General features: G+C 39.9%; 1 protein-coding gene and 1 long non-coding RNA gene across 4 annotated transcripts; one reads left to right on the forward strand and one right to left on the reverse strand.

The window, feature by feature from the left end:
- Positions 1 to 33,810: 33,810 nt before the first annotated feature.
- tob1a (transducer of ERBB2, 1a) lies at positions 33,811 to 38,183 on the reverse strand. Of its 2 annotated transcripts, none has more exons than XM_017705842.2 (2): positions 38,069 to 38,183; positions 33,811 to 35,880 (listed from the first exon to the last, which is right to left on the reverse strand). In XM_017705842.2, the coding sequence occupies exon 2, from the start codon at positions 35,712 to 35,714 to the stop codon at positions 34,740 to 34,742; it is 975 nt and encodes a 324-aa protein (XP_017561331.1). In that variant the 5' UTR covers positions 35,715 to 35,880; positions 38,069 to 38,183; the 3' UTR covers positions 33,811 to 34,739. The 2 variants fall into 2 exon arrangements, with proteins under 2 accessions (XP_017561331.1, XP_017561330.1); XM_017705841.2 differs by lacking the exon at positions 38,069 to 38,183 and adding an exon at positions 37,279 to 37,453.
- LOC108432180 lies at positions 37,466 to 120,113 on the forward strand. 2 transcript variants are annotated; one of them, XR_005131428.1, is made up of 4 exons: positions 37,466 to 37,855; positions 42,114 to 42,177; positions 96,352 to 96,409; positions 118,790 to 120,113. It is a non-coding gene; the product is annotated as an uncharacterized LOC108432180 (long non-coding RNA). The 2 variants fall into 2 exon arrangements; XR_001858210.2 differs by lacking the exons at positions 96,352 to 96,409; positions 118,790 to 120,113 and adding an exon at positions 43,623 to 43,695 and having other exon boundaries at positions 37,580 to 37,855.
- The last annotated feature ends 14,270 nt before the right edge of the window (positions 120,114 to 134,383 follow it).

A 134,383-nucleotide genomic window follows, 5' to 3' on the forward strand; every position in this document is an offset into this window, starting at 1 on the left:
GGCAGCCTGTGAGTCAGCTGAAACATGCACTCTTGTATACCACAGGCAGAGTGTTATTTCAGACCACGCAGAGGAGGGGGGCTGGCACCTAGGGTCCAGAGAGGGACACTCATTTGTGGATCCAATCACTGCATTCAACTGTTTACTGCCATTTGATCCACAGACAGCAATGGCATAGGACCCACAGGTGGCACACTCAGCTGTTCTAACAGCTGCTGTTAGCATTATACTGACAATATATAAATTCTCTCGACAGACCACAGATTTGTTTGCATGATCACTTATCTCCAGCCCTATGTCCTGGAGTAGCCCCTCGACATTTTAAAACCTAACCCCAAAACTCCTAGCACACCCACTCCATCTCAGGAAGTGCATATTAATTAGCTGATTAGTAGGATTAGGTGTGATAGAACATGGAAAACATCTAGCTGCAGGCTAGGCCTAACCAAGCTCCAGGCTGGGCAAAGCCTCAGTTTGGGCAGAAAAAATTGGTTAGTGTTGTAGCTAACACACAAAAGCAGTGATGATAGGAAGAACCCGAACTGTCTGCTTGGTCCATGTCTGTCTTTTTGCACTTCAAAAAAAGGAATGAAGAAGCACTTTTTTTTCTAGAGCAGTCTGGTTCTCCTTGCAGCGTGTGGCTATCATTTATTCACCTCATCTTGATGTAGCTAACATAAATGGAAAGTTTGTTAAAAGTGAATAGAAAGCATCCTGGAGAAAATATGCTGTAGTTACATAAATCTCTTTAATATGACACAGCTGGATAAGTTAAAACCACTCTCTATGAGTTAGCTATCTGGCTAATCTGGTGGGGGAAGTAGCAAAACATTTACCTTTGTTATGAAGGAGCAATACACTAGCTATGGGAAGTAGCTAACCCTAACCTGAACCTCTTGTTTTGAATGATCAGTTTCCACCAGCTAACATGGTGGCAGAACTAGCTAATCCTAACCTGAACCTCTTTTGTTTTGAAGGAGCCATTTACGCTATCTAACATGGTATGGGAAGTAGCTAACCCTAACCTGAACTTCTTGTTTTGAAAGATCAGTTTCCACCAGCTAACATGGTGGCAGAACTAGCTAATCCTAACCTGAACCTCTTTTGTTTTGAAGGAGCAATCTACGCTATCTAACATGGTACGGGAAGTAGCTAACCCTAACCTGAACCTTTTGAAAGAGTTTACATAGCTAATGTGGTGATGGAAGTAGTTAATCCTAATCTGAATCTTTTTTTTTATTTTTGAAGAAGCAGTTTACATCAACTAATGTGGTGGCGGAACTAGCTAATCCTAACCTGAATCTCTTTTTGAAGAAGCAATTTAGACTAGCAAACATGGTGGTGGATATAGCTATTCTAACTCTAATGCTGCGTTTATGTTGGTGATAGATGGACAACAGCACACTGGATACTGTATTGTTTTCAATTATTCTGTTACAGAAAATTCAGCCATTCTCTGCAGTGTGCTATAGACTGCAGCGGTCAGCAGAACATTTCACCAAGAGTTTAATTTTCACAGCTTTAGCTGTCGACTACACTGGTGAAATAAACTGCATATCCTTTTTTTCTGGAGCTATCGATGCCCAAAATCTCATTACTGAATTCCAGACAAACCCAGTTTTATACAACAAAAAATAACAGAGTGGAATGCCCTACTGTGTTTTTCCACCTTAAATAAATAATATACTCTGCTGAGGCTTTTCTCTGATAATACTCTGATAATTTGCTGCCCGGACAAAACCATTTATCTGCATTTTTGTTATTGCATTTTTTCTATTTTTTGACATAATTTGAAAAAGGCATTTCCAAACGGTTCAAAATTACTTGGAAAAATATTTCTCCATGTACTTCCATTAAAGGTTAGAAATGTTTGTCCTCGTCCTGTTAATTTACCCTTTTGGACAGCATCCATGAGGCTGGAACAGTGTTTTTCAATGCAAACACGTGAATGCAACATAACCGTTTGACCAATTTACATGAGCTAACATTTCTTGGAAAGCTAATCCTAACCCCTAACCCTTAAATCTCTTAAGTTGATCTACCCAACCTTTATCTGCCCAAACAAAGGCATCTTTCACCAAGCCTGAGGTTTCTTATTATCAGTTTGCAAGGCCACAGCTAGATAATACAGAGGAAAACTCCAAAATATACAGGACAAGGCTACTCCAAGACCGTGTTTGGTTATATGGCTGATAGCTAACTGTGTGGCCATAGCATTCATAACCTGAATCGTTTTTGTTGGGGGTCACTCTGTCACCACTCCATGTATGTAGCATATGCTAACCTTTTTGCAGTGCCAGAGTGCACTGCTTAACGTGTGTGACATTTATGAGCGCCCTCAGGGAAGGCCTTTTGGTGCACATTCTTTGGCCCCGTCATGCTCTCTGTGCTGGTGCAACATGAGAAGCTTTGCCGCATTATGCAAGCGCATGTGAATTTGTTCATAGATTTAGCCCATAATCCAGACCGCAGTCAATTGCCACAGTCAGATACGCACGCTGAATAATAACACATAATAAGTCTGTGATTCTTTTTACCTCCTCCTGGTTCCTCCTTTTTTTCACTAACCTTCTTTTACTGTATTTCTCACACTTGCAGTGCAGCAGAAGATCTACATTTGGCTAAAGAGCTTTCTTAAAAGGAAAACTACAGTGCTTTCCCAGCAAATCTGTCTCTGCTTCACGAGCAGCACCCAGTCGCTTAAAGAAGAGGACACACTTAACGTAGGAGGCAGTGCTTTGAGAGTTACGGGTTTCCTATGGGGAACCAAAAGTGGTTCTTCTAGGCCATTCCTCCAGTGAACTTTGCTGACACGTTTATTTTTAAGACTACAGTTTCATTCAGCAGTTTCTTAACAGGAACTACAGGCTTTCCTTCTGTTTCCTTTCATAGATGAAGTCCAACATCATAGCAGTTTTGCTTGAGAGTAGCACATATTTCTTTTATGAATTAAATGGCGCTAAGCATTAAGGGTCAGACAATATTGATCATTATGCTGATAAATCCTCATCACACCACATCAACCTGACGGGGCTTATAAATCTTCTACACAAGCAATGTCTCCATTGACAGTACAATTAGTTCAACTATTATTTGATCAATTTTCATGTGCTACAGTGTCTGCTATCAGCACATGAAATATGCACAAGGCTTCCTTTCTTGCTGGATGAACTCATAATGTGTAAAGCCTATTCCCACTTACATATCTGTTCAAAAAAAAGGTGGTTTGTGACACAAACTGAATAAAAATCTTGAAGTTTTCAGCCTTGTTAGAACCGATTCTTTGCACACCAGATAAACACAATAATGAAAAATGCATGATTGACAGAAATAGTAGATAAAATGGAAAAAAACACTTTCTTGGGTCGGCCTCAAAGGGTTAAAGGACAAAGAACAACTGCATATTTCATTACAAAGAGAGCATAATTAGTCAGAGAGCATTAAATTAGATTTAGTGCAGAGCAGTGTTTAAAATGTTGAGCAAAAATCACTGTGTTCATAGTTTGAGTACTTTTTTTAATGCAGCTCTTCTGGGGCTTTTATTGTGTTCCAGCCAGGGCTGTGAGTAGGATCAAAATATTAGTGAGGTGCATTTTTGCAGAAAAGTGACCCACATACAGTATCATAGTCAATAAACCAACTATTGAATTTACGTATTACACCAAGGAATTCTAGTCATCTTTTATGTTTTTCACCGACTCATTGATTCCTTTTAACCCATCCAAAATATTTATATACATTTTCCTTTTATTTGTTCGTTTCCCATCCTTCCATTCTTTCATCAACTGCTATTAGTGTTGCCTTGACTGATTTGATTCCTGTGAGCTTGAAAGAAATGTTGAAACCTATATGTATGTACCTATATCTGCTTCTCTTTTTCTCTCATGCCTCAAGGCCTTTAGTCATTACTGAAAAGCCACACATTTAAACAATATGAAAAGTCTCTGTCAAAGCACAGCTAATAGGAAGATAGGCTGCTTATGCAGTCAGCTATTGAGACATAATACTGGCTAATGTACCTGATGATTATTGAATTATGTTACATGATACTATGCTATATGTGAGTGCATATATCTGTGTGTATGCCCTGCAATGGACTGGCGATTAGTCCAGAGTGTTTCCTGCCTTTTGCCCGATAAACACTGGGATAGGCTCTGGCATACTCCATGACCAAGGAGGATAAGCGGCTTAGAAAATAGATGGATGGATATTATGCAGTCAAAATGCTAGTCTATGTTATGAGTAGGTAACTCAGTACAACAATTCTGAACTACCATTATTTTTTTAATTGGAGGCTAATTCTGCAGTGCTTAGCCGAAACTGAGCAGTTACTGGAACAAAGTGTGCTAATTCAGCTAACAGTGTTATGAGTGGTCACAATAAAAAAGTGAATTATGAGGTTTGTATTTTACAGGCATAATCTGTTAGCCTGCAGTATGTGTATTGCATACCTGTATATCACAAGAAGTCACTCTGGAGAGCATCTTGCATAGAGATAAACAGAGCAGGAGGTTCAGTCTATGGTCATTTCGTAGCTATTCTGAGTTCAGCTGAGAACCAGTCATGGTTTATTAGTTAGTCTTGAATTGGAAGCTTTTCTGCATAGTAAGTACCACATTATCAAGACATCACTGTTTACACACTGAATCTCATAAATCTCTTCGATTCGCTGTGGTCCGTACCTCACTGTCCTCATGTTAGTTAAGGGCATTATGTACTGGGAAAATGTTTTCATGTATTGTGATGTTATTTTTCGCCCTATTGCAGCTTGCTGGGAGGTTATGTGGTGTGAATGATGTTTGCATGTAACTCGTTTCAGAGCTCCTTTTTTCTCCTCTCTAATACCTGCATCAGTAGCATTGAACAGATGGCATGAAACGAGTTCCACTGTTAGAAACCCACAGCCTGCACAGGAAATAGACAGGGATAGCATGTCTGAACAAAGACACACAAAGGATATAACAGTGAGAATAAGTAAGGAATACAACATACACACACGTACAGAGTCAGAAATAGAAGCCCATAAATAAGCGCACCAAAAGAGAAACCCATAAACAAACACACAATCGCACACACAGAAGCGTGGACACACAAACTAGTGGTCGTCCTCTGGGTTTGTAGGAGGACACTGCTGTGATTTGCGGTTCCCCGAAGTGTTTTTGGCTGTGGGTGCGGGCGGGGGAGATAAAGGGGAAAGAGCACGTCCAAGGCTATTTATACGCATACACACTGCATTTGACTCCTGACATAGGAGATAGGGAATGGTTTGTGGCTTTCTATCCTTGTGAATTGGCTGGTTGACTGGGTCAGGGACCAAGCTTCCACAGGACTGAGGCCTGGACAGGCACAACAGGCACCGCAGCTCACGCACTGGACAGCCAGCCCTATCGAGGGTAGCATTTGTGTATAAAATTCGAAGTTTTTAGCCCACCTAAATGACCATGTACAAGAACGTCCTGTCCTGCTCACTCGAAATGAAGCCTTACGGGAGACACACACATACACAGTGATCAGCAGTATGAACATTTTTCACAGAACATAATCAAATCACAAACAAAATCAGTTTCAAGTTCCAGAGTGAAGGTTCATTTTAAAACGTGGTTAACTGGTTAAAGGATATTTAGATATTTCAGATATTTCAAAATTTCTGCACAATTGAACTGTTACAATGTAAACACTGTAAACAAAGTCATTCAGAGCGTTATGTGAACTTAGCAAGTCAGAATTGTGATAGGAAGCAGACTCTCTTAAACAGAAAGAGTTTAATGCTTCTAAAAGCTCCCTCACAGAAAGTTATTACATGAAAAACTGCTATTTCATGGCCAAGAGGAGGTTTTGACTTGAAAAATGTTTTTTAAAAGTTTTTTTTAAAGGGTTGCATGCAGAGTGTAACCAAAATATTACTCAACAAATACATTTTGTATATAATTTTAATTTTCTATTTTACCACTTTCAAAATTATATGTAAAAAGTATTACAAAAGTCTTACACAATAAATATTCGCTGTGTATCTTGGATAGTACATAAAATGGCCCCAAACCACTCTATAGCGGGTTGGTTTCTGAACATGACACCTTTTTTACTGCTTGCATGTCTGAATATGGTAGGTTTGAATGAATTGTCTGCTACCGAATGTGAAACACACCGGAACGAGTGTGTATGACATATCAGTCCTGTGGCTGATGCTTAACAGAGCGTTCATTTTATGACAAACGTATTTAGAGTCATCACGAGATAGTTATGGAGCATTTTTATTCCCTGAACAGAAACCATGGCCCCATACTGGCCCCACCTAAAAAAGAAAAAGAAAGGTAGAATTGCCACTGGTTTGCGGTCGTGTTCTGTGAAAAATATTGCACATTTATGGTTTTGTTTTTGTTCCCTGTATTGTTTCTAATCTGTGCTCAGAGGTTTTCAAAGAGCTGTGCTGGAGCAAGCCAAACCTGCTTCTCTTCCCAATGCATTTTCATGGCTAGCATGCTTTTATACCTAATAAACCAGGAGGCTGCAGTATGCGATATTGGTATCCCATTCCCTGCGGGCAGTATGGAGCACTAGATGAGCATGTAGCATTTGTTATTCCTCTGTGCTCTCGCCACACCCGGCTCTGCTACAGCTGTGGCGCTGGGGCTGAACTTCAATTCCATTTGACTTTCAAATCTGAGCACTCAGTAGAACTCACATGGCAACGCTAAAGCTTCACTGGGACCCAAGCCGGCAGACGTTTTGCATTTAGACACTTTCTTTAAGGTGGATTTGAGTTGGATCACATGTTGAAATGTGATGAGCATGCATTGCGGCTTTACAGTAATGCTTCAGACATCCAGAAATCAGACATTCAAAATCAGTTAGCGTACACTATGTTATGAATGTATGCTGTTATATCATATCTGAAGAAACAAACGAGTCCTTTTCTCTTTTTTTTACATAACTCTGAGTAGTTGCTATGCTGTGGTTGCTTCTGGGCCTTGCATTATTATGACGATTTGTCAGTGACTTGGTAAAATCCGAAAGCTCTTGTGGAGTTATTCAGTTTTCTTCAGACAATGGTGATAAGAACGTTTTGTTGGTCCTCTGCCCTGGCACTCCTTAGGGCCACGATTATCTCTTAGGTGCAGTTTCCTGGACAAAAATGAAGCCAAGCTCTGGACTGAAATGCACTGTTGAAGGTAATTTACCATTTAAATGGTTCTTTAGGCCAGGGCTATGCTTAATGCATATTTAAGGAACTGAAAAGTGTTTTGCACTGCATTACATCAACCTCTAGCCTGTAGCCTATTGCCAGCTTGACCATTTAGTATTATCCAGAGACCTCTGTCCAAAAAAATGCAGTATAGTATGCTAGCAGTCAAAGTGAACATAGGGTGTCTGGAAGGCCTAACACTGTGTAAACTTTTCAATGATAGTTTGGTGCAAATTTTCATAAAATATTGAACAAAAGTATTGAAAAAATTCTGGATTGAGGTAGGGTTGCCAAAATTCTGCAATGCTAAACCAGATAGGCTGGGGTGTTGGAGCGGAGTGTTCAACAAATACCTAATATGTCAGTAATATGAAGCATGTATATAGTAAAACACTTTAATGTAAATATGCAGCCATATCCTGTCTTTTATGGCATTTCTAAATAGTTTTATAATAGTGTTAGGTATATTTTCTCTATTATTACATATTTATTCATATTTTGTTAAAGAACAGTATGCGATAAAATCTGTTAACGCTGGACCAAAACATTTTCTAGCCTACTATTTATTCTGTACCTATATAGCACAAGGAAAACCATTAAAACACCCTGTTGTTTATTTACTGATTCATTGGGTATTATGTAGGCTGCCCAATGCATGCAGCAAATAAAGATGCATGTTTAATTGTTTTTTGAAAGTAGCTGTAATTGTGAGATAATTGGTCAGTTTACCTTTTTATACTGATCCCCAAAATAATGTATCATAACTTGCGTCTACACTCTGGCTGTACCTCAATCTGCAAGCTACTGTACTGTACGTAGTAGTATATTTGAAGTAATAAAGGGCAATAAAGTAATAAAGAGTACTTATTTTAAGTGCTACTTACATGGTACGGTTTGAGATGTAGAATGCCGCACAGTTAAGAACAAGGATTTAAATTTAACAGATCGTGCAAAGAAAAACTAGAATGTGGCCTGTGTGGCACTTTTTATTTTGTGTTTTATTTTAGAAAGTGAGTACTAAAATTAGCAGAAAATGATCATATTTAAGTGTGTTCTCTGTAGAGATTCTATTATCATATTTTCATTAAAATCATCTTGAGATTTGATCAGGGGTTGTTCAAACTTGCATACAACTGTATGTGCTGTTCGGCGGCTCTAAGCTTCCATTACTTGTAAGCTGCATTAGATAAGAACAAAAGAAGAAAATGTCTTTCCTCACCAATTATCTTTAAGATAAGAGCAAAACTGCGTAAACATGACTGGTTATCAAACTATCACTTTAAAGCAGAATATGACTCTCAAACCTTGAAAATGACTATAATTTCCAGAAAAAAAACTGTAATTTCCGGAAATATGCATAATAGCAACACAGCCAGCTGAGCTGGAGACTGCAAGGCAGCTACAGAAATACTTAACACAAAGAGAAACAGTGCTGTCCCAAAACTCCTCAGTGCCAGCTTGCATAAAGATGTCCTGCAGCGTGTGAGGTGGCCTTAACTAGCGCAGCGGAGGTGGCATAGCAATGAGCTCCTCGGCATCCTTCTGCTGAGCGGCGTGTTCAGCTACTTAGCAGAACCAGCGTGTTTTGCTGGCCGCCGCAGCCTTCTGTGACACGAGAGCACTTGAGCATTCCTCCCCACGCTTGCATGTTGCCAGGAAACAAAAGTGTGCGTTTGTGCCTGTGGGAAGATGAGAGAAGGAAGGAGGGAGAGGAAGAGAAAGAGATGGGCGGTTATGGTGAACTGATGCACAACATATCCAATTAGGGCACTCTGAAAAAAATAAGGCAAGGCCTATATCTCTAACGAGGGATTGGTCAGAGGGTGACAGAGGTCATCATGACATTATGTTTGTAATAATAACTGTGAATCCCTTTAGGCTTCAGAGGTACTGCCTGCTTCTCACCTGTGACACAAAGGGCCAGTTTACTAGACGTAGATTAAGCCTAAACACAGTCTAAAAAGGATTTCCAGTGATCAGCGCCCCCCCCCTCCCCAACCCAGCTTATAAGAAGGCAAGCATTCACAGCTTTTTGATTAAGCTCAACTTACATTTACATTTACATTTACAGCATTTAGCAGATGCTCTTATCCAGAGTGACTTACAAGAAGTGCTTTGTCTATTTAGGGAAAGTATCTTTGCTAGTTACCAACAGCTTAGAGAAAAAGACAGTCCTGAGCTCAGATACTGCTAGAAACAAAGTCACTGTTGATACCCAGAGAAAAAGAAACAGAGTTGAACACAGAACTCTGTGCCATTCAATGCAATACAATAACAAACAATACAATAAACTACAATACAGAGTGCAGTACAATAAAATAAGTGCAGCTTGTAATTCAGTGCTCATTTAAGTGCTGTGTAAAGAGATGAGTCTACATTTGAAGACAGCAAGAGACTCTGCTGTTCGGACAGCCAGTGGGAGGTTTTTCCATCACCTGGGTGCCAGTACAGGTAACATTCTCGACGCTTGTCTTCCATGCACCTTGGCGGGTCAAGCTGAGCTGTACTTGAAGCTCGAAGGGCTCGTGGTACAGTTCGAGATTTCAACATTGCCATCAAGTAGGTAGGGACTGGTCCATCTTTGGCTCTGTAGGCAAGCATTTTTAAAAAGGCTCTTTAGAAAGTCGACTTAAAATTTCAAATTTCAAGCCACATTTCAATTTGACCTCAATTTCCAGCAAACCAGACAATAATGTTTTGTCTACAATTGTATGCAGAAGTTTGAACTCCCCAGTCGTATTATGTTTTGTGGATTTTCTACAGCCCTCTATCTCTGCAGAGAACAAACTTAAATGGCATTTTTCCAGCTAATTTTAGTGCACATTTTCTATTCAAAATGTAATGCTACAAACTTTTGCATATGACTGTCTGTCTGTACTTCTGATTGATTCATTCTGATGGTGCAGCCTCGTGGTGGCCTGCTTTGGTTGCTTCTCTTCTTCCTACTCTCATGCCCTCATGCTAAGAGACAACAGCAACAGATTCCACATTGAAAAGTCACATCTTACTCTCCTGGGCAAATTGTGTTGTAATTACAGATAACTGGCCCAAAAGACAACTGAGCAGCCATTTACTTACCCACGGTCCCTGAAATGGGAGGACTATGCATTAAAAGGGCTGAGGTTCACCCAATATAGGGTATACACCCTCGAATTAACTTAACCTCAAAGCCAGATTCATTTCCAATCCAACGTATATATATATATATATATATATATATATATATATATATATATATATATATATATGCTTCACAGATTCCCAAGGGGGGCTTGGAAATTCTGTAGACTTTTCATGTATATTTTTAAAAATATTCTTTCTGTTCTTGATATTTACCAGTGGTTTGCATCTTGTGAGAAATCCTCAGATGTCATTAGTGGTGTTTTCTTCTGTTTATAGAAGTCTTTGATATGCCTTCGTTCTGGATAGCATTTTTGTATGTATTCATCGGTTTCTCTTCATAATTATAATGATTACGTTTTCTTCGGTCATCTACAACTGTGGTCTGCCTCAAAGTATTCTTGCTTCTAAAAATAAACCATATTTAATCCTGCAAACAGAAAATGCTTTAAGCTTGATATCGATTAGTCGTTGATCATGTGATTATGACACTAACAATATGGACGGCTTGGAGAAGACAACAGGTGAGGAGCCTGGTACAAATTTGCGAGATGTCAGAGTCAGTATTTCTGTTTCCCTGAAAGGGCATTTACGCTTTACTGACTTGAGACATTTTGGTTCCCTGAAATGGGACGTTCACTCAATATGAATGAACACACCCCTTAAAATCAGTGATGAACCATCAGGATCATTTCATAAGTGTATTTCATAATTGTATGGCCATTGGCCAAAGGCTCTATTTAATGTGCATTTCATGCTATTGCGGTGTCAGGGAGTGGACAACTGGTGAACCTTTGATGTTGAGCTTTGGGTTAGACCAGAAATAGTACATATAATTAGAAATATTCACTTTCTGACTTCATCTATAGCTCTTTTGTCTGTTCTGGTGAGCTGCCTTCGACTAAGTCATTTATACAAATGCATTTGATTATGTAAACTATATGCATTTGTGCATATGATTTATGTAATCATCATCACAGGACTGCTACAGAAGCGGTGCTGATTCTTGTTCATGTGTGTTGGCAACCTTTGCCCTAGGCCTTCTGGAAGTCACCACTAGATACACAACTGAGTGAAAGCATGAGTGGTAGCCAGATGTAAGAAATGGAAAAGAGTGGAAGCTGTTTGCGAGTCATTGTAAAACTGTGACAAAGTAAACTCTACAGTGGGGTCCAAAGGTTTGAGACCAATGGTGAAAATGCTTTTGCATTCATGTGCATTCAATCATTTTTATAACAATAACAAATTATATTATTGGAATTTAGAACCATTTTTGCCAACTGTGTTTTGAAATGAAACCTCTGCATTTAACCCATCCGTGCAGTGAAACACCCACATACATACACACTAGTGAACACACACACTAGGGGGCAGTGAGCACACTTGCCCAGAGCAGTGGGCAGCCCTATCCATGGAGCCCGGGGAGCAACTGGGGGTTAGGTGCCTTACTCAAGGGCACTTCATTCATGGACTGTCAGCCGAAGGGATTGAACCATCAACCTTCAACCCACGACTGCCCCAACAGTCTCTGGACAGTCGACGGCCTCTGGTGGCGCAGTTGAGAGGCTATACTAATTTCGTGTCTGTTGGCTTGGGCGATGGTTCGAATCCCGCTCTGGCTCACGTGACCAGGAGGTGGTCTGTCCCATCCTTGCTAGTGTTTTGGGGCAGTCGTGGGCTGGAGGTTAGGGAACCAGCCCTATGATCGGAAGGTTGCCGGTTCAACCCCCCAGCTGCGCCGCAGATAGGGTTGCCCACCGCTCCGGGCAAGTGTGCTCACTAGTATGTGTGTGTGGTGTTTCACTTCAATTCAGGGATGGGTTAAATGCGGAGGTGAAATTTCCCCGTTTGTGGGACTAATAAGTATGAAAGAATGGTAGAATGTTTGAAACTTTAACATGAATTTCAGAATTTCTTAGTATTTGTATGTCCTTCTTTTCCTGTAATGTCAGCATCACTCGAGCAGGCATGCAATCCACAAGTTCCAAAATCCTCTAAAGAGAAGATCAAATCCTCCCAGAATGATGTAAACATGAGCTTCACTGGAAGAGATAAGAACTTTTTGTATAAAGGCCTCAACACAATCCATTTCACAAATTTGCTTAAATGTACTGACCTAGAAATACTGCAGAATATATCTTCTTCAATTTAATTGTCATAACATTCCTTAGTTTCCTTAGTTTAAAATACTTAGATATACTTTAGGACCCCATTGTGTGTGAAGCAATTCAAATTACAAGATACAGATGTCTATGCTTAATTTGGTGTATGCCATATGTGTTTGAATCCCATATTTTAAAATGAGAATTTTTCTCAGTTTATGGACTGAACCGAAGATCATGGTATAACAGTCCTGATTCCCTGCTCAAAATTGCTGCCACTCTGTACTTTAATCTCAGTAAGTTTGCACTATAGCAACTTGATGTTTTGCCTCCTTCTGTGAATCGGCATCATCTGAATGTGAGTAGATGCATCACTTTTTAGGCAGCATGCTTCTTTTTGTTGATGTGACGGGCCTCTCTGTCTTCCTCACCCTCAAAAAAAGCTGTAATTAGTGTCATTGCCTTCCTGTTTAGCAGAACCAAATGACGACCTCCCTAATGCCTCCTCACTGAATCACTAATGTCAGTGTGTGGACCCAGCCATTAACATGCCAACTGTGGAGACTGCCAAACTAAAGTTACACTAAATGAAACACATTAAAGACATCCTCCTTCAAACGGAAAAAAAAAGATCTTTTTCTTTGATTTCCTGTTTTCTCAGAGAGGACAAGATATTGCAGAGAGAGAAACCACTTGTCTTTGAAACACATGGACTTAGACAGGTGTGGGAGCACTATGTGAGGAGTCTCAAGGGAGGGCCTCACTTTTACAAAATCCTGCTTGATTGTTTTCTTTCTCTCTCTTGGGTATACTCCAGTACAGCACGCCTCTTATCACAGAAATTCCACTTAAGGGTATTGGACTTTATTATTATTGTTGGAGTAGAATCATCTGTAGACTTCGTTTGCAGCACAGTCATTGTAGCAGTGCTGCACGTACATCTATTCATTGCTTTGTCATTGCATTTGAAGATCCAGTAAGAAATTGGCATTCAGGGTTTACTAAAAGGCCCCATATGAAACAAGCTTCTTGCATTTATTTTATTGTTTCCACTTATGATATTTGTGTATCATGTACTAAATACAGTCACTATTCATTTTACATGATTGTTTTCCAACCTCTCTTTATCTCTTACAAATAAACAGACTGGTTTTACTGTGCCTTTAAGACGGTTATATGTAATTGAGATCTCTTCTGTTTGACTACCCTTTATTGTTCACAAAGTATTCTGGGCTGAAACATGTCTTAGAACTTCAGTGTGAATGGGCAGAGCTAAGCTGCTGTAGAAACAGGTTGAATCTTAAATCATATTACATAGCAACTACACACTTGTGGAAAAAGTAATTGAGAGCTGTTTGCCACCATTATTTTTCAGAGTGTGATATGATATTTAGTAACTGCCATGGACCTAATATGTCAGTTATATGCAGGATTGTGCAAAAGTCAGAGAGCAACCTTCGTTAATTTAGTTTCTAAAACTGCCATTAAGTTATTCATTTTTCAGGAGAAATTTCTGAGGATATTGGGTTTGGGATATTGGTATTCTGATTGGTTATAAGACAATACACTTAAATTACTTAAGAAAGTAAAAAATACAAGTAAAAATTATTATTATTATTAAATTCAAAAATTATTCAAAAATACAGAGAAAATGGGACTCCTAACAATCATGCAAGACCTGGTAGACCACCAAAGCTGCCACTATCATATAGCCAGTACAGTAGAGAGAGGAGAAAATCAAATTTTCAAATCAGAGAATGTGAAAAAATCCACAGGTGTTTCTGTCCATCCTTCCACTGTGAGAAGACAGCTAGGTAACACTTTATTTGGATGGTCCCCTGTAGATGCTTTGGAAATGTTCATTCTGTCTTTAAGTAACGCTCAACTAAATATCTGTTAAATGAAACTGAACCGCAGGTTAGTATGAAAGATTTTATTAAATCTATTCCTAACCCTAAACCCTAACCCTAACCTTAACCTCAAGGCAAAACCTACACCTATTCCTAACCCTAACCTTTTTTCATTGATAATCAAATGAATATCACTACAAGGTTTGTTAGTGATTAGGTATCTGTAGAGCATCTGTAGGAGAGATCATCCAAATAAAATGTGACCGACAGCTAAACACGATGAGTCTGAAAGCATGTGTAGCTCTCAAGAGTCTCTTACTGTGAAAAGCAAAGAGACAAAAAGTTAAGAAAATTTGTAAATAAAACAAAGAAGCCACTGGTGCTCTCAGAAGAACAGACTGACGACCCCAAAGTCCAGCTGTCAACATCACTTAATGTGTTTGGGATTTTGTGGGATTTCTAAGACCAAACTTTAAAATGGAAATGTGGAAAATATATTATTTACTTATTTACTTTTTGGTTACTTAATACCAAATTTTCTGTTAAATGTATGTTTTTTTTCAACCACTATAAAATGAATAACTCATACTTACTAGCCTTTTCGACTGGAAATTATAGAAACTATGTGGCGCCACATACAGGGCTTAAGCTTTAAAGGGCTAAAATAATACTGTACTCAAAAAAGACTTCTATGGCTAAAATAAGCGAAAGCAAGCCCAGATCATTTAGCATGATGCTAACTCTCTACAACCATATGATGGCAGCTGGCCCCTGCTAGTTTTTTATTATTTGGCATTTGCAGCGCTAGCACTTTTGAGCACAGTTTTTTATTAAACCCACACACTGAAAGCTACATTCAGCCATTTAAGGCCATAGCAGCAGTCAAGCTGTGAAAGTAGATTCGGTATTGTGGTTTGGTGGCTCCTCTGTTCTTCTGTGTGGTTGTGTTTATTCCCTCCCCCATGGAACCTGGCAGGTCCTGGTGCTGACGTCAGCAGGAGCCAAGCGCTGGGCCACTGCCAAGAGCCTCTCTAAATCACTGCAGTTCCTAATGGAACACCCCCCCCACCCAAGCCTCCTGCCATAGCCAGCCAGCACCCGTCACCTCTCCCACCCCAGTCTGGCTCTGCTGGCTGAGAATCACGTGTATTGAAATAAAGAGATTCAGCTAAACAAACACGTGATCATATCTTCCTTAGACAACCTGGTACCACCTTTTAAATTCAGTCAAATGCAAGCATACGGGTCATTTTACCATTGCAGTGGTAAATGTATACCACAAAAAGCATTGATATCTGTGGTTTCTTTGTTCTATTTTTAATGATCCAACATGGTAATTCTTCTTTTTTGAGTCGTTGAATGATTTTGAGTCATGTAGTGCATGGAAAACTGCATGTTAGAGCAGTGACCACTGATGCTGCAGTTTTATTTTTATGTGAAACAAATAAAATGATAAAAATGCATTAAAACATTATTATTAATTTACATCGATGAATAAATTCTAACAATTATTTTAAATGTGTAAATATATTTTATTTTGATCATTTTGTCTTATGATGTTTTGTCACCGGTGTTACAGGAACATAAAGGCTACGTTTACACAGCAGGTAAAAGTGGCCCGAATCTGATTTTCTCACCAAATCTGATTTCTTTGTTTGGCTGTTCACATTTATCTTTTGAATGTGTTCTGTATGCGACACCAGTCTGAACAGACCAGCTTCTAAACTGAGCCACATGACCAAAGAACAGAGCTTTACGAGGCTTCGTCCAGAGGTAAACTGTCATGACGGCCAGTGAACACCTCTCTCTGCAGGAGCTTCAGTTTCATCTATGCCAGCATCGCAGGAGTGATTATGAAGTTCCAGTGGTTGACAGCTGAACTCATCACCCACAATGTGCTTGAGTTCACCGGGAAAAGGGCGCCGTATTCAGCCACTTCTTTGGTTCGGGTTCTCGGATTCTTTAAACTGTTCTCTGACGCTCGGATTTGGGCCACTTTTGCCTGCTGTGTAAACGTAGCCAAAATGTAGTTTTCAAAAAGCAGGGATTCTTTGTGTGGATTCTTGAGTGGATATCTTAAAGACTGAAAGACTAACTCTCAGACATCTACGGTTAAATCTCTTCTTATCTTTCTGTTAAATTTGGCTAAAATATACTATATGAACAGAAATACTATTACATCTACATAAGATTGTTGAACAGCCCCATGACCGTTATCCCTCCTCAACCAAACTTTAATATTGGCACTATGCAATCCAGCAGGTAGTGTTCTCCTAGCATCTGCCTCAGATTCGTCCATCAGATTTCCAGATTCTTAAAAGAGCACATTTCCACTTCTCGAGAGTCCAGCGGCGGCACGCTTTACACCACTGCAGCCAACGCTTGAGATTTGTACATTGTGATATTAGGCTTGTATGCAGCCATGGAAACCCAATATGAGAAGCTCCTAGTGCTTGTGCTTATGTTGCTTCTAGAGGCAGTTTGGAACACTGTAGTGCGTGACACAACAGAGAGTGAGTGCTATGCTTGTGGTAGGAGACACTTTTCTTTGTAAATAAGTTGTAAATGTTGTTTTTAGCTTAATGAGGCACTGCTATGTTGCTTGTGCTTTACTGTGTTGGGCTATGGTGTAGTAGAGTCACTGCCTACCATAAAGTGAAAATGTATAGCTACAAGTTATGTTATACCTGTTATTCCAGCCATTTGGTTAGTGCTGAGCAGTGGTTCTCTATTGCTGCCTGTTCAATATAAGAGCATTCACCTTTAAAGCATCATGTTTATCATGAACATCGTTAATACTTCTAGAACACTCACCACCTGCATATTTCATTTCAAACAGGGTATATTTAGGCATGTCATAGTTATTGATAGTATTTTTTAAATGTGGCATTTCAAGTTGTTTTTATCTGTTATCAGAAAAAAACAAAACATTGTGGCATATATTCTGTTATTGTACCATTATATTTTGCCATATGTTGCCATGTTTAATAATACAGAGTATGTTTTACACTTGAATTACAACTCAACATTTATACCCCATTTGCCAGTGCAATGACAGAATGACCTGTCATAAGCTTAAAGTAAAACATGGAATGTCTTTAAATGTCTGTATTTAATTTACATCTGCCCTTTTCAAATTTTATGTCCCACCTCACAAGTGCAGTGGGTACATTCTGGTCCATTCTGGTGATGTTTTGACATTAATGGCCCAAGCTGAAGGCCTATCTCTAATAGTCACGCTAATAGTCATGTACATAGACTTACTACATACATAGCTCAAAAAGCTCAAAAAAAAAAAAAGAAACAAATGCTGTGTCTTCTTACACTCATACGAATTTACACTCCCAAGAAAACAAGCAGATCGTAACATAACAAGGCCCTCTGCTCGCACATGATAATGTGGCACGGTGACGTGGTCGTACACACTCACATACACACATAAACAAACACGCATTCTCCAACTTACACTCATACTCTCTTTGCTGCCTCTCTCACCAGATCTTCACACTGAGCTGCAATGCCTGGCTGCACATCACACGTCATACACTGTCCATCTTGACAAGGAAATCACCTGTGAAATTTCCAGTGGGGCTGGGAGAGACCACAAACCATGTGATTTGTGATTTCATAAACTCTGCTGCTTGGCTCTTCAGTCCTAACATGATAGCAGGGAGTATTTCAGTCATACTAACACCATAGCATTGCCCAATGGCGCAGAGTGAGGCGATACCAAAAAGTTCTATTGAATATTCAGCAAGAGACATAACTGTACAGGATAAACACTTCCCAGTAGAATTGTACTATCACTACTGAAGAGCACTTGTATTGTAGTGATAATACATTCAAATTTACGTATTAATAAAGAAAATTTCTATAGCAATTATGTTGTTTGTTAAAAATGTGTGGGTAATTACTGTATGCATTTCTCTAGCTGTCACTGGATTTATTGGGTACCTACACTGTTAGAAATAAAGATGCTGTACAGTTACATTTTTAGTTCATCAAGGTACAAACAATGTAAATGTTTCCTCAAAGGTATGACAGTGGTTTTAAGGTCCAGTTGTGTACCTTAAATACGTTTTTTCTAGGTCAAAAGTACATATTTGTACCTTTTTCATGACCGAATGTTTTAAAACAGAACGAGATAAGGTGTGTGGAGTCAGTACAACTTAAAAAATAGCATTTCAATGGATTATGGTACTAAAAAAGTACTGAGATGTACCTTTGAGGGTACCACCTCAGTGACAATAGGGGTAGAACCCCAGTGAGAGTCTCATACCTTTTTGTCTGAGAGTGTAAGAGGCTCAGTACCACCTACCTTTAAGTGATGAAACACAAGGGGGAACGTGTTATATCGTAAATAACATAACAGCTGTGAACCAGTCAGCGTGCAGTCAGATGTTATTTGCACTAACACAAAACCTTGTGTGTTTGTTGCTTTTACACCACAGTTCTGTAAAATAAAAAGTAAAGCAAAGAAGCTCTGAATTTCACATCAAATATGTTTCGATATTGGCAGCTTTTTTCCACAGAAGAGAGCAGCACCCCTTTACGTTATGGATAAAGTCATTAAACAGTGACTTTTTCCGTTTTTGCGAGATTAACATGATTTTGTTCCAGCCAGTCTGTAAAAAAATTTACAGCTCATCTTCTTTGCTACGTTTTATTCTACTAGTTTCTGACAAATTCCAGCTTGTTTAGTGGTTCCAACCCAGCTGCTGAGCAACGAACTCACCGAGGCCAAGTTTGGGATTTGATTTAGTCCTGCTGTCATTTTGCTTTTCAGAATCTGACCACACAATTTGCATATCAACTAAAATCTTGTAGAATTTGTCCAGCGTACATTGTTCTTATGTAATGTATTCTGCTTTAGTATGCTTAGTATGCTAAAGTATACATATAGTAACTATTAGCAAAACTACAGCAAAAAGTGAGCCACCGCATATCAGCCAGCGCTCAGATGAACAGTACATTTACTGTAAAAAAGCTGAGCATGTCTCAACCAATCAGACTGTGCTGTTGCAACTCAAAATATTGTAACGATATAATGTAATATAATAATAATAATAATAATAATAATGTAATATAATTTTTTTGGATGCTGGTATGTTGGTCAGCAGCAAAGGGCACTAATAAGCCAATAGCCATAAAAGTCAGCGTATGGTTTGAATGCTGGCATGCAAGTCAACCAGCACGCCGACCAGTCAACCAGCAGCCCTCACGCCGATAGTAACAAAGTGCTTTGAAAGACTGGTTCAGACCCACATCAAAGCCACCATCAACGTCACTGTGGATCCACACCAGTATGCGTACAGGAGGAATCGATCCACAGAGGATGCCATCTCCTCTGTGGTCCACACTGCCCTCACCCACCTGGAGCAGAAGGATTCCTATGTTCGTATGCTCTTTGTGGACTTCACATCTGCTTTCAACACCATGATTCCTCAGACCCTGATAACAAAACTCTCCTCACTTGGACTGAGCTCTTCCATGTGCAACTGGGTCCTAGACTTCCTGACCAACAGGCCGCAGTCTGTGAGGATCCACAACATCTCCTCCCCCACCATAACCCTCAGCACTGGCTCCCCTCAGGGCTGTGTGTTGAGCCCCCTCCTGTTTACACTGCTTACATATGACTGCTCACCTATCCATAAAGGGCTGTCATATTGTGAAGTTTGCGGACGACACAGCAGTGGTTGGATGCATCACAAACAGAGATGAGTCCAACTACAGGCAGGAGGTGGAACACCTGGAGGGTTGGTGCAGAGAAAACAACCTCTGCATCAACGTAAAGAAGACGAAGGAGATGATTGTGGACTTCAGAAGGGGCCATCATGACCACCTCCCTCTGCACATTGGAGGTTCTGAGGTGGAAGTGGTCGACAGCTACAGGTACTTGGGTGTGCACCTGAGCAGCAACCTCACCTGGAGCAACAACACTTCCACTCTGGTCAGGAAGGCACATCAGCAGCTCTACTTCCTCAGGAGGCTGAGACGAGCTGGACTCGGGAGGGCAGTCCTCACCTCCTTCTACAGATGTGTGGTGGAGAGCGTCGTGTGCTCCAGCATCAACGTGTGGCATGGAAGCTGCTCTGCTGCAGATAGGAAAGCACTGCAGAGGGTGGTGAAGGCTGCACAGAGGATTGCTGGAGTCAGCCTCCCCAGCACCACAGACATTTACACCTCCAGATGCAGGAAAAGGGCTACCTGCATCAGGAAGGATCCCACCCACCCAGCACATGCACTTTTTGTCCCGCTCCCCTCAGGCAGGAGGCTGCGGAGCATCAAGTGCAAAACAACCAGACTCAGAAACAGCTTCATACCAGAAGCTGTAAGGCTCCTAAATTCCAACTGACACTTACAAGAACAAGTACTGTTACAAACACTGTCACTTTAAACCGCACTGAGACACTTTATCTAGACACTTTATCCACTGCTCTAAGTCAATATCATGCTGCTATAGCAAACTTGCACTCTGGACTTCATATTGCTGCTAACTTCCTACTCTCCCTCTCTTGTGTACTTTCTATTTATTTATCTATTTTAATAACAGCTCTTGGGTGTAAACTGGACCATGAGATCTTAATTTCGTTCCACCTCATGTACCATGTGATGCGAATGACAATAAAATCTCCTTGAATCCTTGAATCCTTGAATGACCATGCAAGGTGACCGGCTAACCTATATCAGACCAGCACTAGACCAGCATAAACCAGTGAAATAACAAGCATGGAATTCATGCTGGTCTGTCCAACTGGGCTTAGTGCACCTTACCTAAATTAGTTAGCTAACAGGCTTAAATACCTTTAGGTTCAATGAACAGTTGAAAGAAAACTGTAGAAGAACACAGCGGCTGCTGTTAGCTAATTATGAAAATCATCCCATGCTAATCTGCTGTAATTTGTACTAGAGCAATCCTATAGTAATGTATGTTGTGTTAGATTAGCCTACATGTTTCTGTTGCATGCTTGGCTACTGACTTTTTTCCAGCTTGACTTAGACAAAAAGCTCCAAGGAGACAAAATAGCAGGACTAAAACTACCTCACCTTTCTGCAGTGGGGGCCTGTTGTTTTTTCTCATGCTCCTTGGAGAGGCCTTCTGGGTAATAAGTCTCAGGGCTGACTCTCAGACAGGACACTGTGTCCTAGCAGCTCTGACCTGGACCTGACCCATGGCTACTCAGGCTTGTCTGCCGCTGATAGAGCCCACCAGTGGCGCATGCAGGGGAGGTGCAAGTCAGACAGGGCTGTCAACCTCATTTTGCCCCCATTCAGTAGAGCAGCTAGAGTCTACCGATCTTCTTAGTGACAAGCTACAGTTGCTGGGTGCTTATGTGTGTTATCTAGAAGTTGTGACACATTTCTTTAAAGTTCAGGAAATTTTCATTTAAATTCAAGATAAATGATAATAAATAAGCATCTTGACTTAATTCATTAGCACCTTGTTAAGGTTTCAAGAGTCTCCACATAATGTTGAGAATCTATAGCAATGAAAGATTTTTTTTCCCTAGAACTCTGAGTCTAAGACGATAGCTATCAGGGATCCTTTATTGCTAAGAGACTACGTGCAGAGCTTGGAGAACCTCCTGCTGGTCCATTACACTGTTTACGACTTGTGCCATTTTTTTCTCACTATCACCTGCCGCTTAACGCCACAGCATCCATGCAGTTATGCAACACCACCCACGGCAAGCGGAGCCTCTCCGCACCTCCTACATCCACTCAAGTGCGCTCCAACCAGGCCACAGGCATCCGGACCCCTTACTGCATGTGGGAGAGAAAGAGAGAGAGTCATCAGCACAAATAAGCATAGAGAGAAAAAAAACTGTGGGGGGATAGCCCTCAGGCATGCTGTAGAAAACTATGTGATGAATTGTATCATATCTTTGCCTACGCTAAAATGAGTCTTTGTTTATTGAGATGTGTTTTGTGCCCTGTTGCTGAAACTGTGGCACTCTGTAACATGAGTACGGTACGCACTGCACACGATGTGTTACACATTTACCAAATAATACTACTATTCAATATTCACAAAAGTTTCATTTTAACTGGTTTTATGTACCAAAAAAGTTGTGATTATTTTGCATGACCTTTTTCCAACCACCTTAATTCTTTAGAATCAAACAGGTTGTTTTTATTGCTGTGCCTTTAAGACTGCCTCCTATTCTGATCGGCTGTCCTGTATTGTGCGTCATTCAAAAGGCCGTCCTGACAAAAAAAAAACACACTCCTTATAACCTCTGTGTGAAGGGGGTGCGGGGACTAAAATCCTGTAGGCTGTTTAGGTGGATGTATGCAAATGCATTGGTTTTGGTGCCATCACAAAAATACTTAATTTAAAATGGGTTATTTTGGCAGTTTATATTCTATCAAAATCTGTTATTTGAAAGAAAACGAGGAAAATTTGCAAAAAGCATGTTTTCTACCACATTGGCCCTTTAAGAAAATATACATGCAGGTAGACTAGTGTGTATAGTAATACCGTCCCTGATTTAGGGAGCTTGATCTAAAGTTAAAAGTTACTGTTTGTTTAGACTAGCTGTGCTGCTAACAGTGAGCCAGTTATATGTATTGGGTTAGCATAATAACTGACAAGTAAAACTAGAAAAAGCTATATATTATAACTCTCTGCCCTTTACTTTGTCTGTACATAATGAAAATAAAACCTTACTACATTAATGCTTTTTCCATTTTCTATGAAATTACTGTTTTTATTACCAGCTTTTAATGACAGGGAGGTCTTTTGTTTCAAGAGGCTACAAAAGCCAATAGACTGACAAATCATACAGCGCTGTGTAAAGGTCAGAGACCACAGTTCATTTATTTTATTTCCATTCAAAACAGCCATTAAATACAAGTTATTCGTTTTTCAGTGACAGGAAATAAACATTTTACACAAAAATTACACAAAAGTCTCAACAACTAAGTACAATATCACATTTTTCACTATTTATTGTTTCAAATGTATTTGCCATTTGCACAACATGTCAGGACTTTTATGCATTGAAATGCTTGTGGTGAGGCTCAGATAATCACGCTACAGAAAGAAAAGTAAAATATAAAAAAACAAATTGAAATATATTAAATACACACAAAATATAGAGACAATATACATTTTAAAGTGACTTAAGTGACTCTGTGTTATTATTATTTAAAGTGACTTAGTCTTAAAGTGTTATTGTCCATAGCAATGATGATATGATGCAATAATAATAATAATAATGCTGACAAAGTGAATGAGTGAAATGGTAACTGGGGAAGGACCCACAGCTTCACAGCTTGTTCAGAAGCCTGACAGCCTGTGGGTAGAAATTGTGTCCATCCTTTGCCTTTATTACAGCTTCTATTCTTTCCAGGACACTTGCTTTCAGTTTTCTGACAAAATCTGCAGGGATATTTTTCCACACCTTCAGAGTTGGTTCCTTTTTCTGCTGCTCACAACCCAAGAAATCCAAACACATTCAATGATGTTGAGGTCAGGGCTCTGGGGTGGTCAGTCCACTGTCCTGAGAACACCAGCAGCTTCTTTGTTCGATTTACTTTTCTCAGTAACAGCTTTGTGAAAGCTACACACCCTTTCAGACTCATAGTGCTGAGTTGTCTTCACACAGTGGAGGGATAAACAGAAAGTCCTGTGGATTTTTTCAGATCTGAAGTGAGGGCGGAGCCTGATATTCTCCTCAAAGATAAAAGCAGTTAAAGGCCTCTATCATGGAAAACCAGACCGACATCAGTTTCTGAAATATAAAGGCTATTGTATTGTGTTCACATTGTTAAACGTTCATTCATACCCAGCCCATACGTGGAAGCCAAGCTGCACAAAACAGTGTGAATGAATTGTTGTTGTGATGTCATACATCTGCCTATACAGAATACAACAGATTAGCCCCACCCATTCACACTGAATGTATAAAGTGTTTCAGCCCAAACTGCTCAGCACAGGGCGGCTAATCAGCTCTGCTGTATTTACATATTATTGTCTTAAAGGCACAGTAACAAAAACAGCCTGATTCATTCATTCCAAGGGATAAAGAGTGGTTGGAAAATAGACACAAAAACTGGTATATAAATCCATACAAATATCATAAGTGGACCTCAAGGAAAACAATCAAACACAAGAAAACTGTAGGATATTGGTCCTTTAAATACTGTTTATCTGACTGGAAGAGGTTTGAATGCCTGCAAGGTCTTGCACAGTTGTTCCATTTCCCATCATTTTTTGAACTGTTACTTTTTGGAAACTCTTTTTGAATTTCCTATTCTTTACACCAAAGGATTATCTTAACTCTTATCTCCTCAGAAAAATCCCCCGAAGAAGGAATAACCTAATGGAAAATTCTAAAAAGTGGTCTCTGACTTGTGCACTGCACTGTATAGCTGTATTGCAGGCTGGCTTCACAGGTAAACTTTAAATTCTGCAGTTCTGTGTGTGTTGGGGATGGGCTATATGCAGTAATCAGGTCAAACTGGAGTCAAAGCAGTGAAATATTCAAAGCATCCAACACCAGAGAGACTCTACAGAGTAAACAGTCTTGACTTGGCCAATAAATTCACATCATAGACTCACTTAGGCCACTGCATATGGTCATTATGGGTGATATAATTGTTATGCATCCTTAAAAAGGATGTTTCTTTAAGGGTTCTATTTAGGACTTCTGCATAGAACAATTTTATGCTAAAATGGTGCTTTGGATGAAATGGTCCTTCAGATTGATGGAGAAAGTATTATATTATGGTTCTATATAGCACCAAATGGGGTTCTGCTAGTGTGACAAGCTTGACATAACAACAGCAGAACACTTTTTGGTGCTATATAGAATAATTTTCTAAAAGGTTCTATACAGAACCATATACAACACATCTTCCATCCATCTGAAGAACAATTTCACCACGCAAAGAAGCATTTAAGTCTGAAATGGTTCCACATGGAACTCATAGTTCTAAATCGTAGTTCTAAGAACCCTTGAAAAAGCATCCTTTTTAAGAGTGTGAGCTAGCACTGGTAAAAAGGGCATGACGAGATGTGTCATGAAATTTTCATATGACTTATTTTTAAGACTCTTTGGATGATGGCTTGTTAGTGACTCACACAGTCTAATTCTACCGCTTCTGGATTTTGTGTAAATTGTGTGGCTTGTGGTAAATTTTCTCAAGATGACTGAGTGTAACTTCAGATTTAAAAAAAAAAACAGCTTTAATTTAAAAACAGCACCAACCAGGACAAATGAAAATGGAGGAATATGACATTTAGACTAATCCGATTCACAGAATTAAGGTGTATATATAACTTTAATAGGCCTATACTGATTCAGGAACTGCGCTGACTGTTTGAATTAGGAAAAACAAGCACAAGGGCTTTATGTCACACACATGCTTTAACTCTTAGCAATGAATTATTCAGTTATGGCGACAGTACAAAGTCCCATGTCTGTGAATCATATTTTCCAAAAATCTTGACCACAGCGTGTTGTTTTATTATACAATAGCCACAACGTAAGAAGTTAATCCAGTGAAATGTAAATTGGTCACAAGTTTTGAAACTGAAGCTCAGAATGTAATCATTTGTGGCCACTTTTTTCTTGATGATACACGCTATTGTGGTCATGTCTTGTACACTGAAGCTTTAACAAAAACTAACACAAAGCCCAGATCTGGGGAATGTTTTGTGAAGCAGGATTTGTTAGTTAGGGATCATTTAAGCCAAAAGTCAGACCTGACCAGTAGGACAAGACCTAAGGGACTTTCCTATTGGCCTCGTATCACTTGTCCAGTTTTACTGAGAAACCTTGCTTGGTGAAATACCCCCTGTGTTCTTTGCTCATATTTATAGTCTTTGTTTGTCATCTAATCTAACATAATTAAAAAAAAAAAGGTACAATGTAAACAACACCTTCATGACTCAGCTATGAGCACCTTTTTCCATCTGCAGTGTCTGCCTGCAAATCTTCATACATTTAAAGCAACACACCAGCATTTTTCAACCTGATCGTGATCTGTAGCATATGAGTCAGATGTGAAAGGTTGAACACTCCTGGTGAAATGACGTGTTTTGTTGATGTTCTAAGTAAACAGGAGTTGACACATCTTTTACAGCAAAGGTATTCAACTAATACTTGATCCAGTTACATGACATATCTTAAAAACTTTGGCAACACTTTATTTTGAGCGGTCCTTTTACAACCACACTGATGTACAATTAACTACAGTTAATTGAAAATAGTACAAAAACAACATATCAAATGTTAAAACTGAGAAATGTTATTATTTTTCTGAAAAATATGTGCCCATTTTGAATTTGATGCCAATGCAAACAAACATCTGGTAAAGTTGTGCACTGCTAAAAAAAACACCTGGTGATTGACTAGCAACAGGTCAGTAACATGATTGGGTATAAAAAGGGCATCTCAGAGAGGCTGACTCTTTCAGAAGAGGAGGGGTTCATCACTAAGTCATGTAAAAGACTGGTGGAAATGGTGCAATAATTAAAGAATAACATTTCTCAACATAAAATAGCAAAGAAGAAAAGATTCAGAGAATCTGAAGAAATCTCTACATGCAAGGGATAAGGCCAAAAATCAGTATTTGCTAGCCATGAACTTGGTCCTCAGGCGGCACAGCATTGAAAACAGACCAGATTCTGCAGTGGAAATTACTGCATGGGCTCAGGAACACCTTTGAAAACCACTGTCTGTGAAAACAGTTCATCACTGCACCCATAAATGCTAATTAAATCTCTAAAGTGCAAAAGAAGAAATCACATATAAATCCAGAAATGCTGCCACCTTCTCTGGGCCTGCGCTCATTTAAAATGGACTGAGGTGAAGTGGAAAAGTGTCCTGTGGTCCAACAAATCAACATTTGAAATTTGTTTTGGAAATCATGGACACTGTGTGCTCTGGGCTAAAGACCAATCAGCTTGTTATCAGTGCACCGTTCAAAAGCCAGTATTCATGATGGTATAGAGGTGCATTACTGCACATGTCATGGGTGACTGGCACATCTGTGAAGAGACCATTAATGCAAAAAAACAGTCTTTCACTTTCATCATTTGATATGTTGTCTTTGTAGTATTTTCCTTTAAAAATATGGTTTGCATATCAACGCATTGTTTTTATTTTCATTCTGCACTGTGTCCCAACTTTTGGAAATGGGGTTGTAGATGAAACAAACACTTAACAGACTCTTAAAAACATATGATTAAGATTAAGTTTTGGGTTGAGGTTAAGGTGAGGGTTGCAGTTGGTAAGGTAACATATTAACAATACATCTACTTCATGTAAGTGTTGTCAACAGAACATCAAGATATTTATTTCAGTGTATTCAGATGCTGCACTATTGCTGCTTCACTGATGTTGTTGATGTGTTACTGATAATCTGTTTATTAATCATCTACAAAGGACCACTCCAAATAAGTGTTACCAGAAATTATATAGTCAAATTTGAATAATTTTATTTTTTTTTTATAAACAAAAAATAAAGTAAAATAAAAAGTAATAAAGGCTAGTCTTAATAAGCATTTCACTTAGCTTTTTTTAAAACAATTGGTAGAAGTATCGCATTTGTTTTGTTAACTTTAATGCTGTTTCTATTTATTTCCTGAGTTTAACATATAAGGAAAAAAATAATAAAACACAAAATATAAAATACACCATAACTGTTACACAGGCCACATTTTGTGTTTAATTTAATAGCCAGTATGTTAAATTCAGCAAATAAACAGTAACTAAGCATTAAAATGTGACCAGAGATGTCTATTCTGAACGAGTATAATGTTATCAAAAGTAAAAAAAATATATATATATCTCCTATCTTCCTCTTCAAGGGTTCTTTAGTAAAAGCAATGGTTCTACTTAGAACCGTGAGTTCAATTTAAAACCATTTCCATGTACAAATGATTTGTTGCATGGTGAAATGGTTCTTCAGGTGGATGATATGGCTCTATACAACACCAAAAAGGGCTTTTCTACAGTCGCAAGCTGCTCTGTTGTAACAACAACAGAACCCTTTTTGGTGCTACATAGAACCGTTTTCAAAAAGGTTCTATATAGAACCATATACACCACATTCTTCATTAGTCTAAAGCACCACTTTACTATGAAAAGAACCGTTTAAGCATGCAAATGGTTCTATTTAGAATTCATGGTTTTAAAAAGAACCATTGCTTTTACTAAAGAACCATCTTTTTAAGTGTGCATGCTTCAATTACATACAACCGTACAGACAAGTCGGTTAAAAAAACACTGGAGAACTCCTTTAAGGCCACCTTCGCATTCTTACTTATTACAATTGAAGCCATGGGAGACATATTTCTCCACTGTATCTACTGCTGAATTACTGAAATGGTCGGGTCCTTATGGGTTTACACTGATCTCATTCCAGCCTACTGCAGCTTTTGGGACTAATATCGTGCCTTCTTATTTCTTTCTGGTATCATCACCTCCCTCTCTCCTCTGAGCATATAAGAGAAATAAGACAACACTGGGTGGAGGTACCCCTCTGAGGGAGAATGAAGCTGAGTGGGTGTGTGCGTTTGTATGGGTGTGTGAAAGATGAGTGTGTGTGTGTATTTTACAGGAATGACTGAGATTCCAGTGTGGTGAGTCGAGTTGAAGCGTAGCAGATGTGGCGAGTACACTAATGCTCAACTGGGGATGTTCAGTGAAGGTATTCCAAACACTAACCATAAAGTGAAAGCTCACGTCAAGAGCTGCTTTTAACCTACAGTCACACGTTTATTTTTACTCCTGTTATTAGTTCTTTTCTTGCACGTAAATACCGCCTGTTTGGCAGTGAATGCGTTCAAAAGCACAATTTGTGTATGTGAACGTATGTAAAATATTCATTATGTGCTATTTTGAAGAACATTAGAATTAAACTGCTGTTCATCTGAGCGGTCAGCATTTGTTGACTCAGAAAAAAACAATATTACATATAAATACAAAAACAAAATCGCTTTAATACAATAAGTAGTGATGTTGTGTATGTGACTGGGTTTGTTTAGGCATTTCTAAACCTCTCGACAAGCAGGCAAGCTATTATCTGCAGTCATCATACAATACCTGGTTTGACTCAGTCAATACTTTGTTGTTGTTTTAGTTACATTGTGTTAGATCAAGGGTGCTGATGATGGAATTTCACAAATCCGATGGCTGGGGATGTTCAGGAGAAATGCAGAACTTTACTATCAAACTAGCTCAAAAGTTATTAACCACTTTTTTGAAAACAATAAATTCTTGTTACTGTTCACTGTATGCATTTGCTTATATAGCTGTTTATTTGGGTTTATTCTGAGGACACATGTTGCTTTTACTGACAAAAACACAGTAAACTGGTTTTGAAGAAAGTGCTTAGGTGGCTAAGACTTGAAGAACGCCTTTTTATTCCTCAGTCCTGTAAATTCAGGTAGACGAGAAAGAAAATATGCTTCAGCATCAACATACACACTGCTCATCCTTGGAAATTAGCCCCGCCCTCATTGAGTGTCCTCAGGTGTTCCTTGTCTTCTGTGTTGGTATATACACCCCTTGTTTTCCAAATTAGTTAATCATTTTTGAGCTAGTTTGATACGTAAAGTGGTTTCCACATTTCTCCTGAACATCCCAGCCATCAGATTTGTGAAATTCCATCATCAGCACCCTTGATCTAACATAATGTACCTAAAACAATAAAGTATTGACTGAGTCAAACTAGGTACAGTATGATGACTACAAATAATAGGTCTGCTTGTACTTTTTCTTTTTTAAAAAAAGGTCATTTTAGTTTCAAAAGGAGGCAAGGTGTCCCTAAACTTGTACATGAACTGGAGAACCTGAGAAAACCATCTTTGGTCCGTGGCACCCCAAAAGCGCATCCTCCAGCTACTCCAGAGCTGTGGCCGTGGTCTTCTCCTGGAATGGAAGAACTAGCAGATGGTGCTCCATCTCCTGCCACAACACTACACAGCCGGTGTGGCTTCTGAGACGGCTCATCCTCTTACTCACCCACTGGGCACAGCCAAGAGCTGCTCCTACCTCCTCAGCACGGGGTGGAGGTAAAGAGGGAGGGAAAGGGGTTTCCTCTCCTCTGTATCAGGACGCTGCAAAGTGGGGGAGTGGTGTCACCCGACATGAACAGGGTGATATGGTGTACTGGAAAGCAGTATCTCCTGCAGGGAGGGGGAGGGACTGGGTGAAGCTTCCAACAGTCTGGAGATAAGAATACTGAGAAGGCCTCAGCTAGACAGACATCATGCACCAATGCAAGGTTGGGCGTGTGTGTCACTGTTAAGGAAGATAAGGGCAGGAAAATGTTAATAACTAGGTTAATGGTACCCAGTTCTAGTTCTGCAGTACCACTGCCCTGCTCAGTTTAGCCCTTGTGTCTTAAACCAAGTGCTTCCATGCCACTTATTTCAATAGCAATTTATACCCATTTCATTTTAATACTCTCAGAGGAATCACTAGTGCCATTTAAAGGGCTGTGCCATTACATTATAAGCTCAAGTAAAGAGTGTTATTTGAGCTCTTGGACAGATGGGGGATCGAGTGAACACATGCATTGACTTCTGCGGCAGAACACCCCAGAAATTATGGAGGCTTGACGTATTTCCCTTTTCCAACTGAAAGATTGTGGTGGAGGAAGCTGTTTATAAGCCATAGCAGTAATCTATTTTACAATGCTTAATATTTAAAATGATAACTTTCGCTTTGCTAGGCTTTAGATTGCAAACTTTATCTCTTTATTACTTTATTATTTATACACTTTATTACTTTCCTCTGCTAGCTGGCTATTCTAGCATTCTAAAGGCTACAGGGGTAACAACAAGAAGAAAGGCACAACATCACAGCTCTACACATAGTTTACACACAGTGTATTATTCTCAAATTTTATGTACGTCAAAACACCACCAAAAAAGCTTTGCATTGCAAAGTTTGCACGACTAGCCGATCAACTCACCATCGGTTTGAATAGTCTGCTCATCACTATCCCCGCCAACCTTTCTGCTACAGGTGTCCACATGTGTAACGTGGGTGTATTGGATGTCTGACTGTTGACTTGAAGTGGGTGAGGGCATGCAGAAAAGGTAACAGGACCACCGTGTACTAGCCACTCTGTACTAGTCACCCAAAGTGTCCATACTGAATATAGTGTACTGTAAATAACTGCATGATGGCAAATGAAGCATAGATCACTGTGCATTGCTTGCAGTCCGTAGTCGTCGTTTGCAGCAGGCAGCTAATGATTTCAACATGGTGTGATAGTAACTGAGTGGACCTTCATGCTTTAGCTTCAGAACATTAGCTACAGCTAACTTAGGGGAGTTCAATGACAAGAAGTACTGTTTAATTGATCATTTCTGGTTAGTGCAGAATGCCAGTGTTTGATTTGATATGATACCTCCCTACAAAAACTCCAGGCACTAGAGCAGGGGTGTCTAATCTCATCCGCCGAGGGCCGGTGTAGCTACAGGTTTTCACTCCAAACAAGCTGAAGCACACCTAATGCAGTTGGTCTAAGGCTTCATTTCATCAGTTAATCCCCTGCTTTGTTGGGAATGAAAACATGCAGCCGAACATGCGGCCGATTGGACACCCCTGGTCTAGAGAGTGAAGTGTAAGAATATAAACCATAGTCAGAATTAAGACAGAATTGCTTTAACATGACCACTACATCTCAGGAAGGGCTTGTCAATCAGCTGTTAGAGCAGTGGTTCTCAAACCAATCCTCAGGGATCCCCCAGATAGTCCACGTTTGCTTCCTGTGTTGTGAGTTGGGACTGATCAAAAATGTAACATCAACAGTGACAGGATTAATGCTATACAAACAGAACATTACAGTGATGTGATGAAATTAAGCAGTGTATTGCACTACAGTATGAATTCTGGTAATCACATTACGGTTATTGACTTAAGAATTTTGTTACTTGCATTACTCATGCTTCTCTAACACAGCAGTGATAATCACCTTTCATATAAAAGAAGCTGAACCACACTCATTTTATAACTGCCACATTTATTATGTTCTCCCCCACTTGCACATGCTGAGACCTGATTATTAATGAAGATTAATGTACTAAACATCAATGGCGACAAATTACCCTCCAGTACTGTGCCGAAAAGGCTCACTTACTTTCACCACAAAAATAAAATCCTACCAGAAAACTGTGTTGTCCTGATTGTGGTTTCATTCTGGCTAACTCCTGCGGTTGTCCCACTGTTTAGCTAGAAGAAAAAGGAAGCCTGCTCGGTTGGATCCAGACACATTACAGGAAACAGAGCACACTGAGTGAGGTAGTGGGTTAGCTCATCTGGAAACTTCCCACTCAAGCTGTCATTTCTCAATCAACTCATTTAATCAGAGAGCTAAATATAGGCCGGAGTCACGTCTTGCTGTTCTTGCAGCCATTAAACGCTTAGCCAAGCAAGCTTCCATTTTTAGAACTATGGGGTCTGCGACACCAGATGACTGCAACACCCCTTCACCTAATTCTGTACGTGTGAAAAGCTTGAAGGCCCCAGCAACATCAGGGATGCCACAGCAGCCCTGGTTAAGCTTCATGACATCTGTTAAATCCCCCAAGGGCTAGCCATGATGACCACTGCAAGAGCAGAGTCACATGGATGGAGACAAAAACAGATTTGCTCTGAGAGAACATCACTAAAGGAACCCCCACCACCCCTCGACTTAGCGTTTTGAAGATTAACCAGGTCTATTTTGATCCTGTGGTAATATTTGTCACAACATTAGGTTTGAAATACTGCCACATTTTATACCCCAGGAATGTCAGCACTCTAAGCTTTCAGGGCTTTAACCACCTTTGGGCTGGTAGATTTTCATCGCGATTAGAAATAGTTTAGAAAGAAAACGGTCCAATCATTATTTAAGAAAAACCTGCTCTTTATACCAAGAAAGGCATTGATGAACCACAATCACCACAAAAGCTTGTTCCAACAGCCCAGGCCTGCCATTGCTACAAGGACATTACCACTATTAGTAAAGCACCAGTGAGCCTGAGAGACAGAGCTGCTATTTATTTGTGGTGTTTGGCTGACGGCATGATCTGTGGCAAAAACAGGCTGTAAAAACCTCGGTGACAGCAGCTAAATAGATAAAGCACAGAAGGCTTTGCTAAAGTGTTGTGTGCAAATCTTCTGATCCACCTTAAATCAACAGGTTTCCTCCCATACACTAAACAGGTGGTCTTATGTAGAGCCCTAATTTCAGTGGATTAGACTCTGAAAGGAACTGGTTTTAATCCAAGTCGTTCGGAAAGAAAGCAGCAAGCACTGCGGTATGAACAAATATCTACCTCTCAATGACTTGCACAAATAATCTGGTCTGCAAGGTACAATTCTAATGAATATAGTCCATGTTTGTTGATATGGTTCATATATGCTTAAGTTTCTATGTAAAATCAAATGGAATTCATTCAAGTGCTCTAAAGCAGCCAGACCACTGAAGCCATCTTCACAACAATAATTGTGAAAGATACTTGTGTAGTATGCATGGTTTTTGATGGTATGATGGTGTGTTTAATACATTCAGCCTTAGCATTAATGGAAACATTAGACAAGAGTATATTTTCAAGCATTTTAATACAAACTTAATAAACTATCAGTCCCTCTTAACATGTAAGACACTGACTCCAAATACTTTGTTATACCGTTTGTTTTTATCAAGTATTGCACAATGTAGGTACAAAATTAATATACGATTACATTTTGTCCATAATATAGCAAAAATCTTTTAACTCTTAACAGAAAATACAACTCTTATGTTTTTTTCAAAAAAGCAAATATCCTTAAATCCCACCACTACGGAATATTTTGTACACAATCTTTAGAATAGCTGATGTTTTTAAAGATGGATTCATTTTACAATTTCAATAAAAAAAGAAATAACACAAAAGCTGCTGCAGCCATCACGGATCACTGGAGTAGTAAAAAGATATAAATGCAATACCATGTCGTAGAAACAATATATACTCTGATATTTTACAAACTCTGTACTAAATTAAATTATACAATTAGAAAAAAGACCAGGAAAACCCACTTAGTATTTCTGCCAATTCTTTGAAAATTGGCTGTCCAGCTATATCTTAAATACTGTAAGAGGCCATGACTTGTGTTTTAATTCCTCATAGAGATATTTTAAAACAGTCAATAAAAATAATTTTGTGCTTGGTTGGCAAAAGAAAAACAATATAATGTTGAGTTTAGGTAACCAAGCTTGGACATGTAGTACTACAAGCTTCATTATATATATAAAAAAATAATAATAAAAGAAAAAAGTAAAGAAAAATAAAACTCAAGGGGGCAAAGTAGTTCACCCTCGGGCTCATGCTCTTTGACTTGTACACTGGGACTGTACAGTTGACGTGTAAGCTTTTCCATTTTTCTCTTTTCTATTTTTTTCCTCTTTTTCAGAATTTTTGAAAATAAGCAACACCCACCCCCCCCCAACCCGGTCACATATCTCTGGTCATTTTAGTCACATCTTTGTTTCCTAGTTGGCCATTACTGGCTGGAATTGCTGGTTAGAATACTGCATGTTGCTCAAGCTGAAATTCAGGCCGTCCATCAGGGACTTCTCGTTCAGGCCCCCATAGGCGGCGAACACGTCAAAGGCATTATTGTACTGGAGAGAGCTGAGGCTGAGGGAACTATCCCCAGGGAACATTGCACTTGGGCTGCCCTGGCCTTGCAGGCTGGGGAACACAAACTCCTTGGCATTGGGTGACAGGGCCGAGGTCTTCTGCTGCTGCCCACCCAAGCCGAGGCCGTAGAGAGAATGCATCGACGTGGAGATGGCTTTCTGCTTCAAAAGGTTGTTCACATTCAGGCCCAGATTGGTGGGAGAGCTCCGCGCCACTTTGTTGTTGTTCCGCCCACTGCTCTTCATCTTGGTGGAGCCGAACTTGGTGGCGGCAAAGGTGGCAGTGGTGAAGGTTAAAGGCTGGGTGGAGCGGGGCATAAAGGTGGGGCTGACGGCGGCCGACTGGCCGAACGGAGGGGATGGGGAGCTGGACGTGGGCGAGGGTCCCATAGGCTCGGTGATTGGCATGAAGACTTGGGCCTCAGGGTTAAAGCTGTTCTTGATCTCCTTGTCCAACTCTAGCCCATTCTCATTGCTATCGTCCACATACAGCACCTTGACAGGTCCCTTTTCCCCGATCTGATAAGACACCTCGAAAGGATCGATCCAGACGCTAAGGTCCTGAGGCAGGTTGTTGCGGACGTCTTCAATGTCCAACCCGCTCTCTTTGGCTGCTTGCTCTACAACTGGGTCCACTTTCTCTCCGACGTGTATGCAGCGAAACCCAGATCCTTTGTATGGCTTGTCTGGGTACCAGTGTCCCTCATATTTCTGTTTCAGCTGCCGCTCCAACTCCTCGCCGAAAATGTTGACGCGTCGCCGCGGCAGCTTATTGTACAAGTAAGAAATTATAAAGTTGAGTGCTACTTGGATTTCAAGCTGCATAGCTGCTGAACTGCCCAGGTGCAAAAGATTAGTATTTCCGTCGATGGGTCAAAACGTTGTGCGGTGTCAAGCTTCCCGCAGGATGAGGATCAGCTGGAGCCAGGCAAAGGAACAAAGTGCTGGTTGCAGAGGAAATGTCTCCTTCCACAAATGAGAGATCCAGTTCCTTGAGAAAAGCCAAAAAAAAAAGCCATGTTAAAAAACAGCCACACAGACTACAAGCATGATTGTCAACAAATAGCCATGACATTACCAGATTACCAGTTTTGGGGTTAAAACGAGGACTTTGTGAAAGGGCTAGCAGTTTGGTCTGTCAAATCTCAAACAAAAACGTCGTTCAACCACAAAGCAAACGTGAAATTATAATCCAGAAATCTCTCAGCTGCGACAGACTTAGCAGGAAACCAACCCTGAAAACTCCTTCGTGCGTCAAGCATTCATTTCAGGAGGTCTGGGTGTGTGAAGGTCTAGGTAAAACTCAATGCACAGGCACTAATGTAAAATAGAACATAAGCACTGGGTGCACTGGTGAATATCGACATCTGGCACGGTGTAAACCAGAGGAGAACCTGCGCTTAATCGATGGCAACAGTTTGCGATGAACAGAGGGTCAAAAACAGAAGGCAAGCCCTATCGACGTAAGCCTGCGTGCTATATGCAGTTTGTCGTCAGAGGCAGGCAGGCAGCTGTGGGGCTCACGGATCTGATCGCGTTACATAATAACTAGCTTACACTAGACCCCATACAAGTGAGACTAGCAGAGTCGGCACCGTCGAACCAGATCTAGTTCAAGCTATTTTTAGAAATAACGTGTTGCAGCGACTAGAAACCTAAATAACTACGCTCGTAAAGTTGGCACAGAGGCTAACGTTACGGTGTTAAAGCCAAGAACGTTTTCGTCGGTTGGAGGAACACGGCTCACCGTTACCGACCGCGGTGCAGCGGTTAAAAACACAGCTCATTTCATTTTAACCTAGCTAGCTAGTTAGCTATATGCAAAACTGCTCGTCACGTCTTTTAGGAAACGACTAGGCTACCGACATTTCATTCTCTGCAACTGCGAATACACATCACCCTTTTCGCCTGTACGAACAAGGAGAGCCACAGGCATACAAAGTAAATCAGCCACTTAACCTAAAATGTGCTCTTCATATATCTAGACCCTCATGCAAATAACGTTACAACGCTTCCCCTTAAATAAGCTAATCCTACACAGAAAGGTAGCAAGAGGTTTAACTCCAAACTGTCGACAACCAGATCAGCAACCTACCTCCTCCAGACAGCTGCACTGCCTAATATAAGCAGGGAATACAGAAATGTAACTTAACCGAAAAAACGTCAGAGCAAAAGGCTGCTGTGAGGAGTTCCACGAGTTAGCAACCCCTCCCAGATACCGAGCCTCTTTCCTAGCCCTGACGCAGTAAGTTGGCTCGGCATTTAAGTTCCCTTCCTGATCAAAATGACAGTGTTAAGACTGCAGTTCACTGCACAACACTGTCAACCAGCCAGTTAAATCCACCCAGAGAGCTCGAAGAGTAACGGGAAAAAGAACGTGGCTACTTACTTTCGTCTTAAAAAAAGATTCTCAGTAGTCGAAGTACCGTTAACTAGTGCAAATAGAAAACTGCAGATATAAATACTTTCTTCACATTAAGTAAGTTAACATAAAAAAAGGTATTCCAGTTCGTAGGCGCCTGAAAAAGGTTAATTTTGCTTCCGTTTAACCTTCTGAAAAGCGTCCACCCCGACCACCTGGGTGTTTTTACAACTTCGTCGTCCGACTGCTGTCACCCTCCTGTATTTATAGGTTTCCTCCGCCACGGACACGAGGTGGGCGGTGATGCGGTTTCAAAGGTCAAAACAATACGAACGTCCTATCCGAGCAGGGGATTGGCCCGACGAACGGGCTGAACCCGCCCCTACCGTGACGTCTCTTGTGCTCATTGGCGCTTTTTCACACTCAATCATAAGGTGCCCGATTTCATTACAGTCTTTCTCCCATTTAAAGGACACGGACGTCACGCGTTACCTAGTTCCAGCACTCCCGGCTCAAAGTTGATCTGCTGAACAAGCCACATCACAACGACACTGTTTAACGTCTCAGCGGTCTGCCCTTGTTCATGAGTGGCAAATCCAAACAGGTACCAGTCAGTGTTTTAAAACAGAAAACACATTTTGGTGAATAAACTAGTTATTTAAGTCTTTAAGTTATTTCCCCCCAAAAAAAGCTACGTTTTTAGTCACGAAGGTAGTGCCGCTCTATCAGTCTATTCAAACTAAACTAAAACCTAGACCAGTGGGGGGTATTTTACCTTCATCCAATAGTCACGAGTTAAGTTCGACTGCCTGCTTACCGTCGCGTTGGAGAGAGGTTTGTGTGGTTTTAAGCAGGCCTGGTCAAATGTGCAAACGTTTCATGTTGCAGTTCAGCCGTCAGCACATACGCTGGCTGTGAGGGAGAGCCTGCGCGGAGCGATACAGCGGTAGTAGGGGTGGAGCTCAATGTAGATGGCAGCAGGAAGAAAAAAAAATATGTGGACGCTGATTGGCTGGAAAACGGGGCCGGATCTTCTCGTGAATGGCGCGCCGATAGCTCGCTGCTGACGTCATGTGCTGCCTTAGTTGAATAGGGACGCTTCGTTTTTCAAGAGATAATTCACATTTAAATGCGAATATGTGCTGTTTACTGTTCCTCAAACTGAGTGTCAGACCTGTCAGTTTATCATGGAGTGATCAGTCCATCAAAAAAGTCTAAAGAATTGACACTACTCTCGATTTTATTAATATATCTCCATCATAAATAAATAAATAGCACTTTTTACAACTGATGTTGTCACAAAGCAGCTGAATCCCAGAAAAGACAAAGTTTTTTAACATGAACGCGAGGTTCTCCTCGCCACTGTCGCCCCTGGCTTGCTCACCTGGAGGGGTTTCTCCAGGTGAGCAAGCCAGGGGCGACAGTGGCGAGGAGAACCTCCCTCAGAGCTGAGGAAGAGACCTTGGGAGGAACCAAGGCTAGTAAGGGGGAACTGATCCTCCTCAGGCTACCTATAAATGATTATACTACTAACATAAGTAACGTAACTTAAGTCCCCTTGAGCAAGGCACCTAACCCCCAATTGCTCCCCAGGCGCCGTTGATAGGGCTGCCCACTGCTCCGGGCAAGTGTGCTCACTGCCCCCTTGTGTGTGTGTGTGGGTGTGGGTGTGTGTGTGTTCACTGCACGGATGGGTTAGATACAGAGGTCTAATTTCACAGTGTGCAAACACAATGACAAATGGTTCAATTAAACTTTAATGTAGGGTGGGCAGCTAGTCCAAGGCAGGTGGTGGTAGCTGGGGCGTGGGCAGCTGGTCTGAAGCATGTAGCAGGAGAGTTAATCAACAATCTGACTTCTGACTCCACTTAAGAGCAAAATATTGACTTTATTACCTAGTAATGCTTACTTCTCCTAAAGTGTGTGATAGCTCACAGTATTTAGTCTTGTGATAGTACTAATACTCTGAAAGTAGTAATCGTTTTACAAACACACACGACACCATGGTTTTACAAACCATGTACAACAAAAAGTCACTATATTTCGGTAGTCCTGTCTATATTAATATTGTATAATGATATTTAAATGATGCGGTGGGTACCAACTCTTGAATGCATAGTACTTCTTGAGGCAGGGATATGACAGGGCATGTATGCTCTGAAGGCATGGCACAAGCCGGCACAGGTTTGTCAGTCCACTGCGTGTTATTTATACCGCAAACAGCCCACAGAAATCTGGACATGTGTCTTTCTGGCCACAGGACAGTGGTGCTGAATGCTCTCCGGCTTTATTTGTGCCAGTCAACCCCCCCTCACTATCTCTTTCGATTGGAGTCAGTGGAAGGTTCCATGACACTTTTCTGCTTAGGCTTCCACCTTTTTTTTTTCTTCTTCAAAATTTCTACATAACTTAGTTGATGAGATTTAATCAAAGTCGTTAAGAGTGTTTTAATGTAAAATGGAGATGAAATGGTGTGAATAGGATGCAGGGAATGCAATAACTACAACACACAAATATAGCCATTTTATTTATTTATTTATTTTTTTTATTATATCAGTGAACCTACACATATCTGGTGAAATTCTCTAGAATGGAGCAATTAGCATAAAAACTCATGTCAAATGGCACTTCAATTAGGCAACGATTTTAAAGTTGAAATGATGTTGTGCAAAGTTATTTTATGCACTGACATGATCCTGATCTGAAACACTTCAACGATCAACAGTACTGCAAGACAGCACATTAAGACAGGTATATTGTCTTATGGTTAATCCAATAACACACATTCCAGTCTCTGCTGTAACTTGTTCTTGTCAAGGGATGTGAGCTTTAAAGATCAGTAATCTCCAATTAATTCCCAGAGGGATTCAGCGCTCTGCCAGGGAGAGAATGACTGCACGCTTGAGAAAAGAGCGTGAAGATATGCAAAGTTATAGATTCCACCCTGTCCTAAATGACCTTGTACAGTGTCTTTGTTCAATAGGCCAATTTCTTCTCATTCTTTTAACCTGCATTCACCTTACTAATAGAGCCATCACGATCATAATAGGAGAAAGATGACTGCAGGTCTGAGGAATAAACATGAAAAACCTGCATACTATATGCAATATATAGCTATACCCCTATAGCAACTTTAATGACTAGGCCTTGGGTAAGTACAAATTATTTTGCCTTCATACAGCTTTTTAGTAGTTTCAGCACTTATATAAAGGTAGATCTATGTAGGATATTGTATATTTATGTAGGAGTAGAATATAAATAAGCAGAATGACTGCAGGCTTGAGAATGGAGCATGAGAAAATGCTGTGTCATAGATTCTAGAACACTGTCCACAACCTTAAATGGCAGCTTAACTCATTAAGTCCTGTTCTGGCAAACATTACAAGGGCAAGTTCTTTCCTTTTTATTGCCCATATTCACCTTTAAAATAAAGTCATCACTAGTCAGTATTAACTTTAAAGGGGGATACTAGTGTATATTGTGTATATGCGTATATTCAGAGTTTATATATATATATATATATATATATATATATATATATATATATATATATATATATATATAAAATGTATGTATGTATATGTGTATATGTGTATATATATATGTGTGTATATATATATATATATATATATATATATATATATATATATATATATATATATATATATATATATATATATATATATATATAATGTGTGTGTGTGTGTATACACACACACATACATATATTTGTTTTTCTTCTTAGATTTTTTTTTTATTATTTAAATTTTGATTTGATTTTGATTTGACTTGTCACACTTATGTTTATGTCCTTATTGAACAGAATACGCCTCAAAGCTTTGATCTTGCCATGAAAAGGCACTGATCAAAATATCATATTCATGTGCTTGTCCACAAGCTTCGAGCATTACAATGGATTTAAAACACAATCTCAACAGAATGTATAAAAGGAGAGTGTTTATTTTCTTGAGAAATGGGCATAAAAATCCTGTGTTGTGGAATATAGTACCTCCTGCACAAGCCTTCCATAGCATAGCGTATTCAGTAAACTGTTCTCTCAAACAAAACAAGGACAGGTTGTTCTCTTTTTTGCCATCAGTCATCAGCATTATAAGGGTACAGGGTGCATATATGGGGAGAAAATGCGCAGAGGATCAACTGCAGGCTTGCAGAAAGGCTAGATTGTACAACTATGCATGTCTTGCACAGCCACTTCATTGCGTCTTTGTTCCCAAGGCCTTGTTCTATCAAACAAGACAAGGACATTTTCTTCTCTCTTTTGTCTGCATTCACTTCTACAATAGTTATCACTATGACACGATTACATCTGTATAGAAGCAGACTGTGTTTAAAATGCTTGACGGAATGCAAAGTAGATTTGTCCTCAACAAACCCACCAGAGGGTCTTCACTTCTGGTGTTCACTAGCAAATGGAGCAAGAACATTTTTGCATGCATTCAACTTTTTAATAGAGCCCTGGTATAGAGGTGCATCTATCATTTATGTAGCAGGAGAACGAATAGGAGGGGAATCATTTTTTTTATCTTGAGAAAAAGCTAGGAATTCTAGCATGTCCTGCACAAACCCTTTATAGCATATTTGAGCACAAGGTTTTGTTCTACCATATATATTCTAGTATGTCCTGCAAACTGTGGCAAAACCCATTGTTTTTCCTCACTAGGCTGTGTTCTAACAAATAGAACAAGAACATCTTCTTGACTCTTTTACCCGCATTCACCTTTCTGATAGAGCCATCACTATATAAGGGTACATCTGTATAGTGCTGCATTCTGTGGTGCTCAGGGAAACAGTGCTGATGCATAGCTGTGTCTAATGGCCGTGATATTTCTGCCTTACTGCAGCCAGCAGAAGACAAGCCAATTTCCAGGAAAAGCCATGACAGAGAACTTTTCCCTGATTGGACAGGTTAGTGATGGCATTTAATATGATGGTCGCACACAAACAAAACCCCACACACCCACACGAAAAAACACACATGCAGTGCAACCTCGGCTGCCTCCACCCAACCCCCCTGTTCCCTGACTCACTAGGTCTTTCTCCCTCCCCTAACAGCCTGGCTTAGCCTGAGAGCTTTTGACGTCACAGATTGTTATTACTTAACATGGAGCTTTGAGGCGAGTTCACAATAAACAGATGCTCTGCCCTCTTCTTTTGATGTAGGATCTACAGTAGATGGGGATGCGTGAAAAAGGAAAAAGGGGGGAGGGGGTATGAAGGGCAAAAGACGTAAAAGTCATAGTGTAAGATGTTAGAGAGAAGCCCACACTGAATGCGGGAATGGAAAGGACTTCCGGTTCCAACGTGGCGCCTAGTGCTGTATAAGATTCATGTGATCAGCGTTAAATGATTAAGGTTTGAGGCTTGTTTTTCGAGCCTGGCTCCTAAGCACTTTCCTTATGTTTACACTGCTGGTACACTGACCCAAGTTAGTCTTTAAATAGGCTTTAAGTCACCCTTAAGGAGGCTGCTCACTGATCCACTGGGTTAGGCTTTTCTAAGAGCAGAAGCTGAAGTGAGCAGGTTGTTAGGCAAGTTAATATTCAGCTCCTTTCAGTTAAACGCTAGCAGTTTTTACAGTATGTAAGTGACTGCATGTTAGATATTACCTTAGTTGTGTATTACCTCCTTACAGTACGCAAATGCTGTGCCAAGGCAAATAAAGATTAAGGGAACATTATCAAATCAGCTTATTAGCTTGAAGGACAAAAGACATGCTCTAAAAGGGTTAGTTGGTGCAATGTAGATCTATTTTTGGTTCCCTTTAGAGCTTTAAAGAGTGAGTAAGTGTGAAGAACATTTAGGGTGGGCAAACAAGTTTTCCTCAATTTCTTCAGGTGCTACACAAACTCTATGGAGCATTTTTGTTTCAAACATTTTAGCAACAGGGAAAGGGGCTTTTCCTCTCTTTCTTTTGCCTCTTTTCACCTTTACCGTATATTCACCAGTGTTACAAGGGAGGGAATGTATAGGTGATAATGTAAACTAAATGACTGCTCACAAATGGCTTGAAATGCACAGTTGGTGCTTGCAGCATGTACTACACAATATCTTTCACTAGCAAATAAGGCAAGCAGTTTCTTCTATAATTATAATAATTATAGGGCTGCATGTATGCAAAAGGAGAATGTGTAGCAAAGAGAACATGTTTAATATGCTTGAAGAAATGCAAACTAGATTAGAGCATGTCTTACACAAACAAAACAGGAACTTTTTAAATGTAAACTATAAAACATAGTTTGAACAAGTAACGTTCACCCCTAGGCCATAAAGCCCATACATGGAACATTTTGAATTCACGGTTTCTGTGATATCATGAAAACTAACACACTTACATGTATCTACCTATTTAGCCTACAGCGCTTTAACCCCACCCATTCACCTTGAAGTTGTCGGGAGAGTTTCAGCCCTGCTTTTTGAACGAGGTACAGTACAGAGCCACCATTTACATACTTCAGTATGAAAAGCGCAGTAACAGGAGCAGCCTGTTTAATTCTAAGAGATAAAGAAAGGTTGGAAAAATAGTCAGTCACCAACAACGTCATAAAAGAGAAAAAAAATCAACGAGTAAAAGAAAATGAAGGATATGGACCCTTAAAAGTTCAAAGAACCTCCCTGTGATGTAAAGGTTCTCCCCCCAATTAAGTGTCCCCAATTCATCCAAGCCAAGAACCATTTAGGAACTCCTCGTTTGCAAGGAGCATGCATGCAGCAACAAAGTCAGATTCATTTCACACCGTGCTGTGTTCAGGTTCATTCTTACACACTTCAGTAAACACAGCCATTTTTTCCATTCTCACTTTTAATAGCATCTCAACTGATTACTCATAACACCCCTCCCTCCACCCCGCCACATCACACAATGCTGGAGTTACCACCAGTCCTACCATCAGTCCTATCTGCTGCACCACTAGTGCTTAACAAAGCGTCCAAACTGCATCTTACATAATTCAGCTGTGCTGCATTCAGCCTAGTCAATAGTTCCTCGCTGCAGAGAAGTGCCTGGGCTTGCTGAAAAGCACCGATGGCGCATGACCTAGTTTGCGTCAACAACAATGAAAAATACCTTTTTATTGATTGCCCGCTTGGGAGAGAGAGTGCTGGCCATGGAGCATTCACTGCCTCTCTGTTTTCTTGCTTTGATTGGATGCGCACGGAGGAATAACAGGGTGGATAGGGATAGGGAGGACCTTTTCACAGATAAAGTTTTAAATATCATTGTAAATGATAACTGTTTGATAGTAATACGATGCTAAAAGGTGAACAGTGATAAGAAGTGAAGGCTCACGGTGGCCTTTGAGCAGGAAAAAAAAGCCCCTTTAAACAGTGGAGATTAAGTCCAGTTACAACACTGATTAACCGGTATGTTGCACATGTAAGTACTGTGGAATGCAAAAGTTTGGGCACCTTGATCAAATGACATTTTGTTGATTCTCTAACCAAAATGAATACAACCTTGTTAGGAAACACTTCTGCACATTTTAAGGCACAATTACGGTTTACTTTTTCAAATAAACAGAAATTCGACACTAGAATTTGCAGATAATGTCATATTTCCAATTTCCATTAGGTTCTTGTAAAGGATGTGTTGGCTTATGTTCACCTAGAGAATCAACAAAACGTCATTTGACCGGTGATATTCATTTCTTTTTTTATATGACTGTTTTTTAAATATATTACATCTATATGATTTAACTGCATCCATGTACATTATATCATTTAATCTTTACGACTAAATTAATGATTACAATCTGAACCCCACCCTTGCAGAACATACATATACAGTGGCCCCAAGGAGTATCTGGACACTTTAACCATGTAATCATTATTCAGTTGTAATTTATTTATTTAGATGAATTTATATCGTGTTTAACAGAACAACATTTATGTCAGAGAAAAACTCCAACCAGACTGTAACACTGTAAAGCCCAGAAGGGGAAAAAGTCAGCGTCTGTTTTTCTTACAGTGGAGTCAGTGAACTTGTATTCATTGATGGGATCTTGAATGCAAACTTGAAGAAGTGCAACGACTCTGCCCAAACAGTACCACACCAGCTGCCCGTTAAAAGTAAACTTTGCCAAAAAGAAAATCACCATTTTGGAAATGTCTGTTAAAAAATCTATGCTAGTTGACATTTTGTTTCCTAATACAATGAACCTAATGCTAAGAGTGACTCCAGTGTACTTTTAGGGGCCAATATGTGTTGACATCATTTATTATGAATTCTTATTATGGCCACTTTGGTGGGGAACTGGCGTGACTCCATGCCAGTTTCCCATTAAAGGGCTCATGATTAGAATTGTGAAGAACCTGCCTAAAGGCTTTTTAGACACTCTGACTGTAAATGAGCCTTCCATTTTAGAAATACCTTCAGTCTGAAGGGCAAGACTGAATTTCTACTTGTAGTAATGCAGTGCGTGTAGTTTATATTCCTTGAACACTTATTAAAACTTAAGAAGACCTGTTAGCATAGCTGTTATGCTAGCTAGAATAGTTGCTATACAAAGTCAAACCAACCATTTCATGTTTGTGCAGCATTTCAGTTTTGTTCTATTTGTCCTTATTATTCAGTTGTTTGTTCTCTGTCCTTATTAACAGCTGTTGAAGCTGTTTCTTAATAGAGATTTACTTTTGCACAAATCAATGGCTGCTAATAACAATATTGAACTATACAATTCTCTACTAAAGACTCAAGACTTGGCTCACACTCATTCCACAGACTTGAGACTTGGTCTCAGACAAGCACAGCCCAGCTTAGACCAGCATGGGATTCGTTCTGTGGTCTTTCCAGAACACAATGCATCATATCATCAAAGCTGTGTGTTGATCCAGTCCTAATATCCAGAGCATGTCAGTATAAAGTCGTGTTTCTTTTGAGATGGTGGGCTTCTTACTGACTCTAGGAATATCAGAGAAGGCGATCATCACATGTCCCTTTATGTGACCCATTCCTTCTCATCACATGCCTCCCGCTATGACTGAGTGAATTAGGAGAGCCGGGTCAATACGTTAGATGTCCCTGTGTTGTCAGCTGATCCGGGGGCACCATCTGAGCCATAAGTGAAATTCGCTTAAATGAAAAGAACAAATCTCCCCCCTAAATGACAAGAGAACTCAGTGTGCTAATGAAGTAGAGGGAGTTAAGTGTGATCATGGAGCTTCAAAGGATGTGTTTTTGTGTGATGGGGTGTTCTGGGCATGTGGGTGTGTGAAAAATGTGAAAAATGTATCGTCTGCTAACGGCCCTGTCTGCTTAATGCAATGAGGAGCTAGCAAAGGACTCTGGTATTTTGTTAGAGAAAGAGACAAATATCCCATATTCTTGGAGTCACCAGCAGAAGTTACTCCAAGCAGGAGCACATAAAGATGACTTATGTATGTTACTTTAAAGAGGAGCTGCTGTGCTTTTCTGTTTTCTTCCTGTCCTTTAGTTTTTGTGCATGTGCATGTGCTGCAAAGTTGTAAAATCCAAAGTGCATGTTGGAGGGGGTAACTCTCTCACACAGAAACCGCTTTTCTCAGCTTCCGGAAACACCTCTGAAAAGCCCTTTCCTTTGTTACAAGATGATGTCATCTCATAACACGGTCCTTACTGACTTTGTTCAGTTTTGTAGATGCTGTGTTCTGCACTATGAGGGGGAAATCTCCTTTGTTTGCTCTGCCAAAGGTAGAACAACAAAGAAGTGAGTGGTTGAAGTCAGTAGGTGGCAAAACTTGTAACAGTATGCTGCTACCACTTTCAACCACTTTGCAGTTGACCAATCAGAGCACACTGGGCTCTTCAGGTGGGGCTGGCTTAAAGACACTGGAGCTCTGACAGTGTTTCAGGCAGATGGTGAACAGAGATGTACAGTATGAGAAAAATGTGTTTTGCAACATTGAAGTATGCAAATCTATTCTAGGAGACCCCAAAAATAAAATTATGAATACTGAAAATGAGCATAATTGGTACTTTTTAAAAGGCCCTACACTTCCCACCAGTGCAGTCAGGTCAAGCTCTCAGTACTTCAGTGGACTGCACAATGAGTATTTATATATTCACCTCATTCGGCTCTTCCAGTGGTGCCTGCTTTACACCTGTCCTGCAGACATTATGGGACTATGGCTTTGCATATAGTGATAAGTTTGTGTGCAGCTGTTCTGGCATGAACACTCATTTCATTGAGCTCCCAACAAAGTTTTCATGCTAATGTTGTTTGGAGCTCTGTGTGGCTAAGCTGCTAGCCATATTCATTTCATATTCAACTCTAGATAATAGAACTTACAGTTGACTAAGGCAGATCTATCAGAGCAGACATTTCATGAACAGACCTGTGGCAAAGGAGACTGCATAATTCACAGCTATAACAAGCATAATCAGTATAAAATCTTGGGCTTAGTGAAAATCCCCAAATTAGCATTAGCCACATCTTGTCACTCTCAGCATCTAGCATAACGCATTTCTCACTCTAACTCCTACTGTGCTGCTTAAATGAAACCAGTCAGTGTTATTCTTCAGTCTCAGTGACAGTTTTAATGCAGAGTCCACACCTCTGTTCATATTGCTTACTGCCTCTGCCGATTTTTTTCAGAAGAGTGCTGATTTATACTCTTACTGCTTGTAATTGAATTGACTTCTCGCTGCAATTTTTAATAAAAATAATGTAGCTGAAATCAACGCTTTCACAGAATGAGGGCATAAAATGTGCACTGCAGGTGTTTTTGAATAAAGTGTGAGCATTTTTATTCATGAGGCCCAAAGCAGATGTGGTAAGCTAGGTAGGCTACATATACAATGGATACATCACAAAAGCCTTGTTCAGATTTAAAGAAACACTCTTGTTTTGGCAACCCTGGTCAAATGGCCATTTTTGTTTTTCTGTTTGAAAATAAGTGACTCTGTCTAAAAGACAGGAGGCTGAGCTGGAGGTGGCGGAGATGAAGATGCTGAGATTTTCATTAGGAGAGACAAGGCTGCACAAGATTAGAAATGAGCAGATCAGAGGGACAGTGAAGGTGTAGCAGTTTGGAGATAAAGCCAGAGAGGCCAGGTTGAGATGGTTTGGACATGTGTTGAGGAGGAATAGTGGATATATTGGGCAAAGAATGTTGGAGATGGAGCTGCCGGGTAGAAGAAGAGGTAGACCTCAGAGAAGGTTTATGGATGTAGTGAAGCTGGACATGGAGATGGTTGGTGTGAAAGTAGAGGAGGCAATGGATAGGACAAGATGGAGGCAGATGATCCGCTGTGGCGACCCCTAAAGGGATCAGCCGAAAGAAGAAGAAGCTGTTCAATTTTTTTGCAGAGTTTAACATATTGGGAGAAAAAATAACATAAAAATTAAAATAAACAAACATAAAAGATGTCTTCAAAAATTACAGCTGTTTTTTAATGTTATGACTTTTTTGCAACATGTTGAACTCAACAAATAAACATAAATTGAGCACTTAAATTAGCAGAGAAGTCTAATATTTAAGCGTGTCCTCTGTAGAGGACGTGTTAATGTATTTTCACTTAGAAAATCAACAGAACATGTCATTTAATCAGAGGTGTTCTTTGCATACTATGCTATGTGTTATTATGCTACTATGCACTTTATGCAGTTACTGTACACTGGTTATTGTTGTTTAGAGGCGCTCTATATTTGCTCTAAATTAACTTGTCTATGATAAACAATTGTGTTCTATAAGTGCTGCTAATGATCTACTCAGTAATGCATATTGTGAAAATTTCTCATCATAATATAATAAGGTGTATTACCCATATCTACCAAGATCATTTCTCGAAAGGTAGGAAGGGGAATAAAAAAAGGCAGACAGGGCTCCAGATGTGTCCTGTGCTTTGAAATGAAGAACATAAGGTAGCTGACTCCACAGTTCTGCTTTGAAGATATCTGCTGCTCCTGCAGCAACAGTGTTTCCAAGCCAACTGGGAGGTGTAAAAGGTGTCAAAGTCCTGATTGGGGGCTTTCAGACTGTAACACCTTTGCCAGCATTACAGAGAGAGGGAAGTGGCCACAAGACACACCAAGACCCCAAGTCTGGTCCCCCAGGCTTTCAGAGGTGTCAAGATGACAGCTCGCTCTTCCAGAAGGGGAAGACAGTGTGTTAGGGGAGGAGGAAAGGGTGAGGAAAGGGTGTGAGAAGGAGGGAAGACATCTGACTCTGGATCAGAAGGCTTGGTCATAATACTGCTGGGGGTTTTTTATGGGCCTGCTGTGCTGCCCTGAAGAAGACCAACACCAAAGAAGACATTAAAGAGATTTCAGCAAAAATCTAATTTCCATAATTTACCCCCTTAACCCAAATGTAGTCGATCAGCCGAGACATGTTTAAAGTCTGATGCTTCTTTCGTTTTTTTGCGCTAGAGCTACGAGGCTAATGTTGCTAACAAGTAATAGAGGTCTACTAATTATACCACTCTACTAATTAGCACTGTGCCAGCTGCATACCTAAATCATTACACATTAGACCCTTCTGATGATTTCTGACACTTTCTGGCATACTACTGTACTATTTGGGGCTTCTACAATTGAGGTGGCAAATGTGGTATGAATGCTGATTTGTAATTCAAATGTAAAATGTAGGCTGTTGAACAGAATCGGTGAAGTTAACCGTTGACACCAGTGACTTAAACACCACTGACAACATGACTAAAATCAGAGCTTTTCCATAGTATAATCAACTTTGGTTTAAAGTCATATTGTATGTTTAAAAAATGACAAATATGGCCTTTTTTAAATTACTTAACATTTCATAAGTAACACCACGGACATCATTTGATTTGACATTTTTATTATTTGACAAACACATAAAGCTATCAGTATTTTAACAACATTTCTCAGAAACATAAATGGAAATTTCACTAACCCTAGACTTCAGAAACTTGGTCGTTCATCCATAAAAGAGGTATTTAAAAATTCATGGTAATTCGTGCAACACCACTGACAAATTCTTTGGGTTTTTTTGTCGAAGATATATACTCACTGGCCACTTTATTAGGTAGTAAAAGTTTGGACCCCTTTTGCCTTCAGAACTGCCTTAATTCTTCGTGGCAGACTTTCAACAAGCTGTTGGAAACGTTCCTCAGAGATTCTGGTTGGTTATTTGAGTTACTGTTGCCTTTCTATCATCTCGAAACCAGTCTGCCCATTCTCCGCTGACCTCTCACATCAGTAAGGCATTTTCGTCCACATAACTGACCGCTCACTGGGTATTTTCTCTTTTTCAGACTGTTCTCTGTAAACCCTAGAGATGGTTGTGTGTGAAAATGCCAGTAGATCAGCAGTTTCTGAAATACTCAGACCAGCCCGTCTGGCACCAACAACCACGCCACGTTCAAAGTCACTTAAATCCCCTTTCTTCCCCGTTCTGATGCTCGGTCTGCACTTCAGCAAGTTGTCTTGACCACCTCTACATGCCTAAATGCATTGAGTTGCGGCCGTGTGATTGGCTGATCAGCTATTTGTGTTAACAAGCAACTGAACAGTACCTGCACCTAATAAAGTGGCCAGTGTGTATGTCATCAGATAAAATTAGCTGTATGTATTTACAATAGCTTTAACACAGGATTTATACAATTTATACAACTGAAACTGAAAAACAAACAACAAGACAAAACTTTAAGCAAATGTGACGTCACCACTGTAACAAGCTTTTCACTGCACAACGTGAGTAAAAATCGCAAAAAATAAAATTTCAAAAAAGGACAACTATGTAGTTTTGGTTGTTTAACGTTGAGTCAAACAAAAAATCCACAATCATCAGCTTCCTGTGGTTTATTCTTATTTTGAGCTCATTTTAATGGTTTAACAGTTACCACTGTAATGGTAGAATGACTCATCTACAGAAGTGAACGCTACTGGTTTTATCTAACCAACGTACTTTTTGTTCATATAGTGTCAGATCCCAAGTCTATTGAACATGAATGCTTTGAGGCATATGTGTAAAGATTAGCCTTCATTTTGTGCCGTGCTAATTAGTGCAAAGCTTATTAATCAGATTAACATCATAGCTCCAGTGCAAAACTAAAGAAGCAAACATCAGTCACCATGTCTTAGTTAACAGACTACATTCTGTTAAGGGTGCAAAATTAGTTTTTATACTATAAACTACTACTTTAAAGAGGTCCCACTCATCATCCCACTGATCTTAGATTAGTTTCAGATGCTCCTGGGGAAATTCATGCCACTATTCATATTGCTGTTAAGGAGGACTGAGAACAGAGAAAGAGGGAGAGAAAAAAAAACAATATGTCAACAGGCAGTCACGCATCTCGAGCGACGCGTCGTCTCAAAACATGAAAAATGAAGTGGGTATAAAGGCAACGAGCGATTAAGACTAAAAGAGGAATTAAAAGTAAATGCGGAGCAGCTCCAGCTGAGGCTGGAGAGCTGATGAATGAGAGCTGGAATCACAAAAGACAACAGGGCCGGAGAGAGAGAGGAAGAAAAAAGAGGGAGGCGGCGTGTCTCGTTTCTGCATGGCAAATGAAAACGGAGCTGCTCAGTATTAATGGTAGAGGAATAATGCATGGACACCTAATGCATCTGAAAGTTCAAACATCCACCTCATTCATAATGCAGCGCTCACGCTCGGTCCGAGCGTCTGTAATCGTGTTCAGACATAAAGGCAACCTAGGCGTCGACGACGTAGCGCTGCGCTCTCAAAACTACTCACAGGAGTAAATTGCCAGCAACAGCTCAAATTTAGTCTCGCTTTAAAAGGAGTAGCAGGGCCAAAAATCTAATTTACACAATTTCCCTCTTACCCCATTATAATCAATCAGCCAAGACATGCTTGGTGCACTGAGGCTATGAGGCTAATGTAGATAACCAGCAGTGGTTAGCCACCACACCAGTTAGCAAACTTCATGCCTAAACAAAGTCTGTTCAAACGGCCACCATCTTGACCATACCCACAGGCTTTGAAAGGGGAGAGACCTAAACGCCCCAAAATAAAAGCAAAACGAACTTTTCAAAGACACTGAAATCACTGATAAAATCTAAAACAGCAAAAATAGAACTGTTTGGCTCAAATAACGCACAAAAACGCTCTAAGTCTCTTCTGGCTCCTGCACTTGCGCATATCTCCACAACAAGGATGGAGCTTTTCCTGATTGCCCCATCTTAGTGAAGGCCGGGACTTTTCCCATAAACAGACGGCATGTAGAGCTTTTCAAGCTTTCCTATGCATTTCCAACCGGTGACTGGTCTTCTTCTTTATAACGTCTCTGGCCTAAATCATCACCTATTATCTTGAAACCACATCTTGTTGTTAAATAATCTCTAATAAACCTGTTTTTATGTAACATATGTGGTTTCCGACACTGTATAACACACTGTTATGTATTAAAATGGCTAAAATATAGACAAAATGTGGGGTTCAGGATGGCTAGTACTGTTTTCAGCTAAGCAACATTATACCTTTTTACATTTTTATGTAATATTATGCAGTGTCAGAAACTACATAAGCAAGTCTGACTGTACTTATTATACTTATTATATTTATTCATCTACATTGGACTGGCAGGTTCATTGCATAATTCAACAAAGTCAACATTTGTTCATATAGTGCTTTTACAAAGGCCATTCTCACAAAATGTTGGATGGCAAAATAACACAGCAAGGGGATTATTCACTATATGAATAGATAATTAGACTTTATGATTAAAGTACAGTACTGAGAAAAAATCTAGAAAAAAGAAAGAAACCAGCCTGTCACAGAACAGAAGTATTTAGATTAACCAATGACAACTGATGACTACTGTTAGAGGCCTATTAGTGTAATGAATGATGAATATCTCTATGAAAACTAGACACTGTTAGTGTCACTGACTCTTGGTAGAGGCCTATCTGTGTAATAAATGGTAAATAGTTCAATGAAAACCAGTGACTTCTGTAAAAAGTATATTACAGTGAAAATGAGAGTTAAACCATTAAAATCCCAGGCGTATAAGCTTGTTATGCAGTGATCACAGGGTCTTCAGTGCAAACCTAGGTTATAGAAGTGTGTAATAAAACTTTGGGCCTGCCAGTTGATCCTGGCCATGTAAGGAGTTAAACCTATGAACGTCAGTGATTAATGTTTGTCAAAATGCCTATAATGGGGGAAAAACAAAGGCACTACATCAATATAGTGACATGTTTTATAAAAGGCATGATATCAGTGAAATCAGTGATATGACCCTGTTTATCGTAAATTACTGTACAATCATCACACACGAAGTCACGAAGTTAATATGACACACTTTCCAATGTTTGAGATCATGGGCATGAATTAACCTGTGATATTTTCTATTTGTCAAGTTACCAAAAGAAACACATGCTGATTTGATACTTGAATGAACCTTGCTGTTGATTATTGACAGATCTTATCTCTTGATGTCAGTTGCATTTCTTCATAGCACTGATTGCAACAGCCAAGAGCTGACAAACGGCATGTGTGTTTTGAACACGTCAAAGGGACGAGATGATAAGAGTTGCCACGCTTTACAGGTCACAGCAGGCAAGACAGCCAGGATTACAACAGTGCGTGAACCGTGCTCTAAATCTTCATTAGAATTATGTCACTGTAATGTGGGTTATTTTTGTGTTCCACACAGAGTGGGGTTAGGGCAAGTGCTAATATTGCTCAGTAGCAAAGTCATGTCTGGGCATGCCTTCCACATTTCAGATACAATCTGAAACAGATAACATGTGAAGACAAAAGCAAAATCAGATGCTGATAGGTGGATAAGTATGCCAACCTTGCTATCATTAAATATCTAAATATCTTTTCATTCAGTTTTGTAGATGTTTGAATAGAAATGTAATTAAATTGTGGTAAATCTAAAAAAAAATGTTATTGCAATTATTGTGAGACAAGTTTATCAGGAATGGATAAAGTACATGGAACCAATACTTGAAGGGGAACCAATTTTTCCAAAATATCCGCAGAATTAAATGGTTATGAAGATGTAAACAAAGTCATTCAGAGTGGTTTGGTGTGAAATGCTCTGTTCTGGAGAAACATACCAGGTCAGAACTCTGCACAGAGGTGGTGATATGAACCAGATTTCACAGGGAAATGGTTATAAACTATAAATCCATTCATGGAGAAGAGATATATGTGGGGCGATGAAAGGAGAAACAGTCCCCAAAGAATCCAGCTTTTTACAGACTTGTCATTATCAGCATTACATATAAAAGCTCAGAAGGCATGCAGGGTCATAAAAATAAAATGGCTATATTTCTCCGTTTTTGTCATTTTTCAATTTTTATCGTAATTTGAACAGGCCTGTTGTCCAAAAGACGTCTGGTTCCATTGACTTACATTAAAAGTAGCGTAGGTTTTCTCCTTCTCCTGTAAAGTTACCATTTTGGAAATCCGAGGTTTTGTTCCGACAACAGCGATTTGTTCTTGGACATTGCGACCCCTGGCGCCACCACTGTAAAGAAATCTGAGTTAGCAAATTTGCTCTAAATGACTAGTTCACCTCCAGCCAACTTATTTCAAGCTTTCCCATTCGTTTTCCAACCAGTGACCAGTCTCCTTCTTTATGATCTTAATTAAACTTGTTTTTATGTAACAAAGGTGGTTTCTGACACTGTATAACAGACAGTGATGTATGAAAACGCCTAAATGCATACAAAATGTTAGGTTAAAGATGGCTGTTGGTACTGTTTTCAGCTAAGGAACAGCATACTTTTGTCCATTTTTAGAGGAAACCGTATTTTATGCAGAGTCAGAAACCATATAAGCAAGTCTGTCTTAGATAAGTCAACAACCTGACACAGTTTGGGGCAAGAGTGTGATGACTCAAGCATGCAGTTTCCTGCTTGTTGGAGATTCCCTAACTTATTGCAGTACCTTGCAGGTTAGTTGTTTTTTTTTTCTTCTTCATCCAAGTTCATCTGTCTACTTTTTCTATTCCTGATACAAAGGCCATTGTCACAAAGCCAAATTAATATTCTGGATGGCAAAATAATAACACGAGCAACATGAATAGAGGATTAGATTTTACAATTAAAGTACAGTACTGGATATAGAAAGAAAAAGAAAAGAAACCGGCCTGCCACTCTCACTGACTTGGTTTACATCCCAGTGATTGAATGAAGTAGAACTGGTAGAATTCCCCTTTAAGTAAGAGTATTGGTACTGTGTAAAAATCTCACTCAGTCAAAAGTGAAAGTCAAGAAGTATCTACATTTAAACATGCTCAAGTATATAGAAGTGAAAAGTAGATGTCTTGACAAATGACGTTTTATAGTCATCACACACAAATTATGGATGGATGAATGAATGAATTATGGGTACATTTATGGGCAGTTTTATTTTACACTGAAATGAATTTGAAGGATTAATAAAAGCAATAAATTAAAATGTACAGGAACTTGGAAATATAATTGAAAAAAATACAAGTATTTAGTTTCAGTGACACTCAAGCAAAGTACAAATCTTCCAAATTAATACTTAAGTATAGTATTAAAGTATAATTACAGTCCTTTTTTTACTCAGGAATGATGTATGTAATATCCATCCATCCATCCATTTTCTAAGCCACTTTTCCGTCAGGGGGGTGCTGGAGCCTATCCCAGCAGTCTTCGGGGTGAAGGCAGGATACACCCTGGACAGCTCGCCAGTCCATCGCAGGGCAGACAGACACAGACAGTCACACCTAGGGGCAATTTAGCATGTCCAATTGGTCTGACTGCATGTCTTTGGACTGTGGGAGGAAACCGGAGAACCCGGAGGAAACCCACGCAGACACGGGGAGAACATGCAAACTCCACACAGAGAGGACCCTGGTCGTCCGGCCAGGGAATCGAACCCAGGCCCTCCTTGCTGGGAGGCGACAGCGCTACCCACCATGCCACCCATGTATGTAATATATAAGGTCAAATTTGTATTTCAGAATGTAGACTGAACTGTGTGTCTTAATGCTAAACATTAGTAGCACAGAGTATTAAAAACAATATTATTGAGTAAATCTTTTCCAAATGCTGGAAAGCAGTGATGATCTGTTATACATTACACTTTCATCTTTGAGCTGAGAGATGGGGAGCGTTTGGATGTTTTTTTATTCCTGATTCCTCTCTGTCAGACAGAATGAGTGAGAGAGTATAAGAGATGGGCAGCTGTATCTCATTTTACCCTGGCCTGCTGTCTGTTCTGGGGTGTATGAAGGTTTCACCATATGCAAACTTTATGGACAATAATCTTATAACTGTCAGCAAGCATCTTACAATGGATCATTAGATTTCTGCTTTCAAGTGCAAACTACCTGTACAACCAGCTCCAACCACTCAGTCTTTCACTACAGCACAGGGCTGTGCAAAAGACAGAGACCACCCTTTTATACAATATCCCATCAAAACAGCCATTAAGCTCAAATCAGGACAAAAGCAAAAAACATAAATTTAACAGAAAATTACCCAAAAGCTTCAACAACTAAATATAATATATAATAGCCATTTAATGGCACATCTATTTAGGTAAAAATAAATTAAAGCAAAGAAATAATGAACATTGTTTTAAATAGCTTATATGCTTTTGATGTTGACATTGACCCATTGCTGTAGAATGATATCGCTGTTGTCAGAAGAAAACCTCCTATCTCCAAAAAGACAACTTTACAGGAAAAGGAAAAAACCTACTTTACTTTTAATGTAATGACAATGGAACCAGACTTTTTTTACGAGTAATTTTGGGTCATTTCTTTTAGTCTATTTATCATGAAATTTACATACAATGTAAAGGGTAGCAGGCATTTTCAAATTATGTCAGAAATGGAGATACGAGGTTTTCTTCCAACAACAGCAATATGGTAATTTCTTTATATTTATATACTTGGTCAAAGTTTGTGTTACCGCACTATGTTAAATGTAATATGTGAGTTGTGATATTTCTTATGGCTACCTTGCTAAGCTAATTTGAGGTTCTTTAGATGTTAACTAGAAGTTAGCTATCTGAGCTAGACCCAGTGAACCACTGCAGGATTGTGACATTATGATCTGAGCTACAAAAAGTGCTGAAAGTAAGTTTTAGTTAGTGGGTAGATCTAATATTCAATGACCCCGCTGTCTTTTTTCAGTCAGGTAAAGGCTCAACCTCTTCTCTTGGCACGATTCTGCTAGCATGCATTAGCCATTTTTATATACAAGTAAATCACTTTTAAGTGTGGTGTCACTCCTGGTTATCAGATATATGCAGTGGTGGATGAAGTACACAAATCATGTGCTTCAGCTTAAGTAGAGATACCCAAGGTAACATATTACTCAAGTAAAAGTAGAAGTCCTTACTCTAGAAATCCACTTGAGTAAAAGTACAAAAGTACTTGCCTTCAAATGTACTTAAGTATTGAAAGTAAAAGATAAATAAAATTAGGTTAGTTCCATCATTTATGTTGGAATTGACACTCCCAAAATTTTATGCTGCTGCGCTGATGTTGAACTGTGTACTTGCACTGGTTCAGTATGACTAACAGGTCAAAACAAGATCTAAACAAAGTGACCGTTGTGCCCTGATTGGTGTTCTTGCTTTGTGTTTCTTTCATTTTGACATGTTACGTTTTTATACACACAAAAGACAAAAGGAATGACAGAATTCTCAAAATGTAGTGAAGTAAAAAGTCAGATATTTGACTTTGAAATGTAGTGGAGTGAAAGTAAAAAGTTGTCCAAAATGGAAAAACTTCAGTACAGATACACGAAAAAACTACAGTAACGAATTACATTTACTTAGTTACTGTCCACCACTGGATATTTGGCGAGTTGTAAGAAAACATCAGAGGGGATGGTGTGTTCAACATGTAGAGAGCTCTCTGTGTAGATATCTTCCATCCTCAAGAAAATTGACATGAGGTACTCAGTACTTCTCACTGTATACAATGTTAGATCATTAATTGGTGCCTTGACCTGATAGTTACATAAGCAGCATTTTATTCCTCATACATTCTCCAGTAGCAACTACCAATAACAATATTAGAACATCAGGCATGATGTTAACACACATCACTGTATCATCAGCAACGCTGTTGGCAGTAATATGTCACTAAAATCACAGCAATTTTCGTTCAGGAGATGCAGCTAGCAGTACTGCCATTTCGTATCATTTCTGCCTCAGTAGAAGTTCCAATTTTCTTACTTGATTCATTTCGAGCATCTCTCATTCCGCAGCACTGCTTATAATACCTGCTTTTTGTTTCAGATAGTCCACAGACCTTTATGTATTTTTAGCTCTCTCTTTGGCCAGCAGGGTTGCCAGGCCCAGCAAAACTCTCCAGCCCAAAGTTTACTTCAAAGTCCTCCACCAGAATCTGAAATGGTATAATTTTCCTCACAATAGCATTTTTAAACTAGCTCAAATTTGTGGGAAAAGCACAAGTTTGAAATAAAAAGTGATACCACATTAATCCAAAGGGGATTGAAAGGGGGCTGGTTGTTGGGCTTACGGCATCCCCTCGCATCTCCCCTCAAATCGAGTCCTGAACATAACAGCAAGTTCAGGAGCCGGAGCTAACTGTTGTATAAAGGCTTTTATCAGCCATGGAATGTTGTAGAATTAGGAAAAATGAATAGTAACACCAGACTGTGAGCAAAGTTTTAAAAGTCATGAAAAGCTATTTGGCCGAACAATGGCAATGAAATGTGATGGACAGTGCAAAACAATGCTGCTACATTTCTAATACATGCTATTAAATGGCTAATATTAGCCTGCTAACATAAGCTAAAATTAAAGAGGGGGGGGGGATTCCTGGAATCTACCTGAATTGAAATACATCTGTGTTGAATATGTGATTACTAGCTAGTGATGTACATGTACAAAAAAATGGTAAATGAATGTGAATGATATGATCTTGTACTGAGCAGAGCAAAAACAAAATGGAAAAGGCAAGAAGCCGAGCAAACACATGCTTGCCCAGAATATCTGCATTCTGAGGCGCATCCTGTACAGATGTTTACAGATGGGCCGGTGTGAGGATGGCGCAATGCCCAGTCACACACACACACACACATATACACACACACACACACACACACACACACACACACACACACACAGAAAGAAAAACAGACAGTACTGCTATTATGAGCAAGCATGTAAACAGCAGGAGATACTCCTTCATTCCATTTGGTCTTCATTATGTTTTTATTTTGTTTGTTTCTGGTCGAATGTTGACACTGTGCACTTTGAATATGGAAATGTTTACAGTGCAAATACAGATATTAATCTCAAATCTTGGCTTGTCATATGCATGAACATTGGCGGATGGCATCAAACTCACAGTGGTTTGTTGAGATTCACATAATTTATTTGCTATATCCAAAATCCAACTCGCATGTATTTTCAGAGGCTAATACTTTTATTTCTATTAATTTATTTCTGTGGTAAAAGTATTTCTTTTATTCGGTTTCATGCTAACCATTCATGTTGAGGTGCTCAACATGAAGTGGGCATGAAAAAAGATCTTCAGCATCCTGAAATATTGTCACGATTGGCCCCTCCCAGTCTCCTCTTGTGTCCATGTGCTCGTGTTTACTTCCTGCTCTTCCATGTGCGTTTGTTTTGGTTTTTCTGTCCTGTCCCCTTGTTTAGTGACTCCGCCCCTGATTGTTCCCAGCTGTGTTTCCACCTGTGTCTTGTGATCCCTTGTTAGCCCTTGTGTATATAAGCCCTGTGTTTGCCTTGGTTTGCGTTGGTCTTTGTTGTTTATTGTTGTTTGAAGTGTTTTGATATTGTTTGGTGTTGTTTTTCTGGCCTTCGTTGTTTATTGATCCTGTGTTCATTTTGTCATGTCTGTCCCTCCTGCTCTTCGTGTTGGCTATGTGAACCTGGACTGTCTTGACCATGACCCTGGATTTGCCCACAATAAAAGTCGCTTATCTCAACGTATGCGTTCGCCTCCTCGCTCCACATCGCAAAAATATAATATATAATGCATGTGTCTCTACGTCTTATTCCACCACAGTCAATATACAAGTGAGAGAGAATTTCAGTGGCCTAGCAACACCTTAACAATCATCTTCTTACTTAAGTCGGATAAAACAGAGGTCCTGCTTCTTGGTCCAAAAGCAGCTAGAAACAAACTGTCTAACTTGCCTCTTAAACTTAATTTCTCAGTTGCGTCAAGCTCATCTGTTAAAAATCTTGGTGTTGTGATAGACGCTGATCTGTCCTTCAATGCACATATAACTAATATCACTAGAACAGCTTTCCTGCATCTCCAAAATATGGCTAAATTAAGAAATGCATTATCTCTACAGGATGCTGAAAAACTAGTTCATGCTTTTATTACTTCAAGGCTAGATTATTGTAATGCCCTACTGTCTGGCTGTTCCAGCCTCAACAAGCTTCAGGTAGTCCAGAACACTGCAGCCGGAGTCCTCACAAAAACCAGAAAATTTGACCATATTAGCCCAGTTTTATCAGCCCTGCACCGGTTACCAGTTCAATTTTGCATTGATTATAAAATTCTATTATTGACCTATAAAGCTCTAAATGGACTTGCCCCTCAGGACCTGAGTGAACTTCTCTCCTACTGTGAACCATCACGCCTACTTAGATCACAAGGTGCTGGCTTACTACTCGTACCTAGAATTAATAAAGTTACATCAGGAGGGCAGAGCTTTCTCATACAAAGCCCCCCAGCTCTGGAATAATCTTCCTGTTAATGTTCGGGACTCAGACACAGCCTCAGTCTTTAAGTCTAGGCTAAAAACTTACTTGTACAGTCAAGCCTTTGGTAATTAGTCTTCCCTGTCAGATCTAGACCTGCCGGAGTCTCTGCTGCTCTGTTATACTGTAATCTGTGGTCAGCCACTCTTTACAGAACTGACTGTGTTTTCTTCTTTTCTTTGCCGAGTTGAACAGCTGTCCATCCTGTGCGTCTGATGTTGTTGGCCCTTCTGCCCTGATCGGGTGCCACTGCTCACCAGCCATCAGCTTGACCACCACTGTTGCTGCTGCTGCATAATCATGAACTAATCAAATTAGCCACTGCTTTCTTTTTTCCCCCCACTTTGTTCTATAATACTTCATTGTAACAATGTTTGCTATCCGGTGTCGACCAGAGGAGGATGGGTTCCCCCTCTGAGTCTTGGTTCCTCTCAAGGTTTATTCCTCTTTAGATTGTTTTTCCTTGCCACTGTTGCCGCTGGCTTGCTCATGGGGGCTTGGACATGGATTTTTCTTTTCTTTCTTTCTGTAATACTGATTTTTCTGTAAAGCTGCTTTCTGACACCAGTTGTAAAAAGCGCTATATGAATAAACTTTGCTTGCATCTGGGACAGCAAAGACCTAGTAACAGCTTTAACAAGCACTTGGGACAGCATAGCAATAGTTCAGCAACACATTAGTAATTAAATGGGACAGTATAGCAAGAACTAACAACCACCTAGCAACACCTTAACAACAAGATGGAATACCATAGCAACAACCTGACTTCATCCATCCATCCATCCATCCATCCATTTTCTAAGCCGCTTCTCCGTCAGGGTCGCGGGGGGCTGCTGGAGCCTATCCCAGCAGTCTTTGGGCGGAAGGCAGGATACACCCTGGACAGGTCGCCAGTCCATCACAGGGCAACCTGACTTCATTGTATTCTAATTGTTCAACATCTGGTTTGCTTTGCTGTTTCTCATGCATGACTTTTGAGCTTTATATTTTAGGCCAAAATCAAAAATAGCATCTAAAAATGTTGTATATAGATTCAGAATGAACTGAAAAGTTCCACTACAGATCTATAGGGGATTCAATACAAGATTTTTTAGATTTTTAGATACTCTTTTTTACTCAATTTGTTTTCTAGGCCACTTTTGCTACAACTTGGTTGATTTCATTGACATTTCATTTCCGTGTCGCTGTAGGCCACTACATATTCTAACATTCATGTTGAAATCTGGTTAAAATGTTAAAGTTTTACTGTATACTGTTTGGGTTGACTATTAATGTTATGTAGTTGAACTGAACAGTGTGGGTCCAGGATCCTACGCTCCAGTTTAATACATCACATGAACAAAAAAGGCAGTAAAATAGCACAGTCTGAGCTGGATATCATTCAAAGAGAATCTCCAAATGTAGGTAAAATGGACTGAACTGGCTCACGCTGAATGTTCCCAGTGTGAATCTTTGTATGTAGTGCTCTGAGATCTTTCATCTTCTCTAAGAAATCCTTAGGGTTCTTTAGAGTCAGAGGAACCATGCCAACACAGTGATGATAGTAATAATATTTAATGAATCTTGGAAGCTTTAGTGTGAGACTTGAATGCCTTCATGATACCCCAGGGAAATGAAGACACATGCATTCCACTGTATTCATTCACTCCCAATAAGACATTTCCTCAAATCTGATAAAGAGATTTTATAAGCGTGGTTGATTATAAATGTTTGAGCTTTGAGAACCTGGTTCTAGAATAGAGCTGTGAAAGCTCTATTCAACATCAAAATGCTATGATCCACAGGGCTAAGCTGGTCATTTGTCAGCATTAAGTAATTCTTCTTGTCTAAGAGTGAGTTACATCTGACTCCTGTTTCTATTTTTTTCATCTAAGGCCATGCATGACACAAGTAATCAAATCGGAGATGCACCGCCCAGACTGCAGACACTGGATGGAAAACAACATGTGACTAATACTGTGTTTGCCTGAGTTCTGAAGTTCTCTCTGTTGTGCAGTGAGCCAAAGATAACAGAATACAGTTTCCATGTAAATTAACAGATTAGCTCCTCTTGGCTTGGTTTGTGAGTTATAATTTTAGTGCAGATATTGGCCAAGAGAACTGGATCAGTCTTTCTTTATATATATATATATAACACCCACACACACACACACACAGGGTGAGTCAAAAGTCACAGGACACCATTTTATTTTATTTTATTTTATTTTTTATGCTGTCACAAGCCTCCACGATGCGGTGCTGAAGGTAGTGTTTGTTGCGTATTTTCTCAGCATACACAATTTCTTTGAGATGACCTCAGAGATAAAAGTCAATAATAAAATAAAAATAAAACAGTGTCCTGTGACTTTTGACTCACCCTGTATGTATGTATGTATGTGTATATACACATACAAAATGTGTATACACACACAAAATAAAGGGAACACTCAAATAACACATCCTAGATCTGAATGAATGAAATATTCTCATTGAATACTTTGTTCAGTACAAAGTTGAATGTGCTGACAACAAAATCACACAAAAATCATCAATGGAAATCAAATTTATTAACCAATGGAGGCCTGGATTTGGAGTCACACACAAAATTAAAGTGGAAAAACACACTACAGGCTGATCCAACATTGATGTAGTGTCCTTAAAACAAGTCAAAATGAGGCTCAGTATTGTGTGTGGCCTCCACGTGCCTGTATGACCTCCCTATAATGCCTGGGCATGCTCCTGATGAGGTGGCGGATGGTCTCCTGAGGGATCTCCTCCCAGACCTGGACTAAAGCATCCGCCAACTCCTGGACAGTCTGTGGTGCAACGTGGCGTTGGTGGATGGAGCGAGCCATGATGTCCCAGATGTGCTCAATCGGATTCAGGTCTGGGGAACAGACGGGCCAGTTCATAGCTTCAATGCCTTCATCTTGCAGGAACTGCTGACACACTCCAGCCACATGAGGTCTAGTATTGTCCTGCATTAGGAGGAACCCAGGGCCAACCTCACCAGCATATGGTCTCACAAGGGGTCTGAGGATCTCATCTCGGTACCTAATGGCAGTCAGGCTACCTCTGGCGAGCACTTGGAGGGCTGTGCGGCCCTCCAAAGAAATGCCACCCCACACCATTACTGACTCACTGCCAAACCGGTCATGCTGAAGGATGTTGCAGGCAGCAGATCGCTCTCCACGGCGTCTCCAGACTCTGTCACATCTGTCACATGTGCTCAGTGTGAAACTGCTTTCATCTGTGAAGAGTACAGGGCACCAGTGGCGAATTTGCCAATCCTGGTGTTCTCTGGCAAATGCCAAGTGTCCTGCACGGTGTTTGTCTGTGAGCACAACCCCCATCTGTGGACGTCGGGCCCTCATACCACCCTCATGGAGTCAGTTTCTAACCGTTTGTGCAGACACATGCACATTTGTGGCCTGCTGGAGGTCATTTTGCAGGGCTCTGGCAGTGCTCCTCCTGTTCCTCCTTGCACAAAGGCGGAGGTAGCGGTCCTGCTGCTGGGTTGTTGCCCTCCTACGGCCTCCTCCATGTCCCCTGGTGTACTGGCCTGTCTCCTGGTAGCGCCTCCAGCCTCTGGACACTACGCTGACAGACACAGCAAACCTTCTTGCCACAGCTCGCATTGATGTGCCATCCTGGATGAGCTGCACTACCTGAGCCACTTGCGTGGGTTGTAGAGTCCGTCTCCTGCTACCACGAGTGTGAAAGCACCACCAACATTCAAAAGTGACCAAAACATCAGCCAGAAAGCAGAAAGGTACTGAGAAGTGGTCTGTGGTCCCCACCTGCAGAACCACTCCTTTATTGAGTGTGTCTTGCTAATTGCCAATAATGTCTGTTCCATTTGCACAACAGCTGTGAAATTGATTGTCAATCAGTGTTGCTTCCTAAGTGGACAGTTTGATTTCACAGAAGTTTGATTTACTTGGAGTTATATTGTGTTGTTGCCTTCCGCCCGAAGACTGCTGGGATAGGCTCCAGCACCCCCCGCGACCCTGACGGAGAAGCGGCTTAGAAAATGGATGGATGGATGGATGGATATATTGTGTTGTTTAAGTGTTCCCTTTATTTTTTTGAGCAGTGTATATATAATTTTTTTATAACTATCTTTAAGAGGTCCACATTGCCTTGCAGAACTTTGTTCAAGATCTGTTTCAGTTTATATAAACTTTGGTTTAGCAAGTTATTAGAACCCTTTACTGCCCACTTTACAGTTTATTATTACCGTACTTTATCATTCAGTCATTAATCCAGTAACAATCTACTATCTACTAAGGAACACTTTATGGAAATGCTTTAATTTGATAGCTCCCTCTTGGTTCTCATGTAATGTCTGAATTGTCTTTAAACCCTGAAACTCTGTTATTGACAGTAGCAACAATAAAACATTTTATAGTAATGCTTTATTTTAATATCGCCCTCTAGATGCTTAGTAGATGTTCACCTTCTCTTTAAAGACAATATAAGCATCTACGAAGGACCATCAAAATAAAGTGTTGCCATAATGTGTTTCATTGTAGGTACTGAAGAATTCATACTGGATTAATGACTGAATACTAAGCCTGCAGTTTAATGGGTTAAATACATTATCATTATCAGTACTGCCAGAATGTGTAACAGGGTGAAGATGACTGAGGTAAAATCTAGAGGGAGTACAAAAGCACTAAGTTAACTGTGCCTCACAAAACCAGATCTTGGACAATAGTGCAGTCGATGTAAAATACATACCAACTAAGACAACACTCTGAGAACAAAAAGGGAGTCTATCTATGCACATGCCTGCCTAGAACCAAATGTCCAAGCTGAAGACCATTTACAAAGCTTTGTTTTATGGAGTGAAGTTTCCATCCTATCTTTTATTGTTCCCCTAAATATGATGCCATCCGTTAACAATCTTTTTCAATTTCCTCTCAACTTCCCTTATGGATTTTTTTTTAATGAATGTGTTTAAATGACGCAAATCATAGTGTTCTTTGCTCTGTTAGGACGTGTCTGAGGGAAGATGCCTCTGTAAACCGTGAAGCCTTTGTGGACTCCACATGAGTCACACAGGTAGGCAGCAGGACCCTGCTGTGAAAGGAAATGACCATTTCAGACACTTTCCCACACTGGCCTGGAAAATGGCAAACATTGCGCTGTTGCCGTCGTCCCCTGGGATTCAAAGTATATGTCGTTATGTCTGGACCACACAGCATTGGTCGTACATTCTGAATATGGTCTGAAAACCAAATCAACCCTTTCAGAATTTGCAGCCATGCTCTCTTCAAGTCTTGAAGTCTCTTAAGTAAATCTGCTAAAAAGCATTCTTTGGACTTACGCTGTACACGAAACACTTTTGTTCCAAAAAACTGTCTCTTTACCGGTCTGTTGTGGTAAAGAAAGAGCTGAGCCATAAGGCAAGGCTCTCGATTTACTGGTCGATCTACGTTCCCACCCTCACCTATGGTCATGAGCTTTGGGTAATGACCGAAAGAACGAGATCATGAATACAAGCAGCCGAAATGAGTTTCCTCCGCAGGGTGTCTGGACTCTCCCTTAGAGATAGGGTGAGAAGTTCGGTCATCCGGGAGGGACTCAAAGTAGAGCCGCTGCTTCTCCATGTCGAGAGGAGCCAGTTGAGGTGGTTCGGGCATCTTGTTAGGATGCCTCCTGGACGCCTCCCTTGGGAGGTGTCACAGGCAAGTCCACCGGGGAGGAGACCCTGGGGAAGACCCAGGACACGCTGGCGTGACTATATTGCCCAGCTGGCCTGGGAGTGCCTAGGAATCCCTCCCAGGGAGCTAGTGGAAGTGGCTGGGGAAAGGGAGGTCTGGGCCTCATTGCTCAGGATGCTGCCCCCGCGACCCGAACCCCGGAGAAGCGGAAGATGATGGATGGATGGATGGATGGATGGACGAAACACTTTTGGTTCTCTAAAGCAGTGGTTCTCAAACCTGTCCTCCCCACATTTTATCCCTATGTATTTGGAGTCTGGTTGTAGCAAAAACGTGGACCTCCTTGAAGTTATAAGGAGTGTTCCAGCCCTTTTTGAAATGATGCACAATACAGGGTGGCACATATTGGTCTCAAAGGCGTAGGACAAACACAACCTGTTTAGTTCTAAGAGATGGTTGGTGTATGGTCATGTAAAAACAAATTACAACTGTTTTTTTGTACACAGTTATGAGCAAAAGTCATTACATTTTGATGAAAGATTACTGAGAAAAATCTTTAAAATTGTATGATTAAAAATGAATCATGCTTACAAAACCAATGACATGAAGTAACAAGGTAAAAAAAGGTCAATTTGGATTTCAATTGGACTTTAAGAGTGTATTACAGAGCTGACAGTGCAACCCAAACAACATTCGCTGCAAAAGCTCCTCGTCACACGACAACAGAATCTTTCCGAGCTCTCTCATAGATGGCTGGGTGGTGATAAAGCCCATCATTGTAGAAGTTCCTGCAGCTCTTCAGTCCTAAGCATTAAGCTCTGTCTTTCCTCCAGAAACACAAACTCCAGGCACAGCGTGCACAGCCTGTTAGGCAGCTGTGATGTCAGAGTCACCATGGCAACTATTCATACAGATCACTTCTCTTTGCTCATGCACCCCCCCCAACCCCCCCCCCCCCCCCCCCCCTTTCATTGTATAGGTGACATTCAAGCACGGTTTCTGTTCACTGGGCTTGGCTGTTTCATTGCTTATCATACGTAAGTAGAGTAACATGACCTCCCGAAGCACCAAACAGGCACATGGGTTATTGGTGGAGAAGCAGTTGCTAAATCCAAAGGGGTTTGCATTGTCAAGATATAAGGAAAGGGTAAGAAGCTGTGTCATCTCTACACCAGTCACTCATCAGTTTTACATGGGCTGTTGTTTTTGTTGAAGAAGCTTCAAGGCCATGAAGATATGGTGGGGAAAATAGAAGAGGCTTCTACATTTACCACCTCTTGTGATTTACAGGTTAGCGATCTTAATCAAATTAAATGGTCTTAATCACCATGGTAATAGATGGTGTCAAATGAAAATGTAAAACCAAAAAGTCAGTCCATATATAGTAATAAAAATCATTTTATTTGAGTTTCTTTCAGCACTTTCCTTTGAGTTCCAAGTCCATGTTGATCTGATACTTGTTCCAGAGAAGATTGATGACTTAATGAAGTGTCAGTTTTTAATCTTCGCTGAGTTTAAGCTGTATGCCTTTATACCATGCAACACCCATAATGTTGTAAATTTAAAATTGTAAAATAAAATTGTATGTTATTGACTTTCTGCTACTTGAAAGGTTGGCCACATGTAGTCTAAGTTGACATACTGCTTCAGTCTTCTCATTGTGACTTCTTCAGTTGAGATTTGTTCCTTTGCAATGTAGCATTTACCTCTGTTAACTGTATTAAGGGTTGTGGTCGGCCATAGCCATGGTGTACAACAAGCAAGTCTTTGGCAAACAGCTCGCTATAGCATTAGCTCAGGTCTGATCTGTCTCACTTCCACGCTCCACCTGCCTAGTTATTCTTGTTGTAACACATATATGGCGTGAAGGAAGACTAGCCACACATTCACAATAAGAGCCCTTGTCAGGATAAACCCAAAGAATAACTACTGGAGAACAGCAAACCTGACCCAGTCTAGAATAAACACATAAAATACATTTCAATCATACTACAATATTATCATTCTAATAACAAAATACATTTTCTTTACTTTGGAGTTTAATAGTTTGATATAATATGTAAACATTGTTTTTTCAACATGTCTCAAAATGTCCCATCTACTCACCAAACCCATACATGGAAACAAAGCAGCAAAACCAGGCTGTTTTGAATTCCTGTTATCTATTCAGCCTATAGCAGTCCAGCTCTGTCCATTCACATTGAAGTTATAAGCAGTGTTTCACCCTGGAGTTGTTTTTAAATGAAGCACCCTACCAGACAGCCAATCAGAACAGAGATTATTTACATATCAGCCTTAAACATACAGTAACAAAAAACAGCCTAAAAGTGGTGGGTACATTGTCAGTTAGCCAAGAATTATGCATACTACATAAACCCACACATAGCAATAAAGGTTCCTCAAGAGAAAAAATACAAGAAAAAGTAGGATGTGTGCCCATTAAACTCTAAAAGATACTTATTACTTTACTACATACGTATTTAATAAAACAGTGCTACACTAGCAGCCTGCACATAACTACCAACACCAAAAGCCTGCAGACTTACCCGACTGTCTCTCTGTGGAATTCACAAACATTATTGATTGCTGGATGAATCTACATTGATGTGCCATGGACACACATATTGCATAATGTAATAATGTAATGTCTATTAATAGTGCATGGACTCCATCGTGAACAGTGAGCACCCACATGCTCCCTGATAATGGTTCTAAACTATGTTGTTGATGCCAGGCAATCATTAGTTGGCTTTCTGAAAGCGTGTAGAATTAGTGCGATAATACAAGCAATGAACCACAGCATCAACTTTTAATCCTTGTAAATATTTCAGGTGCAACCGCTTTTGTTTAATTAGAGAACATGATGAAATCTGATGGAACAAAACTGCATAATACATTTTTGCACATACTGAATTTGTTACTGTATAAATTTGTGCTGGCAGCTAGCATTTCCATTTATACAGTGATTTGTTGTATAGCAGATATCATAGTATGTCACAGGTATTCTGAATTCTGTAAGGCAAATGTCTGCAGGTACTTGCTCGAAACAGCACCACAATATCTTTCACTAAAGGATTTGTGTTCTTTGTTAAAGAGGAAAGCTCATTAGTGAAATTTAGGTGTTGTTGTGCACTGTTGGAACAGAGACCTGAGCATCCTATGTTCTTTACTTAATGGCAGGGCTGTACACTCTGAGATCAATCATGCTGACAGTAAAGCAACTTGTTAGTTACCTACAAGTATAAGACTATAGATTAATTAGGACTACATTCTCAAAAATAAAGGTGCCAGTAAGGGTTTTTTGCACAATCCCATCGAAGAACCACTAGTTTCCCTCTAGAACCTTTTAATGGATTGCCAAATGTCAATGTCAAATGTATTTAGTGCTGTACAATCAACATAGCTAAAACACATAACAAATAAAACAAAAATATGACAATAAAAACACAAAAACTAGTTTAAATAACAAAAAGGCAATAAAATACACTATATTGCCAAAAGTATTCACTCACCCATTGAAATTAGGTGTTCCAATCACTTCCATGGCCACAGGTGTATAAAACCAAGCCCCTAGGCCTGCAGACTGCTTCTACAGACATTAGTGAAAGAATGGGTCGCTCTCAGGAGCTCAGTGAATTCCAGCATGGTGCCATGATAGGAGGCCACCTGTGCAACAAGACCAGTCATGAAATTTCTTCACTACTACAGTCAACTGTCAGTGGTATTAAGTCTTCTTCTTCTTCTTCTCCTTTCGGCTGCTCCCTTTAGGGGTCGCCACAGCGGATCATCTGCCTCCATCTTGCCATATCCACTGCCTCCTCTACTTTTACACCAACCATCTCCATGTCCACCTTCACTACATCCATAAACCTTCTCTGAGGTCCACCTCTTCTCCTTCTACCCGGCAGCTCCATCTCCAACATTCTTTGCCCAATATATCCACTATTCCTCCTCAACACATGTCCAAACCATCTCAACCCGGCCTCTCTGGCTTTATCTCCAAACTGCTCCACCTTCACTGTCCCTCTGATCTGCTCATTTCTAATCTTTATCAGTGGTATTAAGTGACACTTTTTAATCCCACCTCCTCATTTAACCCATCCATGAAGTTAAACATCACATGCACACACTAGTGAGCGTGCGTGCACACACACACACACACACACACTAGGGGGCAGTGAGCACACTTGCCCGGAGCGGTGGGCAGCCCTATCCACAGTGCCTGGGGAGCAGTTGGGGGTTAGGTGTCTTGCTCAAGGACCCCTAAGTCATGGACTATCGGCGCTGGGGATTGAAATGGCAACCTTCCAGTCACAGGGCCAGCTCCCTAACCTCCAGCCCACGACTTCCCCCTGATTATGATAACAAAGTGGAAGCGATTGGGAACGACAGCAACTCAGCCATGAAGTAGTCAGCCACATAAAATGACAGAGCGGGATCAGCGGAGGCTGAGGCATATAGTGCGCAGAGGTCAGAACTTTCTGCAGTCAATCACTACAGACCTCCAAACTTCATGTGGCCTTCAGATTAACTCAAGAACAGTGTAGAGAGCTTCATGGAATGGGTTTCCATGGCCGAGCAGCTGAATCCAAGCTTTACATCACCAAGCGCATTGCAAAGCGTCAAATGCACTGGTGTAAAGCGCTGCCACTGGACTCTAGAGGAGTGGAGACATATTCTCTGGAGTGATGAATCACGCTTCTCCATCTGGCAATCCGATGGACGAGTCTGGGTTTGGCAGTTGCCAGGAGAACGGTAATTGTCTGACTGCATTGTGCCAAGTGTAAAGTTTGGTGGAGGGGGGATTATGGGGTGGGGTTGTTTTTCAGGAGCTGGGCTCGGCCCCTTAGTTCCAGTGAAAGGAACTCTTAATGCTTCAGCACCAAGAGATTTTGGACAATTTCATGCTCCCAACTCTGTGGGAACTATTTAAAGAATCAAAAATAGAAAAAAATGAAAGTGCTGCTGTACGTTATGTGGGAGGCTTTTTGACTTTAAAAGGCTTTTTAACATATCTCATTTAAAAAATGGCTCTTGAAAGAACAATCAATTGAACCACTGAACCAAGGTTACCACATGCACAAAGATGCATTGCTAATATGTGAACAAACTGTCTCAAGTTGCTCCTATAGTTTCTCTTTTGTCATATTTGATGTTTTCTGCATGGTTGCTTGGCCTTCCCAAAGCACACTATCCTGAACATGATGTCATAGGTATGGGTCAGGTCATCATGTTACAGCAGTCACTAAATGCATTCTGTTCTTGTATGATGATTACACAAAATTCTAATCTGTCCAGAACTCTGAGTCATACACCATCACCAATGTTGACAGATCTTTCTGAAGATTTTCTATCATTACACTCTAAAACACATTTGCTAAAACCAAGCATGGCTTGTTTTTTTCTTAATGTAGGCCAAAAGCTGCCTGAGCTTCAGCTGGTTTCATTTGCTATCATATGCTTTTGAGCAGAAAAACAGCTTTCATGAATTGAATGAGGTTACTGGCAGAGGAGCCCCCTGGAGAAGAGCGAGGAATGGCTAGAAGAGAGTGGGGAGAGTGGAAAATTGAAGCACGTCAGCCAAGGGTCAGTTTAAAAGAACTTCTCTGGGACTCATCAGAGTAGGAGCTCTATCTCATGTTTTCAGTGCCGAGTGCTGCTCATAAAAGGCAAGTTATGGCACATAGATGCTGTGGAATGTCTGCTGAACAGATGAGGCTACAGACCCACAGCAGGAGAAATCACTGTGAAAAAGCTCTGAAAAGGTGGTTAGAAATCATTTCAGCTCGTTGTAAGCCTCTGTGTAGAAAAGAAAATCTCAGCCCACAGGAATTTGCCGTTCTTAAAGGAAAAAAGAAAAAGTCATTTAAAAAAGTATAAAATGTACTTTTTTTTTTTAAAAAAAATCAACTGTAAACCTACCCTGCCCTTATTCAGTTTTTATTTCATGCAATGGTCATCATTTCTTGGTGCTTTAAAATGCGCCTCCAAAAGGAAGAAAAAAGTCTATTTCTTAGAAACTCATTCAAACCTCACAAAAAAGACTTGATGTTTTAATGGCATATTGATAGAATTGGTGCCATTATGGTTACATTTACAGCAAATGACACATCAGACAAATAGACCATGAATGAAGCATTTTGCCACCAATGCTTTTACAGAATGTTGAGGGCTTAAAGGAATGGTTTGGCAAAAATTTCAGTGTACACAAGTTTGCATGTACCTCAGATGTAGTTGATCACCTCAAAACACCTTAGCTGTCCAAGTTTTGCTTTTTTAGTTTACAGCTAGGCTATAAGGCTAATGTTGCTAAAGAACAGTAGAAGTCAATAGAAGTCAAAACCCAAATTTTAATTTGTAAATACAACCCCAAAACTCTCAACCAGCTTAAACCCCATCCAGGTCTGCAATGAGGTCACGCTGACTTATGGTTTTGGACACAGTATGACATACTGTGAACTATAAAAGTGAACCAAACTTCACAATGTAGCTAAACACAGCAGGTAGAGATTTGTGCTGAGTTTTTTGTGTGCGTCAGATTAAGCTGCTCAGGGAAGCGGTCATGTTACAAAGTCCTCCACACATTACATGCAATTATATATTTCCACCAGAGAGGTCTCCAAATCTTCAAAACTTACATAGGGCAGCTTCAAACTTTAAAACGCCTTTACACTTGCACCTACAAAAATATTTCTTTAAAAGATCAACCACTGCAAGGTTCTTCATGGAATCCAAAGTGTATCAGCTAAGAAACTGCTCTTAAAAACCCCTTTTTCACATTACCTTTCTAGAAAGTACAATACTTGACTCAACACAGCTTATGTTGTACTCCTAGTGAACTAAACTCTGAACTGATTCTATTGTCAACCTTTGACACAGTGGGTCAGAGTCTTGATAGAAAATCACACAGAAGGCACGTAGAGAGTACCACAGCCAACAAAGCCTTGAAAGCTTTCCAACTGCGATCTGTCCCATCATTTTGCCAAAGCTGAACCTATTTAGGTTTGTAATTACAGTTTGAGGGCAGTGTATCAGGCTGGTTTTGGCTTCTGCGGGGAGCTGGCTGAATGGGGAATGTCCTCTTTGTTTGGAGAATGGAAGCCTTGTTCAGAGCCATGGCCTTGGAAATGAGCCTTTGTGGAAGAGAAGTCCCTCGCGCCTTTGTGCGGCAGCTCATGAGAAGCTTGGCACAGCGGATAATGCAGAGAGCAGAGACAAAAACCTTCCACTTCCAGAGAAAGATCAAGGATGCACCCTTAATAAAACTTTCTTGGCTTGAATGCACAGGTCTGGGAAAAAGCTATGATTGGTGTAGAACCTTTACACTTTGTAGATGTGCTTTTATTCACATTTGCACATCTCCTTTAAAAAAGCAGTTCTTTAAGAAAAGGTTCTTAAGGGAACCAAAGGTGGTTCTCTTAGGGTGTTGCTATTTAAAGTGTTTAACTTGACAGAAGTGCTCCGCATCAAAGACTGCATCATTGCCTAATGGGGCGGCAGTTTGAGGTCAGATTAAAAACTGGAGAAAGAGCTGCAAAAGCCCTACAGTAACGTGATCAAGGCAGAGAAAGAGATGTGTGGAGAGAGAAGAGAGGGAGGGAGCGTCAGAGAGAGAAAGAGAGATAGAGAGAGATTTTGGAAGGATAGCAGAGGAATACAGAAGCAGGAGAATCCTCTCCCGGGAGTTCTCAGGGTCGGCTGAGGTGGTTTGTGTTTCCATCCATGCATTCTTAATCCCATCAGCACAGACTGCTGTTGCAACCCTCTTGTAACTCTGGTGCCTTTAGGGAAAACCATGATCTTCTGTGTCTTTTAGGGCTTCATCGTTATATCTTATATATATATATATATATATATATATATATATATATATATATATATATATATATATATATCATTAAAGTCAGTTGATATTAAAGTTCCACGAATTTGATGGCATCGGCTAAAAAAGCACTGATAATATCTTCTTAAATTTTAGTAAAACGTGGTGCAAATATGGTCTGACAAAAGAGGGACCAGCATGGCTAAGGCTTGTATACAGGAATTCAAGCATCAAACTATGTAAACAAAATATACCTGCAATTGCATATCATATTGATATCACATGCTATATGAATTAATAACCCAAACCAAGTAACGTAATTAACATAAATATCATATATATTCAATATAGAGATTGAGTTTAGTCGCCTGTTACAATGGTATTTTTTTCTTACCATTGTGTGTCTAAAATATTTTGCCTGATCTGCATGTAGTAAGTCTTTTAGTAAAATACTCTATATGGTTAAATACGATGATTAAAAAGAAAAATGGAAGAATTATTCATAACTGCCATTGCGTAAGTCAACAAACAATCATATTACAGTCAAGAAATGGGAAAATGATTCCACAAAAGATTGCTGCTCCTTTCTTTTTTTATTATTAGTGGTTATAACTAAACAAAGCAACAATCTATTCTAGTTTTAATTAGAGTTTGAAAGTGAATCTATGATTTGCAATGATTTCTGGGCAAGTTCCACTGTAACCTCATTCAATTCATCCAACATAAGCAGCTGTTCAGGGCCCTGTGGGCACTAGGGGTCCCAGGATCATCTTCTAGGTAATTACTGTATCATTGTGTTGTCTAAGATGCTTGAGTGAGGGGAAAAAGAAAAATTGGTTAATCATGTCTCAGAAAAGAATGTCCACATCAGGAGCTGAAAAACAGACAAAAAGACAAGAAGATAAGGAGAAAAAGCTTAAAGATTAAAATAAACTTCACTTGAGCTAACACAGTAAAGATTCTCAGAATTTATAGCTCCTTAAAATCTGTATAATATTGGGAACAACATTCATATCAGTCTCTCTCTCACTCTCTCTCTCTCTTGCTCTCTCTCTATCTAACTGTGCTTAATCAACTGATCACATTCACCAGCCAGAGCTTCTTGTCGGAGGAAAACAAGTTCAACGACCTTCCCCTTACCGTTGTCAAGTGACATGACGTCAGATGCAGCCATCACAGCACAAACACAGAAACACACACCCTCTGTTACATGGCTATTCATCTTGCCCTGTGGAGCACGGACATGGGTGGCCTGGCGGAGAAAAACTGAAAGCTTTCCACTTCGAAAGCAGCATCCACATCACAGCAAAAGAGAGAAGAGCGAGGGAGGCCAAGGCTTTTTAGATTGCTTTGCTACAGGTCTAACGAGAGAGAACTCTGTGACTGCTTCTGAAAGCATCACTCCACGGGGAAGCGAGGGAGGGGTTCAGAGGAAAGGATGAATCACTAAATAATATAGCATCTCAAGGACAGCAGGCTGGGGACCGCAGCCAGCCTACAGCAGGCCGCTTCCCTGATAAGAAAGCAGATGCAATCAATACATGAGCTGTGTCTAAAAATATTAAGCGAGCTCACACCAAAGTGAAATATGAAGCTTGGAGTAAAAGGAAGGAAAAGGGAGCCTGAAAGAATTATAAAGGAAAACAATGCAGCAGCCTAGTATGATCTTACAGGGAAGTCTCATGTTACACACAGTGGGTGGTCTTGTGCAACATCACAGATACCTTCATGCATAAGTTGATGTAATCCGCTGAAATTAGAGAGCGAAGTTTCCTGTAAACCATCACTTTAGAAAAGAGGCCTCATGTTGCAGAACAGATAGTACAGACTCTTGCTCTTCAAAACGCACCATTTAGCTTCTCTACCTGACATCTTTGGTGAATATTTTGGCAAAAATAGCCTTACTGTAGTGTAGTCCATTCAAATCATGTTTGTCCAGCTATAAAAACCATCGCAGACCATGATGGCTGGCCACCAGCAAAACCAGTTGGATGTTGGTTTGCTGGCCACCACCAAAACCAGCATATGTTGTGGTTTGGAAGCTGATATTACTATGCTGGATGACCAGGTAGACCAGCACCAGACCAGCATAATCAAGCTTAGACGAGCATGGAATTTTCAGCAGGGCGTTGAGTGAAGTTTACTTTTTTTAGATTTGAATTTGACCTAAGAGGCTACTGTGGCTAACAAGTAAAGCTAGCAAACAGACCTCACCAGTTAGCCTCAACACTTGCCTCTGACCATATTCAGTTTGGCCAAAAAACAAATATGCACAATTTCAGTTTACCCCAGATGTAATCAATCACCCAAGACATGGTTGGTGTCCACATTTGTAAAGGCTAATGTTGCTAGCGAACACTAGAAGTCAAAAGAAAGCAAGACTGTTTCTGTAAATACATCCCTCAAAATGTCTCAAACCACATCCAGGTCTTTATTGTAGTTTAGGGCACAGTATGGCTTACTGTGAACATAGTGAGGAAGACTTCACAGTGTAGCTGAAGCTAAAGAGGCAGGGAAGCCACTCTAGACACCAGGTGTTGCACTGAATTTTGAGATGTTTTAGGGATATATTTAGGGGGGAAAAAGGATTGTACATTAACCTTGCAGCTCAAGTGCTTAACTAACTGTCCACACTATCAGACACTCCTACCTTGTCGGTCCACTTTGTAGATGTTCAGTCAGAGACGATAGCTCATCTGTTGCTGCACAATTTGTGTTGGTCATCTTCTGGTCCTTCATAAGTGGTCACAGTAGTAGCAGTGACACTGAGGTGTTTAAAGACTCCAGCAGCACTGCTGTGTCTGATCCACTCAGACCACTGCAACACACACACAGACCACCACCTCAGTGTTATTGTAGTGCTGAGAGTTAGATCCACCTCCCACATAGTACCTGCTCTGTGAGGGTCCATGGGGGTCCTGACCATTGAAGAACAGGGTGAAACAAACTATGCAGAAAAAACAGATGGACTACAGCAGCATGGCCAGTCTTATCTGGAAAGGACTAAGTGGCTGTAGGTTTCCGTCGCAAGAAATCAGAAGCATACACAATCCATTGTTGAAAGACTGAGACCAACTTATTAAATGAGTGGAATCAGGTATGCTTGTCTTGCTTGTACTGGAATCCTGCCCCCCCACTGGACCTTTGTGGATAAGACTGGACATCTCTGGACTACAGTCTGTGATTGTAGAATGGCAAAGTTCACTTATGTGGTAAGTGGAGCTGTTGAAATTAACTTGTAGGTGTACTCCATGAAGTGGCTGGTTAGTGTATTTCTGCAGCATCTGGAAAATGCTCTTCAGATGGTCCAGAGCAACTTATAATTTAAGCCTGGTAAATAAATGTATGGTTATTCTCACCCAATGACTCTTCTATACTGTGTTTGTTCTGACAGGGTATCAACCCCCAGTCTGCCTCAGAAAGTCCAGTGGTGTCACCCACTACATTAGATAAAACTACAACAGAAATATTTGATTTAAAATTGAGGTCTCTAAGAGTAAGCAATGTATTTATTGTTGTTAATAATTAGCTATTATCTATGGTGTATTATCTATTGTTGTTAAAGAGTAACTAAGTCTGTGGCTGTCAGTAAACATTATATTAGTCACCAATTAATGTTATTTTCCTGATTAATCCATTTTTCAAAAAGGCCAAACAATATAAATGAGCTTAAATGAACAATAATACATATGTATAGGCTTTCAAAGACTCTAAAATATTTAACAGGGAAAAGTTGAACAGGTGTGCTTTTTAGACTATAAACATGACGTGGCTAATCTTGCATATTGTCACTGTAAAACAAAACTTTTGTATCTCCAAAATAGTAACTTTATGGAAGGCAAAAAACCTTTAAACTTTATATGGAAGTTAATGACATTTTAATACTGTGTTTTTTACTACAATCTCTGAAAAAAGGTATAAAACGGTCACTGGGGCAGTACCCCTCTTGTCGCTGGGGTGGTTCCTTCAAGAGCACATCTCAGTACCTTTGGTCATGGAATATAATGGTACCATAATCCATTGAAATGATATTTTCTTAGTTGTATTGCTTCCACACACCCCATCTCATCTCCAGGCCTTTTACTGTGTTGTTCTGCTTTAAAACATTAGGTTACCAAAACCTTTAGGAACAATTAGGAAGCCAAAAAGAACGACAGATTTCTCAAAATGTAGTAGAGTAAAAGTCAGATATTTGACTCTGAAATGTAGTGGAGTGAAAGTAAAAAGTCGCCCAGAATGGAAAAACTTCAGTATAGATACACGAAAAAAACTACTTAAGTACAGAAACTAATTACATTTGCTTAGTTACTGTCCACCACTGGTAGTGACATTACGGCCCATTGTTCTGGCCATAAGAAGCAGTGCTGAGGCCAGTGGCCAGCGCAGGTATGGAGAGGTATTGGATTCCTCTTATGAAGGTCACACACCTCGAAGCCTCCTTCTGATTAATTCTATTGAAAGGTTGCTTCGAGCGTCATTCATGACGGCCAGCATTAATCACACTTAAAAAGACTGTCACATGCTGTGCTCACACAGCAACAACGTCTTAATATCAATCTGCCCAGGGACCACGCCGCAGATGAAAATCAGCCATTTGGCTAAATCTGGCACATTTACATCAATAAATAAAAAAAATAAAAAAAGAAATTATTAAATAAACAAATTAAGACGTAGAAAAAGCTGAAACTTACTAAATGTAATCCACACGAAAAATGCATAGAACTTACAGTCTCAAAAATAAAAGGTGCCAGTTGGTTTCCTAAAGAACCTTTTAACAGATGGTGAACTTTGGAGAACTGTTTTGATGAGATGTGTGAGTGTGAAGAACCTTAAAGATCTTACAGATAATGTAAACATTATACAAAAAACACAAACTGATTAAGAGCCTTTACATTATCTGAAGGCTCTTTATACTTTTAAAAGGTTTTTTCACACATCTCATTTACAAACATGGTTCTATAGGGAGCCAAGGTGGGTCCTCCGTGGCATTGTTCAAGGAAGCTTTTGACTTGCTGATGTTTCAGGGGAAAATGGGTAGGGGGGCTGTACACCCACCCTCACCCTTAAGAACATACATAACAGCAGATGTAAAAATAAAGTGTTTCAATAGTTTTGTGTATAAACAAATGTGTTTTATTATGAACTTTTAAAAGAATTAAAATCCTTTTAACACTTCACATGTTTAGAAGTACAACAGCGATGAAAGTATCAGGCTATTGCACATTAATTGAAAATAAAATACTGAATTATTTTGGATACATTCTATTTTCCCTCAGCGATTTCAATTCCTCTAGTAGTTCTGTTTTTGTTGGTATTTTTACAGATGTTTTTGTCAGAGTGTTACATGGGGTGGTGGGTGGATTGGGCCTCAAAAGGCTCTTGTGCCAAGGGGCCCTTATAAGACCTTGATCCCTCCCTGTTTAGCAGCCCCTTTGGTGATTTTTCCATCTATTTCTCATCTAAGCTTTAGAATGTATCATTTATATGTTAGATCATTCTTAGAGTTCACATTTTTCAAAAATTGTTATTAATAAAAGTATAAAATAGTGCATTTTAATATGAAATTATGTCCTCTATCAATGTGCATCTTAATGATTTAGATGCATTATAATACATACAATACATTATAATACAAAATGCATTCATTCAATATGTCTTGTGATTATATTGATTACACAATGATATTTAAATCACTTTGTTGTTATTATTATTATTATTCATTATATACTATTATATAAATATACTATTATATAAATATTATATTGTTATATATATAATATATAATATATTATATATATTATAATATAATATATATAATATTATATTGTTATATACATCAATAACTGATTTAAACAAAGCTGTAGCATTTAACATTGTGTGAATTTAATATTTAATTCAATATTTTATTCATTTGTGCAAATTATTACTGTACATGACAGTACTAATCCCAGCTATCAATTCCCTTAGCTAGCTTGTAATGTTAATGCTATAGTCAATGGAACTCCAGTGAAAAACTTTGTGTCTTTATGATGAAAATCTTACAAAATAATATTTTAAAAGCAATTTTGTAAAGTAGGTTTTTTGCCCCTTTCTGGTGGAAATTTTACCCCAAAGCTCAAACTTTACATTTTAACCTCAGAAGAAAAAAGAAATAGGTTTGTTCTCTGTAGGAGACGTGGCTGACTTCACCTATTTTCACTTAGAAAAGCAGCAACAAGTCATTTGACCAGAGCTGTTGAAATATTTGCATAACTGTGCATTTTATTCAGTGTTAGAAATGATGTCCACATTTGACTGAAGCAAATTCAGTGTATGGCTTTTTTGAATGCATTCATAAACCCATCTGAACACCTGATGGAAGTGAAATGGACAAATTCATGTTCTATGAATTTCATAACTGACTGCGTGTCCTGTCTTTCATAACTTACACAGAGGAGGAGCGATTTTCAGGGGAAAATGTGGCGACCTGCTGTGCAAACACAGTTTAATCTGATGCCTGAGCCAAAAATAAAAGTGCTGTTTTGGAAGCACACACACTCGGCTCTGCAGATAAGTGTGGAGGCCGGAGCCTTGCACAGCACACACACACACACACACACACACACACACACACAAACACACACATACAGCTGCCCTCCCCAAAGGAGAAACACGGTGAACAGGGCTAAGCTGTCCCGTAATGTGGCCGCCAAGGGGTAATGTCACTCAACCAAAGGATTATTCAGTTTAATGTTTCAGTCAGCGAGATCTATTATTTAATCAGAGCCCACTGTCCCTCGCCAATTTGTTCCCGCAATCTCTTCTCTTATACTCTCTTTCTCTGTCTTGCTCTCTCTGTCTCTCTCTCTCTCTCTCTTACTTTTCTGTGTCCTTACAAGGACATGCCAACATCCCCATTAAAGGGTATAAGGAATCCTTCAGTCTTCCTCCACATGGGATGCATGTTTGCAGATTTATTAGATTATAAATCTGTTTTAACTCTAAAAATATAAAGGCCTTGTTTTCCTATTTGTAATCGGACTTTGTAGAATGACACTCAAAATATAATTTCCATATACATGCATGTAAATACAGTGAAGCCTGTTTAGATACATACGTTTCAATTCATCATGTTATACTCTTCGTCCCTTTAAACCCTTTAAAGGTCCTATATGCGAGTCAATTCTTCACTCAATCTATTTAACTTACATATCATTCAATGTAGTTATAGAATAATAAATCTAACCCTTTAGTGCATGAACTATGAAATATGTATGAAAATAATAATGGAATAATTAATTGACATTAAAACATTCTGAGAATAATGGGGGTACGTTTAGGGGGGTATTTTGTATTGTGTTGCCTTATGGCAACAACAGTCAACAATAAAACTGCAATCTGCAATGCACACAGTGGGAGTAGACCTGTTCTCTGCCACAGGAAATTGGCATCTTCTATGCCTAAAAAACCATGCATAATGGGATTTTTCAGACAACAAAAAAGGAAGAAAATAACAATGATCAATTTGGAATTTCTTTTGGCAAAACAAGACAAAATTTAAATGAAATATCTCTTTTTCAGATTATCTCCACAAATATGGCATTGAATATAAAGTATATATTGCTTGAATGAGCTATAGGTGAAAATTAATTAATATTGAATTATGCCATAATTTTATAATCACTGATGATAACTGCGACAACTGCGAAGCATTAGTAACTGAACAATACGCTTGCAGTTTAAGAGGTTAACCTGTATAAGACCTTTTCTCCAGTGGTACAGCACCAGTTCCCACCACCTCAGCACTTACTAGCTATAGGCAAATACTTGCCTTCCTCAGAAGCTTCATGTTTTCAAGCTGCTGCCCGCACAATGTTACAGGACAGCTCCGTGTGCTTGGTTCTGTCTACATAATCTAGACAACAGCAAGCAAATTGCTTCATATTGACAGGAAGAGAGGAAGTACGCCAGACCAGCATGGCCGTGTGTACTCTCATGGACCCCCGGTCATGGGTGCTGTTGGCATCAGTGGAGTCAAGCTGTTCAGTTCATGACCTGCAGAAACTGTGGCACACAGCCAAAACAAAGGCCGTTCAATCATGGGTAACTTTCCACTCTTTCTGAAATCAGTCTCCCTGAGCTGTGAGAGGTAATGCTAGAGTGAAGGGATTTGTTTTATTTCATTATTGTAGTTAGTTTGATGCCATAGATGGTAACTTTTAAGGTTTTCACTAATTTGCAGTCTCTAAATAGGGTCGGATCCAATATCCCTACCAGGACAGTTTTCCTCAAAATATCCAGACAATCTGAAGAAATTGTTTAATTTTCTTTTTGTTCTGAGGATTCCATATGTAAACATTAAATTATACACATATTATAAGAAGGCTTCAGACACTAGATCTCACCATGTGACGTGTGTGAATAAAAACTCCAACAGGAAGGCATGTGATCAGAAAAAAAGTATAATACTTTACACACAAATCCTTCAGTTGCCCAAAAAATCCGTTCATATAGTCAGTCAAAAAACTAGAAGAAAATCATTGTTACCGTATGGCAACACCATTGAATAAAGGGTTAAGATAAAGTCTTCGAAGTCAGGAGTTAGTATTTTGTTTTGCTTTTGAAATTCACAAATGTAATTATGTAGTTGATTACTTAATCACATAAGTTACTCAATGAATAACTTTTTTTATTTAGATTGACGGAAACTGCTGGAAAAGGGGATTTATTTTGGTTTATGTTACTAGTCTGATGCCAAGCATTGTAGCATTTATGGATATGAACTAATTTGAAGGGGTCATATCCTACATTATTTTTGCATTTTATCTGCCCACTACATTCCACTAACAAGATTTGTGTGGCTTTATGTACCAAAAAATTATACATTTGTACTATTTTCTGATGTGTCTTTGTGCCCTAGAATAAAACAGGGTGTTTCTGTTACTGTACTGTAAATGAGCTCTGTTTTGATTGGCAACCTTGCATTCAGAAAGCAGTCAGACTGAAACACTCCTTATATCTTCAGCATGAATAGGCGGGGCTAAACTGCCGTAGGCTGATTAGGTGGATATATGTAAAACAATAAATGAAGGCTGTTTTTCCTGTGTAATTTCCTCATATAGACTATATGGATTGGAGAGTGAATGATACATAAATGTTATCAAACACTTTTATGTAAAAAAAAACATATTGTGGCCTATTTAATTCAAAATAAACAGAAGTACAGCACAGCATATAGCCTTAGCAGTGAAGAGGTTAAAGATTCATTCTTTTGCCCTCAGTGGATTCTACCATATAAACCATTTCGGTGGACGACACTACTTTCTCAAGGCTTATCACATCTGCAGGTCAGTTTCAGACTTCACTTCCAACAGCACTGTAATTTTCAAAGCTATAGTAAAGCTCATCCAAGATGCTAGTGGGTTGAAATGATTCAATTTATCCCCACATTTTGGAGCTGCAGCCAAATTGGAATTGAGCATATTTTCTGATGTAAATGCTTGAGATGTCTTTACAAATAATAGTGGAAGACAACCCTCCTGATGTCTGCGCTCGGGGCAGAATTCAAATGAGCTTCTGATTTGAATAAGAAGCGAGGTGGATGTGAAAAGCTTTTGATTGTCATTCTCAATGACAGACTCTAAGCTGCATTATTGCCTACAGTCAAAGCCTCAAGCATTTTTTCTAAATTGTAGTAACTGTTGAAAATGTTTGTTACTTAAGTCTTCGGTTTTAGGCAGTGATATATTGTTTGTTCCGTTATTGTTTTTTATGTAAAAGTTTTCTGAGATGCTGTTTCAAAGATGTAGGCTAATTATCGCACTATTTTAGGTGGCAACAAACATTTTCCAGTCCAATTTTTAAACCGATTTTCTGGGAACTTGCTGGTCTCCATACTAATTGGTTCCATCTTAAAGGGGCACCCTGGCCAAAAAGAAAAATGTAACCATGACTACTCGACTCGGTGCCTGTATGTTGGGGTTTTCTCCGGTGGATGAGAGGGTAGCTGCCTTCGGGTTGGGGAACGGGTCCTGACTGCTGTCTGTGCTTATGCACCGAACAGCAGTTCAGAGTACCCAGCCTTCTTAGAGTCCTTGGGAAGGGTGCTTGAAAGTGCTCCTCCTGGAGACTCGATTGTCCTACTGGGGGATTTTAACGCTCATGTGGGCAATGACAGTGAGACCTGGAGGGGTGTGATTGGGAGGAATGGCCTCTCTGAACCTGAGTGGTGTTCAGTTTTTGGACTTCTGTGCAAACCACAGTTTGTCCATCACGAACACCATGTTTGAACACAAGGATGTCCATAAGTGCACATGGCACCAGGACACCCTAGGCCGCAGTTCAATGACTGACTTTGTAGTCGTGTCATCGGACTTGCGACCATGTGTTTTGGACACTCGGGTAAAGAAAGGAGCTGAGCTGTCAACTGATCACCACCTGGTGGTGAGTTAGATCAGGTGGTGGGGGAAGATGCCGGTCAGACCAGGCAAGCCCAAACGTATAGTGAGGGTTTGCTGGGAATGTCTGGTTGATCTTCAACTCACACCTCTGTCAGGGGCAGTCATGGGCAGTCATGGGCAGTCGTGGGCTGGAGGTTAGGGATCCAGCCTCGTGACCGGAAGGTCGCTGGTTAGATCCCCAGAGCTGACAGAACATGGCTGAGGTGTCCTTGAGCAAGACACCTAACCTCCAACTGCTCCCTGGGCACTGCGGATTGGGCTGCCCACTGCTCCAAGCAAGTGTGCTCACTGCCCCCTAGTGTGTGTGTGTGCTCAATAGTGTGTATGTGGTGTTTCACTTCACGGATGGGTTAAATGCGGAGGTGAAATTTCCCCATTGTGGGACTAATAAGGGTCACTTAATTAATTAAAATTTGACCAGATATCGGGGGAGGTGGGGGACATTGACTCAGAATGGGCCATGTTCTGTTCCTCCATTGTTGAAGTGGCTGACTGTAGCTGTGGCCGTAAGGTAGTTGGTGCCTGTCGAGGCGGTAATCCTCGAACCCAGTGGTGGACACCTCAGGTGAGAGATGCCGTCAAGCTGAAGAAGGAGTCCTACCGGGCATGGTTGGCCTGTGGGACACCAGAGGCAGCTGGCAGGAATCGACAGGCCAAGCGATCTGCGGCTTCAATCGTTGCCAAGGCAAAAACCCATGAATGGGAGGAGTTTGGTGAGGCCTTGGAAAGTGACTTTAAGTCGGCTCCGAAAAGATTCTGGCAAACCGTCAGGCGACTCAGAAAGGGAAAGCAGTGTGCCACTAGTACTGTATATAGTGGAGATGGTGTGCTGCTGACTTCGACTGAAGACGTCATTGGTCGGTGGAAGGAATACTTTGAGGACCTTCTCAATCCCACCGACACGTTCTCCAGTGAGCAGGCAGAGTCTGGGGACATGGGAATAGGCTTGTCCATTACTGAGGCCGAAGTCGCTAAGGTAGTTAAGAAGCTCCTTGGTTGCTAGGATCCAGGGGTCGATGAGATCCGCCCTGAGTTCCTCAAGGCTCTGGATGTTGTGGGGCTGTCTTGGCTGACACGCCTTTTCAACATTGCATGGACATTGGGGGTGGTGCCACTGGATTGGCAGACTGGGGTGGTGGTGCCTCTTTTTAAAAAAGGGGACCGGAGGGTGTGTTCCAACTACAGGGGAATCACACTCCTCAGCCTCCCTGGTAAGGTCTATGCAGGGGTACTAGAGAAGAGAGTCCGGCTTATAGTCGAACCTCGGATCCAGGAGGAGCAGTGCGGGTTCCGCCCTGGTCGTGGAACACTGGACCAGCTCTTCACCCTCTCCAGGATTCTGGAGGGTTCATGGGAGTTTGCCCAACCAGTCCACATGTGCTTTGTGGATCTGGAGAAGGCATTCGACTGTGTTCCCCTGTACAAACAAAGCTGGAGTTTGGTTCGCATAGCCGGCAGTAAGTCAGACTCGTTGCCAGTGAGACTTGGACTCTGTCAGCTGCCCTTTGTCACCGATTCTATTCATAATTTTTATGGATAGAATTTCTAGGCGCAGTCAGGGGACGGAGGGTGTCCGGTTTGGTGACCTCAGGGTCACATCGCTGCTGTTTGCAGATGATGTGGTCCTATTGGGGACATCAGGCCGCGAACGTTTGCAGCCGAATATGAAGCAGCCGGGATGAGAATCAGTACCTCTAAATCCGAGACCATGGTTCTCAGGCAGAAAAGGGTGGAGAGCCCTCTCTGGGTCGGGATAGGCTCTTGCCTCAAGTGGAGGAGTTCAAGTATCTCGGGGTCTTGTTCACGAGTAATGGTACAAGGGAGCGGGAGATTGACAGGCGGATTGGTGCTGGGTCAGCAGTGATGCGGGCTCTTTACCGGTCTGTTGTGGTAAAGAAAGAGCTGAGCCATAAGGCAAGGCTCTCGATTTGCCAGTCGATCTACGTTCCCACCCTCACCTATGGTCATGAGCTTTGGGTAATGACCGAAAGAATAAGATCGCGAATACAAGCGGCCGAAATGAGTTTCCTCAGCAGGGTGTCTGGACTCTCCCTTAGAGATAGGGTGAGAAGTTCGGTCATCCGGGAGTGACTCGGAGTAGAGCCGCTGCTTCTTCACGTCGAGAGGAGCCAGCTGAGGTGGTTCGGGCATCTGGTTAGGATGCCTCCTGGACGCCTCCCTCTGGGCCTCATTGCTTAGGATGCTGCCCCTACGACCCGAACCCCGGAGAAGCAGAAGATGATGGATGGATGGATGGATGGATAATCATAACATACGTTTCACTTTATATGGTCCCATTGTTTTAAAGTAAATGCGTCCCAATGTCTGGAAATTTTCCACAATTATGTAACTTTTTCTGTGCTTTAGTAAAAAGTATTATGATTTAATGTCTGTACAACTGTTCAATCATGTACCAGTTAGCATTTTTGAGTTCTGCACAACATCAGATAAACTTGTCACTACTGAAACATTAGGTAAAGTTTAAGTGGTGTTATGGTTGTTTTGGAGGTGACAAAATTGAATGTTCACTTATATGTTGTAATAAAATAAACACAAGATTAACACAAGATGTAGGGTCACTCCGAGCAATAGGTTTCCAGTTCAAAGTCAGATTCACTTAAGAGTCCAAAATTGTTTTCAACTCTGTCTTTGAACCTGGAGTGTAGAACGATCCATCTGTGACCCTACAGCATTTAAGGAACAGCTGAGCAATTTTAAGACAGTATAGGGGAGGTGGCACATGTAGCCATTTCCTCTCAAGTGAAACACTCAGTGTGGGCATTAATGAATGGAGTACAGGGGGAGCCCACATGAGTGTGTTTAGAATAGCGGAAGAAGGGCCAGGCCAACACACCAAATGTCAATAGAGGCTGCTAGCGGCCATTCATTCACCAGGGCAGCGCCTGCACCCTATATAAAGCTTCAGCTGTGTGTTGTGTACAATCTAAACATGGCAGGCAATGTAGGAAGCAGTCTGCTATGGCCTGTTATTTTTATTTTTATTTTTATTTTTTTTATTTTTTAGCTCTGGGCACAATTTATCAAAAACACAGCCTGAGTCCCAGCAGTTGCCTCAAAAGTTGCCCTTGTATTTTGAACACAACATGTACAGATTAAGGATACATATACATAGAAAAGCCAATATTAAGCCGGAATGCAGCTCGTAAAATAAAGTTATAACTAAATGTTACTTGGTGTTGGTGTAAACAGAACATTAAATTATGCCATGCCTTTGTACGCTGCCAAGTGGGGTTAAAATCCCTGGATAGGCAGTAACCTTGTGTGTTTGGCTACTATGTTTGTTTTTACCAGAAACGTGATTATCCTGTTTCTCTTCATAAGAGTAACTGCAGGATGCTTGCAGTATTGCAGTATTCTTTCTCATTTGAGACCTAGTCCACCAAAATGTGTGCATATGAGCCTGCTGAGAGGGGCTTCCTTTGAGAAAATGAAGCCAGAATTGCTGTTAACACACAACACTGGACAGTTCAACATTTCTCAAAAAACAATACAATTTCTTAGTTTCAACATTTGATATGATGTATTTGTGCTATAATCAGTTACATATAGAGTTTACATGATTTGCACATCATTCCATTTTATTTTTTTTTTATTTTTACATTTTGCATGGTGTCCCAACTTGTTTGGAAACAGCATCGTATTTATTTTCTACTTATTGAATTAACATCATTGTACGGTCACTGGCCACTTTATGAGAAACATCCAGCTTGATAGTGTACAGTTTGATAGTTTACAACTTTTCCTTCTTCATGAATGGTCAGTTTCTGACCACACAGCTGCTGTTAGCTGGATATTTTTGGCTCGTGAGAATCGTCAACTACCCATATATCTGTTCAACAGTGGCCCTGTGGTCAGACTAATAATGAATGGGCTGGCTGACACATTATGCATGACATCAGATGGGCTGAAGTCTATATTTGTACAACTATAAAGTGGATCTGCACTCAGAAAACTAGAAAAGGCTCTTACATGCTAATAAATACTGTAAATGCCATCAATGCAAATGTTGTATGTGTTAAGAAAACACATCAAGTTGATATTAATTGAACTGACCTATTTTTAAGCCATACTTAAAGTATTAGCACTGAGAGAACATAATTACCCCAAGCTTTAAATCAGCCAAAGTCAATAATTGTGTTTTTGTTTATGGGAGTTGCATGTTATAATGATAAGTCCATAAAACCATTAAATTAAGTACTTAAAATAGCATATGTCCCATATGAACTAATTAGAGGTAGGAGAACTTTTCTCATATTAAAATTGGATCATTGAATCGAATCAACATATTGAAATTTTGTTCAGTCTGTTGACATTAAGAATTGGAGATACTGGCACAGGAGACAATATTTGATTATCCCCATCTATTTGCATATTGGGTGTATCTGTTCCTTTGTTTTGGTTACCATCTCTGTGTTGTCTTTCATTCTAGGCTTTTTTCCCTTGTGGTGCATGCTTATGTCATGCTTATGGTTGGCTGTAAGAACCCATTCCCATATTCTCTATTGCTGAGTGTAGTTCTAAACTGACTGGGCACTAGAGTGACCACTTATCAACCAATTCAATTTGGATCAGGTAAAGAGTGATTTTTAGTGTATAAGTTAGGTAGAGATCATGAAGTGGCCAGTGAGGAGAAGTACAATAGTGATTCTAACCATATTAAAGGTAAGCGTAATTTCATGATTACCATGATTATTGCCTCCAGCACTATTTGAACTGAATTTTTTACAGTAAAAGGTTCTGTTATGTAATTTCTATGAATGAAGTTTTTACCAAAGATAGCCAGGATTGAAATGTCACAGTGTGGATGTTCATGTCAGCAGTACTCAGAGTCACAATGAATAACAATAACAACACGGCACCCTGCATGCCCATTAGCAGATCTTGTTATTACATTACTACTGAATAGAACTACCACTGCTAAGAGCGCTCTAAGTGTAGTGATTTCAGAAGGTGAAACAGTCAAGAATTATTACTGTCAGACTTCTACAATCTAGAGTCATTGCAAATTCATACTGGATAAAAATCCCTTAACTTACAGTAAATTCTGAGTTCAATCAGTCTAGCTCCAAAAGGATTTCACAACCGCAGTAGTGCTAGACATGGAAATTGGGGACATGGTAATGTGAGGACGACAAACATATACCACTTTGAATAAGTAAGCCATGCCAGAGTGACTTAGTATGCATAATGGTCATCCCAACTCAGAAATGATGTGATGAGTCATTGACTGAGGGGATGGCTGAAGTCTCAACAGTCTGCTGAGCTTTGGGGGCTGGGCTTTTGGCCACCTGTGTATTATGGAACAAGGGGAGATGACAGTTAGCTGTTGCTGGGTAAAGAGTGGTCCACCCCTCCTTCTGAGTGGCTGTCACTGGCCCCTAAGCTCCGCCCCTTCCAAAGCAGCTGGATCAGGACAGACAGGGGACACTCTGCGGGTTGACTGAGGCAGGACTCAAAAGTTAATCTTCCATTTATGTAATATTCTTTCCCTGTACTGCAAAAGAAGGGAGAGAACGTAGCATCCGGTTGGAAAGAAACGTAAGCCGCTGACGCTCAGACACAAGAACAATGAAAGATACCTTAAAGCAGATTATGCAGAAGGAATCTCTTTCACGATATTTCATGCACACATGCAGACTCTGTAATTATTTTTGCTCGTTACGTCACCAGAAGTGCTCTGAGCTGCAGGTTTCAGGCACTAATCATGATGATAAATTCCCTCCACCAGCCCTGGGTGACTTTCCAGTCAGGCCTGAACGTAGATCCTCGTGCTAATGTGCTGCTATATGTGCATATTAAAAGGATCCAGATATGTAATCTCTCCTGATGTGTAATGCGGAGGCTCGCTGATTCATCCCCATAATCATATTACATCACAAACTGAAGCACTCCCATTTCACCATTGTGTGCAAAACTCAAGCTGAGAAAAAAGCTATCAGGGCAAATGCTAATTGTGTTTGTTCTCTACGATTATTTGCTGTTGTAGCTGTTAAGTAGGTAATGAGTCAGCTTCACCACTAAAGCATCCGTCCCTTATTCAAACAACCTACACAAACTCTACATGAAACGTATTTCACAATATTCTTCAGTCGCAATGACTTGCCAAACCAACCAGCCAGAAGACCCTTTAAAGATATAAGAAAGGCAAGAGTGGGCCTATGGGCTCAGAATGATAAAAGTGACTTAACACTCTTTAGCTTTACCAAGAAATACTGATGTAACTATGCAGGCTAGTTCAGGCCAGTGCCAGATTATGCATGGTTTTGAGCTAAATTACACTGTCAGAGCAGATTCTCCTTTGAAAATCCTTTTCTAATGCAGTACGAGGTTTAATCTGTTTCCAGAAAACAGCTCCTAATGCTCATAAAGCCCAGTCAACCTATTAAAGTTGAGGAAAGCCCTGGGACTCATTTTGACTTACAAACTCAAAATCTGTTGACATTAAATGTATCAGCCATTTGTGTTGAGTTAACTCAAGAACTCACCATCCAAAAAACCCTACATTTTTGTTGCATGTTTTTTTCTGCATCAGTTCAACATAGCAGCTACCATTTACATTAGGGTTGAATGGAGTAACAGAATACAATTTATTGGAATAACTATCAAAAGTTGGGAAAATTTTAATCTGAAAATGTACTGCTTTTGGAGCGATATGTCTGTGTTTGGACCACAATAATATGCTGACCCTACTCTATATGATTAAATGAATTTGAGTGGCATAATTAAAGCTACACTACATACATTTTGGTGATTTTGTGACCTCTCTGGTGGAAAGGTGTAATTACATGCAACATGTGGAAGAACATTTGGTAATGAGAGTTGATGATTGCAAGAGCTCTGAAAGAGAACTGAATCAAAGCTTGGTGGACGTGTCTTCTGAGGATGTGGGCGATTTATATTACTAATGTCATCATATCTTCATCAGTGTGACATTAATTTTGCTTTTGTGACTTAAACATCCAGTCTGACCTTTATGAGCCTGTGTGAAAGATGTGGTCCTAAAGATTTCTGCGAAACACTTCCCAACACCTCTGCCTTTCATTTACTATTTAAGGTTTTACACAGTGACTCCCGGCAGTGCATGCATACTACATTTTTGCATGGTTTATTTCTCCTGTCTCATGCTACTCATATCAAATTTAACAAAAAAAATGACAGTATATTTTATTGAGTGTGAGACAAATAACAGCACTATCAATCATAATGCTAGGAACTGCATGCCATTGATGATATATGATATCATTTCCAACAAAAGCCACAAGCTTAGCACAGTTCAGCCATAGTTACCTCAGCCCAGTAGACACAACACACACTTACAGCTCACAGACAGTGATAGAGGAGGTGGGATGGGTGATGATCTGTTTTGGGTAAACAAAGAAACAGTGAGTACACTCATATTTTTGGCTAGGTTTGAGAGCGCAGTCAGTCAGGCACTGTAAGCTTCAAAATCTATTCTGCTTGTTCTTTCTGCACAGGACAACAAAAGCATGAACATATAAAACGTTTCAAGTTTCTATCTTTAAATTAAAAATATTCAGTTACTGAGAGTTTAGTGTAGTATTAAATATATGTAATTATTACAATAAACATTTAAACATCTGAAACATCGCAAAAAATGTAAAAAAAAAAATTTTTTTTCTGATGAATAAGACTGAGCAAGCAACAGCTTTTCATCAGATTCAAACTGCATTGTAAAATATCTCCATTTTGGCTTCTGAAAAACAAACATTATATTGACTGAAAGTTTATATTTGCACTTTTGATACATTTTCCCACCTTTTTCAATAAGTAAGAAGTGGAAAATATAAGAAGATATAGTTAAGAACTATAACTGTTCGGGTCTATTAGCTTTGTCTTGTTTGTACAGTAAAACTATAACCAAACATTTTTATTATGACTTTACTCTGCATTTATGACCCATACAAAATGAGCACCATTGCCCTAGAAGCTCCTAGCCATTGACTCCATTTGGTACACCTCCACCAACACGTAGAGGGACCGCTCTAAACTACTCAGGGTTTCAAGTCCATCCAGAGGAAAAGAGTCCATTATCAAAGTTTGCCTCCATTGGTGGACCCTGCACACATTGGTGTACTCCCACTCTTCCAAACAGCCAGAACACGATAAACTAACCATGAACATGACCTTCTGTAAACCTTCTGTAGTGTTGTAAAGCAAACTCAAAAGTGAGCCTGTAAACTAGCATAACTGCAGAGACTGATAAGAGGAGTGAGCCCTTGAGCAAGAGAGGTTGGTTTTAGTCCTACTGCAGCTGTACTAGGTGAAATGGCCTATGTGTGCAGTGAGAGCAGTAAGTCAGTATTACAGACACTACAAGAGAGGAATCAATCAAGTACAGGGCTCAACTGGTCATACACTGCAGATAGAGATTACGCAGAAAAAATGACCAACATTATTTTACTGTATAACATCATTTCAGGTCTCAGGATCAGTGTATGTGTAAGAAGTCGCTAGCACATAATGTGTTGTGATGCAGGTGCAGTAACACAGTCCCTCTTATGGTTTCACAAACTCTATTTTCCTAACTGGGGTAGGATTATATTATAACCCTGTAGATTTTTTGGAACATTGTGGGCTCATGTTACAGTTGCATTAAGGCCCATATTGCACTGCACTTATGCTCGTACATGCATCTGACCCTCAGTGTGTTGTTGCAGTGAAGGTGAAGAGGGAGAAGCCAGTGGTTCTTTATGGTTTTAGACTGGTAACAACAGTCATTGCTAAAAGACAAAGAAAAAGAGAGAACTACAGAGAGACAGAAAGAGAGAGAGAGAGAGAGAAAGAGAGACAGAGAGGGATGGCAGCCAGCGAAAGGTCAAGCGGACGGAAAATTTGCCCATTTATGTTTTTTTTTCCTTAACAAATCAAAAGGTCACTGCTACCTTATCTCTGAGAAGCAAAACAAAAGCTGCTGGAACAGGAGGGTCATTTCACAGCAGCTTGTGGAAACCCTGCATGCTCCGCCCTCACCTGTCCATGCTAATCCACCACACTTCTCCTTCACCCACCTCCCTCCATCTGCTCCGACGCCCGGGCGGTACGTGGTAATTATGGAAAAGCACAGGAGGAAAAATCAACAGGGGCTGGATAAGGCCTATCAGTTATTTGCATTGCTAAGAGGCTGGCGTGGCATAACGTGATCCTGGCCCTTCAGACATCAGGCCGTTGGCAATCATTAACCACTGAGCAGCCAAACAAGACTTGGCCAGGGTCCATGCAGCTTTAAAGGGCACTCTGAGTGGACCCTGCAGTTATGACTTGCCATTTAAAATCATCATACGAAGCAACACGACATCAGCTTGATCAGAGCATTTCAAAGCATATGAATCTAAAAAGGCTAGAATACCTACAGAAGAATGTGTTGACATTCACTAAGGGCCAAAGGTGTGAAAGACAGTAATGTTGAGTAACTGAGTCACACTGCTGACAAGCAACACAAAAGAAATTTTTGTCTACTAGCTTGCAGTGTTGCAGTCTAATCATTACTCAAGACTAAACCTAAGACTAAACTCAAGACAAAAGCCACCATGGTCTTAGTTGATCACGGTTCCTTACATTGACTAGTTTTTAATTTCTTTACACACTTCCAATTAAACACATCTGATCTTGTTTATCAGTTCTTCAGGAGCATCTGAATGTAGAGCGGCAAGAGTGCAGCTAGAGAATGCCCTAGGCCTAACTTACATGACTCATATACAACATTAGCTTCTTAATAGAAAAACCTAAGCAGTTACTGAATAATAGGCCTGAGGTTCAAGGAGTTAACCCCTTAAAATCCCAGGCATATTACATACTAAGTGTTGTTATTCAATAACAACAGGGACTTCAGTACAAAATGTACCAAATCAGGCAAAGAAATTCTGTCCATTTAAAATATTGCTTAAGATTTTTTTGTTTTTTTTTTAATCTGAACGACTTCAGACCTCAAGTCAAATTTTAGGATCACTGAGATAAGTTTTACTATTTGCAGTCAAGTTACCAGCCCTTGTAAAATATTACTTGGCTGAACATATTACTGTTTATTATCTCTCCACTTAAAAGTCTTTTTTACAAAGTGAGTGCGGCTTCCAAACTTTTAGCCTATAGAGCAGTATCCCACTGTGTATTGGAGATGTACTTTATGAGCTTGGAGCACGCCAGCTCCAAACTCAGCTGCAGTGGAAGTGCTGAGGGCAGTTGGAACGAGACTCCAGTGCGGCCTCAGGCCAGCTGCCTCTGGGAGCAGATCATTTCGTGGTAGCCCGGCACCCTGTGATGTCAGCAGCACAGCTAATGCTGAAATTAGTATGCAGAGCTGTGGGGAGGGTGGGTTGGTGGTGGGGGGGGGTCTGAGGGGGAACATTGCAGAGTATCATTTTTCTCGTTCATTAACGTCTTAGCAGTGCCCCGACAGGGCAGGGCGGCACGCAATCACTTCACAAAGTGTTGAGTGTGATTTTGCCAGAGTTTCCTTTACTTCTGAATCATTCTGATCTGTGCATGTGTTTGAATTTTGAGGGGTACGTGGGGTTGACTGGGGGAGTTTGCGGTGGCGAGAAGGAAGCATGATATCAGTTTTTTTGTTTTTTTGCTCCTCATCTGGACAAATTTTTCTAGATAATGGTATATAAGCAAGTCCATTGAGATCACTTAACAACTTGACATGGTTTAATGTAAGCATATAATCATTTAGGCGAGCAGGTTTCATGATACTAATTTGTAGAGCATAAGCTTCCATTACATGTGTTTTTTTGCAAACAGCTCTAGTGAAAAACTAAAGAAGTCCAAATGTCTTATCTGATCATCTTTATCTAGAGCAGGGGTCTCAAACCTGCAGTAGTAAACACTCTGTATTTATTACTACTACTAGTCATAATAATCATAACAATGATAAAATTGCTACTATGATAAACATTGACCAAGATGCACTTAAATGTATGAAAGTAAAGTCATAGATTTCACATATTCTAGTTTACAAATTCACATAAAATACTAAATAAACAACTTAATGTAGTTCAAATTCATATTTAAAGCTACACCATGTAAGTTATGGGTATTTGGAGACCTCTCTGGTGGAAACGTGTAATTGCATGGAACATACAGAAAAACACTTTGTGTTTCAGTATCCTTCCTCAAGCAGATGTATTTGATAGTTGCAAGCACACTGAAAGAGTATTCAAGAGTATTCAAAACTTGAAGGACATCTTTTCAGGATGTAAATGATTTGTCGTCAATCTTTCATCGGTATAATGAGGGCTAAGCATTGAACTGGACCTTCTCATGCACGTGGCATTAAATATGTAAAAATGTAAGATGTTCTCTGGAAAAGACTCATGAAATCCGACCTCTGACTTAGAAATGATTATTTCAGGCTTTGCAGGGTGACTCACAGCAGGGCACGCACACCATAGTTTGGAGTGTTTTTCCTTCATGGCTCAGTAATGCTACTTCTGTGAATTTGAACAAAAAAACATACATAGTACAGTTTTTTTTTCCTCTTCATTTTTTCAACCAGCACCCCTTGGAGAAGACCGCATTGCGAGTGAAAGCCCTAATCTACAGTAAGGATAAAGGTGTGCATTTTTTCCTTTAATATCATCTCCAGTGCATGGCTATTGCTAATACCCAACAAGGCCTGCCAACGCAGGCCTGGAAGCTAGAATCTACAGTGCATGACAAACACTTAATAAAGGTCAGTTTACTACCATTGTGTTACTGAGGCGACTGATCAAATTAAAATTTTTCTGGGGTTAACATGGATGAGTACACTGCACACATGCATATGAGAGTGGGAGCTAAGACCACTAGGCAGTTCTCATTAGCACCTAAGACTAATGAGGACTGCATTAACACTGCATTAATAAACCCTTGATCTTGTTTTTGTCACAGCCAGCAAATGCTAATAAATGAACCGGGATACCCCACACTCAGCAGGTCGCATGCTCATATTAATACGAGCCTCTGATCTCTGATGTTTTGGATATTTTTACACCCAGTTCAAGGGATGATTTGTCAATATGTTGGTTTTTTTCAGCCAAGACATGAAAGGTGTCTGAAGTTTGCTTTTTTCGTTTTCACCTGGAGCCATATGGCTAATAGCATGCAAATGAAGTTAGTACCCTGCAATTAGTACATTTAGTTGTTATAAAAACAAACAAGAATATCTAACATAGCTAATCAGGCCATAGTAGCACCGAAACTACAGCGTGAACTTTGTGAGTATTTTGTCTATTTGCATAGATAAATGTTTGTATAACGGTAATTGATGGATAAGCTTGTTAGATACATTAGCTTGCATTAGCTCTAATGCTAATGAAAGCTAATGAAAGTTCAGACACCAAACCTGTTTTTGTTGGTCATCAACATTTTGGCTATGGTTCTGTTTTGCAGAACTGTTTCTTTAAGAATGTTTAAGAACAGAGAGCAAGCGAGTGTTGTTGTGAGTAATCTGATTAATTTTGAAACTGTGTGACATACAGTACTGTGCAAAAGTCTTAGGCACCCAAGACACATTTTCAAAATCTGTTTATTTGTGTAGTTTGCGTTTATTTGCTGAGAAAAGTGTTATTATTTGAATGAACTAAATGTATAGAATATTAATAAAAAATTATAATATATATATAATATAGTGATTTTGTGGATGGGAGTGTGTTTGTTTACCCATTTCCAAGCCTCTCCTCGAGGAAGTCCAGTATTATATGTAGTTAAAAAGCAGCTCCTGGTTTGACCAATCAGTGCTCAGTAAATTGAGCTCATGATGTCATTGATGATATTAACAAGTCTCTGTGGCGGCTGTGAAGGTGTCCAGGAAAAATATGCACCCAATAAATTCTTGTTACTTTTTATTGTTTTTATGTTTATTTGAATTATGAATACGACTTTATTCTAATGTATATTGTGATAAACTCACTGCTGAGGTACATTGTTTAAAAATTTGCCTAAAACTTTCACACAGTACTGTAGTTCTGGCATCCACCTTAAAGCTTGAATTTTGTCTGTAATTTTGATCATTCCTATAGATAGCATGTCCTACGGGGTAAACAACTATGTCCAGAAGTCTATTTGAGATTTAATTGATTATTTATGCATGCAGTTTGTTTAATGCTAAACTCTTGGCATTACACTTCCATTCTATGCTGCTCCAAAGAAGCCATTTTCAAACACCAAACATGTCTTGACTGATGGATTACATTTGGAAAACTGTGTGAATTTGATTGTTAGCCAAACCATTGCTTGACGTTGTGCCGTGTGACAGCAGTTCCGCCCAGAATAGCATAGACAGCAGGGTGGGGAAGCTACACCTTTTGGCTCTCAGTACACCACCCCACATGCTCTCCAATGCCTCTTCGACAGGTCATGTCAGAAACCACAGGTGGAAGCCTAAACTTGGCGCTGCATGCTATCACCATACCACTGACTACAACGCAACAGACAGGATACAGGTCATGGCCGGTAGCTCGTAGAGGCTACTTTTAAAAACTGTTCTAAACTAGTTTTGCTGACACTTTGACAGTGGCAATTGGGAAAGCTCATTCTGTAATAACACAGAAAGCAGCCACTCTGTGGAACTGACAATTAGCTAGAATTAGCTAGATGTGAATGTCAACCAATACTTGTGCTTGCAATAGGAAATGCTGTTGATTCAGCAGTACTTAGAAAACAATGAGGAAGTAAGCTTTAGGTAGAAGTGGGTTTTTTGCCTCTTTAATCTGATCTGGATCAGCTTCCCTTACTGCAGTCATAAGATCATATTCAACGTTTTAAAACAAAGTAGAAAACGGACTCTAAAACAGTGAAAGAGCAGTTCCCACAAACACCAGGAAATGAATGTGAGGCCTGGTAAACATAACTAATCCCTAAAACGGCGCTTGACAAACAGCAGACCTCATGCAAAAGAGCTTGTGTTGGCAGTTATGTAAATCCTCTTCTGCACAGCTGACGAAAATTTCCTCCACCAATCACATAGCAAACATAGCTATGCACAGCAGCGTCCCGTTTCAGACTGCTGTTCATAGTGTTTTATAGTGTTCATAGTGGGCAGTCTGGGCTAGAGGTTAGGGAACTGGCTCTGTGACCGGAAGGTTGCCGGTTCGATCCAAAGCACTGACAGTCCACGACTGAGGTATCCTTGAGCAAGTCACCTAACCCCCAATTGCTCCCTGGGCACCATGGATAGGGCTGCCCACTGCTCTGGGCAAGTGTGCTCACTGCCCCCTAGTGTGTATGTGGTGTTTCACTTCACGGACGGGTTAAATGCAGAGGTGGAATTTCCCTGGTTGTGGGTTTAAAAAAGTATCCCTTAACTTTACAGAACTTTTAAAGAGAACCCTCATTTGACATTTATGTCAAGTTAAAAAGCCTATAAGAGACGGATTAACTACGCAAATATTGTTAAAGCATCACAATGTGCCACTCACTCAGCAGGCCATACAGCCGATCTATGGAAACTAAACAAAAGCAGGCGGTTTTGAATTCACCCTGGTTGTGAGCGCATTTACATAGGGCTGCTTTTGAATAAGGCTCAATAACTGCAACCACTGATATCAGAAGTCATTTACACACATTAGTCTGAAAGGCACAATGACAAAAAGAACTTTTTATTCAAAAGGAGAAAGAGAAGTTAGAAAATAGTCACATAAAAATGAATTATGACACAAACTTTATGAGTGGACAACTTCTGCACATTAATGCCCAGTTACTGCATAGTTTTTGAATGTGACATATGGAGAAAAGCAAAGCATAAAATGTGGCCTGTGCAAAAGTTATGGACCATTTTATATTTATTTTGTCAGTATGTTACAAAAAAATAAATAGAAAGTGTCTGCAGAACAAGTTACGTTTAAGCTTGTTTTCACTTAGAAAAGAAATCAGCTAAACATCTAATCTACCCAGGTATGTTCAAACTTTTGCATACGACTGTAAACGTTTCATCCCATGGTTTTTTCTCTCTGTGTGTTGGTTATGCATCTGTTTGCATGTTTCCAGGCGGATGCTAGTGGATGGCAGACTCCTTTTCCTCTCTTTATTGCTTCTTACCCCTAGAAAACATGACACTAAAATACAAGCAAAATGAGGAGTATGGGTTCTTTAAGCTGTCCATTGAAATACACATCACAAAAGAGAATGGCTAGTGCTGCGTTTATGATAAATATCACCAAGTTAACCCATCCAGCTTCTATCACAGTCATGAAGGTATCCTCTGAGTTATGACTAAGCCAGATACTCCGGAGGTGGCAGCTCCTGACTGCGCTTTTTTTTTTTTTTAGCTTAGGTTTCCATACACACTGTTTCACAACATCTTCTGCACCTGTCCAGAAATATAGGGCAGTTATTTAATGGGCTCTCCTGGTTGCATAGGGAGGGGCACATCACACATGCTTAAAGAGATACTGACCCAAGTCATGTTACCCTTAGGTCTGCAGAGGAAATCCTCTGCCACTTAAAGGTAAATGGTTTTGTACAAGGTAAGACAGACCACCAGGGAAGATAAACCCATTTGCTAGAAGCAAACGATTGGCTTGTAATTGAGGTACCCTCCTCTTCTCATTGCAGGGTCACTATCTGTCCATGTGATATAGTCTTCTGGAAATTGAGGCTATGGCCCACTGGAGCATCCTGATTAACAACCGCTTTTGCTCTGCGAATACTTTGGCCTCCCAACCGAAGCTCTGTATTGCCTTATTTGTAAACTGAAACCTTGAGCTGTTCTTTTGCCTTTGATTTACAACTCTGAGCCCATCTTTAAGCTCAGCTGTTGATACCTACAAGCTACCAGAGGAGAGCTAGGCCCTCTCACTTGGAACAGCTTGCACCCTCAACCTGTAACCAGGCACTACTAAATGGAAATTCTGGCTACACTGCTTTTTTTCTTAAGAAAAGGGCTCTATCAAATACATTCTCGAAGAACTGCTGAGGAACATGTCTTCGTCTTAGTGTAATATTTCACCTTCAGACAGTCATCCACACAAAACTGGAGGCATCAACGTTGAATCATCAACAATCACTCATGTAGCAGCTAATATAAATCAAATGGAGCCTATGGCTGAAGAAACAGACGCACGTCCAAATTCAATTTTATGCTAATTAGATGCACAATTTATGAAAGAATCTCCACATCTGAGTCTCTGAACGTTTTGTCTGCTGTCCATGCTTTCCTGTTAGACGTGCATCAGTCAGTGTAAGGTTACACTGCAGAGTTGACGTATGTTCCTTCACCCTCCCTCCTGACCATGGTTTAGCGTATCCTGTCATATGAAGGGAATGGATAAGTGAGCTATCATGTTCAGTATATGCAAGGACTGTCATTTATGATTAATACACATCCACTGCATATGTGTGTGTGTTGGGGCGCTCAATAACCTAATGCATTTAGGTTTTTAGTAAAATAATTTTTTAAGCATTTGAGAAAGATTAATCATTTGTTAATCGATCAACCCCCACATCTTGCTATGTTTCTGGCAGATGCCATTTATGAACAATTTGGTCAAACTAGGCAATAGTGCCAGTGTTACAGCTTACCCCACAGGCAGGGTTCATTCTTGCAGACTGAGGGGCTAGTTGGTAACAGTCCCTATAAGGTCTGGCAAAATACGGCAAGTAGCCTTAAAAGTTATATACATAAAAATACATTAATCAAAATAAACACAACACTTTAAACACACATAGCTTTTCACAGATTTGCCGATATATGGGCTTCTCTCATTGTTTACATTGGGAGGCTTAATTGTAACTACACCACAGTGCAGTTCACCCCACCATGTGAACACTGTACTTTAGCCTTGCTAGCTCTTACCATGATTTGTTTACATTGTTCAAAATGGTGCTATATTACAGCCGTAAAGATGGTAATTAAACTGACTTATACACAGAGCACATAATCAAAACACACACACGCACACACACACACGCACACACACCCACACACACACACACACACACACACACACATATTTTCTAAGCCGCTTCTCCCTCAGGGTCGCCTTCCTGCCTTCCGTCCGATGACTGCTGGGATAGGCTCCAGGGATAGGCTAAACACTCGTTTTTGACTCAAGCCTTGATTTGAATCCAAAGAGTGAACGTTCACGACACCGGCATTAGCTTAGGGTTTAAGGATATTCAGATCCAAACTGGGTCTCTTAAATCCAGGCTTAATCACGGCTAGTGTGGAGGAATTAAGAGCTTGCCCTGGTCATGGCATTGAGAATGGACTGGGCTGTCATTTCCCTATTTACACTGTAAACACCAGTACAGTGAAGTCTAAAATGAAGGCATAACATCTTAACATTTTCACTATCAACCCTGACACACTGACCATGTGCTGCAGTTCAATTACTATCGGGAACTTAGTTGAATTAACTGCGACAGAGAGGCGGCTTCAATGAAAAGCCCTGTGTCTCTGGTGAGAGGAACGCTCTCTGTCCTCAGCTTCCTTTGAATTGCGCCTTAGTTGCCAAGAAAGAGCAAAACTGCTTCAAGGTCTTTTAAGGAATTCTCAAGAGATTATAAACAGGAAAGTAGAGACTGGGGGAGAAGAAAAAGAGAGCAAAGAATGAAAGGTTCATACAGCTCTTAGTCTGATAGAACCACTTTTTTTCAAGGTGATTATTTCACTGGCGCACACTGCTAATCGGAACGTGCTTGCAGCTCATACCCACGCTAACAGAGTCTTCTACAACTGACCAGCTCTTTGATAGGTCACAGAGCCAGCAAGCTAATTATCAAAAGAAAGAAAGAAAGAAAAGGCTAGCTGGTTCTAAAAGGGTGCAAAGTTTGAATGTGGGCCGATGGTTCATGGCTAGCTAGTTGTGCAAGGCAGTTTGACATGATAAACTAATGACGGTGTTGAAGTGTAGTGTGTGGGAGTGGGGTACACAGAGCAGAGCAGCTCACACCGACTAGATGACTAGCGATGAATAATGTCAGACATGGTGCTCCCAATTGCTCCTATCTATACAAAAAAGGAGAGCAAGAGAGAGGAAGGTGCTGATGTACACAGATAAAAAGGCTGCATTAACACTCTTTCACTTCATATTGCTGCTCCTAGCCCAGAGCTATCCATTTTTTCTCAAGATAGTTCACCGTTCTCACTATTTTTTTTATAACACCAGTCAGAAGTCCTATGCATTTTTAGTGCTTGACTGGATACACTGGATTCTGGCAGCCCAAGTCAAATGAACAGAAACTTTTAGAAACTACAGCCAAACAGAAAGCAGACTGGACGGAGGTGAAGAAACATTTTTTAGCAAGGTTAACGTTTTTTTTTAAATCACACATATTTTCTATACTGGAAAATTTTTAACTGATAGTTTTCAAGGGAATATTCTGAAGTGTTATGCTGAAATAACATTAGATAAGATAAGATGCTTTCATTGTCATTGCACAGTGTACAACGAAATTGAGCAGCAATCCAACGGCACTTTCTACGCACAAAATAATTAAACATAAGGCTAAAATATATAAAGTGCAGATTTAAGAAAAATAGTATAAAAATGTTAAATATAAAGAAAAAGCACTGTAAAACTATATATTCTAAACAGACAGTAGACAATAGAGAAGTGGGGTAGCAGTTAGTTATTGCTCATTCCTTGGATAGCTTATAGAGTTATATAATATTGCACATGTTAAGAATTATTGCACACTCAAGAACAAAGTGCAGTGAATAATAAACAGAACAGAGCTGAAGTGGAACACTGGAACAGCGTAAAGTGTCATGAAGTCAGTGCCTGTAAAGAACTGTAGTGAAGTTCAGTCACTTCTACTGAGCACAGTGTTCTATAGAAAGTCCTAGTCAGTGTGTGTGTTTGGAAGTGTTCGGTTCCCATACGGCTCTGGGGTAAAACTGTTTTTAAGTCTGTTTATCCGGGATGGAATAGACGTAAAAAAATGTCGACTCATAAAATTGGGAAGTTTTCTGTGTCAGTGATGAGTCAAGAGAACATTTGAACAGCTTGGTTTAAGTTTGGTAGAGCAAAACTCCGTTTTGGGATATAAGTCACATTCCATCCATGTTTTCTATCAATCCTAAGAAACTCCATTGCAGTGCACGGAGACCTACTGAAACATCTCACCAACATGCTATAATATATTTCCCATTTTATGTACAGAGCATACTTTCAAGGCTATGAATGTTTGCTCTTCAGTCTTGGACTTGTTAGCTCGCCAGAACAATCTCAATCATTGATCAGATGAAAAGCTGTTTGTGAGCAGGTGAGGTCTAAAAATTCTCTTAAAGTGAAGCCTGTTCTGCCATGTGTACCTGTGCCTGGACAGAACAGACCAGCATTACAAAACACTCATTAGCTCTGAGTGGCTATATTAATGCTATGTTGGGCGTCTGTAAGCTATGTCATGGAGTAAATCTGACCTCAATCCTCACCTACACTATGCCTGTGGGTCAGAATGGTCAGTGTCTTTCTCATGCGGAACCTATTCACCTATTATTAGTGCTCAGCTCCCCCCTGATTAGCCTTGCTATTTGTGCAGCACCAAATCTGCACTTAGGCTCCTTCAACAGCCCGCAAATCCACCTCATCCTATCCTGCTCACCGGGTAACGCTGCATGCCCTGGCTAGACAAGCACTGCAACGTGTATGTCTGAGCAAGAGAGAAAGATAGACAGAGAGAGAGAGAGAGAGAGAGAGAGAGAGAGAGCTATCCATGCTTGGCCTGAAAATGCATTCTTTCTTACCATTGTTTGGCTACAAGAAGTTAGGCCAAAACATCATTCAACCACATAAGAAGTTGTTAGCAATCTTTGTTTTACATTGAAGGTCCAGTTTAGAATGCTGTGCTGCCAAGTTGTTGTAACTGAAACTAGGCAGGTTGAAAAACCACAACAAATCAGCCACCAGACTAGTCTCATAGGGACAGACATGACATTGTAATATCCAGCAATAACCATGAGACATTTGTGGCTAAATCTGGATGGGAATATCGACTCGTTAGATAGGCGACCAAACTGTATGTGAAATTTGTAATCCAACCTAACTTAATAAAAGCGGCGCTCATGTGCTCAAGTAGGGGGTGATGATGCCCTTGTCTACATTGTCCCATCAATAAAAAACCTGTTATTAGCCCATGGATGTAACGTAATCTAGTATGACTGATAAGACCCCCAAAAAACTCAATTAAACATGTATAAGTTTGTGTTACATGTACAGAGAAAACATTATATGTGGTCAAAATATACATTACCTCTTTAAGAGAAAAATATTAGCTAGCAATATCAGTCCGCTGGCTTGTTTTGCTAGTGTTACTGACTACTGTGGATGTTAAAAGAGCACAGACTAGAGAAACATGGGGTGGGTTTTGGAAGGGCATGCAGTTGTTTGTGGCAGGAGTCCACCACTATGTTTGCGTTAGCCTCCTTACTTGCCAAAATGTACATAGTCTGTGTAACATGTCATCAAAATAAATATCATTTCAGATGCTTTGCTATGTTTCCTCCGCTCTAAATTTCTTTAGAAATTACTTAGTCTAAAATCCAAGTTAGGTAAAAGTCTGAAATGTGTTTTGAAGTCTGATTTTGTAGTAATTCAGTAGTGGAATAATCCATATATGTACATATATTAGCATTAAAGGGAAATTTAAGATTTCAAACCAGGGTAAAAACTAATCACTGGGACCATTTAATTTGATCAGGTCCACATATTCATCTTGTTCATCGTCGTTTCCCTCCAGGTAATTACTTATTGCTCTCTCCTGGATTTGTGTATGCAATTCGAGTCATCCCACTGGTCCCACCTCATTTGGAATTCAGGCCGGCGAATCTGAGATACAGGCCCAAGAACAGAGATACATGCAGTCCTCCCTTACCTGCGCTAAAGTTGTAATAGCTTGTTTTACCAGGGGAGTTAATTAGCTGAGCGCGGAAGCTCAGGCATTATAATGAGGAAATCCACAATGACAGAGGCCACCGGAACCCTACAGGCCACAGAGAGAGCCTGGAAGCCAGTATGGAGGCAGAGAAAGTGGCAGAGAGGGATGGGGGAGTACTCACCTGCTTACAGTGCAGAGCTACATTTTAGCTTTCCCAGATGAATTCATTACAGGCTTAGCACCAGTGAAAACACTTCCTTTTCACTGTCATTCTCACCCTCTCTCACACTCACACATATTTATTCTGCATTCTTCCTTTCTCTATTTAGCTTTTCTCATTTTTAGAGGCTTGTTCAAGACTAGTGAAAATCAGTGTGTAACAGTAACATTATATAATTAAAGGATAAGTAAATTAAAGGAACACTATGGTTTTTGTCAACCTAATTTCTAGCTGCCACATCTGTAGCACATGGTTGATAGATAGTACTAGTACTCTAGAGACCTATTTAAGCCCCTGCCCATTGGCATCTATTAAAAATGTGAATCATACCAACAAATGTTCTTTTTTTTTTACTAATAACAAAGCATCAAAAAGATTATGCATGGTAATTGACCATACGCTATAGATGCTAGAAGTAGTGATTAGGTTGAACAACACTGGTGTATTCCATTTATGAATATATTCCGGTGAGCAAGGCATGTTTGCTGAGTAAATTAAGTTTGTACTGAGCTGACAGAATGACTACAACTGCAAACTTTGAGTCTGTACATAGTTAAGCAATCTTTTGACAAACTTTAAGGGTGTTGACTCTGCATTGGCCCCCTGCTGTGCAATCTCATTACTTTTCAGTAGAACTCTTGCAAGTTAAGCTATGATGAGATTAAGCAATAGGCCTTGCCCCTAATCCAAAGCTGCAGGTGATCTGCCAATTTTGACACTTCCCAATAATTATTTCTACATTTAAGTTGTTTGGCAACAGGCCTCATGTTGGAGAAGGTGATGTAAGGTTTCTTGCGCAATTGGGCCAATTATCATTAGCGCTTGAAGAAGCAGGCTATTGCCAAAGGGAGTGTCCAGAGTTAACCACTTAAAACAGTATGCTCAGGGCAAGATGCATTAAGCCTTTTGCATCAGGTTTATGCACAAGATACTGTACATTCTGTGTGTTATGTACAAAATTGGCATACAAGCCTTAAAAAGAAATCTATTCATCATTCCCCTGAATTAGTTCAAACTGCAATCCCACAATAAAAAAGCCTATTTAGAAAACAATGAAGTATTCAGAGTGTATTTATGAAGATTATGGGCATTAATTTAGATAGTAATAAGCTAAATATATATAAAATCATCATTTATAGCATACTATGTGTTGGTGGTGGCTTTTCCAAACTTAAATTTCAAGGAGTGAAAAAATATATAAATACTTAAAATAATAAATTTTTAAAAAATATTTTTAAAATAAGATTTATATTAAAAAAAGTTACATTTTATTTTTAAAGAATACTCTCCCATGTTTTAATGTCACTACCGAAACAAAAAGCCATTTATCCGTAGGTGGAACCTTATTTTAGCCGCACCTGCATCGTAGAGTTTGGGCAGTCGTGGGCTGGAGGTTAGGGAGCTGGCCCTGTGACCGGAAGGTTGCCGGTTCGATCCCCAGGGCCGATAGTCCATGACTGAGGTGTCCTTGAGCAAGACATCTAACCCCCAACTGCTCCCCGGGCACCGTGGATAGGGCTGCCCACTGCTCCGGGCAAGTGTACTCACTGCCCCCTGGTGTGTGTGTGTTCACTAGTGTGTATGTGGTGTTTCACATCACGGATGTGTTAAATGCGGAGGTGGAATTTCCCCGGATGTGGGATCAAAAAAGTATCACTTACTTAGAGCAGGATGTAAGACAGCATCCCTGTCCCTCATGGCCACATAGTTGACATAGAGGTTTTGTATAAAAAAATCAGTGTGTAACAGTATGAATTTTTCACTACCAAAACACATATTGTGTGTGTTAGATTTTATGTGTGTACAAGCTGTGTTTACTAGTCATGTGCTGCTCAAAATGAGCTAAAATTGTCACTACCAAAACAGTCGCTGCTGAATCAAGTTTTGGTAGTGTTATTATTGTCTTGGTAATGACAAAGTGGAATGCGCAGTCATTTGTTTTAATAATCATCCATTCATCCATCCATCCGTCCATTTTCTAAGCCGCATCTCCGTCAGGATCACAGGGGGTGCTGGAGCCTATCCTAGCAGTCTTCAGGCAGAAGGCAGGATACACCCTGGATGGGTCATCGCAGGTCCAGACAGTCCATCGCAGGGCAGACAGACAGACACTAGGGGCAATTTAGCACGTCCAATCAACCTGACTGCATGTCTTTGGACTGTGGGAGGAAACGGAGAACCCAGAGGAAACCCACACAGAAGCGGGGAGAACATGCAAACTCCACACAGAGAGGACCCCGGTCGCCCAGCCAGGGAATCAAACCCAGGCCCTCCTCGCTGTGAGGCGACAGCACTACCCACCACGCCACCGTGCCGCCTGTTTTAATAACCATTTAATAAAAATAATGAAGATATTGCAAAATGATATAGCAAAATGATTTTAGTGTGAAGCATAAGTCTGAAATGTGTTTTAAACTTTTGCACCCATTCGGTAGCTGTAGAATTAGCCATATTTGTATGTAGAAAAATGTAAAATGCATTTCTTTCCCTCACACATAAGCATATAATTGTGCACAAATTGAGAGAATCATGCAAGGAAGCGTTGGAAATCTTGGAAGTGCAGCTGATACATTCCATTTGATTTACTAAAATTTGAGAAACTAATTTTGGTGACACTAATTTTAGTGTCCAACTTTTTCAAAGGCTACCATTGCTAACAACTACTAGAACGCAATAGTCACCCAAAGAGCTCAAACCATTTCTTTAAAAATATAAGGTCTGTTAAGGCCGTGCAGTTTTTCAGATGTGCTTCAGGACAATGAAAATGAAAAATCTCTGGGAAGCCACTTTAGACAACAGGATCTGTCTTCACAAACTACCTTAGGAGCAAGAGTGCTGATCTAGAATAAGTATTTGTGCCAATGACCTGTAACGGCCATAGTGGTGAAATTTTGTTCATTTTTATAGCTCACAGTAAGTCACACTGTGTTCCAAACAACAGGCCTGTGCTTCCTTAATAAAGATTTACATGTGGTTTGAGTTGGTTGGGAGACGTTTTGGAGAATTTTTATGCTATTTAGGTGACAATTGATTTCTAGTGTTTGTTAGCAACATTAGCCTCGTATCTCCAGTTCTAAAATCAAGCAAAATATGAACTCTCTCCATGTCTTTGTGGTAAATGGAAAATTGGGTAAAATCTATCAGTTTAAATCAGGCGGTAGTGTCATAAAATTTGATAGTCCCTCCTATCCTACCATTTGATAGGCCCTCCTCGACACCCATAGACCTCAGGAGGCTCTCATGAAGCATATCATGAAGGGGCAGTCATGAGCTGGAGGTTAAGGAACTGGCCCTGTAACCAGAAGGTCACCAGTTCGATCCCCAGGGCTGACAGCACATAACTGAGGTGTCCTTGAGCAAGGCACCTAACCCCTAACTGCTCCCTGGGTGCTGCAGATAGGGCTGCCCACCGCTCCAGGCAAGTGTGTTCACTGCTCCCTAGGGTGTGTGTGTTCACTGTTGTGTATGTGGTGTTTAACTTCACAGATGGGTTAAATGCAGAGAAGAAATTTCCCTGTTGTGAGACTAATAAGGATTTAATATTAAAAGTGGGTTATTCGCTTCCTTTATCCCGTTAACCTGCAGGCTTATTATTCAGTAACTACTATACATTAATTGTTAACTGCTATGACACTAAAATGTAAGTTATGTATACATAAGCATAAAGATTTGAAGTGAGGCTTCACATACAGGCACTATGAGATTACAGGGTTCATGAATTTTGAGTGCTGTGTGCTGTCACTCTTTCCTAGTTTGATAGTCCCTCCTCGACACCCATAGACCTCAGGAGGCTCTCATGAAGCACATTTTGGCATTTGGCTTTTCAGACAGAATAGGCTTGGATGGGCAGGAAAATGCCAACGATGGTGTGTGCCAGCTGCCAATGTGTCAGAGTCCAATCTAAGAAAGGCCGACAGGCCAACCTGGCTTCCTTCTCCTCTGTTAAGCACAGAAACACTTGTCATTCTTCAGCATGCTGCCAAGTTGGCAGGAGTTGCATATTTGAAAAGAGCCTCCCTAAGAGAGTACTGCAGATAGAGTCGATACGGGCGGCACAGGGTAGGTCAGAGCAGATCCAGTGATTTATGGATCATGGTGGTAATGCATAGCATTAGAGTTAGAGATACTGAGGCACAGGGATTTGTAAGAATGTGCAGCTCAAAATATGCCATGATGTGGACGGAATATGCACTTGCAATGGATCTTAAATTGACTATGAAACTTACTATGCACTCGTAGCAAAAAGGGTCAGATATATGAGCAAATAAAGGTTCTGTGAGTTGCACCAACAGCAGAACCCTTTTTTGCTGACCTTTTTTGCGCCAATGATGCTTTGACTGGTGTATGTATAGATCTTCCTGAAAAGTGTAAACAGACTACATGTAGTACATCATCACTGTTCAAAGAATGAGTGCCTTTATAGGAGAAGGCAAAGTTAATGTAAAGTGATCGATCTGTTCTAGCCTACACAAAATACTTTTGCTAATGAAGTCATTTCATTTCAGCTTTTTCATCTTGTGTACTCTGACAGGTAACATGAAACCATAAAGCAATGCCATTAAACAGAAATGTTTAATGTAAAATCCGTTAATTCACTGTTAATAGTTTTTTTAAACTGTTAGCGCCAAGCTAGCTGGGTTAGCTCAGCTTTATATTGGCTTTTGATGTTAAGTCTAGTTTAAATATAGATATTTTAAGCTCTTAACGGGCGTGCAGTACTTTATATGTCTCAGTTTTTAGGTAACTCCCGCACAGGCTTGAACTCAGAGTGTTTCAGTATAGGAGCATTAACCTGTTAGCTGGTTAGCTTTCTGGTAACCGACTCAGCGTACTGTAGCGGTAGAACTGATCACTATAATGCTCTTCTTACAGGATTCCCAAGAAAACAATTCATCCTCTACAGCTACAAAACTGCAAAATGCAGGATGAAAAATGCTGTAAATGCTGTAAATGTAAAACTATTAAGAGTGCTTATATCACCACCCCCCACCCCCCATCCCTCCAGTAGTTCTGTTACTAGCTTTTAAAATAGTGACCACAGAATGTTGACCTGTTTTTGTTCCAACAAGTGAACTTAGATCTGTAGATATTGGTCCTCTGCCAGTACCCTCTGTAAATTTCAGGAAATGCAGAGAGGTCTCTTTCTGGTTTTATGCTTCTAAACTGTGGAACTTAATCCCCACTTTATGTAGGCAGTCAAGATCGGTAAATGTATCCTTCCATTTAGTTGTCAACTTTCATTTACTTCATTACTTTTTATTATATTGAGGTTCCCAGCCTTGACATTTACATTTACAGCATTTAGCAGACGCTCTTATCCAGAGTGACTTACAAGAAGTGCTTTGTCTATCTAGAGAAAGTACCTTTGCTTGTTATAGGTTAGAGAAAAAGACAGTCCTAAGCTCAGGTACTGCTAGATACAAAAGTCAGTGTAGATACCCAGAAAAAGGAACAGAGTTGAGCACAGAACTCTGTGCCATGCAGTGCCATGCAATAAAATATAATACAATACAGTAAACTACAATACACAGTGCATTCAACAATAAAGTAAACTACAATACACAGTGCCATACAATAAAATATAATATATAAGTGCAACACAATATATTGCAAACAATAATTTGTCTTCAGTCTGCGTTTGAAGACAGCAAGAGACTCTGCTGTTCGGACAGCCAGTGGGAGTTCATTCCACCACCTGGGTGCCAGAACAGAGAACATTCTCGACGCTTGTCTTCCACGCGCCTTGAAGGATGGTGGGTCAAGCTGAGTACTTGAAGCTCAAAGGGCTCGTGGTACAGTTCGAGATTTCACCATTGCCATCAAGTAGGTAGGGACTGGTCCATTTTTGGCTTTGTAGGCCAGCATTAGCATTTTAATCTGATGCGTGCAGCTACAGGAAGCCAGTGAAGTGAGCACAGCAGAGAACCATGCTGCCACATTCTGGACGAGTTGCAGAGGCTTGATGGCCACATGGGAAGGCCAGCCAAGAGCAAGTTGCAGTAGTCAAGCCTTGAGATAACAAGAGACTGCACTAGCACCTGGGCGGCCTCTTGGGTGAGGAAGGGTTGGATCCTATGGATGTTGTACAGGAGAAACCTGCATGACCGAGTTAGGTTCACAATATGAGTCGAGAACGATAACTGGCCATCCAGAGTCACACCAAGACTTCTTGCCTCTACAGACAGAACAATCAGAGAGTTCTCGAATGAGATGGTGAAATCATGATGAGGACCTGTAGTTGCAGGGATGAATATCAGCTCAGTCTTGCTAGGATTGAGCTTCAGGTGGTGAGCTGCCATCCATGAAGACATGTCAACCTGTGTGTCAGAGGGTGAGAAAGAAAACATTAGTTGAGTGTCATCAGCATAACAATGATAAGAGAAGCCATGAGAAGATATTACATCACCAAGAGAGCTAGTGTAAAGAGAAAAGAGAAGAGGACCCAGGACCGAGCCTTGTGGGACACCAGTGGAGAGCCTGCATGGAGAGGATGTGAACCCTCTCCATGTTACCTGATAAGAGCGATCCTCCAGATAGGACTTGAACCACTTCCACGTATAGCCAGTGATTCCAAGGTTGGTGAGGATGTCCAGAAGGATCATATGGTTGACTGTGTCGAAAGCTGCTGAGAGATCAAGAAGGATCAGGACAGATGATAGTTTGGCTGATCTTGCTGATTGGAGCTTCTCAGTCACTGCTATGAGGGCAGTTTCTGTTGAGTGTGCTGGTTTGAAGCCAGACAGGCTGGGGTCCTGGAGCTGGTTCTGTGTGAGAAAGACAGAAAGTTGATTATAGACTGCATGTTCAAGAATTTTTGAAAGGAAAGAAAGAAGTGATACCGGTCTGTAGTTCTTGAACATAATTAAATAGTTGTAAACAAATTCAGTGGTTCAATGTGAAATGATGAAATTGATCAGCTCAGATTTCTCTATAGTGTTGCTGATAGGAACCAGGGTTTGCAATGTCTAGCAACATTCCTATGTAGTTCAAAATAGGTTCTGCATCTAAAAATCTGCCAACTGCTTAGGAAAAGTTGGATATTCGAAAACTGAAGACATGTTACGGCAACTCACCCCAGTGTCTTGCTGGGTGGGTAAGAGGAGTGGTACACTCAGAGTGCTTTTTACATGAACCAGGTTTGTTTATTATAAAAAGCCTTCTGGGATGAAGCCACACTTTTTAGCTTAGAGTTTTCCCCACTTATCTTCCAGTCATTTGCTATTATAAGTTAGGTCAAAAACCTGATTATGATTATTTCCAAAGAACTAATGAACAGTGCGACAATGACCTTTCATGATAATTACTTTAAATTGTTAAAAATAAATAAATAAATAAGCTCAATGTAGTAATTGTTTCCAAATTTGTACTATTCACTGGTCAAAACACTCCATGTAGACTATATACAGTCGTGTGCAAAAGTTTGAATGCCTCTGTCAGGTTACATGTTTTGCTAACATATTCTCTACAAAGAAGAACTTTTTCTGCAAACATAAATTTTAGAGCACAGTTTCTATTCACAGTTTGAGTTTGACATATTTGCAAACAATATAAAGTATTAAATGTACCAAATTATTTGCACAGATGAAGTTTTGTTTATTTTTTTTTCCTCCAATATTTTACATTTATTTTCACTTCCAAAATCAACAACATTTGACCAGGAAATCCCAAAATAATACAGCACTATAAATGCAAAGTAAGCTGCAAAAACAGCCTGTTTTGAATTGATTGCTTTTGTTACGTCACAAAGATGAATACACATATATCCATATATAAAGCCTTCAACAGTTTAGATCCACGAATTCACACTGAAGTTTAACAAGCATTTTAGCCTAGACCTTCAGGCCGCTGTTATATAAGGCAGCCAATCAGAATAGAGACTATTTACATCTATCAGTCTCAGAGGCACAGCTACTAAAGCAGCCTATTTAATTCTCAGGGATAAAGAGGGGTTGGAAAGTGATCATGCAAATATATTATTCATAAAAAATATTCAGATCTATCATAAGTTCATAAATAAGAACAAAACAATGCAAGAAAAACATGAACATGGGCCCAATAATAGACTGTACTACCAGTCTCAGGCAACAACAGCAGAAATCTCTCTCATTAGTAATGTCACAGAGCTCTAGACGGTAAATCTGACTCAGGTCATTTGGGTCAAGTGTCATAGAGAGAGAGAGAGAGAGAGAGAGAGAGAGAGAGAGAGAGAGAGAGAGAAGAGGCCTCCATATGTCAAACGTGTCGGTCTGTGCCTTGGAGGCGACACTCATTTCTTTCCCTATTTATGTGACACAAGTTCACAGCCCTGAGGGAGCTTCATAAATTGGAGTTCACCAGAGACTGTATTTCAATACCTGCCATTCCGAGGGATGTGCCATTTCTGGCGCTGCTGAAGTAGACGCTACAGGAGCCTATTACAATCCACCTCTCAAGGGTAAAGAGTCAGAAAATAAACAAGGTCGCCTTATCTCTCATTACCCAAAAAGTCAATTAACAGTAAATTGTGTTTGAAGTGGCACTTCAAACTAATTAAGAATTAAAAGCTTTACAGTCCTCATCATCATTGCAATATTGTAGAGCCTGGAAACAGTTTAAACAGGACTGCAGTAATGAGAGGTTAAGGGAAATATTTGAGCTAAATTGACTATAAAATTGGTAACATTGCAAGTCACTGTAGGCTAGATTATTGCTTTTTCTCTTATTACTGTAAGGTATGGCCCAGAATATGGCTGCAGTTGTTAACTTTGAGTTACCCAAATAACTCAAAAAGCAGTAATATTTTGTCTTAAAGTGTGGAAAAGGGGCTAATTTGGACCATTTCTCTCACCTCAAATGTAGTCAGTCACCCAAGACATGTTTGGTGTCTGAGCTGTTTTTTCATTTCATTCTTCACTGGAGCTATAAAGCTAACAAGCTAGCTTATTTGCACAATTTGATTTGCCCCACCTAAATGATCCCACACTTCCCTTAAACCACATCAAGTTCTTAAGTAATCTTAGTTCTTCTTTGTGTTCTTCTGACACTGTACTGTCATCTGCAAAATGAATTTGCATGTTACATGGTGCTAACTGGTGCTTATACGCTTGTTTCCTGCATTAGCCTAGTAGCAGCATTAGCCAACAAAAATGTACAACAGTACAGACAAAGTTCAAGCCTCAGTATGGAGGCTACTCCTAGTTTCAGGTTTGCTTTTGTCTGGTTTTATAGAAAACGGGTTTTAGTGAAATTCAGAAATCATAAATTGAGAAATTCACTCAATATAGTTTGAGGCGAGTGTGTGATTTACTCAGGCATTCTTCATGAAGCAAACTGTGTAAATAAGCTAGCTTAGCTACAGAATTAGCCTGTTGCAGGGCAGAACTACAGAAGATAACTTCAGACACCAGACATGTCTTGGCTGATCAAATACTTCGGCTAAGAGGAAAAAGGTGTGAATTAATTACTGAACTATTCCTTTAAGAAAGTTTAAGAGGCTCAGAGGAAATTATTATTGCTCTTTGATGCCTCAGGAGACAGATTCTCCTAAAATAAAAATAAATAAATAAATATACACTCACCGGCCACTTTATTAGGTACTAGTAAAAGTTAGGTGCTAGTAAAAGTTTGGACCCTTTTTTGCCTTCAGAATTATGATGTTGTTAATGTTAATTCTTCGTGGCATACTTTCAACAAGGTGTTGGAAACGTTCCTCAGAGATTTTGGTTGGTTATTTGAGTTACTGTTGCCTTTCTATCATCTGGAACCAGTCTGCCCATTCTCCTCTGACCTCTCACATCAACAAGGCATTTTCGTCCACACAACTGACCGCTCACTGGATATTTCCTCTTTTTCGGACCGTTCTCTGTAAACCCTAGAGATGGTTGTGTGTGAAAATCCCAGTAGATCAGCAGTTTCTGAAATACTCAGACCAGCCCGTCTGGCACCAACAACCACGCCACGTTCAAAGCCCGTTAAATCCCCTTTCTTCCCCGTTCTGATGCTCGGCCTGCACTTCAGCAAGTTGTCTTGACCACCTCTACATGCCTAAATGCAATGAGTTGCAGCCGTGTGATTGGCTGATTAGCTATTTGTGTTGACAAGCAACTGAACAGTTGTTATATATATATATATATATATATATATATATAAGGAGGTATATGAGAAAGTCTATTTTTGGCTCTTAGAAAAACATGAGTGATATTATCCTGGCAAACTTCAGCACAGTGTGTGTTCATCGAGATCCATACTAAAACTCCAGCACGTGTGATTACTGAGGGGTTTTTTTCTCTCAGGAGAAATATCTGAGCAGCAGGAGACGTAAGTGAAAGTCTCCTTTGTCTTTTCATCTGATTTCATTGTTGTTGAGAAACTACAGACATTAAAGAGATTCTTTTAGATTTTATAGGAAAAAAGAAGGGGGGAGCAAAAGGAGGGAGGGGGAAGTGAGAGAGAGAGAAAGAGAGAGGGAGGGAGAGACAAGGAGAGAAAGAGGGAGAAAGGGAGAAGTGTGAAGTGTGAAGTTCCCACCCTATGCTGAAGTCCACGTGCTGTTTTGCTGAACATGAATGGGCAGGTCTGCAGCATGTCTCCAGCTGCTGCTGTTTCAAGGAATGCCTGAGTCTTAATTGCTGTGTAATTTCTCTGAGCAAACATGAATTCCATTTATGAAGCACATATAAGATCATGAGACAATTAAGGCTCAGTTAACTCTTTCAGAAATGTTTTTTTAAAAGGTGCTAATGTAAAAGATTGGAAATATCATGTACAAGGTAAGGTCTCTCTCTCTCTCTCTCTCTCTCTCTCTCTATGTTAAATAATAGAATGCTTCGGCTGAGTCAGCTCACAAACAACTGCCTCTCTCTTGCTGTCAGACATACACACAAAAACGCACACAAACACACACACATTCACACACAGGCAGAGAGCTCTTCAGATCCAAGAGGAATTCTCTATAGCTCTAGAAGACCTGACTTGACAGCTAATAATCATGTGACACTGTGTGTGTGTGTGTGTGTGTGTGTGTGTGTGTGTGTGTGTGTGTGTGTGTGTGTGTGTGTGTGTGTGTGTGTGTGTGTGTGTGTGTGTGAGAAATGGTGAAGCAAGGAGGGTCCACATAAATACACACACCCACACCATTCTTGAACTTCATGTATTTTTCCATGTGGTCATGTGCTGATACTGGGTACAGGTAAAATATGTGGTTTACTTAAAGAGACACACCTAATATTTGATTTGTTTACATTATTTCCAATCAATCAGTTTACTCTAACACTGCTGATCTGTCTATAGTCTGTTATCTAATGTTCTCACTCCTTTGCACATATATGACAAGATGTTGGATAAAGCATAGTCATATATACACATAGTCATATGCAAAAGTTTGGGCACCCCTGATCAAGTGACATGTTTTCATGATTCACTAAGTGACAGTAAGTAAACACATCCTCTATAGGGAACAAACTCGAATATGGCATTGCAGTGAACAATTGTGGTTTATTTGCTTTTTATTTGAGTTTTACATGTTGTAAATAAAGTATAAAATGTGTCATAACTTTAGCACAGGCCACTTATTAACTTGTTAACTTATTTTCACTTAGAAAATCAACAAAATAGGTCTTATGATCAGGGGCGCCTAAACTTTTGCATATGATGATATACACTATATTTCCAATAGTATCCAGACATGCCTTCTAATTAGTGAAATCACCTCCTTTAAAGCACACCCGGTGCTGACACATTCATCAGCTAGAGGGGTAGATAGCCCCACAGAACTGGGCTGTGGAGCAGTAAAACTGCAATCTTTAGAGTTGTTCAGCACCATTCAACACATTTGAGGTGAGATGGTCTGGCATTTGTGATCCAGAGCTAATCATCCAGCATCAGCATCTGACCTCACTAATGCTCTTGTGGCTGAATGCAATCAAATCAACAATCTTTTGGATGCATAGTGTATCTTGCAAGGTTATTGACTGTTAGTCCCTAAATCTACAGTTCCGTTTATGAATGCAATGGTAACTCATTCCTCAAGCCCAAGTAGTAATATATTGAAAATTGCTGCTCTCATAAAAATAGCACCATCTATTATTTCAGTTTTTATTTTAATATCAGTGGAAAACACTAGCTGCCCTGTACCATGATCAATTCATTACAAATGGACAAATAGAGTGGTCCAAAACAGCTTGACATTATTTCTTCTCTGAGGACATTAGATATAAGATACATCCCTTAGCGTTCAAAAAATGATTACAGTGAAGATTCGAAGAAATGAAGACACAAAGAAAAAGGGACTATGGAAGCTGTGGAAGACCTGACAGACCACCGACACTGCGACAGTCAGATAAACAATACCTAAAACTTTCATCCTGCTGGTGTTCTCAGAACAATGGACTGACCACCCCAGAGCCCAGGCCTCAACATCACTGAATCTGTTTGGGATTACTTGGATTTCTAAAACTTCTAAAACTGAACTTTGAAGATGTGGAAAATATCTCTGCAGATTTCTTTGAAAAAGAAAGACAGTCTCCCAATAAGAACAGAAGCTGATACTCATTGGACAGATTATTAGGTACCATACACACTGTTAGAAATAAAAGTTCTATACAGGCACATTTTTCATTCATCAAGGTATAAACAATACACATGTACCCTTAAATGTACAGCAGTGGTTTTAAGGTCCAATTGTGTACCTTAAATAAGTTTTTCCCAGGTGAAAAGTAGATATTTGTACCATTTCATAACAATGTTTTAAAACAGAACAATAAAATAAAAAGCCTGGAGAGGAGACCCTGAGATGTACTCTTGAGGGGCACTGGCTCAGAGACAGTTTACATATCTGTTTATTTTGTAGTTCCACAATTGTAGTCTAATTTGTTAGACTTTACCCTGTTGTTCTATTTATTTACAAACATATTCACAACATAAATATATTTTTTCATAGGGACAAGATGAAGCAGCAGTGTTGGCTCCTTGTTTCTGAAATCACCCTGTCTCTTTAACTGGAGAACAGCAGGTCACCTGAGAGGCCTTTGGCCTGAAGCGAAGATGGGAGTTTTGATAAATCACACAGAAATGTGCTGATCCGGCAGAGAAACTGGAGGAAATCTACAAAGAGTTTCCCGCATCTGCAGCTGAAGCCGGAGCTGGAGCTGGAGCTGGAGCTGGCTATTAGGGCTGCAGTATGAACCATGATATTAGAATAATGGCGCGATAATAGGCCAGCGAGAGTAAAATAAGCACTACTGCTGAAAATTCACACAGGGACTTTGAGTAAACACACTCCTCCACTAAGTCACGCTTCGAGCTTGTACACAAACACACACACACACACACACACACACACACACACACACACACTCATAACCCCATCCCCTCCCTCCCACACACACTCACACACACATACACTTTGTTTAAATTCAGAGCTTGTCTCCCATGTGCTTCAGCTTTTTGCGTGACGTCAAAGGCCAACGTTTTGGATTATGCGCTAGATCCTCTTTCGCTGTCTGAATGGATAATGGCACCCTGCTATCAGAGTCTACAGACCTGCGGAGAGGGAGAGGGAGAGGGAGAGAGAGAAAGAAAAAGAGAGAGAGAGAGACAGAGAGAGGGAGAGAGCAGTTTCTGATCACACATCATTGTCAGAGTTGTTTGTGTGCCTCACATACATTCTCCAGTTTTCCATCACACTCTCTCACACACACAGACATACACACACATACCTATAGATATACGCATAAATATACAGTCATGTCCAAATGTATTTGGACAGAGGCAGGATTTTTGTAATTTTGCCCCTGTGCACCACAATCCACTATAATGGATTTGAAATGAAGCAGATGTATTCAAAATGTTGAAGTGTAGACGTCCAGCTTTATTTTAAGGGGTTTAACAAAAATATCCCATTAACTCTTTAGGAACTACAGCCATTTTTACATAGTCCCTCCATTTTCACAGGCTCCAAAGTAATTGAACAAGCTAACATAATTATAAACATAAGGATTATTTTACATTTTTCATTGCAAATCCTTTGCAGTCTTGCATAACTGCCCGACGTCTGGAACCCATGAACATCACCAAATGCTGAGTTTCCTCCTTTGAGATGCTTTGCCAGGCCTTACTGCAACGTCCTTAGCAGCTTCAACTTCTTGAGACCACCGGTGGTTCCAAAGCGCACCGTCATATTTTTCATAACTTTCAAATTTCATAAGCTACATTCAGAAGGTGGATGTTGTATGAGAGCTGTAATTGTCTTCTGTGCAGTCAAATAGATGGGTGATGTAATTTTAAACCCTAATAATAGAAGAAGCTGAACTTTGCTTTTTGTCTACTGAAAAATAAATGAATAAATAAATAAATTACATTTATTTCATGCAGTTACTGAATAATTTGCCTTAAGATTAGGTCATGGAAATTCATATGGACAAACCAAAGTATAGCCGGGAAAATAAGAGGTAAAGAAGCCGCTTGTTTGTGGGTCTTTCTGCCTTCAGTTTTGTCTTCAGTAAGTGAAAAGCATGCTCAGCCGGGTTCAGGTCAGATGACTGGCTTGGCCATTGAAAAACATTCCATTCCTTTGTCTTAAGAAGCTCTTGTTTGGGTTGTTTTGTAATATGTTTTTGGTCAGTAGCCATCTGTACTGTGTAGCACTATCCTGTCACTTTTTCAGCATTTAGCCCTGCGTGCTTCAGATTTAATCCTGCTACTTCTATCAGCAGTCACATCATCAATAAACAGCAGTGACCCAGTTCCATTGACAGCCATATATGCCCTCTAACACTACCTCCACCATGCTTGATGGATAATGTGGTTTGCTTCGGATCATGAGTCCTTCCTCTCCATACTCTTCTCTTCCTGTCATTTTGGTACAATGTTAATTTTGGTTTCATCCATCCAAAGAATCTTGTTCCAGAACTGGGCAGGCATTTTTAAATGTTTAGATGTTGTGCGGTGTGTTTAGGTGTGTCTGTGTGTGTGTGAAGGGTTTTATTCTAAAATGGTATATATATTTATAACAAATGTGATTTGGCTCATGATTCATTCTCAGACAGCAGCTGGCCAAACTATTCCCTTATGGTTACTGTTATTAGCAGCATTTTATTATTATTGGTATTATTATTAATAATAACTAAACTATTACTACACATACACACAAACGCCAAATTGTCCATCTTCCTTAACACCGCCGCAAAATATGTCCTCCATTTCTCTCTGGATTAGGCTCAGACTTTAACTTTGATTTCATATTGCGTTCTCTCTCTCTCTCTCTCTCTCTCTCTCTCTCTCTCTCTCTCTCGCTCTCTCTCTCTCACACACACACACACACACACACACACACACACACACACACACACACACACACACACACACACATCTCCTTATTTGCTCTCACTTGCTGAGGAAAGTTCCTTTGATGCTTCTGACAAGCTTGCTGGTCTCCTGACAGACTGACTGAGAGAGAAGGATGATCAAAGAGCAGATGGGCGAAACACACACACACACACACACACACACACACACACACACACGAACCAAAGCTCAGACTAGTCCACAGTGCAGATCTAGTCACTCTGCCTCTACACTGTGTGCACAATTATTAGGCAAGTGAGTATTTTGACCATATTATCATTTTTAGGCATATTTTCTAACTCCAAACTGGATAAACTTTAATGCTTAATGGATTTAAGCATAGCAGGTGATGTGTATCTGTGTAATGAGGGAGGGTGTGGCCTAAGGAGGTCAACACCCTATATCAAGGTGTGCATAATTATTAGGCAGTTTTTTTCTTCAGGCAAAATGGGCCAAAAAAGAGATTGAACTGACTCTGAAAAGTTAAAAACTTTTCACAGAACCATCAAACGTTTTGTTGCAAACAGTCAACAGGGTCGCAAGAAACATGCTGAGACGCAAATTAACTGCCAAGGATTTGAGAAGAATCAAGCGTGAAGCTACCAGGAACCCATTATCTTCCAGTTCTGTCATATTCCAGAACTGCAACCTAGCTGGAGTATCAAGAAGTACAAGATGTTCAGCGCTCAGAGACACGGCCAAGGTAAGGAAGGCTGAAACCCGACCACCACTGAACAAGACACATAAGCTGAAGTGTCTAGACTGGTCCAAGAAGAATCTGAAGACAGATTTTTCAAAGGTTTTATGGACTGATTAAATGAGAGTGACTCTTGACGGACCAGATGGATGGGCCCATGGCTGGATCAGTAACGGGACAGAGCTGCACTTTGAGTCAGACGCCAGCAAGGTGGAGGTGGGGTACTGGTATGGGCTGGTATTATTAAAGATGAGCTGGTTGGACCTTTTCGGGTTGAAGATGTGCTCAAAATCAACTCCCAAGCCTACTGCCAGTTTTTAGAAGACACTTTCTTTAAGCAGTGGTACAGGAAGAATCTGCATCTTTCAAAAAGACGATGATTTTTATGCAGGACATGCTCCATCACATGCATCACAAGTACTCCTCTGCATGGCTCGCCAGTAAAGGCATTGAAGATGAAAAACTTATGACATGGCCCCCTTCCTCACCTGACCTGAACCCAACTGAGAACTTGTGAGCAATTCTTAAATTTTGAGATTTGCAGTGAAGGAAAACAGTACACCTCTCTGAACAGGGTCTGGGAGGCTGCGGTCGCTGCTGCACAAAAAGTTGATCGTCAATAGATCAAGAAACTGACAGAGTCCATGAATGGAATATCACTGTTATTGAAAAGAAGGCTGGCTGTATTGGTCACTATTTTTTTTTTTATTTCTCAGAAATGTGCATTCGAAAGCTTTGAGTTGTTTGTTTATAATTCTCACTTGAACAGATGAAAGTAAATAAGTGAGATGGGAAAATGTTTTTCATTTAGCTGCGTAATAATTCTGCACCATTATAGTTGCCCAATAAATGTGCACATATATATATTCTCCTAAGAAAGCCAAAACTTCACTTTTACTTTCTTAAACATTCATGTTTGAGGTTTATTAACATTTTGGATTAACCGAGAGCACAGCACTGTAGTTAGTCATTAATAAAAATAATCCTCAAAAATAAGACTTGCCTAATAATTGTGCACACAGTGTACAGTTGGAGTTCCATTTCAACTGAGTTTGTGCTTCCACAGAGTTTTTGTCTTTCTGAGGTGCAGATCTCGACCCCCACGGCAAGACTAAGCTCAATATTGTGCAATGTGTGTATGTGCAGGACTACACATACACTTGTAATGACAGCACAAGGATATAGTATCGAGTGTAAAATAGATTCCGTAAGCGTCCAGTTCCTAAATCATCATCCATATTTATAGGAGAAAAGGTTGCCTCAGCTCTTTTGGAAACATTAGCATGCCGGCATAGATTCGATTACATTTTGATATGATCCATGCCCAGCCTTTTAAAAATAGACAAAGTCAGCAATGTGCTACATTGCAGGGCATATAATATGAATATGGTAACTGAATACAAGCTAACAGTAATGGCAACACTAACTGCGAAGAGAGCCGACTGAACTCTCTGTGCCCTACAGGGCTTTCAGGAGAGGAGTTTGGGCAGAATGTAATCAAATTTAGGTACATTCCTCTACACATGTACATAACCTTCAGGGCAGCAGATGTTGCCACAAGTCTACAGCATGTTCTGGGGTCCTACCTACCATGCAGACATGGAAAATGCAGAAGATATGGACAGAAGAAGTGAAGATAGTACTTAGTAACCAGAGGGAACATGTGAAGACAGTCTACTGTGGTTCAAAAGTTTGCAATTTAGCTGCAGATTAATATAGAACATCAGTATATTCTATAATATAACAATATAACTAATATATATATATATAATATATATAAACATTATTCAACTTCACAGTTTTCAAATCATTATTATTGTCATTAGTACGACACTGAAGCTGCATGAACTTTGCTATACAGGCAGATGGATGGATGGATTTTATTAAACCAAGCAGTGGTGATCAATGATATTTCAAAAAACACATTTATTGCATTTAAATGATTATACATCGAATAACCAAAATAATCAATACAGCGCACAATTCCCAACTTGTGTACTGCAGAGTTTATGAAAGCTTCTTTCTGTGCTATTATCGTGTTCTCAGAGAGTGCTAGCTATTGACAGATGGGGGTAACTCTATGACACAGGATATAATTTAAAGGGACAAACACATCAGATCTAAAGATAAGCTTATCTGTGCTTGAATAGATATTTAGTCAATGGCATCATGCCAGTCTCAACCTTCGCCCAGCTCCTTTGAACAGTCATAAATGGAGCTCACATGCAGATGAATCTTATCAGTATCATACTTTCACACAAGCAACCCAACAGCCTCTAATCAGCAACTACAGTTAGCACGCCGCATCACCCTACACCTGATGAAAGGCTTGGTAGAGTGAGTATCTCTCAGTAAACTGTAATCTAACCAGAGACACTGCAGTGGAGAGCCCTATAATCTCCACTGGTATATACAGCAAGGACATAATGGCATTAAAGGATATGTGTTGCATATACACTCTGACCACTTTATTAGGAATGAGAGTGGTTTACTGACCGGTCATGAGGGCCTCCAACAGAAAAACTGTGCTAGAACTGTTCATTGAATAATAGTCTTTTGAAAATGAATGAATGAATGAATAAAAATAAACTTTGGTTGTTTACTTGTTTACTTTTGCTTACTTCAAGAATACCTAAACAAACACAAGCTGTTTATTAAAGTTGTTTTTGTCGGGGGGGCCACCAAATATACTTGTGCCCAGGGGTCTCATGAGACCATGATTCATCCCAAAATATAGTTGTATGCAAAAGTTTAAATATGCCACGTCAAAGTTATGGTTTGTTGATTGTCTACAGTCCTGTTTGCGAAAAAAAATGACTGAAAATTGTATATACAGAACAAATCAAATGTTAAAACTGATTGTAAATAATCTATGCCCATTTTAAATTTGATGCCAGCAACATGTTTCTAAAAGGTGGAAGAAGGCAATAAAGGACTGATAAAGTTATGTCATTCTAAAATAAAAACTTCTGGTAGAACAACTGATTAGGTCACAACTGATTAGGTTAATTGGCAACAGGTCAGTAATATAATTGGGTATAAAAGAGCATTCCAGAGAGGAAAATAAAAATGGGTAAGGGTTCACCACTCTGTGAAAGACTGCAGGGGCAAATAGGGCAACGATTCAAGAATAATGTTTTCGACATCGTTAAAAGATTCAGAGAATCCAAAGAAATCTGGCTTTGATCTTTGGGTCCTCAGAGGGCACTGTATTAAAAACAGACATGATTCTGTTTTGTAAATTACTGCATGGGCTCAGAAAGACTTCCAAAAACCACTGTCTGTGAACACAGGTTGTTGCTGTATCCACAAATGCAAGTTTAAACTCTACCTTTCAAAGAAGAAACCTTAAATAAACAGACTCCAGAAACGCTGCCGCCTTCTCTGGGCCTGAGCTTGTTTAAGATGGACTGAGGTGATGTGGAAAAGTGTCCTGTGGCTCAACAAATCAAAATTTTCAATTATTTTTGGAAATCCCGAAAGCAGCATTAATCCTTCTATGGCCATGTACAATTTGTGACTAGATATTTTTGGGTGCTAGAACACTCTCAACCAAGCAGTGGCACTGACCCATGTAAAAATTCCAGCAACTCCACCAATAAGACAAGAGGTCCTAATAAAGTCTATTTATCAATTTAAACACGACCTAGAGAGATTCAAAATGTATTATCATTAACTGACGTTAAAGTACTACCTTGGGAAAATAATCTTCTGATCTGTATGCCATTACGATTTGGTGATCCTTTTTATCTGTGTTTTGCCATTCTGAGATCAAAGGTTTGTCTTAAAGGCAGCTCAACTGCCAGCTTGCTGGTGAGATATGAAGGCAATACTTTGCTGCTGTGTATCATATAAATGCTGCCCTTGAAGATGACCTCATGCTTTCTGCAGGGATGCCATCCCTCTAAATCTGCAGAAATACATACACAGTGCTAAGGTAATAAAGAGGATATATAGTGATGTTACAGCATTCATGGTTCGCTGCTTATTGGACTTCTATATGAGTTTGCACAAACGTGCACAAGCAAGTCTTACCACGGAATCCCCCCCAACACCATTCCCACCACATCTAAAATGAATATGCAGTGGTTTCAACCTTTTCTTTAATTGCCTTATCTGCAGCCTCTCAGTGCCAGATGTGATGTCATTACAAGAATGTCTGAGAACAGCCATGCGATGTGGGTGAGGAAGGAGACTCATTAGGGTGGGAACAAAGTGAGTGTGGAATTTCTAAACCAGTACAATGCATCATGAAGGCAGAGCTCAAAGTATGGGGTCACAGTGCACTTGTCAATGCACAACAGGCCTATAAACTAACATCGCTGGAAAAACACTCATAAAAATCCAGTTGAACATGTGACATGCAGTAAAAATAAACACTACCTCTTGTAAGGGGGTGTACCCTTGTTAGCGGCAGATTTCATTGCAGCAACACTTCAATAAGTTGTGCCCAGATGTTTTTTCATTATGAGGATACCATCTGGACCTACTAAAGTACTGTATCTGTAGCCTATAGTGGATTACCCTAGACGCTAAGCTGAAGCATCTGTCCACAGGCTTGTATTATAAGTGAGTTTGGAGGTTTTCTGCTCTTTTTAGAGTTCAGGGAAAGGTATGAAAATCACTGTCCATCGTAAGTGACCATATGCCTCAGATTCAGCAGATAGAGATTAAGGGGCAGATTTACTAAAAGAAGTGTTAATTACTGACAGTGTACCGGCACCATGCTATGGGTGTGACCAGTTTAGCAGGTTATCTAACTTCAATGCAAATCAACACAGGCGCACCTTCATAATTTACATATGAGCACATGCTTTTTAAATGTCCACTCAAAACGGAAAAAAAGACTTTTATACATCTGTTTCAGGTTCAGACTGTGACTCGTTGGGTCTAAATAATGACGTATAATGACTTAATACATCAAAATAATGACAACGTGGAAAAAATGGGAATTTGTCAAGAGACTATGTTATTATTTTACTGTAACATATTTGGATGAAATAAGTTAAGTCAACATTATATATCAGAAATTTTGTTCTGCAAAAATAATAATCTAGTTGTAAAGTATACCCAAAGTATTAGGAAGTTATTTGTTTTTTTATAAGATTTATAAGGTTTATAAGTTTTTTTTAATCTTCTTTATTTTTATTTACATTAAGGATAATGTGACATGACAGACAAGTGTTTTAGCGCCAATTTAAAATAAGTATATACATTGTTAATGAAAGGTTTAGAATTAGTTTATGAAACATTTATAGGAAACATAAAAATTCATTAATAAACAGGTATAACAATTAATAAAAAGGTCAAAAGTGACCTATTATATCCACTGAGTATGAACAGAAGCCGACAGGTTCAGTGTTGACTAATGGAGAACACAAAGTACGATCAATAACAAAATCTTGAAGCTTAATGGTATAAATGAATGTGAGATCGGTATAAGACAACATGTCACTGTTACCGTTTTCATTTGTGTTTTATAACTGCTTATTAATGATTTATGACTTAATAACCATTAATGAACGAATTGTAAACAATTCCCAACCCCACTATGAAGGTAGTCTTATTCTAAAGTAGCCTCTGTGTTTTCTTTTCCATCAAAAATAAATAATTGTGTTTGAAAAACTCTCTTCTCTCTCAGAGTAAAAACAATGACAGCCAACGGCACCAAAAATAAGACATGCTTTTCACTTTAAATAGCACAGTAAGCACTTACTATCAGTCTTGGTAAATCAGAGTAGACGCTCAATTTAAACGGAAATATATTGAAATACATTCAAATATACTTTGCTCTGTAAAAAGGGAAACTCCTATAAATACAAATGCAAGAAGTCAGAAGTTAGTATGGGTGTTAAAGCGACCACCAAAATAGGGTTTGCGACAGCACCCTAGTTTGGAAAACCTGGAGTCTTCCTTTAACACTAAATCTATTCACCCAGCTCACTTTACACTTCCTCTGGCAGGTCTAAAAGTGACAGAGTAAACAATATAAACAAACACACAGAGACGTCCACAGGACCTGCTGGAAAAGTCCCATAATTGATTTCAGACTCCTGGAATATCAGAATGTGACAAGTGAAGTTTTATACCTAAATTAATAATAAATATGGGGCCATAGTGGCTATAGCTGATCTACACGTCCTGCCAGTTTTGGCATATGCTGCTCAAGATCTTAGGCCTCCATGAGCGGAGTTGCCTGTGTGATAACAAGATGAGCTTGGCTAGTGCTCTGAGCAGACTGAATATCATGTACTAGCAGCAGAAAAAAGGAAGGAATAGGCCTTATCTATGCCAGCTTTGTGCCTTTATGAGTGAGCCCTGCAAGATTTTGTTGGTTACAAACTAACAATAATAATAAGTAGCCTACCCCTCCTGCTTTGTCCCTGCTGATGGACAAAAACCATTATAAACCTCAAAAATAAGTGTAAGATATGGAGGATTAATGAGGATACCTATTTACAGCACTGTGCAAAAGTCAGAGTTAAATAAATGAAATGGTCTCTGATGACATCTGGAAAAAGCTAGGAAACCTTCAAAAAGACTAAAATAATATATAAAGACATTACATAAAATAAAATGCATATATTTCAGTGTCTATCAGACTCTATTTCTTACTGTAGTATAGTTTATATAGTTTATATGTGTAGTTTAGTTTAGTTTAACCTTTGAAAAGGGGCCTCTTAAAACCATTCAAATAAGACTGTAGTGAGTGAAATAAGCGATGTTTATCTAAGCTGGTTACAAGAATTTAGCACTGCTTTAAAAGAATGTGGACTTGCATATCCTGAAAAATGAAAAGGCCCTCAGGACAGTATTTGAGTATTTGTTGCATTATAGACAATCTGATTGAGACTTGAAAGAAAGAAAGAAAATCTGAGATAGATGCTAGTTAAAACAAATGTCAGCTAATCAGCATCTCCAAATCAACATCCTTAAAACCAGCAGCGTCCTTTTCTGAAGCGTGACAAAATATCATCATTGTATAATAAGCAAGTGTCTCCTTGAAAATGTCATTGTATACTGTGTGTTTGAGGAGTGAGTGTGTGTGTGTGTGTGTGTGTGTGTGTGTGTGTGTGTGTGTGTGTGTGTGTGTGTGTGTGTGTGTGTGTTTCAGTTTTTGACTTAGTTTGAAAATACCTGTTGTTGTTTACGTCGTATGTAAATTTCATGATGAATGGTACCAAAAAAAAAGGCCCAGAATGACTTGGAAAGACGTCTGGTTCCACTGACTCCATAGAGTATGTTTTTTCCTTCTCCTGTGAAGTTAACATTTTGGAGATACGAGGTTTTCGTCCGACAACAGCGCCATACTTGTATATACCAGCCATGGCTGTACCTATGAGGCTAGCCTGAGCATAGTGAAGTCAGGTATCTCCAGTTGTACAATTTCACGTGGTAACAGCACTATCCTTGAAATGTGTAGCATACTTTGTGACAAAAGCAGTACCAGACTATCCAATCTTCAGAGATACTAACGATTATTCATTGACCACAAAGCAAATGTAGTTTGACCAAAGAATTCTGACCACCAAGAATCTATGCTGCCCAGAGCAACTGACTTCATCTTGAGCATAGCAATGTGAATAACTTCACCTGTTCAGGTGGGAATGCCACTGCTATCATCTTGTTTTGCTGCTATTGGCATAAAGAAAAGCACTTAAAAGGCTTTTATGAAGGAGTTTTGCATGTAGGCTATGTCGAATCACCATAAATAGAGCACAGTTTGATTAAATATCTTGTACAGAACAATTTAATCAGTGTTGGGGGTAACTAAGTACAAGCAACACGTTACAGTGATGTGACCAGTTTTTCCTGCAAACGCAATATTATATTTGTAACCCATTACAGTTACTGACATACTAAGTACTTGCATAACTCAGATGTCTCTAAAAAAGCAATATTAGTGACGTGCAACGCATTGAAAACACGTCGTATGCAAAAGTTTGGGCACAAATGAATGTTGGTCACATTGAATGTTCTGTTGATTTTCTAAGTGAAAATAAGTTAAGACATCCTCTACAGAGAACACACTGCTGCACATTTTAATGTTAAAGTTTATTTGCTAAACTGAACATATTGAAAAAAGTAAATGTGGTCTGTGCAAAGTTTTGTGGTTTTTTCCCATTAGGTTAAATTCAGCAAATAGATAGAAATTGTGTGCTAACATTTGCAGAGAAATGTACGTTTGCTGTCAGTCAAGGATCTGTTAACTAATGACATGTAAACAAAGCATGTCACTTGACCAGGGGTGCTCAAACTTTTGCATACTACTGTATCTATGCTGGTCCTCACACACAGGTGTGCAACCTGTGACTGTCTAATGTGAGAGCAGCACAAGCGTGGCAGGGACTGTAAATTTGGCAAGCAATCTGCCAAAGCATCTTATCATACTAACAAGAAACTGATGTATAAATGTATGACCATGCACTTACTAAAGAAAAGAGACCCCTAATCTCACCTAAACAGGCTAGACTCGGTTTTCGTTCAGGAACAGCTCTACATTTTATTCATGAAGATTTTATTTCAAGATGCTTTTGGCAGTCCAAGCTTCTAGGTCAAGCAAAGTCATCCTTTCATTCAAGCATAACTGGCTGTGTCTTGCTCAAATGCAGGAACAGTGACAGGCCTTTTAAAGGATGTTCACTGGAACTACTAGGTTTCCTTGGTACTTTCCTGATGAAACAGCTTTGTTTGGGTTTTAGAGAGTAAGGTAGAAATATAGTCATGAGTAGTACGAAATAACAGGTTGAGAGAAATAATCAGACATTTCTAATACATTGCAACAATAATATTAAAGATCGAACCTAATCTGAACCTCAGAATTGAAAATTATATTAAACCCTGATATGTACACCCCTATTCACCACTAGTCTATTGAAGATATTCTGAAAAAAATGTCCAGTTTGGTGTTCGTACAACAACATCAACACAATTCTATGATGCAGAGACGGCGCTCAAGGAAACAGCGAGAGCCGCTGTCGAAAAGTTTGATGAATTATTCAAATGAGTTTAGGCGAGAATAAAAGCCTGAAGACATTTCACCTCCACATATTTCCCATTATAGTAATGAGCATCCCGGAGTGGCTGTGACTCAGCCATCATTTTCTCAGCTATTAGTCATCTGACACATAAAATCATAAACAAACACATCATAATCATAAAGTTAAAAAAAAGAAAAAGAAAATCACATTATCTACCTACCAGCAGGCGGAGAGATACACGCTCACAAACTGTCCTTATATAGTCATACTTCCACCTGTTTACGCACACCAACACAAACAAGCAGAAATGCATGACCACCCTCAGCAGATAGTGGGTGCACTCTCAACACTCTCAGCTGAACACAGTGTAATGTGTACTTTGGAGGTCAGAGACCCCATACGCAGTGCACATATTACAGCAGATGGGATTCAGATTCAGATGATTAACTATTGGAAGTCACAGTTTTGTGCAAACTTAAAGATCTAAAAAAAAATGTAAACTGTAAATCAAACATTTCATGACATGCTATGTAATTAATATGTAATTGTTTTGATTATGTATGGCAAAACTAGTAATAGTTCTATTGTACATAAAATCAATAAACTTTTGACTTCTAAAAGTTAGGTTTTCTGGACAATTACCATCACCAGCTTTACCAAGTTGAGACTCAGCAAACTAGCTCAAATGAAAACACCAGCTAAGGTGAACTGTTGATCTGCCAGCTTAATCAGCTAGATGACCTGGTAAACCAGCTAAACCGCCAAACTCAAAGAAAAACATATCGTGTACAACCTGTACAACCAGCAAGACAAAGCTAATGTATCGGCATGCTACGCTAGTGTACCAGCATGACCAAGCTTGTGGATCCACATGACCAAGCTAGCATGACCAAGCTAATGGACCAGCATGATCAAGCTAGCATGACCAAGCTAATGGACCAGCTAAACCATCAAATTCAAGAGAGAACATACTCTATGACCAAAATATTCAACTAGCTTGACATTTTCCACATAAGCACGCTTTCACATGGGATAACATTTTTAACACATGAAGGAGGCAAAAACCATGTGTTTTATTCACATGTGAAATGTGTGTGATTTTGCTTAAAGGGTGGTGCTTATAACACATAGGAATTCACGTTGACAGGCTAATGTAAATTAGCATTAAGCTAGCGGTAGAACTTGGATGAAAAAGCAAAATAAAACTGTTACATATAGTAACATATTTTGAGTGGGTGTGGATGTCTGGCATCTTCTTTTATGATTATGTTTGACAGATATTAAGTTTATGCATGCAAGTCAGTCGTCCATGAAGCATCACAAAACATCACCACATTATTGTTGTCATCCTCAGGACGACAGGGCGGCTTTAGTCTGGAGCTTTAGTCTGTATTGATGTTAAATGCACGTGTGTGTGTGAGATTATTATGTGAGGGACAGGGAACAGGCTGAGAAAGGCCATGTTGGCTTAGTGAGCAACGAAATCTGTTCAAATACAACGGTTCAGATCAAAGGCTGCAGTAATACACAGCGTGATGGCACAGAGGGAGAGGGATGTTTATGTGTGTGTTTTGTTTGCATTTGTGTGTGTGCGTTGCCATCTCTGATGACTGGGACAGACCAACAGAGTCAGGAATTGTCCCCAGGGAGACAGAGCTCTCCAGACAAATTCGTTCTGTTTCCGCATCAAACAGGTTGCATGCTGCCTGTCCCATGAGGATTAGAGAAACAACATAGCTGCCTGGCAGCAAAGGATCTCTCCTAATTTGGACAGCAGTCTAAATATGGTTGGAGGTGTCACTATTAATTGCACGAGCAATCAAGTAATCTACAGATTATTTTGAAGATGAATTGAGTAATCGACATTAACCTAATGTACTACATCTGGGACATATAGGCAATTGCCACTGACAATAATTTCTATTTATTTAAACAAGAAAAGAAAAAAATGTTTCAAAAAATACGATTCACTTCCCAGTCCATGCAGCCCATTTAAGGAAACTGACCTGCAAATACTGCCCATTTTCAATTCACCAGTTTTGTCATGTTGAAGACAATTTTCATATACCTATATATATATATATATGTATGTATGTATGTATAGGGGTGCCCTCTTTCAATTGGTATGTGATTGGTTCCTAGGCACCTCACGGTTGTAAAATATGGTGCCTTGAAATCAGATAAATCTTTTAATATCAGTCTTAAAGGCACAGCAACAAAAAACAGTTCTGTTTAGTTGTAAGTGATAAAGAGAGGTTTGAAAATGGTCATGCAATAATGAATTATGATTGATGTTTTTGGTCTGAATTACCGTATGTAGTAACTTTCTTGGAGGGGCAGTTTTGATGAGAATACACGTGTAGGGACAAGTTCTTAAACTTTTGTTGCTGGTTGTAGTGAAATCCACCACTAGCAAGGGCACCCCTAGCCATATCCGAACAGCAAAGTGTCAAATGTAGCATCGCATCACATCACAAAGCCTTTAGAATGTCTACACCGGAAATGTGTGCACATCAAGTCCAACCATAAACAAAGTGACCAATCAGAAAATTGAGACTTTGGCCAAAATGGTGAGTATCCTCACTTCACTATTGTGTTATATCTGCTCAGCTACATCTGCTAAAGTTTGCTTAGCTAACTAGCTGAGCCTCCTTATCAATCTGTGATAAACAGCATTCATTTACATCCAACTTTCAGCACTCTGTCAATTTGCTGAGTGAGCAAGGTATAAATGTCTGTAGTAGAATCAATAACACAAGCAGCACAAGTTAGCTGGCAAAATGCAATAATTAACTATAACAAAACTATAAAAAAAAGGTCATATTTATTTTACAGCATGTGATGTATTTGCATATTTGGCCTGCTTAGCTGGAGTTTTTTTAGGGTCAGCTATGCTAACTATGTTCCATCCATGCGCTAACAGCAGGCTTGTTTTACATACATTTTTTCATGGTAATATTCCTCAACAAATTCATGTGGCAGTGAAACTGAGCCCAATGAATCTAAGTGAGTTTCCAAATGTATTTCGTATATTTCATGTATTTCATGTATTTCATTTCATTCCCATTGGCTTCTGGCACCAGCTATTTGCATATTGTTTAACTCACGCTCTTCATGTTGTTTTTCCCCTTGATCTACTTTCCGTTGTGGGTGCCTCTTTCATGAACGCCATTGGTTAACCACCTGTCCACATTGTTGTTGGCTGTAAGTGGCTGTAAGTTACCGTATAACCTACTGCTAAGCATGATTCTATGACAGCTCAGTAGCACAATAACAGTATAAAAATGTTGTAGATGTAACTCATTAACTTAGTTCAGTTTCTTCTTTTATAAGTAGAGCATAACCATATTGAGCTGAACGCTGAGAGTAATACATAAAAATGATGCAGTCCAGTTAATTAGAATTTACTCAAATCACTTAGATGCTACTTAACACAGCTGCTGGAACCACTTGAGATTTTTATGTAAATCCAACATTTCATTTTTGAGTGTATCTTGAGCCTCACCTTCAC

Source organism: Pygocentrus nattereri, chromosome 14, assembly GCF_015220715.1.
Source record: "Pygocentrus nattereri isolate fPygNat1 chromosome 14, fPygNat1.pri, whole genome shotgun sequence".
Taxonomy (NCBI): Eukaryota; Metazoa; Chordata; class Actinopteri; order Characiformes; family Serrasalmidae; genus Pygocentrus; species Pygocentrus nattereri.

Bases quoted from the DNA above. Each gene is read 5' to 3' on its own strand.
- tob1a (XM_017705842.2), bottom strand. From the start codon at position 35,714: ATGCAGCTTGAAATCCAAGTAGCACTCAACTTTATAATTTCTTACTTG.